Raw genomic sequence first — 136,063 nt, forward strand, 5'->3', positions numbered from 1 at the left:
TCCAGAAAGAGTCACTTTTCTTATCCACCTCCAAACTTGGCCAATCATACCCTAAGTTGGCCTTTTTGGGACTTCCAGTTTTAAAAAAAGTTAAGGTAGGGATCCCCTTAACGTCGCCAAAGATAGCCTTTGTATGTTTTTAAAGAAGTGAGAGCTCCCGAATCTCCTACTCCTACTCCTAGCATCACCACCGACTGTACAGAATTGCATTTTTGGAGTCTAAAATTCGAAAAATTTCCGGGGAGTCTCAAGCAACCCTCTCCCTTCCTTTAAAGTTACCAAACATTCTAAAAATGCATTTTTAGACCTTCAATCAAAAAATTTCCAGGGGAGCACGCCACCTCCCACATCATCTAAACCGTCTAAACATATAGTGCATTTTCAAAACTGTCAAAAAGTTTCTGCGGACAGCCTCCGAATCCTGACCCTACTGAACTTCAAATAGGGCTTGTGTGTTTCAGACAAGCTTTTTTAAAATTTTTGTTTGGATAATCAAAGGAATGTTCCTCAACTCAACTTACGATTATTGTTTATTATGATTTTTTTTTTCGAGAATGGCATGCACGTAAGAGTGTGCATTCCGTCAGCTAATCAACTCGAAATTATTTTGATATCATACAATTATTTCCAGCAAAATTATAATGATGCATTATTTTCCTTTCGTACGTAAAAAAAACTTAGAATTTTTCTTCGTAATGATGCGGACATGAGTTTATTTTGAAGAATGGGAAATGCTTTTTCAATTTGCTCATGCAAGAAACACAGAATAGGTTCTTTCAGGTGAGTAATGTCATTCTCCCCCCTTATTTTGGTTTTGAACGCAGTATCCACGAACTTCTTTCCAGTTTCTTTTTAATGAACAATTACTCTTGTGCGCTGTAATTTGTAGAAGATGATGTATAATGTTAATGTAAATTTTCGTTTTATGCAGTAGTCTTCATTTAAAATATATAATTGTGTGTATTTTCCAAGGAAATACATACAACTGCAGTAGAGAACCAATTATCCGGTATGTTCGGGACCATCGCTATCCCAGATATCTAAAATTCTCGGTTTTTTGGATCGCTAAAACTCGCCTTTTGCCGATTGTTTATAAGACACAAATTACTAAAATAAATAGTAATGCGTCTTGAAATATAAAGAAAACTGTTCAGAAATGCTTATTTATAAGAAAGTATTTGAAAATTTTACTTGAAAGAATCATTTTCAATCGTAAAAATTTTACATATATTCGAAACACCGTAAAAGAAAGGGGGAGGGGGAGGGGGGATTAATACAGCACTTGATACTGTTTCTAAAGAAAAGAAAATGAAGGGCAAGAAACTTGTTTATGAACGTGAATGTTCAATTTTTTTACACTGGTGTACTCGTTTAAAATGTTTGCTTTTATGAACTTGGTTTCTCTCTTCTTTTTTTTTTTGTTGGGATTTCGTTTTCGTAATTACAATACCTAATAATTGAATTAACATTAATAAAAATTTGCTTTTCAAGATGTTGCAGCCTTATTACAGTCCTTCATTTAACGATTTGTAGGCTCCACTGCAGCATTTTTCGCGTGATCACTTTTACACTCTAAAGGGCTTTATTACCCCCATTCAACAAAAAATAGCATTAGAATGCTTCAGTAGTACTTATTTCTTTAGTTTTAAATTATAATAAAATAGGGGAAAAGTTGGAATTTTGATTGTCTTCGTTCGGGAAAATATTTCGGAAATTTTGCCCTAGTGTGTCAAATGTCTCTTCAACTTTGAAGTTTGTTTTTGCATTAGCAAGAAATATTATTTCTGTAAAGAAATCATTTATGTTCTTAAAGATATTTCGGAAAAAAAGCACACTTTTTAAAAAAATGCCGAAAATGTATTTTTAAAAATGGCGAGAAAATCAAGCCAAAAGTTATGAGCTTTTTGGTGTCTCATTCTGAATCCCAGATCAAAGGGGAACTAATGTCATGTACCCCACGCTTGGGGACTTTTTCCTTTTGGCGCCAAGAAAGTGTCGCCAAGAAAACGATGTATGACAACATGTGTCATACATCTTTCTTAGCAATGCTTTTTTAGCGCTAACAGGAAAAATTCAGATAAAAAAACATGATCAAAGCACTTCAGAACACAATATCTATAGAAACAACATTAAAACATAGCGAATATTTGCTTCAAAAATACCGAAGCTAGAAAGTTTTTGTACATAAAGAAAAGTTACTAGAAGGTATTTAATGCTTAAATTAACAAATTACTATCACAGCTCACCAAAGAAATATGTACCAATAGAAATAAAAGCTATTTTCCAACATGCATTTCATCGAAAAAAACTTTTCTCACACTGTACTAAAAAAGAGCAAAGGGATTAAATATGCAATGTTTAAAGCAGAAAACATCCCTAAAATATGACTATTTCCGCAAAAAAACACTTGATTATTCAAATTTCGATGTATGAAAAGCAAAAATACCTCATCAGAACATCCCAGATGTAAACAATACAAAAATACCATACATTAACTTGCTATCCAGAAATGCTTTCAAAATACCTACCAAAAATATCTACTATATTTTACATAAAATAACAATTTCATATTTTTATAGAATGCTAAAGTCAACTTATTTTCAGAAATTCAGTACCTAAAGGAGGCACATTTACAGAATATGCCTGAATAGTTCTTGGCATCGATAAGAATAAACTTTTAGAATAAAATAACCGTACTATTTTTGTAAAATAAATTTACATGCAGTAAACATAAAGTTAAAAAGTACAAGAAACTCTCAAGATTTTGTAAAAACATAAAAAATTTCGTAAGTAAGAGGGTTTTTTTTTTAATTCTAAAAAAAAAAAAAAAAACTTAAGTTTTTATTTTATAAATCCTCACACTCAATCTGAAACACAACATATGAAACAATGGTGCCTTACCGAGCGACACCCCAAGTTGGATTTTACTCTTCATTAACGGTCATTTTCTAATATTTATTTAACAAAGCACAACTAGTGAATTTTAACCAACAACAAAATAAGCTTTTCTATAAGGTATATTGCACAAAAAAAAAAAAAAGAAAAAAAAAAAAATCCAACGTAGAACCACTAACAAGTAAACAAGTTTGAACAGATCAAAAATTACCTTCGGGCAGGGTTGGCAAGGTTTTGGTGCAAAACCCTTGTGTCCAAAACTGTCCACTACTGTATTTTTAGAAAAATTGCATTCTGTGAGAAAGGATCAAAAACAGAATAAAATGAATCGAAGTATTTTTTTATATTGAACATTTATTCAATGGAGAACATTCAACTTATTTATGCAGCTGATTTGAATCTAGAGTCATTGAAGTTGAATTCTTGATCAAAATTTCTATTTCTTCGCATTAGTTTTTTTGTTTGTTTTGATAAGACTATTTAATATATTTATTCAATGTGAACATTCAAGTATAAATATATAGGGTCTGGTGGGGGAAAGTGGTCAATGGGGTAAAGTGGTCATAATTCAAATAAATGGCTATACCTTAGAAATAAATGTTCGAATGAATGTGAAAATTTTATTTTAGAGTAGTGCAGTTAGAAACTACATTTTGAATACAAAATTTTACAACTGGCTAAATTTTATTTGGTAAAAAAAAATCTTTTGAATGATTATGGATTTTTTAAAAATGTAAACACCTTTTTTAACTTCCTTGGGAAATTTTGTTTGTTAGAATTATGAACAGATTGACTGCGCAGGAAGCTTCCTACATGTCTCAAGAACTCATACTCATTAGCAGTTAGCTGAATCTATTTTGAATAATTTTTTAGAACTATTTTAATAAGATGGGGTAAAGTGGTCATAATATTAGGCTTAACGAATATTATTCTTTTAAAATCACTTAATCTTTAAGCATAAGGCAGGTATAAATTAAATATTAATTTCACTTAATATGTATTGTTTTTACAGTAAACAAGGTTAAATATATGAGTATATGCGCATGCATACGCATATACTCGTGTAGGCACGTATATATACGTATTCACATAAATGCACCAATAAACACGTATTTGGGTATCTCGTAGTATTTTTTATCTATACAGATATACATTCGACTATACACGTATGTACCCGCTTATACTCGTACATATATGAACACTTATATACTCACGTAGACACGACGTATATACACGTACGTACTCGAGCTGACACTTACATACTAGCATATGATATACATGTATGCAGGGTGAGTTTAAACTCTTGGGCAAATTTTTAAAAGGTGTTAGAGAGGAGGATAAGAAGTAAGAATCATAGGAAACATATGGCCACAAACTCAATGCTGACGCGCTACATGCACGCAAAGCCAGAAACTAATGAATGCAAAACAGGTCACAAATTTATTACAAAAAAGACAATTTTACACAACGACTTAAGAGAGTTTTAAGGTGATTGATGAAACTTGCGGCCGGCATCTGTAATACATGCGTCGCAATCACTCTGTTGCAATTACGAGACTCTTGAAAAACTTTCATCAGTCGCTGCGCCTTTGTTGCGATGCGTGTATTAGAGCTACTACAGGCCTTACTTTTTAACAACTGTCTAAATATTTCTTAAGAACTAAAATGTCGGGTAAAATCATCTTTGTGTAACAAATTTGTGATCTGTTTTCATTTCATCGATTTCTGACTTGGTGTGCATGTAGCGCGTCAACGACCATAAGTTCCTTATGATTCTTTGCGTCTTATCCTCCCCTTTCACACCACTTAGATTTTGCCCAAGATCTTGGATTCACTATGTACGCATACATGTATATTAGCGGATATACTCATAGATATACGTGGATACATGTACTGGTGTTTACACGTAAATGTACGTATATACGTCTAACAAGTATAGAATCATGTTTACACGTAAGCATACGTATATACTCTTGCTTCCACATATATATACGTGAGTAGACACGTACCAAACACGCACTGGATATATCCACGAATTAACTCGTGTATACCCGTATATGTATGTAAGTACACTACTGGCCGTTAAAATTGCTAAACCAAGAAGGAATAGTCTGAATAAAACAAAATTTTGCACACATGATGGCAACATTGACACTAGAAAACGATTACAAAATGAAAGCAAAATGATCATTTATTACTGGAAAAATCTCACATGAATGGAGGCTTAAGTACCCTGTTGCGCCACCTCTAGTTGGAATTTGTTGGGGAGAATTTCTAATCTAATAATATCTCCCCAATGTTTCTTTGATACTAGCAGAGTGAGTTCGGAAATAAGAACTTGACAAACTATTTCTAACTTTCATGAAGTTTATTTAAACGATAATGTAAATAGATAAAAACACGCTGTAAATGATAAAAATAAATACTAACAACATAATCTCTTTACATGCTACTTCTGCATGAGATAACTAACAGTGCAACGCAAACTGCATGACTATTGACTAAAAAACTTTGATGAAGTAGACCCATTGGGAAATAAGCTAAGTCCAGCTAATCATTTTAATAAAGGGCGAACGGCACGAACAAGCAAGTTCGCATACCGATCGAGCGACCGCCTACAACAAGAGATGATCGAAGAGAGAGAGAACTAAAGCCGCGAGCAGTTTAAATATCCCCCCGGGTCATTAGCATATCCGAGTCACGTGAACGGACACATCACTGCAATCGTTAAGCACACGTGCCATCAGATTCCTTCTAGAAGCTTTCTATGACGTCATCCACAACGGAGTTCCCGCCAAGGGTGAACAAAAGTGAAACAAACATTCGGTCGATTCGACCAATGTGAATGAGTGCTGATAAGAATCTTTTACCCCAGTCATGCAGAATGATTGGTAATACATTATAAGTAAGGAAAAACATTCTTTTACTATTGGTGTTGTGAGGTGATGAGATAGGATTATTTACTGTTGTTATTAACAGGCATTTATGCCTAACAAGGCCCCCCCTCTCATCATCTCACAATGAAAACATTCAAAAAAAATTCGACTTCATTTAGACATTAACACAATTTCCACATATTAATAACTATATGAGAAAAACAATGAACAAATTTTTAAAATATAAACTTGACTCTATATTACGAACTTCCAATATAGATCTAGAATCTCAAAATTTGAGAAAAACAACAATACACTTTGCTGAAAAAAAAATCAAAAGTTCAAAGAACAATCATCTTGAAATGTCCTTTTTTTTCTTTCGTACTCTCTCGTACGTCGTAACTCATAGTACGTTTTCTACGAATTTTCACCAAAAGTTCGAAAACAAATTCTTGATCAAAGTTCTTTATAATTTTTTTCAATCATTTTTCCGGTTTTATTTATAACAATGACAGTAGGTTAATCTGAAATATAAAATAAAAACCCACAGTAACTGTTCGAATCAGCATATAAAATATCACAGTCTTGAAAATAGTATAGTATTAGCATATATTGAGAAATATTTATGACGAAATGTAAATAAGCTCTTTTACTAACTATCCATTTCTCATTAAATCATTTCATTTACAAATAGATCACTAAAAATCTTCATCAAAAAAATGCTCCCCTTCTATACTTAAAGACTGTCTGATAATTTTAACTGATTAAAATTTCATTTTTACCAATTCAAAAAAATTTTTTTTCAATAACATTTTTGCACCATTATTTTCAATGAAGGAAAATTACAAATTCTAACGGGAACTAGTGGTGTTTCCAATATTCAAAAATAGGGTCTTACAAAATGAAAAACAAATACACCCGCGATAGACCTTCATGCAACAATAAACTCTATCCTAACTCCCGGGAAGACTCTGACAATTACATTTTCACTTTTAACGAGACGTAACAAAAAGCTGTTCGCAACCCGGTTGATAGGGAGAAAAAGCCACCGAAACATTCAGGTGGACAATTAAATTGTTAGAACTTGCAAAAACATTTCACAAAACATGATGCAAAGAAGAAAAATTTAAAGTACATTAAACAATTTTCAAAAATTTCTAAAAAATGTTTCTAAATTATATTATATTTGTACAAAAAAAATTTTCAATAAATCTTTGAATTTCTAATCGGGTGAGAGGTTTCGTGAATATGTCCGACATGTTATCTTTGCTTTTGACATATCTCACGTTAAAAATATTTTTATGAACTAAGTCCCGAATGAAAAACAATTTGATATCAATGTGTTTACTACGATGATTTTCGATAGGCGATTTAACAAAATCTAACGTAGCTTGATTATCCACATACAAAATAGATTTAATTTTACAACTTTTAACAATTTTTATTTTGATGCATTCGTCAATTATACGATCAAACCACATGAGCTCTTTTGCACATTCGGTCATGGCAATAAATTCAGCTTCCATCGTTGAAAGGCTAACGCTTCGTTCTTTGAACGTGCGCCATTCAATTGGAGCTTTATCAAGTAAAACAAGTTGACCGCCTAATGAGGTTCTATCATCCTTATTTGTAGCAAAATCAGCATCCGAAAAAGTTATAAGTTGAACATTTTCACATTTTAAGTTTAATTTTAAATCTTTAGTATGGTAAACATATCCTAGTAATTTCACCAATCCATCCCAGTGTACCATTCCTGGGTCACTTTGAAATTGGCTGAAAATGTTAACAGCATATGATATATCAGGACGTGTTCTACTAGAAATAAATGATAAACACCCTAATAAACTCTTGTATGGATATTTTGACATTTCGTCAATCTCAGCTTGAGAAGTAGGACAATTGAGAAGTAGGACAGAAGTAGGACAGCTTGAGAAGTAGGACTTTGAATAAACACATCCTTTACTAATAGGTAAAGAAGAAATAGGAATTTTAAATTTACTAAATCTTTCATAAACTACACGAATGTATTCAGTTTGATGTAAATTTAAGCCATTTCCTTCATTTTCAAATTCTACACCTAGTAGCTTTTTAGTTTTACCTAAAATTTTAACTTCAACATGTTTTTGAAGTAAATTCAAAGCATCTTTAATATCCCTGTCCTTCTTACTGAATAACACAATGTCATCCACATATAAGAGTAAAATCACATTATCAGTATAATAAACACAATTACATGATAAAAATTTATGAAAACCAATTTTAAGCAATATATTTTCAATTTCATAAAACCACAGACGACCGCTTTGGTGCAGGCCGTATATAGCTTTATTCAATTTGCACACATAATTTTCTTTTCCCTTTTCAATAAAACCAGGGGGTTGCTTCATATATATTATTTCATCAATAGGAGCATATAGGTACGCACTTTTAACGTCACATTGGATATGTAGCCAATTTTCTCTTGATACCAACAAAGAAAAGAAAAAGCGAATGGTACTAAAGCAGACTACTGGGCAGAAGGTTAGATCAAAATCTAGTCCCCTCACTTGATTAGTCCCCTGTGCGACTAGTCTACTTTTATAAACTTCACCATTTTCCCCTTTCTTTAAATTATAAACCCATCTACATCCGATAGGATTAACATTTTCCGGTAATTTGACTAAATTCCAAACATTTCTTTTACGCATAGTGCCTATTTCAATTTCCATTGATTTTTGCCATTCCCCTCTTTCATTAGATTTTAATGACTGTTTATATGTTCTAGGGATTTTAATTTCTGTGTCTAGTCAGGAAACATGAGTTAAAATTTTAGATTGATTTGAAACTTCACCCTGAAAATCATCATTGCCTTTAAAATTAAATAATTCCGGATCATATGCTATGTTTTCACGAAGACAATATTTTTGAACATCATTCAACGATCTTAATCTTTTGCTATTCCCCTTTTCAAAATAATATACGTCGTTTCTTGAACCATCAGGTCTAGGGACAAATTTCCGAATCCACCTAGCTTCCCGCATTGGTTTGCGACTAGAATCATCCCCCTCACTGTCTGAACTTTCCGCCCCCCCTTCAGAGCTACTTTCAACATCTAATTCTCTGAAGCGATTCGAATCTTCGCTTTCTTCCGAAGAATTCTTATCTTCTGCCTGAGGCGAAAGAGGCCAGAAAAGGGTATTTTCTTTTCCGCGCGATTCCTGCTCGGAAGTAAATTCGTCCTTGAAAAAGGAGTTCTCTTTGAAAGATACGTTGATTGTTTCAATGACTTTATCTTTGTCTGGAAGATAAACGCGAAATCCTTTATGATTGAACGCGTATCCGATTAAAACGCCTTTTTCGGCTTTTAGGTCTAGTTTCTTTCTTAATTGTCGTGGGATACCGGCAAAACAAGTAGTTCCGAATGCTTTTAAATGTCTTACAGACGGTTTTCTTCCCCCGTAAAGTTCAAAAGGAGTCTTTTCTTGACTTGAATGACAAATCCTATTCCATGTGTATACAAAATATAACATCGCGTCCGGCCAAAAACTGTTTGGCAAACCACTTTCTTTTAACAAAACGCGTGCACTATTTGTTACTGTGCGGTTAAAATTTTCAATTAATCCATTTTGCTCTGGTGTGTACACATTTGTGAGTTCATGATGTATACCCATATTCTGACAAAACCCGTCTAGTTCCTGATTTACAAATTCCGTCCCGTTATCAGATCTGATACTGACAACCTTTTTGCCGATAAATCTTTCGGCTCTCAGAATATGTTGTTTTACAATTCCCGGAACCTGACTTTTTGACTTAATAGGATACAATGAACACCTTTTAGAATAGTCATCAATAATAGAAAGAAAATAATTTTCTCCGTTTCTACCCTCTACTTCACATTTTCCCCAAACATCCATATGCAATAATTGCAATGGCTGGGTACTTCTTACTCGATCAATTGACTTGAAACTAACACGCTTAAATTTTCCTAATTTACAAACATCACAGTTTAATTTAATATGTTTAAACTTAGGTAGGCCACGAACAGCTGAAAGATTACTAGTTTTACGAATACTTTCAGTGTTGACGTGTCCACAGCGTTTATGCCAAGTTTCAATGTCACTTTGACAGCATTCTATCGAAGGTTCTTTATTTACATGACTAGAACTAGGAGAATTTTTAAACTTTTTACAATTAACATTATAAACTCCATTATTGAGTTCAGCTTTAAAAATTAATCCCTGTTTGTCGGATACCTCCACGAAACCTCTCCCACCTTTAAATTTTGCACCACCCTTGTCAAACTTGGTGCCAGACAAAATATTTCGTCTCAAACGGGGAGAATACATTACATCTTTGAGAATTACAGTTCTTTTACCGAACTTAACTTTGATTTCCCCTTTTCCCTCAATCGGGAAAGTTTGCTTTTTCACGGCAACAGCCATGTTTACATCATTTAGGGGTTCCAATGTCCTAAACCAGTTCTTATTCGAGCAACAGTGATTTGATGCAGCAGTGTCAAAAATAAATGTATTCCCTTTATCTTGGGTCTGACTAAGATTTGCCTCTGACAAGAAATACAAAGGATACTCACATCTATTATTTGAAGGTGATCGGCGACGCTCCTGGAACTTCCTTCTAGAACTCCATCGGCGATTTCTACTCCTTGGGCTCGTACCTTCATCCCTCCATTCTTTCCGGGGTTGGTGCTGGTTTCCCCTTTTATTTCTTTCTTGTGAAGTCAATCTTTGACGGTCTTCATTTTTGCCATAAGGGCATCTGCTCCTTATATGTCCTTCTTCATGACACTTGTAACATCGAATTTTAGATTTAACTTGGAAAACCTGCATCTCATTTGTCTTCTCTTCTTTCATTTCTTGACGGTTTTCTTCAATAATTAGATCAACCAGGATTTTCTCGAATGTAAAATCTTCATCTTTCCTCATCAAAATCTGTTGAATTAGATGATCATACGTTTCTGGTAAACTTTGCAGTAATTTAAAAGAAATACAGTCCTCCGGGAAATTCGGATAAGCAACTTTGATTTTGTCGAAAATTCTCTGCAGACGCGCCGCGAATAAATTCATCTTTTCTCCATTCTCTTTCTTGCACTGATTCAGCTCAATGAAGAGTTGCATACTTATACATCTATTCTCCGGAAAAAAATGTAATTTTAGCTTCTTCCAAGATTCGCATGGATCTTCTATAGTTTCAACTATTTTTCTTAGATTTTGTTCAATATTCAAGAAGATTAGTGAGACTGCAGTTCGCTTCCTCACAATAAATTCTTTCACATCCTTTTCTGTTACATTCGTCTTCTCATTAATGACTGGTTCTTTCTCTTTTCCGTTAGCGATGTCCCATACATTCCGTTCCATGAGAAGGAACTTCATATTCGTCGACCATTCGAGGTAATTCTTGTTGTTGAGCTTTTCAATCTGAATCGCGAAATTTGCCATTTTTCTTTTTTTCAAACTTTAGTATTCTTGAATTTTGGTAAAATCTTTTAAGTCGCTTCTATCTTGGTCGCCCCTCCCCCCATCTCAACATTCCAATAACTTCATCTTCAGATGGGTCATCAAATTTGCAGCTTCCAAAAAAAAATTTTCAAAATTTCTGAAAAATATCGAAATGTACACCATCCAACGGTACATGTACTTTTGGCAGCAGTACAACCCCGCCTTTTTACAGATGCATGTACACTCTTTATCATTTCCTAGTCTTATCCAAAAATATTTTCACTAGGTCTGCACAGGAAAGGGACTGGGCCCATAACCCGTGTTGGGGAGAATTTCTAATCTAATAATATCTCCCCAATGTTTCTTTGATACTAGCAGAGTGAGTTCGGAAATAAGAACTTGACAAACTATTTCTAACTTTCATGAAGTTTATTTAAACGATAATGTAAATAGATAAAAACACGCTGTAAATGATAAAAATAAATACTAACAACATAATCTCTTTACATGCTACTTCTGCATGAGATAACTAACAGTGCAATGCAAACTGCATGACTATTGACTAAAAAACTTTGATGAAGTAGGCCCATTGGGAAATAAGCTAAGTCCAGCTAATCATTTTAATAAAGGGCGAACGGCACGAACAAGCAAGTTCGCATACCGATCGAGCGACCGCCTACAACAAGAGATGATCGAAGAGAGAGAGAACTAAAGCCGCGAGCAGTTTAAATATCCCCCCGGGTCATTAGCATATCCGAGTCACGTGAACGGACACATCACTGCAATCGTTAAGCACACGTGCCATCAGATTCCTTCTAGAAGCTTTCTATGACGTCATCCACAACGGAGTTCCCGCCAAGGGTGAACAAAAGTGAAACAAACATTCGGTCGATTCGACCAATGTGAATGAGTGCTGATAAGAATCTTTTACCCCAGTCATGCAGAATGATTGGTAATACATTATAAGTAAGGAAAAACATTCTTTTACTATTGGTGTTGTGAGGTGATGAGATAGGATTATTTACTGTTGTTATTAACAGGCATTTATGCCTAACAGAATTTAAGAACCGATACAGTCGAGCATTGAGGTACAGCAGTTTCGTACGATGTCTTAGGTCTTCTCGTACCACAGTTGCTGTAAACGCGCCACTAATTTGATCAAACTTACAGGCTGTCCAATTTACCGTCTCAAGTGATCCCAGATATGCTCAATTTGTGACAAGTCCCAAATCGCAGACCAGAGCATCACGCAGACCAGAGAAAGTGATAATGCGGAAGAGGAAATCCCTTTACACCCTTGTTGTGTTTGAAAGAGCATTGTCATGTTAAAAATGGTTCCTGGGAGCCCCGTCGTGAGAGCTAACACGTATGAGTTTGATAGAATGAGTGGCATGTTTACAGCAATTGTGGTACGAGATGATGCAGGATATCGTAGGAGGTTATGTCTCAATGCCCGATTGTTTCGCTTCAAGTACATCGTACATTCACGCTAGAGGTGGCTTAACAGGGTACTTAAACCTCCATTTATTCGAGATTTTTCCAACCATAAATGATAGTTTGCTTTAATTTTGTAATCACTTTCTAATGTCAATTTTACTATCACGTATGTAAAATTTAGCTTTATTCTGGCAATTTCTTCTTGGGTAGCAATTTTAATGACCAGTAGTGTATCTATGTACACTTATATATGCGTATATACGTCGACTATACACGTATATACTCAGAAACTCAGGTATGTACGTATATACTCGAGATACATGTGCAAACACGCAAATGATGTTCCTTTTGCGCGTATATACTCGCATATACACGTGACTCGTATATACTTGTGTAGACACGTATACACTCCTGTAAGCAATCACGTATACATGCTTATATGCTCGTGTATACACGAATACACTTGAGTAGGCACATGCATGCATGTATCTGTTGTATACATGTATTTATTCATAGATGAACATGTTTACTCTTGTTTACACGACACGTATATACTCGTGCATACCCGCATATACTCGTACATATACTTGTAACTATAAAAATAACCAAAATATACAAATAATAGGGTTATTTGTAACAGTTTTGCAGCTGTTTTTAATTATGACCACTTAGTGATGTAAAATACCTGGGTATTTATTTTTATGGGTAAATACTCAGGGTATATACCCGGGTAAATACCCAAAATGGTTATTTACCCGGGTATTTATTTCAAAAATTTATGTTCAACTAAAAGACTTTTCTGTCTGTATTCCACTATGTATATATAATCAACTCAGTGGTTGGAAAAACTACATTTATTTTGTAGCGAACTATAACTACTTCGTTACAAATGTAGTTAACTACAACTACAACTACTTTTTTTTTAATGTAGCAACTACAAACTACTTTTGAAATGTAGTCGCTACTTAGCTACTTTCCAAAAAATAAGTAAATAAAAAGCATACAGACTAGGGTGCCCCACAAAAAATGAAAGTCGATTTTTCTAGTGGTATACCCTCTTATATTTTTCTTCTTATGTTAAAACAACTGTAAAAAAAAGTTTCATGTAATTAGAACAACGGCAACCCATGCCGACCGGCGTCTGAAAGGTTAAGCCAGCACTTGTAGGTACGAGTATGCCAGGACAAATCGAAAAAAAAAATCTTTTTTTAGTAACTCGAAATTTTTGTTGATAAAACGTTGCTCCTATATCCCACACTTCACAAGCACCATAAAATCAATTATTCAAATTAAAATAAACATTTTGATATCCCACACTTGGCCTAAAATTTATAATTTTCTTCAAAAAACTGATTTTTTTTATTTATTTATCTTTTACATATTAATTGAAACAAAATATCAAATTCAAAAATTATTAGCGAACACATTTGCAGCTCAACATTTATAATGAATAATAATATTTAAAAAAAAAAAAGAAATTTAAATTTAAAAATTTAACTTAACCTTAAAAAAATGCATATCTTTTGAGTACTATGTTGGAGATTCAAATATTGCAGGAGAGCAAAAATTTCTATTTAACGCTAATAATCTACTTTACTGCTCATATTTTTTAGCTTGATAATTTCGTTAAATTTACCTTGCTTTTTTAAAATTTGTATCAAAAAAAAGAAGGTAAAGAAAATTATAAATTTTAGGCCAACTGTATGATACTTAAAAGTTTTTTTTTTTAATTTGAATGAATATGTTTGTGGTAAATGTGGGGCTATAGTTCCAACGTTTTATCAACGTGAAGTTTCGAACTTCGAAAATATATATATATCATTTGGTTTAGTACACAGGGCTGTTTTCACTCTCAGAAGAAAGCCAGCACTGGTTGCCGTTGTTCAAATTACATGAAACATTTTTTACAATTGTTTTGACTTTAAAATAAAAATACAGAGGGTGTGCGATTTGAAAAATAAACTTTCGATTTTTCGGGGGCACCCTAATACACACACACACACACCGTGCGAAGATTGAACGGAAAAAGGTTTAGATTGATAAATTAGCTCATCTGAACATGGAATATTACTAAGAATTATCTATTATTTCTTTTTTACTTTTTCCCCCTCCCCCCCCCAAAATTTTTGTTATCATACTTTTACATGGATGCTTCACTTGCCAAATCGATTGACTCCATAAAACAGAAAGACGAGAAAAGTGATGAAATAGTGTTATCCATAGGAGTGAATGGGCCCTCGTGTTGCATTTTCTGCTATCGCAGGATCAGAAATGCATTGAACCAAAACTTTAATATAAATTCCCATTCTAAGCATTGATTAAGCACTATTAAAGCAGAAATGAGAATTTTTTCAAAAATTAGAGGTAATCGATTTGGCAACTAAGTCATCCATATAACACTCTAATGCTCGTATTTATTGTAAGCCGGTCAGGTCAGTTTAGTAACATCTTCTATAACCTTTACAGTTTCTTTGTTTGGTGAACACAGTAGAAGCACTATTTTTACGAAACTTTAATTTTCACGATTTTTCCGTGCCCGTTGTAATCACAAAAATTTAATCCTCGTAAAATACTTTTGTTTTTCAACTTTCGATCTGTTCATATAAAATTCACAAAATTTTCAACTTGCTAAATCACCGATACAGTGAAACCTGTGTAAGTTGACCACTCGCGGTGCAGTACTTTGGTGGTCAACTTAGACAGGTGGTCAACTTATAAAGGGCGGTAATGATTTTTTTTTTGTCATTTCTTGCACCATGAGTTTTTGAGAAATTCACTCTTATTCTTGCTGTTCAACTCACTTTCATTGTATAACATTATTGAAAGTGAAGCAATAATTAAAAATACTATTCAAATAGTTTTGTTATTTTTTCTTTGTTTTTAACTATATTAGACACTTGTTTTAGGAATTCCATATGTGCCGGCTAATTTTCTCTGGCTTTCTCCATTTTCAATTAATTTAATATAATATTTCATACTTTTTATTAATCTCAAGTTCAACTAACTTTAGTTTTTAACTTATAGCACAAAGAGCAAGTTGCGTGACTCTCCCAGTTCATAAATGCGAAGCATGTAACTTTACTCATTAGCAGGCCCAGATCTGCGTACCTGCAGTGCGAGGGGCCCGCGTCCTTAAAGGGGATAATGTCCCTAGAAATTGAAGAAAAAATAGAAAAAAAAAACTAGCATTAAGATTTATTCATTTTACAAATAGACACTGCTTGCTATTAGGGAGAGGCCCTACATATTTTGTTGCAGGGGGGGGGGGGGCCTAAAATTTATAGATCCGGGCCTGCTCTTTTTAGCACAATTCCTGTGTAGCCACAACATATTGCAACTGAAAGAAAAGTCTTTGAACTTTTCTACTGAAACTTATTTTCATTGAACAGAGTACAAAAAGCTATCTCAAATAGAACAACAAATGAAAAACAAGTTTGGAGAATAAAGAGCAGCATAAGCTTTATGCTGCTGTTTAGTTAGTAAAATGCTAGTCTGTCATCAAAGCATTAAAAACATTTTTGGAAAGCTATCAAAAAAAAAAAGAAAAGGAAAGAAATAATAATAAAAATAATAAATAAATAATAAAATAAAATAATTTGCTGAAGAAAGTTTAAAAAAATAAACCAAGTGGTCAACTTACAAAGGGTTTTTAACAATACTCCAAACCAAATTTGTTGTTCATTAGTGGTCAACATAGACAGGTGGTCAACTTTACAGGATTTATTGTACCTTAATTTTCGCGAAAATAAGTGCTTTTACAGTCTTGGAACAATAATCTCTTTGAAATCTAAAATGTTCATCCACGGGACATCCTCGGCAGCCAGAAAAACAAAGGAGTTACAAAATTGGCGGTTATCTCTAATTCATATACTTTCTTTTTAAGTCAAGCTCTATTCAATATAAATATTGACGAAGTATGAAAAATACGATGACAAACCAACTAATGGAGTCAAGTAGATATAATGTATGGCGTCAAAACGATATATCTGAGGTTAGCTCGTATTTTTATGAGCTTTATTTCTCATTGTATCCGCTGATGCACTTGTTTAAAACTTGCACCAGTCAAGTTCGTTTGAACCTTGATTCTTTTTTTTTCGGAAGTTTATTTAAAAGTAGTTTCCTGAAATCGCTACAAACTACTTATTTTTTGTATCGAACTACTCGCTACACTACTTTTTTTAAAAAGTAGTGCACTACACTACAAACTACTAACAAATGTAGCTACTACAGTAGCGTCGCTACTTGTAGCGCGCTACTTCCAACCACTGAACCAACTATATACAAAACAATAAATTTTTGCTCTAAAATTATATTTTGATCACATATTTAAAGAATTATTGTGTGAAACAACTTAGCAATCTAATATGATATTCACATTAAATGTGTTGGATATGCCTAATCAATGTCTCCATCTTTCTTTTTTGTTTTTCACTTTTCAAAGCAAAGTTTAAAGTTTTACCAGTAAAAATTCAAAGTGAGTGACAAACTAACGCTTCCTAAATACTAAATGCCTATTGCGTTCTTCCTTTTAACATAGAGCAAAATGATCCCAGTAAGCATAATCTCGGTCTTCTGGCTACTGCCAACTATCAAAGGTCGAAAGCATCAGAAATTAAAACAATTGGTTAACTTCTAAATTTAAATTTTAAAATTAACCAATTAACGATTTGATTTCAATTATTTGGATCCATCGTCATAGCTACACCATCCATGTATTGCCATCAGGTAGCGTTGTTTGTCTACCAGCGGAGGGTCACTTTTCAGTGTTCGCGCTCAACTATCCGTAACTTGGGTCCCAAGGACCCATTAATGAAATAGATTTGGGTCCTTTGGCGGAAAAAATGAGTCCCTTAAATTTTAAAGAAAATCTTAGCACATAATTGAATAATATGCAACTATTTATACTTAGGGAAAAGAAACTATCCACATAGTTATTTGAAAAAGGTATGAAATAAACTAAATTGGTTAATTTTGCCCTTTTTTTCTGTGATTATCATATGTTTAAATAATACACTTGCAAGATTTAGTTATTTGAGAAACTATTTAGTCAGTTACAATGAGGTAAACTCAAAATTTACTTTAAAGTTGGATTTTACCATGAGATAAAAAATAAATACCTTTGATTGATCAAGCAGAAAGCACTCCCTTAACCTTTGCTTTCATAAACATTTTTCTAGGTGAAAAAAAGCAACTAGCCCCCCCCTCCCCCTCCATCAATTATCAATGGCAATATCATAGAAATAGAAAAAAATCGCAAGCGAATTAACACAACGCAAAAATCGCGATCGCAAAAACGAAACATTTTCTCACATGAGTATGAAAATTGCTCATTTGCAATCCTTAATTAGAAAATTTGACTTCATTGTGACTCTTTTAAAATATCTGTGTTGGCTTTGGTGCTACTTTTAAAATTTCGCCAATTTTCAAAATGGCGCGATCGATTAATACGTGACTTTTGCAAGTCCAAATAAAAATAGCCCCTCAGAAATAGGTGAATTACTAGAAAATGAGCAAGGTTAAAGTGCTTTTGTATAAAATTCATATTCATAAGTAATTTAACAAGAAAAATTTTAAGTTCGGAACTTTGTGTTTTGCGCGATCGGGAAAATGTTCGCCATTTTTTTTTCACCCATCCTTTTATTGAGGATGCAAGATAATAATTTTCAAAAGTAATTCTGGTTAGGTGAATGCAAAATAGATAAGCTTTTACTACTCAGTTGTCCTGTATCAATCCTGAAGATTGCATTGAAACCACTCTTACTTTTGATCTTTATTGTTGTTTTCAGGAATTTCCCCCAGATAAAAGTTGAGGGAGAACTTATTCTTAGAATAGAGTACAATGGGCTATTTATGAACTTGCAATATTTTGCTCCTTGAGCTCTGCCCAGGAGGTCACTGTAAGCTCCAGTCTTATCACTAAAATTCCATTGACTGGTCAACAGTAGGGGTGTGTTTGAATAGCTGATACAGAGATAGGGTCATTTTCAGGGGCGGACTGGCCACGTGTGAGATGTGGAAAATTCCACATGGGCCGTCCTTAACTCGGGCCGTTTTCTGTGCATTCAATGTGTACGTGCAGTTTTCCTCAATTTTATTTTAAAAAAAAGTTTTTAGCTAGGCCGGCCATTCTTGTGTCGAGGGCTGCAGCCAGAACTGCTCTTTTTTGGGTGGGGGGGGGAGCGGAGGGAGAGGAGAACAGCCGCTCCTTTTCCAACGGTCACTCTCAGGACGTTACTCTGTTCTTGCCTAACTATTACCGTATCTTGTTACGTAGGGAAAACGAAACAATGTCTTTGTTGGGTGGTCTTCGTCCGAAGCGAAGCCTTCAGGGTCCATGGGTGTCTCTCGTATCTGTTCGGGATTGATGTTTCCTGGAATTCTGGAAAGGGGTTTTATTGGGGGTGGGGATCTTTTTTGTGGCCATCTGAGACGATCTGAGACTGTCTGGGAAATGATTACATTGAACCTTTTTCAAATGAAATAAGAGAAAGGCGCCATCCTAAGAATAGAATGAATAGGAGCAAAACGTGTGCTAAAAAGCTTTTTTTTTTCCTTTTCATCCTTCGTTTTTTTTTTTTTTTTCTGTTTCCCAGCACTTTGTAATATCCACGACTTTCTCAACCAATTAGATAATTTTGAGAACTCCACAATTTTGTCTCCGAGGAAAAAAACGAGTCATTTGTTATACACCGTTGACTGCTCAATGGGATTGCATGTGTTTTAAATTAAAGGGTGACAAGAATTTTTTTTAGGTGTTTAATATTTTTAATCATCATGTGTTTAATTTTTTTTTGTCATCAGCACTTTAAATAATAAGAACTTGAACTGTCAGTTATAATTTTAACAAATTGACGGTGTTACACAAAAATGGGTCAACCCACCAAGCAGTACTTTTGAGTAAATTGAGTTCTAAACTGAACTTCATAGATGGCATATTAATAGAAATCGTCTTTTTATCCCCGTAGTGTATCAGTTTATATGCAAACCTATGTGAATAACTCATTTTTTTGAAAATTTTTGTTGGATAACTCATTTTTGTATAACACCGTCCAATTCATCTATTTTCGTTTAGCAAAGATAAAATTTATAAAAGTACAAACAGTATAAATATTTAAAACAGTGATTTCCAACATTTTTTTATCCGTCGCCCCCTTACCTTTTTCCTTGAAAAAAGCAAATTTTAGAGGAACGTAAAATCGATATTAGGTATTTTTTGCATACAGTGAAACCTGTGTAAGTTGACCACTCGCGGTGCAGTACTTTGGTGGTCAACTTATAAAGGGCAGTAATGATTTTTTTAAATATTTTGTCATTTCTCGCACCATGTAGTATTCATTTTTCGAGGAATTCACCCTTATTACTCTTTCTGTTCAACTAGCTTTCATTGTTTAACATTATTGAAAGTGAAACCATAATTAAAAATACTATTCAAATAGTTTTATTATTTTTTCCTTGTTTTAAACTATATTAGACGCCGTAGTTTTAGAAATTCCATATGTGGCAGCTAATTTTCTCTGGCTTTCTCCTTTTTGAATTCATTTTAATATTTCATACTTTTTATTAATTTCAAGTTCAAAACTTTCTTTTTGAAGCCTTTTTATGTAACACTTACAGCCCAAAGAGCAACAAGCTCGACTCGCTCAGTTCATAAAGGCAAAATTAAAATTTCCTATATCTTAATCCCTTACACTCGAAATAAGCCAGAAGGGCTCTTTAGCAAGCCTATATCTGCGTACCCGCAGTGCGGGGGGGGGGGGGGGGAGGGGGGCTCACTTCCTCAAGGGGGCTGACAGCCCTAGAAATTGAAGGAAAAAAACTAGCATTGAGACTTATTAACTTTACAAATAGACACTGGGCCACTAGGGAGATGCCCTACGCATTTTGTTGCAGAGGGCCCAAAATGTACAGATCCGGGCCTTAGGGCAATTCCAGAATTGCCACAACCTATTGCAACTGAAAGAAAACACTTAGTACTTTTCTACTGACACCTATTTTTATTGAACAAAGTACAAAAAACTATCTCAAATAGAACAACAAATGTAAAACAAGTTTGGAGAATAAAGAGCAGCATAAGCTTTATGCTGCTGTTTAGTTAGTAAATTGCTAGTCCGTCATCAAAGCATTAAAAACATTCTTAGAAAGCTATCAAATAATAATACAATAATAATAAATTAATAAATAATAAAATAAAATAATTTACTGAAGAAAGTTTTAAAAAAAAACTAGTGATAAACTTACAAAGGTTTTTTTTACAATGCTCCAAGCCAAATTTGGCGTACATTAGTGGTCAAGATAGACAGGTGGTCAAGTTACAGAAGTTTTCGTTCATTATATAAGATAGGACTAATTCCGTTCCTGACAAAAGAGGTCAACATAGACAGGTGGTCAACTTACAAGGGTGGTCAACTCTACAGGTTTTACTGTACTTAATTTTAATTTAAAGCCTAAATACTGTACCAATTTTATCCAATTATTGTTACACACATTTTTTGTGTTTTTTTTTTCAAGAGTAATTAATTTTTGAAGGGAGATAATAAACTAAGATTATTAATTTACTTCTCAAAGACAGCAGAACATTTTTCTCTCTCTCCCCCCCCCCCCTTTTTTTGGTATGAAATTTAAGGATTTGGAAGAATAAAAAACTTGTGCAGTTTAAACTTGAAGAAAAAAAAAAGAGAGAGAAGGGTTTGTTCCGGTATACAGAACCTGCCCTGAGTACAATTCGTATGCTTGTTGTCCAAGATATGAGGATGTGCATGGCCCTCCTGAACTTAATTCATTTCTTTTTTACACTCATGATTTTTTGTCTAACCCTTTCTCAAGAAAATTTAGAAGCTCTCATGTTGATGTCTGTAGAGAAGGACATTTTAAATCAAATAGATTCAGAAGATACCATTGATGCTGTTGCTCAACAAAGTAGACTTTTTTGTAAGAAAGATTAATGTTGTAGAAATGTGTTTTTTTCTCCCGATTTCTTTTATTTTTATCTTTAGTACCAAGTAGTCTTTAACGGATATTCATAATCTATTACTTTTAAGGAAAAAAATATGTTACATGCTTTGAAAGAAATGTTTTGATAAAATTAAAAAGGAATGTTGAAAAATTTAAGTAGTTATTATGTCTTAAATACTGTAAAATTTTGTTTCCCTATCTTTTAAAGGGATACACTAAGTTATAGAAGAAAAAAAAAAAGTTCTTTAACCATATTTTAAGTATTTAATAATATTTCATCAAATAATCTTTATTTTTGAAGTTTTTTTCCTGTTAACTGATTTGTAGTGCTTGTTTATAGATTTTTCTTTCTTAGCTAGATTGATAAGTGCGATTGCTTTAAGTGTTTTTGCCCATTTTAATCATAAATAATGTATCTATTATTACTTATATTTTTAATGTTACAATCTTAAAAGCAAATCTAAAATTTCCGAATCTGAAGTGCAGTATTCCCAGAAACTATTAGTTTTTAATTTATTAGTAGTACTACCATATTGCAACTAGTACGAAAAGTAAATTTTAAAAATCGTATCATCATATACTTTTCAATTTTAATGTTATTATTCAGTGTCAAGTTGATAAATGCAATGTTTAAATTCGTTAAATAGCATACTTTCAAATTTCGGATAAAATTTTTCCGGATAAAATGATAAGATTTAGCACTAATTTGAAATTTACAAAGTTATTATTAGATTTTTCAGTTTGACGAAATTAGGGCCTTGTATGAAAACATTTTCACTGATTCTTGAAGAGTAATATTAATTTTGTCATTTTTAGTTTATTACTCTTGAGTAACTTTTTTCAAATATTATTTCGTTTTCATTAATTTTGTTTAATTTATGTCATTAAAAAGGTTTAAGTCGGACCATTTCTGTGTTGTGCTTTCTTTCGTTACTTGATTATTATTTATTTTCAGCAAGCATGTAAACTCGTACAATAGAAGTATAAATAGTTATATTTTTGGTTTAAGCGGTTGAGTTTCACTTTGTTGAACATCTTCGTAGGTTAAACTCTAGTTGAACATATTTACTTACGAAAAAGAATACGCACATCTTATTGCTTTTCCCAATACATTTCTTCGTTTTCACTTTAAATCTTGGAAGCTGATAAATAAATTGTTCTTACTTGAAAACGTTGTGTCAGTGGAATATTATTATTGTAACGGATTCGGTGCGACTTCCGCTTTCTTGAAATGAAGACACAGTTCTTGATAAAAACACAGGAAATTTATTTACACTATGTACAGGAAAGATCTTCAACAACTGCTAAATTATTCATCAGCAATTAAGCAATTATCACACAACACCGTAAACTCAACGTTTACACACGTATTTACTTGCAAATACGAAAACAACACAGCGAAATGCCTCGCTATAAACAGAGCAACATGCTCTCCGTTCGAAATCTGAATCGAAACTAAACTGTTTATCCATCGCTAACGGCTTAAATACACCGAAAAGAATTTTCTCAAATATTCCACACGCTTCTCGAAATGCGTTGACCGTTATCAAATTTTATCAATGAACAAAAAGGGAATAGGGGTCGTATATTTTAGCCATATGAAAAAGGGGTTGTATATTCATTACGGGAAACTATTTACAGGTTACGTTCCTACAATAATTACTATTTACAGAATTTGTAACATTGCCCCCTTCCTAAGGACTGCACGTCCCGGGCAGTACAATCCCCAGAAAGGGTGCCAAACTTCTATCACAAGTTCACAATTACACACATTAAATTATAACTAACAGATACAGAAAACACAATAATAACAAGAAATATTACTAAACATTAAAAGCAAAAATTATCTACAACTTTTATGTTATCAACCATGGTTGTTTACGTAATACTCATGAACTATGGCCATAGTATGGGGCTAACCGATCATAATGTACAACCCTAGGTTTTGCATTAGGTGATTTTTGGATCCTCACTACGACGTCATTTAGTCGGTTAAGGACTTTGTAGGGTCCATCCCAATGCGACTGCAATTTGGGTGACAGACCTTTCCGTCGGATGGGATTCCATAACCAAACCTTGTCGCCTTCGTTGAATTCATGTCCAGTAGACCTTGTGTCGTATCGGGTCTTCATCTTCTCCGCCGCGATGTTGATTCGCTCTCGTGCGAAGTTATGAACGTCTTCCAACCGGGCCTGGAGATCCTGGATGTACTCCTCAGGCGATGAAGGCGCATCCGGAGGACGACCGAAGACGAGATCACAAGGTAGCCGAAGCTCTCGTCCGAAGAGCATCTGAGATGGGGCATATCCGGTAGTCTCGTGGACAGCACTGCGGTAGGCCAGCAGGAACAAAGGTAGCTTCTTGTCCCAATCCTGTTGATTTCTGGATACCATAAGCGAGAGATTGTTCAGGATTGTGCGGTTAAATCTCTCCACCATGCCGTCCGATTGTGGGTGTAGGGGTGTTGTCCTAGTTTTCTCAATTCCGAGAATTTGACATAGGCCCTTAAACACAGCAGAGATGAAATTCCTCCCTTGATCGGAATGAATCTGCAAAGGTGTTCCATATCTCGAGATCCAATGTTGGACTAGAGTCTCTGCTACGGTGGTAGCCTCTTGATCTGGAATGGGATATGCTTCCGGCCATTTGGTGAAGTAGTCGATGGAAACAAGAATGTATTTGTTCCCATCAGCAGTTCTTGGTAGAGGACCCAGGATGTCGATCCCAATTCGTTCGAAAGGAGCTCCAACGTTGTACAGATGTAGCTTCCCTCTGCTTCTCTTCTTCGGTCCTTTACGAGCAGCACAGGCGTCACAAGAATGGCACCACTTCTCCACGTCATCCTTCGCCTTGCTCCAGAAGAAGCGCTCCCGAACTTTATTGAGGGTTTTCAAGACACCAAAATGTCCTCCAGTCGCACTACTATGTATTTCTTTCAAAACATCTGAAATCCTTGATCGGGGAAGTAGTAACTGCCACCTAGACGTTTTGCCGTCATCAGATTCCCATTTTCGGTACAGTACGCCGTTCCGTAAATGGAGTGAATTCCATAAAGCCCAGTATCTTTTTGTTGCAGGACTAAAGATGGAAACGTCCTGCCAGCTAGGTCGCCGACTGTCACTTTCCATGAACTCCAAAATTGGTTTTATGTCGGGGTCTTCAAGTTGATCTTTTCGAACTTGGTCGTCACTCCATGGATCAGGTTCTGATGATGTTGGAGTCACTGTCACCTGATAGGCAGTAGGGCTAGTCGTTCCATACTGTTTCTCGATTCGGGAACAATAGTGGCAGTTCTCAGGACAGGGTCTCCTTGATAAAGCGTCAGCATTACCGTGAGATAACCCTTTTCGATGCTTGATCTCCATGTCATATTCCTGGAGCCGCTGTATCCATCTGGCTATCTGGCCTTCCGGATTTTTGAAGTTCAAAAGCCAAGTTAATGAGGCATGATCTGTCCGAAGCAGAAATTTTCGGCCGTAGAGGTAATGATGGAAGTGTTCTACAGCTTTCACTATGGCCAGTAACTCCTTTCTGGTGACGCAGTAATTTCGCTCCGACTTTGATAAGCATTTGCTCCAGTAAGCGATGACATGTTCATTTCCGTCAGTTTCTTGGGATAAAACAGCTCCGATGCCCTCGTTGCTCGCATCAGTGTCCAGGATGAAGGATTTTTCAGGCTGAGGATAGGCGAGGATAGGCGTTGATGTTAAAGCCTCATTCAGTCGTAAAAATGCATCTTCGCATTCTTTGGACCATTCGAACTTTTGCTTGCTCTCCGTCAGCTTGTGCAAAGGTCGTGCAATGTTGGAGAAACCCTTCACAAACTTCCTGTAGTACGTGCAGAGCCCCAGGAAACTTCGCAGCTGATGGATGTTTTCGGGACGACTCCAACTCTGGACCGCAGATACCTTTTCTGGATCGGTTTGTACACCTTCAGAAGAGATGATGTGACCAAGGTAGTTCACTTCCCGGCGGAACAAAAATTACATTTGGACGGGCTTAACTTCAGATTGGCTTCCTTAAGCTTTTGCAGCACCTTCCTAAGATTTGCCAGATGTTCTTCGAAACTGCGTCCCACGATGATGATATCGTCTAAGTAGACCAGACAGGATTCGTAGGAAAGTCCTCTTAACACTGTCTCCATAAGACGCTCGAACGTAGCTGGTGCATTGCAGAGGCCGAAGGGCATCACTTTAAACTGCCATAAGCCTTGTCCAGTTGTAAACGCTGTCTTCTCTCGGTCATCAGGATGTATCTCAACCTGCCAGTAGCCGCTCTTCAAGTCCAGGGTCGAAAACCACTTGTGTCCGGAAAGAGTGTCCAAGGTGTCGTCTATCCGTGGAAGAGGGTAACTGTCTTTCTTGGTGATTTCATTCAGCCGTCGGTAATCGACACAAAATCTGGTGGAGCCATCTTTCTTTCGGACTAAGACGATGGGAGAGGCCCAAGGACTAGAAGAGGGTTCGATTACATCATTCTCCTTCATCTCTTTCAGGAAGGTCTCAACCTCTTCCTTCTTGGCGAACGGTAGTCGTCTTGGATGCTGTTTAATAGGGGGGTGTCCTCCAGTGTAAATCCTATGCTGCGTTAAATTCGTACGGCCAACATCCTCCGATGTAGATGAAAACAGATGCTTGAAGTCATCCACCAATTGTTCTGCAGCAGTTCTTTGATCTTTCGATAACGGCGCACTCCCAATTAACTTCGATGTCAAGGACTCGGAAGACACAGTCTCGGGGGAATTGATTCTTCTAATGATGCAGTTTACTGGAGTACAAGTTGCCAACACTTCACCTTTTCGGATATTCCTTGGCCTTTCACTCACGTTGGCGACTCTCACAGGAATTACATCCTTAGAAAGGTCCACAAGCGTAGATGCTACCAGCACTCCTTTTAGGTTATTGCTTAGGTTAGGGTATTCAATGAGTCCAAATCGAAAACTATTGCTTTCTTCAAGGGAGCCAGGTATTAATGATTCTGACCTTGAGGGAATCGATAAATCTGTTTGGGCTATTATTTGATGAGCGGATTTTACATCACTTTCTGCAGGGAAAACGGCTATGTCTTCTCTCATCGAGTGCAGCTCATTAGTCTTGAAGTCGAGAGTGAAGTCATATTTCTTCAAGAAGTCCAATCCGAGAATGAAGGGGTCCGTGATATTAGCGACGAATGCCGTATGATGGTAGGTGGCATTCCCAAACACTATTTCCAAGTCCACTTTACCGTCAATCTCGATCTTGTCACCTGTCACAGTCTGGAGACTTACGCGTGGCGATGTCCACAGCAGTTTCAATCCAAATTCACGAGCCACATCTGTCCTAATGATTGTCACATTGGCTCCAGTGTCGACAATCAGTCTGCAGGGGTTCCCATTTACATGTGCGTAAATGAAAAGTCCATCACTGCCACTACTAGAAGAGGAAATCTGCAGAGCTCTAGTGGTGGTGATTTCCTTCCCTCGCGTAGCTTGGCGAGCCGGACAACTCCTTCGCAGGTGTCCTTCACTACCGCATTTCCAGCACTTCTGCTCTTGTTTCTTTTGGGCTGTTATGCTGCTCAGATGTCTTGTCAAGTCACCGAGTTGTCTCTCAAGTTCAGCGAGGTGGGACGACCTGGAATCAGACTCATCAGCTTCCTGAGTCCGGATTAGATGGCGATCCACACGGGTTGCTTCTTGGGCGGCCTCGTATCTCATCGCATACACAACAGCAGAATTCAGGTCTTTGACATCCGCCATCCGTAGAGCTTTCTGGATTTCCGGATCTCGAACCCCGTCGATGTAGTAGTTGAGTGCCAGGTTGTCCCGAACATCCGCAGGACAGTCGCAAAAAGCGAGATGAGACAGTCTCTCGACGTCCGCCGCTAGCTCTTGCAGGGTTTCCCCGGTTTTCTGGAAACGGGATTTCAACTGGAGTCGACTGAAATCTTTCTGGCACTTCTCACCGAAGCGAAGCTCCAACGCAGATGTGAGGGCGGCGAAATCCAGGCGCTGGCTGTCCGGAAGGGTCTGAAGAATGTCCGCTGCGTCACCTCTCAGGGATGCTGCAAGATGGCAGGCCTTGGTAGCAGAGTCCCATCCGTTCGCTTCCGCCACTATCATGAATTGGGTTTTGTACACCTGCCACGAACTTTTCCCATCAAATGTGGCCAGTTTAATGGACGGTCGAGCAACAGATGTGGGAGCGCAAAACTGTACAGAGCTGCTTTCCGCGGTCGCCAATCTCCTTTCCATGTCTTTAATTTTCTCATCCACATGATTCTCAACTGTTGCGATACGGTTTTCTACTGTTTCAAATTTTTCATCAAAAGCATCGACTCGATGCTCTATCTCATTAAATTTATTTTCCATCACAGTCTTTACCGAAGTAAGGTCGTTTTTAATTTCCTCTTGGTTAGAAGCTAAATCCTTTTTCAGCACCATTAAATCACTTTTCCATTGTTCTTGATTAGCCGCCATATCATTTTTTAATTGTTCTTGATTAGCCGCCATATCATTTTTTAATTGTTCTTGTTTAGCCGCCATATCATTTTTTAATTGTTCTTGATTAGCCGCCATATCACTCTTCACAGAGTTGATTGCATCAAGCAGTTGTTTTAATTGTTCATCCATTGCGCGAGTAATCACCATAAAATTAAAGTCCAAATTTAAAAAGTCTGTATGAAAAAAAAAATGTCATAAGTCACACTTACTGCAAGAAAGTCCTGAAGTAGCCCCACGTTGGGCGCCAAATTGTAACGGATTCGGTGCGACTTCCGCTTTCTTGAAATGAAGACACAGTTCTTGATAAAAACACAGGAAATTTATTTACACTATGTACAGGAAAGATCTTCAACAACTGCTAAATTATTCATCAGCAATTAAGCAATTATCACACAACACCGTAAACTCAACGTTTACACACGTATTTACTTGCAAATACGAAAACAACACAGCGAAATGCCTCGCTATAAACAGAGCAACATGCTCTCCGTTCGAAATCTGAATCGAAACTAAACTGTTTATCCATCGCTAACGGCTTAAATACACCGAAAAGAATTTTCTCAAATATTCCACACGCTTCTCGAAATGCGTTGACCGTTATCAAATTTTATCAATGAACAAAAAGGGAATAGGGGTCGTATATTTTAGCCATATGAAAAAGGGGTTGTATATTCATTACGGGAAACTATTTACAGGTTACGTTCCTACAATAATTACTATTTACAGAATTTGTAACATTATTAAAGGCAAGTTAGTATGTAGCATAGGCCACACATATACCATAAAGCACAAGCGCTGCCAGAACTTGCTTTCTGTGGAGAGGGGAGGGGAGTTTGGTCATAACCATCTTTACATGCATATAAACTACCGTATTAAAATTATTGGCAATATAAATCTACGTTAAAACCAAGGGCCTTGGGAGGAGACCGCAATCCCCCCACCCCAAGTGTATATCCCATGATTTTCACTTTAGTTCTTAGAACCTGACAAATAAATTTCACTCACTAGATAACATCTTGAGAGATACCTTTGAAAATCAGTTTTCTCACTGAGACAAATGGCGACTTTTTCGGGCGAAATTCTTTTTTTTTTTTTTTGTATATTAATTCGGGCTTATCCGATATTTCCGATCAGTTCTCACTGTCTCATGATCTGTGATGTATTCATTCTGAACGGATATATTATGTTTGGTTTACATAAAAATTTTCATTAGTTTGAATACGTACAATACAATTTTAAGAAAAGACTTTAAAAAAAAAAGAGTTTTTTCTGAAGGGTAAATAGTACCGCTCATGGCCATATGAGGTAGTGAGAAGCAAGGGATGCAAGAGGAAAATTTGAAAATTTGGAGATAACCAGTACAAATGGTAGGTGGACCCCTCCTCCGTCTTGGGGCAAGAGATAGTACCAGCCATGGAGCTATAGCTCCATGGTACCAGCAGCCCTGGTAGGTGCCGCTGAACAGCATGATTTAGAAAAAAATTTAATGAAAGCCTACCTAGGATGTAATCTTTATACGAATTTTACTCAAAACTTGAAAATGTCTGCTTACACCCCTTTACTTCTCACTGCCTCAAATGTATTACGTTTTGTTTTAAATAAGATTTTTATTCACTCTTACATAAACGAAATACTCTTAAATGCGGATTTTCAAAGAAGCCACACAGTTTTCAGTGGTTTTTTTTTTATTGCGTAGAGCAATTTAAGCTTGCAAATATTTTTGAAAAAGTTAGATCCTTGAAATGTCATCTGTATATTATGGGCGTTTGCTGTATGCTTAGTTAAATCAATCTGCCCACTAGTTTGCTTAAAATGAAAAGTTAAATAAGGATTTCTGGAGAAAAAAAAAATCTAGGTATTTCAGCAGGGGGAGAGAGGTGAGGGCTGCAGGAGGAACCTCTTTTTTTTTTTTTTGAAAAAACACACTAGAAACTTTTTAGGTTTGGAAAACTACAGCCAAACGTTTTTGGATGGGGCCGGCATGAATTTTTTTTTCCACATTAAAAGTTTAGGGCCAGTCCGCCCCTGGTCATTTTAATCCTTTTCTGTTGATTCTCCTGGTCATTGAAGCTTAAAAACATTCACTAGATAGATCTTCAGCATTTTCCACAATTTTTTTTCTGGTTTTTATCTTTTGGGTGTTCTGGTCCCTAGGACCCGAATTTTCGCGGAAGTTGCATCCCTTTCCCGCGAATTTGCGTAAAAAACCCGCTATAGCGCGTAAACGCGAACCCTGCTTTTAAAGCAAATGTGATAGGCATTTAGTATTTAGGAGCCTTCGGACAAACTGATTACAAATCAAAGCCAAAACTAACTAGTAGTATGATATTATGAAAAATCAAAGATGAGAAGTTGTGCTAGCGCCATCTATGTGAAAATATTAAACTTAAATCCCTTTGCTTTATCCCATAAAAAAATTAAATTATCCTGCCATCCTATTTAAGTTTTAGAATAGTTCATTCTAAATTCTGACAGTTTTTTTGATAAGATTTCTTTACACCTTTAATTAAAAAAATTATGATATATAAATTTTTATATTTTTAATCTTTCATTTTACAGTTTATGTTTTAAATAGAAAATCACCACCTTTTGATACCACCTATTTTTTTTGGCAAAATGAGCAATTACTAGGGGATTTACCCTGAGGGGAAATACCCCAAAAAATATTTACCTTCCCACCCTACATCACTAATTGGGTAAATTAAAAATAGTGCGAATAAATTTTCATCATGCAGTACCGGGGAACAAATGCAAATGAGCACGACAACAGAAAACAATATTTTGATTTTTTTTTGCTTATTAATGTGAAAACTGTTTCTATATTTGCCACGTTATCACTTAAACAGCAATAAAATAAATTATATCATAGTCTTAATATTTTCTCAGTAAATTCGTCCAAGCATCCCTCATGTTTCCTTTTTTTTTTTTTCATTTTGGATATGACTAACCTAGATTGTGATTTTGAAATCCTGAAGTTCATCATTGAATTACTTATACTTGTCCAATTATGACATTGAAGAGAAAGATTCTTTGGTTCACAATATGTTTCTTTCATAATTTCGTCAAGGCTTCCAATAAAAAATATTATAAACTGTATAATACATATATATGTATCAGTTTTAAAAATTATTTCATATTTAGATTTAAAAAAAAAATTCCTACTAACTGTTGTCATTTTTTTTCTCAAAATACATAGTTTTTGGGTATTTACCCAGGCCTTGGGTAAATACCCAAAAAATATTTACCTACCCACTGGGTATTTACCCGATCCACATCACTATGACCACTTTACCCCATGCTATGACCACTTTCCCCCACCCCATGGGGTAAAGTGGTCATAAATACAAAGGGAAATGAAAATGTTATAAAACTACTTTAATCAATATTTTTTTTCCTGAAATTCAATGAACGTGTTCTATAATAATGCAATGTAAAATAATAACAAAAAAAGTTGAAGTATTTAAAGAATTTATTGTATTTATTATCCACCTAAGTTGAAAACCTACGATTTTATGACCACTTTACCCCACCAGACCCTATGTAGTTTATTTATGCCGCTAATTTTAATTTGATTATGTAGAAATTAAATTCTTCATTAAAAATTTCATTTGTATGCAGGAGTTTTTTTCCTCCATAAACCAAATTTTTCGACATTTATGCATATGTGCAAACGAAAGTGTTCAAAATACAGTGCAATAATTGACTTAAATGCAATAAGTTAAAATTTTTCGTTGTTTCAGAATGTATTAAAAAATAAGAACTAAAAAAAAGAATAACACAAGTTTTACAATATAAGTGTTTAATCATCAATTTCTTGTTCTTAATTCTATGATTTGAAAAATAATTTTTGTTAAAACATTATGTAAAACTTATTTGCAAAAATCATTTAAAAAATTAAGCTTTTTTTTTCACCTAAATATTGCACATTTAATAATATTCCTTTCAATTATAAATGGAACTAAAATTAGTTGTCTTGGTAGTGTTGTGAATTTTCTCTCATAACTCTACCAACTGTTACATAAGAAAGTTTTTATGTAGTAGTTATTGCCAATTTTTTTAAGTAAAATATTTTTTAAAATAACATTTAGAAAAAAATATTATAAAAAACTCATTACCCTCTCCAACCTCGGTTATGTCTATATTTGTGCATTACAAATATTGTAGTCAATATGACTAGATTAGATTACACCCATTTAACTTTATCTTAGTTTTGGACTGTTTAAGACAGTTTTGGACACTTTTGGACAGTTTTGGACGGTAAAAACCACCTGTCCTGTCCTAAACCAGTTTTGGACAGTCCAAAACTCAACCCTGCCTTCGGGTTCCCAAACACAGGTTAGTTTCGCCATTGATGCCATACTTAAAAAATTATCGCCTCATTGGGAAGAAAAATATTTCAATTTTGTGCCTAAAATCTGATATCGTCAAATGTGGGAGGGGGGTGGGGAAGGGGTATATTATATCTGTACCATAAAAGGGTTAGTACTTTTAATACCACAGAACAATTAGTGTCTTTTAACAGGTTTTCACCGAAGCTGTTAAAACAAAGCTCTATTCTGATTGGCAAACATTGCCAAAAACATGTTGTTGAATTTTAATATTAGACTTTTAGAAAAAAAAATAGACCCATTAACCTTGGAAAATATCTAGATCTAATGTATTGCAGTTTTTCGCAAAAAAAAAAAAAAACCTTACAAGTTTTAAGTGCTGTAAAAAGCATACATGGGCAGGGACGTGCACAAAAATTTTGGGGTGTGTCACAAGCGACTTTTCCGGCCTCTCTCCATATTGTTTACCCCTATATTTCATGCCTAGTTTTAAAATTATTGGGCGCCCTTCAGGCTCGGGACTGGGACAACAGGTGTCTCTTCTCTCTCCCCTCCCTCTTGTGCACATCTCTGCACATGGGAAGCTGTGTATGACATTTATCAAGAGCTGCCAACATTTGAAAATCCAAAATCATTGCAGCATTTTGCAGTGAGGGGAGGGGGGGGGGGCATGACCGCTGCTGCAGATTTAAAGTGATGAATTGTCAACAGTATAAAAAACAAAAACAATGATACTTAACAAATTTCAAATATCATACAGAAAATATTAATACGGAATAAAAAAATTTTACATTCTTCAGAGTTTTTGACAGTTTTTCCACTTTTTGTCGAAGATTCAAAGACTGGATCAACGTCACAATCTGAAAACCGATCCATCTTTACACCATAGAGCGATGCTTCTAAAGGGGTCACAGTACCTTTTGAACATTTTTTTAAAATTTATGAATATTGTGTTTTTCTTTGAAACTAGGTATAACATACACACTCATTTCACAACCAATAATTTATTTTCAAAATTCTAAAATTTTGTCCACATTTTTTAAAAATTCAAAAAATTTAGGGAAATTTCAATTTTTTAAAATCTTTAAGGCTTTTTTGTTTTTGAACTTATTTAAAAAAAGGTTTTTGCTTAGCAATCACAATATTCATCTCTAAAAATCTGTGCATTCATTTGTTTATATGGGTCATTCTCACAGAAAAGGTACAAATAGACCAAAAAAATTCTTTTAACAAAACTAAGTAAAAAAATAATAAAAAATGCATAAATGTTTTTGTTTGTTTATAAATTATGTCCCTATAGTAGTGGTTAAGTTTTCTATTTTATTTTTAAAAAGATTTCAAATATTTTAAATCCCACCTCGTCCACGGAGGGGATACAATAGTCAACGGAGGATATTTTTTATGTAAGAAAGTGTCAATAAAGGTTGTTATGAAAGTAAACATGCGTTTTAAAGCTATATGAACTATTATGTGACTCTTACTTAACATTAACAAATTAAAATGTGGAGGCTTTTGAAATAAAGACTCTGGACCTCGCTCTTTATGAATATCCTATTTTATTGAAAAAAAATCAACATTCTAGCATTTGTAACAAAATCAATAAAGTGCAACCTAATTTAGTTGGAAAAGAAAATATCGAAAGTATGTTCTTAGTTTCATTGATGAGTAAAAAAAAATCCTAATAAATCAAAAGATATTTTTTTTTTAATTCAAAAAAAAAAAAAAATCATTTTCTTTTTTTTTGAAGAACTTGCCAAAGGCCGATTTAACAAGCTTCGCAGGCCGCTTCTGGCCGGCAGGTTATAAGTTGTGCATCCCTGCTGTACAACAACATAATCATTGATTTTTGGTTTGCTTCTTATCCTTTCTCGATGAATTAATCCCAAATAGTAATGTTTACATTGATCACCACAACTTAGACAGGTGAGGTATCTTGCTTCCATATTTATTTGGTCTTTTTTAAATACAAGTTCATGAATTTTCATTGTTCCTGGAAAAGGTGAAATATGCTTTGGAATTTGTTTATCTGCATCACTTATAAAACTTTCTTCAACATTTTTTATTATTACATTCTTACAGTTTTTTTTAAATACCGAAACTAAAGTTTCACAGTCTGGGATATCTGTTTTCTGGGCAACTAAATTGTCAGCTGTTCTTTTTATTGCTGCTCCAACTCCATCTGGAGCACCTTTTCCGTGAGAGCTTTCACTATAGTGCCAGTGAATTTCCTCCACAATAAACTGAGAGGATAAATATCCACCTATTAACTGAAACATTGTTTTGTTTTTGTACTGAGCACTGGGACCATCACTGAGAAAATGAATTTTTTTAAAATCAGGTATAAGAGACTTTAAATTATCTTTGAGTGAAAGCAAATGAGCAGTAACAGCTGATGCACATGCCTATTACATGCAGTGATTGTTCCATATGAAATAGGACTTTAATATCTTTATGACAATATACAACACAAGTATGTATAAGTTACCTTAAGTTTAAGTGGCTTTGAACCACCAAAGTGGGCTGATTGAATTTCTCTGTGAAACTTACATATGTAATTTTCGGAAAAATCAATATGCATTAGGATTTCATTCCTTTTCAAATTTGTTTTTATATCTGAAATCATTTGATATTGGTGTACAATGTTAGATGTATGATTAAAAAATTTAATGATATCAGTAAAAAATGATTTCACTAATTCTTTTTTTGTACTCTCAATATCCACTTTCATGGTTCTATAACAAATTTTTGTTTCACCTTTAATCTTCATAGTAACTTTTTTGTTAACCCATTTTGGAAGTAGCACAGGTTCATCTTGAAAGTCATTTATTTTAATTTCTTTTAATTTGCAGGCATCACATTTACGATTTAGGCAAAGTTCTCTCTGAGGATCACAACATGTTGCTTTAAGAACTTGAGACATATTTTTTTCATTTATAATAACAAGACTATGTAGTTTTACTATTAAAAGCTTTATGTTTTCGTGAACTTTGCATAAACATGTCTCCCGATCGGAAACTTTCGGAAATAAGATCCAAAAAGGTCGGAGACAACAAAAAGTTTGATAACTAAGAGTTTGTTGTTGTGGGCATTCCTTTATAAACATTTTATCCAAATTATACATAGTATCATTTAAATAACGTTTTGTTTTTTTTCTTTTCTTCTTGTAATTGTTTCTTTTTTCCCTGGGCACAAGCGACTTGATTTGTCAGATTCTAGAAATTTCTGAACATTTAGCTGTGTTTCTTCTGTGAAATCTCTTTTTGACACAGTTTTGTAAGTTTTATTACCATAATTGCTAAGCAATTTGATTGAGGTTATTTTTTTTACCTTATTGAGTAGTTGATACTTTTTCATAATTTTACCAGACAAAACTTGTAGCATTGTCTTTTTCACTTTGTGAGGCAAACAATAATTTTCTAAACACATTGGATTTGCTTTTTCTATCTTGACTATTCAATTCTCTTCGAAATTTTTCTCGTGGTGATTCATTTTTCTTTTCTTCACTTTTCTGAGATTTGCTGAATCTTTTTTTATATTTTTCAAGTCCAGTATTTAATTTTTTGTCTTTCTCTTCTAATTCCTCTATTTTCTTCTTTAGTTTATAACGGTTTTTTCTTATTGTTTTTTTTTTCCTCTCAAAATTCCAGAATTCTTGTTTTCCATGGCAGTTACTATTATCCAAGTGAGAAGAGGTGCTTGGAGGTGCATCTATAATTAATTCTTCAGTTCCTTCCAACTTTCTTTGTGTACGATATTTCCTTGCTTTTTCTTTCCAAAGTTTTCTTATTTTTCTTTTTTTACGTTCATTCATTTCTTGAACACATTTAATTTTTCCACTAGCCTTTCTTTGGTAGTAACATTCTCTCTCTTTCTTCTTACTTTTTTCAAACATAAGAGGATTTTTTTTTTAAATTTCTGTCTAGCACGTCTCATGCTAAGTTTCTTTTGTTCCCTCCTCTTTTGGATTTGAACGTCTGACTTCTTTTTACTTTTTGGTTTTGCCATTTTTTTCTTACTATTAAAAGAATATATATATATATATATATATATGTATATATATATATATATATATATATAAAATTAAGCAAACAGAATTTTATTTATATTTACTTGGCTTTTTAGTTCTGCTGCGTTGCGCATCTATGGGCTCTTGGTGTGGTCTTTTCAATATTTTTCACTTTTTTTATTATTATTATTATATATATATATTTATATATATATATATATACATAGAATATATATATATATATATATATATATATATATATATATATATAAACCATTACAGAAATCATTTAACAGAAAAACTGACAAAATGAACTTCTTTAAGAGTCAAATTTAATTTCTTTTCTATAAAAAATACAAAACAAAATTGCCCTATATTTTGTTTAGCAAACTGAAATTTATTATGATTTTTTCTAAGGCTTTGTCTCTTCCTTCGACCACGAGGAGATAAAAGTAAGCTTTAGAATTTTTCAGAGTTTTGATTTTAAAGTTAAAAAAATGGAATGCCTTCAAATATACTGCTTTTGCTATCTAAAAATGATGTTTCAAATACAAAAACAGTTTTATTTTACCTTTTGTATGATGACCACGGCGAATACACTAAGAACTTTGCCAAACCAGATTTAGACACAACAATCCAACACGTGTACAAGAGAACTAAAGTTGATCACTAGAAAACAAAATGGCTAAGTATCCTACCATTTACCTTATATGGACTTGACTTCTGCTGCCCTCTATTATGTATTTATTAAGTTATTTTAAGTGTCCACGGAGGGAGACTTCAATCTTAGGGACAAAGTTTATGAGTCATTTTCTTTATAAATACAATTTATTTTTTTTTAAATTTTATTTTAAAAACATCTTAGAACTCTTAGCTAGTTAATACAATCAAAGATATTTAAAACCAATTTAAACAGTTTGAGACCAATTACAAATTGCTTTGTCTCACAGACTTAGGGACGTCCACGGAGGGGATTTTAAAGCAACATTTATTAAAAAATAAAACTGAAATATTAAATTTATTTAATTGTCATGCATAAAATTAATTAGTTCAAAACTTAACTAAAATACATGAAAAAAATATTAAGGAATATACTGAAGTTTTTATTATTTATTACTAAGGGACTCTAAAAGCAGGGCTGTGGAGTCGGAGTCGAAGAGTCGGAGTCGGGCTGATTTTAGAATAAAGGAGTCGGAGTCGGAGTCGTTGGAAAACATGCCGACTCCGACTCCGGGCTTCTTTTTTTCTTTCCTTTTCACTGACTCTCCTTGCATTTTTTAAAAATTGATTACCAATTGGTTCGATTACATGTATAAAAAGATACTAATGAGAAAATAACTGCCATTATGGCAATCAGCTAGCTTGAATGCTTACCGAACTTTCTGTAGCCGTCCCCTAGTTTGCTTGCTTTTTAACTTAACTAATAGCAACTGTCAGCAAACGGTTTTGTTGAATAACATTTTCAAGTAATCACTTTCAAATAAAAATAGAAATATAGTGTTTTGTTCTATCTCAGTTTAAAATAGTAAAAGAAACGTAACAAATTTGTAAGTCGACGCCTGTAGCTAAGGTTGAAACGTTTAAGTGTGATCGGCAAATTCAACGAAGTTCTGGCTCGAAAGCACGAATCCAAAAGATTCGATGAAATAATCTAATGTTTTTTTTCTTTATTAAGACTATTTCTGTAAGCTTGGTTCTCACTAAAAAGTATGTAACAAAATAAGTGTAAAAAATTTCTTGATTACAACACTCAAGAATTGCAGTTAATCTTAAAATCTTCATATTTAGGTTAATTCTAAAGCAGCCAATAAAATTTAAATAAAAAATTTAGCGAAGAAGAAATATAGGTATAGTAAAAGCTATTCATACAAATTTATATACCGCCGCGTTTTGTGTAAAATTAGCTCCTGACGCATATGTGCCCTATTTTCGTTGAAATTTTATTGATGAAATATAATTTAAAATATATTCGTGAAAATTTTCAGAATTAAAGTATTTATATTTTTTATAAACTCTGAAATTAACTTTGGGTGTCATCTACTAGATGGATGTCACCAGGGGCAAACCACTCCCTCTCAAGAACTTGGATTTAGAAAAAAAGTTTTTTTTCTCTCAAGTTACAGCTTTCAAAAATTGAAAGCACACGATTTGATCAATATATATTTGTTAAACATTAAAGGGGGGCAAATTACAGATAATCATTTTCAAAATTTTTAAAAGGTATTTTTAAGTCATCTCACTTTTTAACTCGTAACTATTGGAAAGTTTGATTTTTAAATTGAATTTCTAACGTTGTATGACGTTTTGGGTTTACAATAAAAAACAAAATGCTAAATTTTCATAAAAAGGAATTAATATTTCAATCTCTGTTAAGAGGTTTTCCCCCTTCCCTTGAATGGAGAGAGGGAGTTTAAAAAATACAATTAAAAAAAATCAAAAAAAAAAATCCGGAGTCGGAGTCGGAGTTGGAGTCGGGCGTTTCAAAATCCAGGAGTCGGGGTCGGAGTCGGCCATTTTCCTTCCGACTCCGCAGCCCTGTCTAAAAGTCACCTTTTTGTGAGAATGACCCATATATGTATTGGAAAATTTTCTGTGATTAATTATGTAAAAAATCGTAATTAAAAAAAAATTGTTTTTAAAAGGTTAACATGCTCTAAACATTTGAGTAATTTATAAAATGCTTATTAAATGCACAGTTTTGTTAAATATATTATCCTGACTGCAAAAAGTTTTACTTTAAAGCTGTATCTTTAATAGAAAAAAATCCTTAGGGATTCTAATGACATGAAAACACACAAAAAAAAAAAAAAAAAAAAAAAAAAAAAAAAAATCACAGAGAAAAAGCAATTTAAGATTCTTTTGCATAAGAACACATAGCGAGCATGAGCTAAAACTAACTCATAACTTTTTAAATATTTGAACTAAAGTGATGAAACTTTTTCGCTGTGTTTGGAATAATTTGTAGTTATGAAATAAGCAATGAAATATTTTTTGATGCCGCCTGCCTTGTCTTGTGGTCGGAGAAGTCTGACTGTGACAGGAAGGTCCGGGTTCAAATCCCGGCTCGGGCATGGACGTACTTTCTCTCTTCTGTCCTTGTCCTTTCTTTGTGTGAATGTGTTGTTGTCAGATTTCGTACGGGTCATGGAAATCCTGGAAAGTCATAGAAAAAAAATTAACAAATTTCAGACCTGGAAAAGTCATTGAAAACAAATATTTTCATTAAAAGTCATGGAAATTGATTTGAAGTCATGGAAAAATGTTTTGGGCTGAGAGAAAATTACAATAACTAAAAGAGCGCTGGAAATATTGGGTGATTTAGCAATATTGGCATATAAATTGAACAATTTCAAAAACAAATCCGAATTTTGAAATCCAATTTCATCCGCTTCTGTAACAGCCGCTCGCCTTTTTTTGTAATGTGATTTTGCTGCTGGGGCCTCATTAATTTAAAATTTACCATTATTTTCAGCTCTTCTTATATTTTATATTCTGTAGTCGTGGACATGCATGTTCTTGATTTTGCCACTCCTCCTCAAAAAGTGTAATTCAATTGCGTCCGAGTTCGTTTCAACTACTTGTAAAAATTTCATTGTTAAAAATATCAAAGTTAATCACAATATTTTGAAGGCGTTAGGAAATGAAGGCTTTAGTCAGGCAATAGAACATAGAAATAGGGGAATTGTAATACTCTAAAACAGAGGTGCTCAACATACAGCTCGCAAAACTGCTCCTTGTGGCCAGCTGAAATATGTCTGATCTGGTTTAGAAAAATGAATTTACTAAAAGCGTGACTTTACTTTAATAAATGAATATACTGTTAAATAACATGGGTGATTAGATGCACTATTGACACCAAAGGGCAATGTTTTTATGAAGTGAATTTATTATTGGAAACTTAGTAATGACTTATTCAATTTTTATCACATTTATTACTATTCTGCCCTATTTATTAATTATTTAGTAGACATTTCAACATCAATGTATTGCATTCATTATATTTTTACTGTACTTGAATTTATATGATGAAGACAAAAAAGAATAATTTATTAGTTTCTGCAGTGTGCACGGATATTTTTTCAGTCACAAGTATGTGCTCCCTTGAGGTAGTGGCATTCACGTAAAAGTTTTTCTAAATCCCATTTCTGAAAGTTGGCAAGTTTGACATTAAATAGCATTACATTTTTTGTATAACATTGTCATGAAAATTTTTATGAAGTCATGAAAAAGTCTTGGAAAAGTCATGGAAATTTTTTATCCAAATTGAGTATGAACCCTGTGTTGTGATGTGAATGGTTGCCTACCCTATAAACGGATCCTTATGGCATGTGTGTACTGTAGAAGTCGGACTTCATACCAAATTACGGTACAGTTGGAAAAGTGATGCAGCGCACCCCAAATTGCCAGCCTAGCTGGCACACGACAACAACATATTTTTTGATCGTTTGATCATTTTTGAGGTACTGTGACCGCAGAGACCGTCAGCAGAGGTGTAGAAGTTTGTTTTGCTGAACTTACCGGCTTAGTTTTCATGTGTTTGTTTTTCGTTCTTGGGATTATAAATTAAAAAACAGAAAATCATAATTTTTGGACCCGCTTTCATAGGGTCGTAGTTTGAAGCTGATGATCGTAGAAACTACGATTTTTTCGTAGCATTTGGCAGCTCTGCATATACCATGCATGACTAGTTAACATTTGCAGTACACTAGACAGCCACAGCTAGATTAGCTGCCTTCGGTGGCCCCTTTTAAATCTCGCGGGCTAGGGCGGTTCATGCAACCACCTGTGGTAGATTGTTGTAGCCTTCAGCGGTATACTTTAGGAGCTTCATCCCTTCTTGCCAAATGTGTCGGTAAATTAATTAGCGAGTCGACAAGAGGCCATGTCAGCCTGGTCCAAAACAAAAGGCTCGACCCTGGGAGGAGGGGGCTCGGAAGTATAGTTTGAGTTTTATAATTTTCATGGTGAGAGGACAATCAAACTGACATTGGCCTGCCTTGGCTCTTGGCAGCCATGGCTCTCCTCCACTTTGCCATTAACTCATATTATTCATTCATTTCCGCTTTAAAAAGAAAATGATAGAGAAAATATAAGCCATACAAAAACGAGGTTAGCAGAGGCGAAAAAAACAACCTTGAAAAAATAAGAACGGAGGGTAGGTTTTGGCAAAAGTGCCAACTTTCATACCAGTGTGCTTTTTCTCTGTCTAGAAATGTCCTTGAGAGTTTACGTTTTAATTAATATAGTCATAGAAAATTTCTTATTATAGTCATAGAAAAACAAAATCTGCCTAAACATAATGTCTAAATAATTACAAATCTTTCAATACTGGTTTGATCATCATTTCTCTGGTATTCAGAAAAAGTTAAAGCCAGACATAGATACATAGATAGATACACTCGCTTTTTAATGTAAAATTATTGATAAAAACCAAATGAGTTTTCTTCTTTAAAAAAGCATTCTTTGTAAAATAAGTTATATTTGCATTGAAAATTTAATATTTGATATTGTTTCATTGTAATTGATATTATTATTATTTTTTTTTTTACAGAGATATTACTTTGCTTTTGATTGGTCTTGACAATGCAGGCAAAACATGTACTGCAAAACATTTACTTGGAGGTAAATATTGTTGCTTTAGTTTTCCATTTACAAATGACATGATATTAGGAGTGTGTAATGCTTTGTTTAAAATATAACTTGTTCCCTTGAGATTTCATTTTGTACTGCAATACGCTAAATTAAAACAAAAATAAATTTATTGAAATACATTCAATTCAGGATCACTTGATGTCCAACAACTAGAATATTGTACTCTTAACTCAAATTTTTAGAAGGTTCCAGTCCCAATCCCTTTGTCTTCAATTTCATGTTAATTTTCCTTCGTATCTCAATGTTTACTTCAAGAATTTTGAGATACACTGGTTTAACTTTATTTGTTTGAATGAAACACAAATATTTCAAAAATTTCAGAACCTACTGCTGATGCTGTGCCCACCATTGGTTTCTCTAGCATTTCTTTAAAACATGGAAAATATAATATCACTATATATGATCTTGGAGGTGGTCCAAAGATTCGTGGTATCTGGAAGAAATATTATGCCTTAGTTCATGGACTTATATTTGTAGTGGATGCTAGTGACTCACAACGCCTTGATGAATGTAAAGTGGAAATAGGAAATGTTTTAAGAAATGAAAAAATTGCTGGGAAGCCAATGCTTTTGTAAGTATTGTTTTACTTTTCTAGTTACTTTATGCTTTTATTTGTTATAGATGTGGTGTAAAATAAGTTTTTCTTTAAGAAACAGATTATTCTAAGGAAGTTGCTAAAAAATTTTTAACTTTTGTATAATTTGTAACCTTTCGCTGACATAATATTTCTTTTATACGTCATTGTACTAAGTATTCAAGTTTTATAATTTAGTTTTCTGTTTCATACAATTATTTTTATACATATTTTCTCTCATGAAATATTCAAAAATTCCCTATTGGTGATAAGTGCATTGGAAAATCACAGTGCGGTACCATTGTAGCAGTAAATGTATCATTGCCTCAGATCAATAGTAAGATATCTTAGTGTTATTTCTCAGATTAGATATCTTACTGTTGCTCTGGGGCGACGATATATTGAAAAATAAACATCCCATTCCCATTGAGATTTTTTTTTGTAAGTTTTTCATTATTTCAAAAAGCTGCCCAGATAAAATATGAACAGTAATGTTCATCGTTTTAGAAATATGAAATTGAAAGTAAAATTAGTGTTTTTATTATATATTTTGAATAAAACAGATCCTTAATGCTCATATCTTATTCATAGTGCATGAGCTTGATAAACCTTTTTAAATTTTAATACTGTTAAAAATAAAATGATTTGTTTGAAAGTTGCATTAATATCATTATTTTTGTTTCATTCAGTCTTAGTATTTCAAGTTAGGGTTTTTTTCTTTTGTTAATTGAAAACTTTTTCTGTCTATCATCTACTTAAATTTATGTCTTAAAAGCTTATTCCTATTTTCTAAAATTTTGATAGACTTGTTAACAAACAAGATGTTTCTGGAGCTTTGGATGAAACAGAACTTGTTAGCCGCCTGGATTTAGAAACCTTAGTTAATGAACAGAAGTGTCCTACTCGTGTTGTAAGTTTTTATATTATGACTTTATTATTATAAACTTAATATATATATGTATTAAAATAATGATCTCAGTATTTCAGTATCTTATAACTTGAAGAGATGATGAACTATGGTGCAAAAAATTTCTCCAAACTCAGTTTGCATCATATTGAAAGAATTATTATGCATCGTGACTTAGCAACCTCCTCAAAGGGATTGCATCGCATACAACGTAATTGTAGCATAATGAAGAAACAGTAAAAATACTTTTCAGAAAGATGCAGTAGACAAGACTGTGTTATTTCTTGTTTACTAATAACCAGTATTGAAATAAAGAATTATGACAAATCCTGAACAAGTGAAATAAGTGGCCAAATATATGACATCTCTTCCCTCTCCATGTTTTGATTTTGCTTATGCACTTTAAAATAACACTATTAAAAAAAAGTTTGAAAATATTTTAAAAAATGCCCATATACAGTGCCTACCACTTATTAAAATCACATTCTTCTGAGGACATTTGATTTTATAAAGTGGCTGATTTTATTAACCTGCATTCAAAAAAATGAAAGGTTTTGAAGTTTAAATACTCTGAAAATAAATTGAATTACTCAATTTATTTCTGTTTTAAGTGTTTTAAAATACAGTTATCATTTTAACTAAACATAAGGTACATTTTTTTAATAATTATTTGCACAAGGATCTTAAAATGTCGGTGTATTGTTGTTTGCTTAACAGAATTGAGAGAGCCAAGATTCGATATTGTTAGAGAGTTTACAAAATGTTTTGTAACATTCAACATTACATTTTCCTCTTTGTTCTAAAGTGCATCATACATTATCAAGAGCTTTTCTGAAATCTGTTGAAAATGAAGAGGCAAATTTGATATTCTTATCTTCTGAAACCAATTCCTTCACTTCTTAGTGGTACTTCAACAATTTTTTATGTATGATATCCAAAAGTTTGATTTTATAAAACGGCGATAGTGATTTTATTAAAAGATGGTTTTAACATGTTTGGTATTGCAATGATTCTGTTCTTCCAGACTTGATTTTAAAAAGTGGCTGATTTTATAATCCAGTGATTTTATTAGTGGCGGGTACTGTGTGTATATATATATATATATATATATATATATATATATATATATATATATATATTAGGTATTATTAAAATTTGACTAGAGTATAACGAATATGTTTTGTCGGTAACATTGGATTTTCAAATGAATGAACAATAGTTGTTAATCAAAGTATTGTTCCTGAACGACATTCCACCTAGCAGAAAAGCGTTGGAACGTCAGCGCATTCCAGTCCCACCACACCCATGATTTGGTACTAAACCAAAGTTACTTTCAGATATGCTTGCATTTGCTGGAATGCAAATTGTGGGTTTTCTTTTTCAACTTTATAATCAAAGTTAACACATAATTACATGATTTCATTGTTATTTATTTCAAAATGACTTTTCAAATATTTTTCACAATGTTTCTATGTGCTTTGCAGGAAGCATCTTGTACCATCTTTGATGAAGCAAAAATAAAAGACCCAGGTATTCAAGAAGGGTTTAATTGGTTAATTGGACTGATAAGCAGAGATTTTGAGTCATTGCATCAAAGAGTAGAGCTGGAAATTAGTGAGCAAAGAAGATTAGAAGAAAAAGAACAAGCTGAGAGAGTTGCTCGAGTTAATAAGATTAGAGAAGAAAGGTATAAATTTATCATGGAATGAACTTACATTCTATCACAACAAAATTTTACTATCATTATTAATTGTCGCTAAGAGCCTGTCCATATCGGCCAAAATGTTGGCTCACTACAGGTTCTTCAAAACCGTGATAAGGAAATTCCCTAAAAAGGAAAAATAAGTGGATAATTTCAGACAAAGATTTGGACCTACCTACTCTTTTCCTGGTGCAAAATGGGGTAGGGCAAAGGAGGTATTGGTCCACTTCAGGTTGTTATGCAAACACTATTATGTCCATACTCCAAATAGCAAGTTGGGTCATGGCATTTCCTTTGGAAACATGCTCTGAAGGTTGTCTCTTTAATAAGAATCCAATTTGTCTGAAATAAGTATCTTGTAGTTAAGGAGGAGGAGGTAAACTAAGGAATAGTTATTAAAGATACTTTTTATGTTTTGCTTAAAAATTATTTACTCAACTAGTTTTAGTGTAGAAAGTCTTACATGCAATTGATTTTATTGCTCAGATTCGCATGAGCTTTGACTTGATGCCATCATATGTGCAATATGTTAGATCTTCTCCACTATCTAACTGATCCGATCTATCAATCTCTCTCTAAGTTCATGACTGGACATACAAACTGCAATTCGTTAGCTTTGAAATCTAACAAGCAGTTTGCATCTGGTTTTTATTGATAAGACAATGACAAAAAGTATTGTGCAACATTATAATTTTCACTGTACTAAGATACTAATTTTGTGTGTTTTCTTTAATGTTAGTACCTTTAGTGGTATATGATTGCTACAAATGAGGCAGTAAGAAGCAATAAGATGTAAGTGCCAAAAAAAAAAAAAAAAAAAAAAAAAAACAATACAAATGGTAGGAGAAACTGTCCTCTGCATTTCTGCATTGAGGCAAGGGATGGTACTAGTATCTGGTAGGTGCTGCTGTATGACATGATTTAGAAAAAAATATCAATGAAAGCCTACTTAGGATCTGAACTTTAAACTCATTTTATTCAAAACTTTAAAAATCCCACTTACATCCTTTTGTTTCTCAATGCCTCAAATGTTACAAAATGGTATATGAGAAAATGGATATGAGAAATACCTTACTCATTTCAGTGATAGATCAGTTGTTGCACTAAAACTTTTGTATGTAAACCTTATCCCTTTCAAATTTGTCCGTTGAGATAAGACAGTGTTTCTTTGTTTCTTTCTTTGTTTGTACCCAATGGCCAGAAGCCCCCATAGCATCTACAGTTCTGAAACTTGGCACAAAATTTGAACGTACCCCGGGGGTCTGCATTTCAAAGCTGAACCCCAACACAGACACCCATAACCAATCGCGCCAGGCAAATCTTTTTCGAACTATAGTGTAGGGAATTTAATTTCAAATGTAATGACCTAAAAAATTTTGATAATTGACCATTTTTTCAATTTTTTGTGAATTTTTTATTTTGCGTTTTTTCCAGGGTTTAACTTTTTTCTAAACCCACCCTACCAAAAGTATGAGAGATTTCTTTCTGAAAATTTAGTATGTAGTAGTCAAAACCTTTCACCTTCTTCAAAAAAAAAAAAAAAAATTCAAAAATGCATGATAGTTTTTTTTTTACAATGTTTTATGAAAATTTGAAAAAACCTTTATTTTTTTGCTTTTCCTGTGTTTAATTCTTTTTTAACCCATCCCACAAAACTTATGATAGATTTCTTTCTGAAAATATAGTATGTAGTAGTTAAAACATTTCACCCTCTTCACAAAAAAAAATAAATAAATAAATAAAAAAATAAAAATAAAAAATAAAAAAAAATAAAAAAAAAATAAATAAATAAAATGAAATTAAAAAAAAATAAATAAATTAAATAAAATAAAAATAATAAAATAAAAAATATGCAGTAGTTTTTTTTTACACTTTTTAAATGAAATTTTGAAAAAACCTTTGTTTTTCCCTTTTCTCCTTGTTTAATTCTTTCTGAACCCATCCCACAAAAAGTATGAGAAATTTCTTTCTGAAAATTTAGTATGTAGTAGTCACAAAACTTCACCCTCTTCAGATTTTTTTTAAAATATGCATTAGCTTATTTTTTATAAATTTAAAGCAACACATGGTATCTTCTAGCATCGTTCTGATCAGGGGGGAAAATAAAGCTTTCCTCCTTATCATGATGTCACTACCTAGCTGCGACGTCAAGATGAGGCGAAAAAGTTCCTTCCCAATTGCTGTGACATCATGCCTGGATTTCGATTCAATATTGGGAAATTGAATTTTATTTGATACAATGCTTCTTTTTGTTTTTACTATGTGGATTTTTTTTATCCAACAGTTTTGCTGTATCTATTTTACTTTACATATTTTAAATAAAATAGTACAGGCGCTACTTTTTGCACATCACAACCTTTTTTTTTTTTTTTTTTGCTACTGCTTTTTTCATAAATTTTTTTTTGTTAAAAAATTGCCTTTCTTTATTTAATCAATCCTCCCTCCTCTGCTGAACGTTTCGCTGTATCTATTTTACGTTATATATTTGTGCACACTCAATTTAATTAAAATAGTGAGGTTTTTTTTTTTTTTGCAAATCCTACTTTTTGCTCACTACAGAGAACAAGGAGAGAGCATTTTTTTTTTTTTTGCCCTATTTAACTAAAAGAATAAAGCACACAGTAATATTTATCAGCTTTCACAAATATTTTTGTTGAAATTTTTAAATATAAAATAGAAATAAGTAAGAACTATTGTTGACATAAAAACATAAAACAATATTTTTCGCCTTCAACAAGAGAGAAAAAACTTCTATTTTTCATCAAACATTTCCTCCATTCTGTCCAATTTCTTTTGTTGCCATCACAAAATATAAACAACACAGTCGAGAATTAAACTAAATAATTGAAAGAAATATATACATTTCGGACAATGATAAATTTCAAAATATTAAATGGGTGGGAGGGGGGGAGATAAAACGGCAGACAAGAAAGGAGAAAATGACCTGGGAAAATATTTCCAAAACACTTTGGAGCAAGCAATCCATTATTAATGGATTGCACTGAACTGAAATTGCATTGTACTGAAATAAGGCATTAAAGAAACATTTCATAACTCAAGTTGAAAGTTACTTTTTTATGATTTTCATATGTATTATACTATATGAAGAAATTAGTAAACTATTTTGTTGTTTACTTAGCTAATTTCAAAAACTTTATAATATTAGGTATTTATAATTATTACATTTTAAGACAAATGTTGTTAATTTAGAAAGTTAAAGAAAATTTCCCCACTTTATAAAATACCCTGCTTAATCCAACAATATTTCTTGGAACTGACAATTGTCAATTAAACGGGGCCGACAGTACCTGTTCTAAATTTTAGCAGCCTCTGATAGATGGGGAAGGGTGTGAAAAATTTATTTTTCTAAATTTATTCTTAAGCCAAACTGAATTCAAAATAAATTAATAAATGTGTTTCAGGATACTAATAAATATGAGGAGGGATAAAAGGTTAAATGATAAATATGTTCTTAACTATATAACTTGTAAAAAAGAGCTCATTAGTATAAAATTTCGAATCATGCAATTTTCACCACTTATAATGCTTTTTCAAAATGCAATTTTCTCATGAAGTCTATATGCTTTGCATGTGTTTAATGTTTTCAATTATTATTTTTCTGTTGAGTGTAAGACATTTTACTCCAAATTTATATATTTTTATTAAGAGAAAAATTGGCAGCGAGCCAGAAAAGTTTAGATGAAAAAGAACCAGAGGATGATGATGATGATGATGATGTAATCATTGGCAATCCTTTCAAGCCATGCAGCATGATAAAGGTTTGTTTACCAATTCACTATTCATTAAGGCAATTTCAATCACATAAGAAAAAAAAATTCAAGAGCTCATAATACCTCTCTTACGTTTGTTTTTTTCGTTTTGTTTTAAAGCAATTGTTTAGAGCCTCATTGGCTGAGAAGCAGCAACACTTGCTTTTTATGCCTTAGGTCGTGGGTTCAATTCCCGCCAATACCTTGAGTGTTGTTTCCGCTCTCTTGTAATATAAATCTATCTTGTATGACGATGTCCTCTTTGTAAATAAAGTAATTCTACTGTGTGGTGTGTAGCTTAAAACATCTGGGGCAACACTGTAGGTTATCATACTCTTTTGAAAAGCAATTCTTATTACTTTATTTTAATTTTCTGATACTGATAGTTCAAGAAATGAAATGCTATCTTTTGGCCTCTGCTGCAGGAAGCAGATTTTTTTTTCATTTTCAATGTTTATTTAGCTTTCTTACAATTCAAATAAATAAAATTCCATTGCCCATTACTGCTTCAAGTAACAAATTATATGAAAACTACTATTTTTTAATTGCTCAGGCTGAAATTTTTAGACTTTTTGCTCCTTTCCTATGGCATTTTTCCTGTGATAATCCTGTTATATTGACTCCACTTTTTTTAAAAATCAGTTTACTGCAAGATATTTAGAATAAAATCAGTTTTACATTTCAATTGTATAGTCCTTTTATATTTTGCCAGAATCACTAGAATTACTTAAACTGAATTCAGTAACTAATAAAGTATGAATTTTGTACTTAAAACTGTTTGTTGTAAATTAATAATAAAGATAGTGAACTTAGATTAATAGGTTTTTAAATAAAGAGAAGAAAAGACTGTAGCAAACGCGACGCCTAGTTTTTTTTTTATTGCAGGAGAGCTATAATGTATCTGAATCAAGTTTTTAGTTTCAATTTATATTAGAGTCTATATTTAAGTGCATATGAGGTAGTGAGAAGCAAAGGAATGCGGATGCAAGTAGACATTTTCAAGTTTTGAGCATAACATGTTTCAAGTTTCGTTCCTAGGTAGGCTTTCATTTAAAAGATTTTCTAAATCATGCTGTATAGCAGCACCTGAAGTTTGTTGTAGCAGCTTTTAGTTATAATTCAGAATTATTATTCAAACCTGGCATGCATATCCAACTTTCGTATAAAAAATTATGCTTCTGGGAATATGTTAGAATCAATGTTAAAGTAAGCATGCTTGACATTTTCATCTTAAGGGGAAATCCAATTTAGGAGGTCAAAATTTTAGTGTTTTCATGAATTTTTGTAACAAGAAAGAAATCGGAATTTCTTTAAATTTAGAAGATATTTTATTCATCGTTTGAAGTACGCCTTGTCATGTTTTGAAGTCATTTCCACCAGAATCAGTGGAGTTAGAAGCTGCTGTCCATGGGGATTCGCTATCAGAGTTTGTTGCTGGTAGGCATTACCGAACCCACAATTTCTATTTCTCATAAACAACATATTTCCTAAGAATATGAACCTAATTGTGATCAAAAAAGATGAAAATTGCACGTTTTCGAGGCGTTTCGGGGGGGGGGGGGGGGCGACTACAATGTTATGTTTTCCTACATTTTGTTTTCACATTTCTTGCATTAAAAAAATATATTTTTATTAATAATATTTTTAAAGAGTTAGGTTCATATAGAGTATAATTGAGTAAAGAATATTCACACAAATGTTCAGAACAATGGGTCAATAACTTTTTGAGCTAGAATGCCCACCAGTTGAAAAAAGTTGTTTCGAGAAAAAATTCGTTTAAAAAAAATGCTGTGAAAATGTTTTCGAATCTCCAGCCACTTTAAGTGCTCATAGCATTGAAACTTATCAACAATTTTCACTGAAATTTTGGCAACATATTCTTGAATAGTTTTACTAAAATTGTATGATGTAACAAAAAAGTGCATTTTTTGACCCCTCTAAACAAGGGCAAATACAGCATTTCATTTTTTGGGGGGGGGGGGGGGTCATGCTCAAGGGAATGTTCGTACGATAATTTTCTAGAACTTAGGTTTTTTTCTTTAGGTGTCAACAAAAAGCACTAAATGAGCCATTAGCTGGATGACAATTTAATTAATTTCGTAGGAAAATAGTTAAGAAGTGTTATTTCAAATTGCTAGTTGAATTGAATTACAATAGAATCTAAGAAATTACAGAAACCATATCCATTTTTTAAATTAAATATGTAAACATGTTATATTAGCAATCTTAACATAGAGAGATATTTAAAAAAAAAAAAAAAATCAAGCACTGTTTTGAGCTCTATAGATTTTTTTTTTCACATCATCGTATCGCCGATCGTCTACAAGAAATAGACAAATAGACTTAATATCTCCAAAAATATAAATAATAACAAGAAAAATAGTCGAAATAAATCACTTGGTTTGACCTCTGGGATTAATCTTGGAAAAGCAGCGAAGGAAAAGTAATTGAAATTTCCTGATCTGACGGAGAACTTAAAACTTTTACTGAAACAAAGTTCTAATCCTGTTTAAATTTACATAGCGACTTTGAATGTGATGGGCATCTCGGATACGAGTTGATAAAACACTAATCAAAAACGGTTAGTTTTTTGACTTTCTGGTAAGCATATTAGTTATAATAAATAAAACCAAGATAATATCTTCTTACGACGGTCTGGTCACAGCTCTTTTTAATATTTTATGTACTGATACCTCCGTAAGAATGGTTCATTTCATTCATATATCTGATTATAACAATTAACTTGTATTTTACTTCAGTAAAAAAGTTCAAGGTTTCAAAAAACCCAGGGAAGACACATTTCATTAAAACGCAGGTCAAGAAGGTAATATTAAACATACGTTCTATTTACTTAAATATCATATTGCAGCCGTATTCACACCATCAACCAACACAATAAACACAGCGAAAATCTAATAAAAGTTAAATGTTTTATGAACATGATAAATGGATTTAATATTTGCGTAATACTCGACACACATCCATATTAGGTTTTAAATTTGCAGATAATCGACACATCCGTTTTGTATGCAGAAAAATACAAAATAACACAAAATGCGGTGAAAATCAAACTAAAAATTAAATATCTTATGAATATAATTCGGACATTGACAAATACTCACCGATTGATTCTTTTCAATAGCAGAAAAATCGGAGGTGGACGAAGATGTCGCAGCCCCCGAGTCTGATGCAGGAACTCCGGATCCATCGGTTTCGTGTTTATCTGTTTTTTTATAACTTTTCAAAAAAAGATAGCAAAGTTTTGTCACCCGAACGCTTCATTGCTTTTTGGGTGGACCTTTCTTGACAAACGCAGCTTTCCTCAGCACAGCTTCCGTCTGAATTTACGAGAACTCTCGTATAACGAGGTTTCGCCACACGAAACTGAAATTTTACATTACTTGCACGACACTGATTCCAAAACACTGATTAAAACTAAATAACTATTTACAAGACATTAAAAAAATAAAATCAGCATGAACAAAAACGATGCACCTAAAAATCACAATCACAAAAGAAGGGAGTATTTATCTACATAGACTTTACATAAAATATTTACACGTTCAAATATTTATCAATTGAATCGATGCCTACAGCACAGGAAATAGTTTTACAATAGCGGTCGTCGGTTAAATTTGTTGTATAAAAAGCAATCGGTGGGCGCCAGACACTTCTTTGCTACTTTTTTTCATTTAACTGGCGCCTGAGGACGGCTCAAAGCAAAGAATGACTCAAGCAAATATACTATTTTACTGTCGACACCTTTTATAATTATGTATATGTAAATAGAAAAGTGACATGTAATACCCCCCCCCCCCCAAAAAAAAAAAGGAATTCAAAATTTATTTACTCGGTATTTGTCTAGGTCAGGTTTTCTTTCCTTTTTTTTTCAAGCGGTCATTTTACCTACTCAAATTCAATAAACCTTATAACATATTGCAAAGCAATGTCGCAGATTGGGAGGGGACGTCATAACCCCATGACCCCCCTTTCCCCTTTCTTGTATCCACCCATTCGTACAATGCCCCAAAAATTTAATTCAAAAATTTTTTTTTCAAGCAAGCATTCATATATTTGGGCATTCATATGTTGGTTTGGGGGGGGGGGGGGCTCATGACCCCCATGACCCCCCCCCCCTTGTATCCGCCACTGCCTCTAAACTGGTTCAGTCTAAACTGGTTTTGCCTTATTTCCCCTTTATTAAGATTCAGGCTTAACTCAATCAAATACCGTATTTACTTTATGTTGTGAATTGTTCAGTGTGAAGCACTTAAATGGAACTAACTGCTTTTCAGGCTGAACTTGAACAGAAGGAAAGTGAAAAAGTAGCTGAAGCAACTACACCTACAGTTCGGGTTATTCATGTTAGTCCAACCAATAGTGCAGACGATTATAACCGTGAAGAAGTGATTCTCCATCCACAGCCTTTGAATCAGAGAGCAATTGCCTCTGATTGTAACTTAGAATTAAGGAGTAGCATACCTGAACTTCATTCATGCAATGGCTACAATTCATTTTCTCTTCTGTCCAGCCAAGATGAAGGTAATATTTCTCATATTTTGTACTTGACAATCTCATATTATTTTTGTGTTGTGTTTTGTAAATTCTTATTCAGTTGTGTTTTTTTATTCATCAAAAGGGATTATTAGAAATATAGAACCAGTCAGATTTTTGTTTGACAGAATAATGAGTGAGAAAGGAGGTGAAGTCTTTGTTTCCACTCAAGGACTTTGCAGTTTGTTTGTTTGTGAATCTGTTTGTTACACTGTTATGAAATGATATAAAGGTTTTTTTTTTTTTTAATATGCATTGGAGAGAATTAAAAAAGGACTTTTTCATGATTTAGGAGTTTGGCTAAGCATTTGAAGATAAGTAATCAAATTTGTATGCAAACCATTTTAATTTTTTCATTTCATATGTGCATCTCTCTTGTATTATGTAGTTAAAATTCTGAATTCAAACATTTTATTGTTCTTTATCACAAAAATGAAAATCTTTCTGCAGATCTGCAATTTTTGCTTTTTGTACTTATTATCCATGTTTTCCTCTGCAAAATTCAATCCAACCGTGTATTCTTCCTCAAAACCTTAAAAATATTCATACTTTTAATACCAAAAAAAGGTACATTTTGGAATTAAACTTGACTTTTACACTTAACTAAACAAATACATCAGTTATTTTGTTTCATGCATTGCAGAAAATGCTTCCTTGAAAAATTTTAACAATTTTTTCAGAAAAATTGCAATGGACCTTAACCATTCTTAAATAGTGCCTAATGTATGGAAATCTTTTTATAAAATATTGACTTTATTTTGTTAATCATTAATTTTTTTATAAAGTATTATACATGGATTAGCACAAAACTAGAAATACTAGCTCAATCTAAAATTAATGTTAGGTTGTTATTTTGTGCCAGCTAGACTGGCAATTTGGAGTGCACTGCATCACTTTTCCACTTGTACCTTAAATTTCCCCTGAAGTCCAACTTCCACAATACATAGGGACCCATTTATGAGGTAGGCAACCATTCACAGCAAAACAGCACATTCAACAAAGAAAGGACTAGGATAGGAGAGAGAAAGTACATCCATGCCCCAGCTAAGATTTGAACATAGGACCTCCCCATCAGTCAGATTCCTTTGACCACTAGAGAAGGAGTTCTGCAAATTAATGTTATTAAAATAAAGAATATCATTATGGAAGAAATAATGCATTTCAAAAGAGAGTTTTTAGGCTAAAAAAAGTTACTATTCAGCAGAAATACCATCCAAATTGGCCATGTACAAAACCAATATAACTTTAAAAGTGGTTTATCTTTGCTTTCAAATTTTTTGGGAAAGGTGAAAATCTGTGATTGAGAATTTTGTGAGGGATCTATTGATGTAAACATAATTTTTCATGAAAGTTGTGGTTTTTGCAATCTGTGGAAGTTTGTTTTCTAATAATATTTTCATACCCAATTTCAATGTAAGACGTTTAAAAAAAAAAAATATGCCAAAATTTTGTAAATTGATTTGGATAATGTTTTCTGATTAAGGAAGCAAAAATGTGGACATTTGAATGTACGAAAGAACTAACATGTGCTACATCAATGTCAAATTTTTGGAATTTTTTATTCTTGAAAATGCTGGTCCTTAATCTTCTTCTTCTTCAAGGATTAGGCATATAGCCTGTTCCGGCTTCTTGGTCGCCTTACCGTTTCCTGGGCCTACCACGGTCTCGTTTGCCCCTTGGTCTGTAATAAAAGGCAGCTCTTGGAAGTCTCCCTCGTGCCATACGTCGAACATGATTTTTCCAATCGTTGCGATATTCCGTGATTTTTTCATTTAGGCTGAATATCTGTAATTCCCTTTAATTGAATTCGTTCCTTATTTTGTCTAGGATAGTGCAGTTCTTCAGTGATCACAAATACTTCATCTCTGCTGCTTGAATTCTACTACTTTCTTGACTGTTCAAAGTCCATGTTTCAGAGCCGTATAGTAAGGTTGGCACCGCCATAACCTTATAGAACTTCAGTTGTGTGTCCTTTCTCGTTTTTCCCTTTAGGATTCTTGTAAGGGTTCCGCATAAGTGTTGAAACCTATGTAGTTTGTTTTGGACATCATTGTCGTGGTCAAAGGTAATGTCACATCCTAAGTAGTTGAAGTGCTTCACCTGTTCAATAATTCTATTATCAATAACAATTTTACTTCTAATTGGCTCTTTACCCCTAAATGCCATTGTTTTAGTTTTCGGGATTGAGATCTTCATATTATATTCTTGGCATATCTTGTGGAGTATGTAGGTGGATCTTTGAAGATCGTCTTCATTTGATTGGATAATAATCTGGTCGTCAGCAAAGAGTAATGTATTAACGTAGGTTGACATATTTAGGTTAATACCAGCATTAACTAATGCTTTTCAAGTACGCAGGATATCATCAATATAAATATTGAAAAGGGTTGGGGATAAACCACAACCTTGACGTACTCCTTGATTAGTTTTGATTTTCTCTGTATCAATCAGTATGTCTGTATTTTGATAAAGAGACTGACAGGACTGGATTAGATGTCTAGGAATGCCTCTTTTTTCCATTATAGACCACAGTTTTTCTCTATCTACACGATCCAAAGCCTTTTCATAGTCAATAAAAATCATATGTGTTTCTAGAATAAATAAATTTCTAGAATTAATATAATCCTTAATAAGGGTGCCTTTTAAAGAAGTTACACTGTATGTATGCAGGGTGTTTCAGTCAAACATTCTGAACCTCTGGCTGCCCAGGATTCATGATGAAGATTGAGAGGAATGCTCTATGAAATCCCCCCCCCCCCCCACTGCTCATTCTAATATTAGTTCATGTTTAATGGATTAAGTGTGCACAATGAGGATCATTCAAAAATTTTCCACACTAAAATGTTGGGGGACAATATTTTAGTGTAGTAATAACATTTTTTTGATGTTTTATTTATTTATTTTTTTATTTCAGTGGGGAGAGGAAGAGGGAGTACAATAAAAAACTTAAAGGGTCAATTAAAATGTTGAGGGTTATCTCTCTCCTGGATACTAGTTTTAGTAGACTATGTTGCAACAGCCGCAAAAGTATTACTGAAGTGACAGCTAAATAATTCACTCAAGTAACAGAACTTTCACTTGCTTTTCAAGCTTCCATGCTTGCATTTTGATTGGAATTTTTTCCTAATGAAAAAGGTATTTTAGATACTTGAGCTGAAATATTGCCCCTAAAATTTGCTGCCCCAGACAGTGATCCAGTTTGTTTGACACAGGGGCGCCCCTGCATATGAATCTTTACAGCATCTTGTTATTGTTAAGTTAATAAAATGATCTTAAAAATGTTTACACATTTTCCTAATTTCTAGATTCAAAGAAAAAAGGCAAAAAGAATAAGAAAAGGTTCAAGAATCGTGTGATGCCTGAACAAATGGATTCAAACTCTGTGAGTTTGGTATCAAGGTTTAATGAATTGCCGCCTTTAAGGCCTTCTATGGAATCAGGATCCAATGGGCAACCGAGTATCTACATGTCACCTAAAAGATCTACTCATCAAAACGGTAAGCTATCTAAAATTAATTTTTTCTCTTAGACTATTACTCATTCTGTGTTACAATTTGATATTTTTAGTGTATAGAAATTTCATCATTGTGGATGTCATGTCGATACTTTTAAAAGATTCTGAAGCAGTTATAATTGGATGTCTCCAGTGGCGCCGACTCCATGGGGCCTGAGGGGGCCCGAGCCCCCTCAAAAATATTTTTGAGGGGGCAGAGCCCCCCCCAATAAATCAAAAAAATTATTAATTACATTATGCTTTTTAAACTCATGAATTTATCTTTTATTTTCCTTATTTGAAGATAGTTTACCTTGTAAAATACATTCAGTAATGAGTTAAAACAAATAATTATTACGGTTGTGTAAGCAGGTTAACTGAAAACGAGTGGTGTGAATAATGATAGTGTAACAGTGCTGCAAGTACTGTAAAAATTTGTCATAGTGCGCGAATTACGGGTCAAGTCTGTTGCCGGTGGGCAGCGCTGCGGCGCGCTCACCTAAGTGTTGCTGACCCGGAAAAAATATATGAGAGCATGATTTGTATATAAAATGGGAGGCGTGATAATTTTGAATACTTTTAAGAATTGTGTTTAAAAGAAAACCTTCACGAAATGATGATCCTTCCCTTCCTCGGAATCGACGTATACCAAAGAAGTGAAAACAACGAAGGCAGCTCACCGCACACTTTCAAAATCCAAAAGGAATACAGTTGACTCCAGCTACTTTTGCGAAATGGCTATAACGCGATTTTTTCTCCAGTATTCAGACCTAACGCGAATTCCGCACCCGTAACACGAAAATTCTCGGGAGGGAATCGCGGTGTGTTCGTATCGGCTTTGGCTACTAATTTTTTTCATTTTCATGAATGGATCTTTTTCCTTTTAGCATCGCTGAGAGTGGAAGTTCCTTTTTCATTCTAAATGCGAAAGTTAATGAACTATAATGACACCTAAGAGCGCTGTTTCATTTAAAGTTTGTGAAGATAAAAGGAGAAAGTTTCTGACAATTAAAGAAAAGCTAGAGCTTCTTGAAAAGCTGAAGCTCAACTAAAAATGCGTTGAAGGTAGCACGAGAATTAGATATGAGTGAATCTTCCATACATACAATTACAAGTCAAGAAAAGGAAATCCGTAAAAATTCACCGAGTAGTGTCTTAGTAAAATGCAAATATTTATGAAAATGGAAACTGCTCATGTATTGTGTACAAATATCATTAATGGATCGACTGTTCAGTACCACTAAAGATGCATTTGCTTTTCTTACTATATACTGTGCTTACCATATACCGGTTTATTTTTTCTTTCTTTCCCATTGATTATTGATTTTGTACATCGTAGCAGTATTTTATGTTGAATAAAATGGTATTTTTAAAAAACAAGTAACATTCAGTTCTTTATGTAAGAAACAGGAATGTAAAGTTAGAGTAGAGTTAAGAGATGGTTTTTAACAGTTTGACGGGGTGTTTACAAGTGTCTAAAATAAATGGGTACGTTTATAAAAAATTTTACACATACCTTTTTCCACAAAGCAAAATTTCGACTTACGTGAGGGGTCTTGGAATGCATCCCTCGCGTAGGTCGGGACTCGAGTGTACTACAAGGCAATATACATTGAGGTTTGTAAAATGGTGCAATTTTGCATTGTTGGGCGATTTACATCAACTGGACGCACACAGGTCATTGCAGTTGAACAAGAGTGCTTGCTTTTATTAAACAAAGGTGAAACATTTTGAAAAATCAACTGAGATTTTCAAAAGTGACCTAGACATTGAGAGACTGCGTTTACACTTGAATATGTTAGTCGATATCACTAATGAAAAAACAACTGGTCTTAAAAAGCATGCTTAAATTAAATTACCTTTTTACAAAAATACTGTGTGTGTTCGTATTTATTTTTTCCTTTTTTCAAAGCCAAAAAATATGTGTCGGGCTTGTCGACTTTTCGGGGTTCTAATGTTGATTATATGACTTTAAAATGCTTTAAAAAAACTTTAAAACTCACTATTTTTCATCTCAGATTTAGAAAATTTCCTGCGGCATGCCCCCTTCCCCCAATATTTTTTAAGTCGGAGTTTCTGAGAGTGCCCTTCAATGCAAGTCAAGCGGCGTACCTTTTCCATGCCTAGCTACGGCACTGCATGACTCCCCATAAAATAGAACAAAAAATGTCTCTTACTAAGACAAGTGGCATGATCTAGTTGAACCAGAAAAATTTGTATACCAATTTTTGGATTGTTTTACTTTGAAAACGCCATGTCACATACTGTTTGTTTGTTTAAATTATACACACCAGAAAGTATGTAAATTGGCATTTTCAAGGCACGAAAAAGGACCTTTCTTTGGGGGGGGGGGGGGGGGGGGGTAACCTCCGCGGGGTTACATAACCCCATAAACCCCCGGTGATGACTGGCCCAGCCCCCTCAATAATTTTTCCAAGTCGGCGCCCCTGGATATCTCACTTTGCCAAATCGATTAACTCCATAAAACAAAAGGTTAGAGAACAGTTATGAAGAAGATGGTGTTATCCATTGGCGTAAATAGGCCTTCGTGTTACATTTTCTGCCATCACATGGTCAGAAATGTACTGAAGCAAAACTTTAATATAAAATCACATGCTAAGCATTGATAAAGCACTATTAAAGCAGAAATGAAGATTTTTTAAACGTGGAGTTAATCAATTTGGCAATAGGGAAGTTTTCGATTTTTCAATTTTACTTTTATATGATAGAGTAACATGTATGAACATCATAGGTGAAAAAATTTTTGCGATACAATAAGTAGTTTTTTTAAAGTAAAATTTTAAAGTTCAAGCGTTTGTGACGTCAAATGGCACAGGAAGTGACGTCATGCGCTCTTCCGGCGCGGGAGAAGCCGAAGGACGTGCAGTTGACTTCGAAGACGAAACGTAAGGCTTACCTCCTCGCGATTCTGGAACATTAAACCTCTCATCCTCTCGGAAATATTCGAATACCATCATTGATGTTACTTGAGGAAGATTATTAGATTGTGCTTTAACAAATCCAGCCTCCATAGTGTGTTCAAAAGAATTATTGAATTTCTAAAAAGTAAAAATATCAGCAAGGTCAAAATGTCCGTAGCGAAAACAAGGGATCTTCGGCGGAAGGCTGCCCATTAGTGCCCTGTGACATAAGCTTGTGACGTTTCAGAAGAGCGCACTTTTGTGTGTTGATTTTTAAAAATTCATTAAAAATCAATCACGGTGTTTTAAAATTCGGCGATGGTGAATTTTTTAGTTTTGAGGGTCAATTAACAATATCCAATCGTCAAAATATAAACATTTAATAGGTTGCAATTTCCCTATTGAGGCATCCAATTAATGGTTTTGCAAACCCTATATCTTTTGAGCAATAAGCAGCAATAGTTGACCATCTTTTTTGAAGTTTGGAAGAACAAGGGTTGAATCATTGTTACATTTGAACAGGTTCGTCGTAAAATAAAGAAATACAGCAAAGATACTTTCATTATTAGTGCAAAATTATTGCATTAACTTGATTGTACAATTTTAATTTATATTTCAGGTAAAATTAATTGGGCTTTAGCTGAAGAATTGGAACCATGTCGAGAGGTGACAAATGCTGGATGTTCAAACAAGAGATTTGAGGCCTGGTCTGATTCAGTGCGTTAGCTATCATCTTCAATTTTCATCTAAGTCAAAATAGATTTTATATTGTCATGACTACTGTTTTTAAGACAAGCTGAAATGATTTTATATGAATGTATATATTACTCAAGTCATATTTTTGCAAAGTCGAATTTTTCTGTCTTATACTGTTTCTCATCCTCTCTTAAAACATTAAAGTTAAATGTAGAAATAGCTGTTTCAAGGTTAATTTTTATTCAATACAGTTTCAATCACTTAATTCAATGTAATCCAACCTTATGTTATCCGTGTGCTGGTTAAACTTTAATTTGGAATGTGTGAGACATAGACATTCCAGAAAGGGAATGTATTACACATTTTATCCGAAGCATTTTTTACTGCACGTTATATTATAAGAAGTTCATTATGTTTGTTTAGCAACACTTTATTTTACGTTTGAGAGATTAATGTGATGATTGGCTCTGCTTTTCTAGTCGAAGTTTACCAGTGTCCTCTGTAAGTTTACAAATGTTATTGAAGAAAATATGTCTTTTTTTTGAAGTGCCAACTTGAAGTACTTTTCCCAGTAGAAAGGTCAAGGAGCAACAACACAAAAAAGGTGGGCCGCATGCAGCCAGCTGGCCGCAAGTGGGACCACACCGACTCATTGTTTGATTTTTTATATATAAATTTTATTGCAACATTTTAAATTGTGTTTGCTTCTCGGATTATATCTTTCTTTTGCTTTTGTTTAGTGTGCTATTAAATGTGTTTATGCATAAGTAATTTTGTAAATCAAATTAAATTTGGAGCAGCTTTTTAAATTTGACTTTTTTTTTTTTTTTTTTTGCCCTTCTTCTATTACACCAATTTTTAAAAAATGATTTCTAAGAGAGGAAGAGAAATGTTAATATTTTTAAATTAAACATTTGCTAATATTTTGTATCTGTGATGTTTTTATTACATGAGAAGGAAGAAAATTAGTCTTTTACCTTTCACACACACCAAGATAAATGTTAGTATTATTGTATGTTGTATTGTATTGGATGTTGATATTTTACCAAAATCTTTTTTCTTTCACATCTTGCGTACAATTAGCACAATCTTAGAAGCCTTTTTGTGCTTCTTTTTGTTACACTTTGCAAGATTTCAATGCCTCACTTTAGCACATAACAAATTTGAACTTGAAAAAAAAAGTTCAATTTTCTGCATTCAATGCCATAAGAAGTGCCTGTATGTTATTATGTATCACATCCAGATTGCTTTAAAGCAATATGGTTCATTTCTATGCATTAATGTCTAAATGTTTAAGCAATTTTTTGATGCGCTGTTCCGTGCGCTTTTGTGTGATGTTTTAAGTCTTGTGTCAACTACCAATGATCAATATCTTGAATGCAATGCAAAATAAATTCTTGCTAGAATGTACAATTTTTTTTTTTATTTATATATTTCACAAAGTCAAAATTTTATGTTGAAATGGGTGAAATGTGCACAAATGTTCATGCTATAATGTTACAAGAATTAAATAAATGCTTATGTACTGAAAAATAAAAGATAATAATGTGACGTTAAGAAGCAAATTTTGCTGGAAACTTAAGAGGCTTGCTTAAGAGGCATAATCAAGTGAAAAACTTCCAAGTAATGCTTTCATTCTGATTTTAAAATTTTTTTAAATGCATTTAAAAAGTAAAATTTAAAACCAGAATCAGTTGAAAGAAGGAGGGAATGGTCCTACAGCTAATTTTTTTAATCATTATGTGAAGAAAGTTTTAGGTTTAAGCGCTAAAGTATGTTGCACTAATACTTTTACCCAAGACCTATAATTAAAAAAAATATTTTGCCAATCACATGGGGCATTTTTGTAATTTCTGTGATTCTTCCATTTCTTTCTTGCGTAACTTCCATTTGTTACGAAGTTCTTCAGTAATTTAAGAGGAAAAACTATATTTTTGTTTGTTTTATACAAACAGTTACAAAACAACATGATAAATAAGAAATTATAAGTGGCCATTGGCCTTTGGGCATAACAGTGCTGGGAGGTTGTTTGGGTACCCTATTAGTGTTAGGTTATGTGCGTTAATTTAACATCTATTATCTTACATCGAATAACTGTTAATAATTGAGATGCCTTCAAAAGCTGGAATTGTGTTTGTTTTGTGAACATTTTTGACAAAAAATAAATCACAGAAGTGATTATTTGAGAATATTTTATAGTGTAAGCTATTTTTCATGTAGATCATTACATTTACAACCTTTTTCCTCTTTTGCAGTTTTATGGTGAGATCTCTCATCTATTTGATATATGACCCTGGCGCTAGCTTACTGCAATAGTATTTCTTACTTCCCCTTGAGGGATAACATTTTAGAATTAATTGTATTTGCGAAGTCTTTATTGATATACAGGGTGATCACAAAAGAACTAAAGTTTGACTGCGAAAAGTTGATCCTTGGTATTGCCTTGTTTCAGAATTGCCCATTTTCATGAAGGGGTGATATGGAAAGTTGGAATGTTGTTTTCAAGTGTGTAATTGGTTCTAGAGATTGAATTCTTCACATTGGAATTTAAGAAATTAGCCAAAGAGGTAAAACATTTCAATTTTGTGCTGTCAAAGCAGATGTCTCATTGGATAGACCCACATAAGTGGGTGGGTCTTGGTTTTACTTCTTTCAGCAGCCATTGATCAGAGATAACACCTCCTATAATTAATTTCAATTGAAAATTGGCAAGAGTAGCGTTGCAAATAAAAAATAAAAAGCTTGTCTTCTTTACTTTTTCGCCAACTCAATACAGATATTGCTGCAACTTTATCTTTCAAGTTTAAATAATCACATAACAAAAATATAACTAGGAGTACATTTTTTTTCATACAGTAGAAGACCGTTATAAGGCACACCTTGGGATCAGAGCTTTTGCATTATACAGGTTTTTGCATTATATAGATCATTTCACAAATTTGAAACTAATATTCAGAATATATCTATATATTAGCACTTCAGAATGAGTTTTATCTGCAATGATTATTAAAGCACCAATATTACAATTAGTTATTCACAAATAAATATGTTTCACAATCAAAATCCTGTAGTTCTGGTAGCTTCATGGTTTGCATAACAGCTGCATTTTCAAGAACCATCTGGTATTTTCTGTTTACTATGAGTACTAATTTTCAATTTAAAAGCTTTGAAATAAGATGGAAAGATGAAAAACTTTTAAAATTTAATTTGCCTAACAATTTTTATGTTTGAAAGCAAAACAGAGGGATTTTTGAAACTTCAAAACCTATTGTTTACTTCTGAAAAGTAGTGCGGTTTATAGAGAATTGCGTTATACAGGTCGGCGTTATAATGGTCTTCTACTGTACCGCCAAAGTGTCTATTTTCTCAAAAATCTGATATGCGTCCTTTCTTCCTTCTCTACCTATTTTAAGGAATGGGCTTGTTTTCTCAAATGATTGACAAGGATCAATTGTTCGTGAATCGGGATATACTGGTTTTTGAAAAATCATATAGAGTTAATGGTATGAGTTAGGTTAAGTTAGTTTTGAAAAAATCAGTAACTCATAAAATTTTGTGCACACTAGCTTCTGTTTTTGAAGCTCTAGGTGGAGAGGAAGTTTTGGATACTCGATTTGACAATGAGTGTATTGGAAGGTCAGGACCTATTTCTTAGCCTCCAAGAAGCCTTTATTTGACTTCAGGAAACTTCTTTCCTAGGTACATGTCCAGGATAATGTTTATGATGAGGAAATTCAGGATGTCATTCATTTCAGACAATAGATAATAACTTGTATTGCGAACAACACTCCAGATATGCTGGCCATGAGTGAAGAAGAGTTAGATTACCATTTGGATGTGTGCCACACCTCAAATGCGTCTCATATTGAAATCTACTAAAGATTAAAAATCTTGATAAATCAACCTTTAGATACATATGTGTAGCATTAATCCAATTTTATGATTGTAATGAAACATTTTGCTTCAAGAACCCCAGACGGCCATTCCACAAAAAGTGGTCATTTTGTCCTGCACATGATGCCTCATATATTTCATTAAAAATAATACTTTGAAATATTAATAAACAATTTTTTTCTGCTTAATGAATTGGAAACTTATGTGGGATTTCTTAAGTTAAACATTTTGTCATTGCCCTTTAAAATTATTATTTTTTAATGAAATATATGAACTGTTATATGCAGGACAAAGGGTTGACTTTCATAGAATGGCCCCAGAGCTCTTTTATGGACACCTTGTATTTTGCCTTGCACAAGTGACAATCAATCATACCTGCTTATGCTGATGCCAATATACAGCTATGACCAATGATTTATAACATTTTCTGCAGCAACAAAATACTCTCAATGAAAATAAGTTTGAATTGTCCTCATCAACTTTTTCAGTTCATAGAATACCTCTTATTCAGATTTCTTAATTGCCCTATGACTAGTCATCTATCAAATCATACCAGCCATCCAAGTGTTTAACAGATAGACTCCGAAAATATTTTTCTGATGCTTCATTTTGAAACTGTAGCATTCTCTATCTTAAAATCCATTTAAACATTTTGAAGTTATTTATTGTTACCTGTATGTCAATTGCAACAAATACATACACTTTCAACAATTTAAATTAACATTTAAGGGAGTCTTCTCCTTTAAATGTCAGTTTATATATTCGTTTTAAACATTCTTTGAATTCACTTATCTGGTAATGAAATTTGGTTCAGTGTTCACTTTATTTTGCTTCTTGTGTGAGGTTCCAACTTGATGGTGGTCTATTGGTTCTAGAAAAACATGTTCAAACCTCCACAAAATATAACTCATTTGTCCATGGAACTGTTGTTTACTTTCTTAATAATTTTATTTGTTTGCAATAATTTTATGCATTTACATTCAGATAAATTTTTCTTGAATATTAGATCAGAGTTTATTGTTCTACTTTGAATTACTGTTAATTTTCTATATTTTGCAAAGTTTATGAGAAATAAGAGCATAAATCGTATTTAATGCTTAACTTTTAAGTGAATCTGACATGTTATCAATGAGCCATTATAATGTACTTTTATATCTATTAGCCCAACAGACGAATCAATATTTTTTAGGATTTTTAATGTTGTTCTTAGTAGTTTTCTAGCATATCATTTTCAAGAGAAAACTTGGCAATTTTGAATATTAATATTTGAAACTGCACTCAATCTTATTGTCAATTGCCACTGTCAATCTAGCAGTGGCTAAGAAATCGTCTTAACTGAAGAGCATTATAGTCTTTTTTGTTTAAATATTTCTTTTAAATTTGATAAATTACTCATAAAAATTTCTATTCATTTGGAGCCTTACCTTATAAAAAAGTGAAATTGAGTACATTCTACTGTTTTACTTATAGAATTAGATTTTTTTGGCAGTTATTTAATTTAAAAAAAAAAGAATGTAAATCAAATGTGTGCAACTTGATTTGATGAGCATTTTTTTGCTTAATGCCTTCCGCCATTTTTATTTTGGTGCTCTTGCCTTTCAAGAAACAAAAAATAATCAGCTCAGTTTTATGCCTTTTCCCCCCTTCTTAATAAACAGATTACATTAAATCTCTCTCCCCAAATATATCTAATCAAATGTTTTCCAGTGCCATTTTTGGGAAAATTATTTTTATTGTTTATAATGTATAACATTTAAAATATATATTCTAATGTAAAATATTCTGCCTAAATTATTGCAAGGCCAAAATATAAGTGCCTTTTAAGTCCAAAATATTTCTTTAATGATTTCGAATGAAAATGTGGCTTTGGAAAAAAAGTACTGAATAAAGAACCTGCCAGTAAAATTAGTTGAGATATTGATTGAAGTTGCTGCTTCAGAACTTTGTTATAGATTTTTTTTTTTAGTTCAGTCGAGTAAAGCATAAGATTTTGACCAGTCAGAAGTTTTTTTTTCTTTTTTTTGTGTGTGTTAACTGAATTTCTTTTCAAAGCTTCCTTTTTTCTTTCTGTATTTATTCTCTAACCAAAAATTTCTGTAAGGAAATTTTTTTTCTTTGTTTTGAGTTTCAGAGAAGTATAAATATATTATAAATAATTGCTTTCAGTTTTATGTGAAATAAGCTTTATCTCCAGCACTAAAACCCAGAATTAAACATTCTGTTTAAAACTTGTGGAAAAAACCTAAGATTTTATTAGTTTTTGTGAAAGACATTTTTGCATTTCATGCCTTGGTTGAAGAAATTTTTTGCTAAGATCTCGTAAAGTGTTATTTCATATTCCCTTTACATCAGAACAGTCTTTCAACCAAACTTGCTGTCATCAGTTATGTCTCATAAGGTTTTTAAAAAAATATGCTAAACATTTAATCAAATCATAATAAATTACAAGCTCTCTATGAGTGTGGTATTAGGTTTATATTTATTCGTTTGAGGTGGCTCATTTTATCATGTACTACGACCATAATATCACCTTCAGCACTTTTTATAAACAAATTTTGTTAGGACCACTGAGAGCGAAGGTGGGCGGCTGGTCACTGTGGTTGCCGATGCTTCCTCCCTCCGGTAAAACTTATAAAATTTATACTACTTGAACTCCAAGCCGAGCCCCTAGTTTCCAACTGGACTGACATGGCCTCTAGTTAGCCCTGAATTTAATTAACACCAGAACATATGCTTAACAATGGATCTAGAGATGGATTTAAGCTTGGATACTTTAGCTAAGATATGTATTAATTTTTTAGGTAAACAACTTTTTGAACTTTTTTTTTTTTTTTTTTTTTTTGCGCAATCCTCATAAAGATAATAGCCGATGATCGGGTAATCCACATGTTTCAACTATAAAACTCGCGCCACGGCATGATAATTTGCAGGGGTGCCCACCTAGTGGTGGTCATGGCACAGACTGCACCATTGAAATTTTTAGGAGGGTTTGTTTTGAGGGATATTTTTCTCATTTGGGGGAGGGGGTGCACCTTGCTCTAAGGGGGGGGGGGGGGTGTACCCTTGTAATTTGATAATATGTTTTGGTAATGTTTAACATGCAGAGAAAGGCTTTATTGTGGCAAGGCTGAACTCGATCGGGTAACTGAACTGTTTTACTGGTAAGACTGTGTCATTTCAGGGGAAAGAAGAAATGAAACAATGGTCAACAATGAACGCTATCCACTGGTGTTTATGGTTAATTCACTGGAGTTAGGGTTAAAATTTCAACTGTCAATATATCACCAAACAGGCAATGATTTTGTTGAAATGTAGAAGCAATTTTCGGGCGACTTTGTCATTATTATTAATGATTGATTTTTGGATTTTGTATTCATTGATTTAGTATTATATTGAATGAATTTTGAGGTTTACTGTGAATTTATTTGTAATGTCTTTATTGTGAATAACATTTTCATGTGATATGAAATATTCAGATTCTTATGTTTTATTATTTTTTTCCCATACAGTATCTATTAGTCGGATTTTTGAATGAATTTGCCAGCCACATTTTCTCCAATTCTTTGTAAAAGAATCTGTGTTTTTTCTTAATACTATATTTTGGAGTTTTAAATGTGTATAAAATTATTTTCTTTTGGTGATATAATTCTTTTCAACTCTATAATTTATTTTTTAATTTCTTATTTATGCTTTGAGAGTTTGTATATCGTTGCAGCTATCATCTTGAAATATATATGCTGTCAACTCTCAATAACTCGGAGTCCCAATGAACGGGCTAAAACCTTTGAGTTAATGGTTGTTCTAGCTATGGGAAGTTTTCACAGCCTTCTCTAGTTTCTCAAGTTTGGGGTTCTATGAAAATTCAAGATAAAGGAATATTTGAGTTGAACTTTGTTTGGAATTTAGCAACTTTAATTTCGGAGTTATCTTTGTGTTTGGAAATAATTTAAATGCAGTTGAACTGTTATTGTTGTACTTACATGTGCAATGAAAAATTGAATATACCTCTGAAAAATTAAAATCTTTGCTTGATGCATATAGTGCAAGGGGCACTCCACGGTATTTTTGATATTATGTAGAGTCCGTAACGTGACCTTTTTTTGCCATAACTTTTTAATTTACAGCATGATTTGCAAATTATTTTAATTTGAGCTGGTGTGTTGGTAGGAAAAGATCAAAATAAAATAATATGCTAATCAAACTTACAGACTCTACATAAATGTCAAAAATACCTTGGAATGCCCCGCAAGTATTTTTTCTATAAATCTAGATTGTTTCTTCATCTTTCCATAAAAAAATCATTTTGAAATGTCAGAAGCATATACTGACTCGCTTGCAGGTATATTTACAGATTTGAAGGTTAGGGGGAAAATATAAATGTAATGAATTTTTTAGCACATTTTTTAGCGACTGTTTCTGATTTGGAAACAGGGTGGTTGGAAAGGTCATTTCAAAACAGCATGTGTGGTTAGGTCACGGGGTTGAATAGGTTTTGCACTGCTCCAGAATTCTATTCTAGCACTTCGTTTCTTTTTAAAAAAAACTATCTTAAAAAATATTTAATTTTCATTTTTACACTAAACACTTTTTATCCTTATAATTTTTTTGTATCGCTTGTCCAACAGGTTTCAGAGTGCTAAATAACTAGTGTCTGAAACCACTTTGCTATCTGCAGGATGGTTTTGGGGGGCTTAACCCCCAAACATCACCATCGTTTCATCCATCTACAAACTCTACTAGCTCTCATTGTGCATTCCTGTTCTGGAAAATTTATGAATTCATCCCTTTGGTGTCAAATCTTGAGGAATAACTTAAGGACTGGGGGGTGGAAATACGCTGCTAAGGTTGCATTTCATCATGACTCTTATACACAAGGAAAAGAAACAAACAGTGCAAAAAGACATTTTTTTTAAATCAAAAACTTAATTTAAGTACAAAGCACAAGTGAAAGATGTTACTACTTACAAGTGCTAAAAATGTGCTCCATTAACCACACTGCTTGTTTCTCATTGGCACCACAGACAATAGAGAAAATCATGTCCAATTTCATAGGGCAGTGGGATTGACCAGCAGTCTCTCAGACACAGAACAATGGGATTGGCCAGGAATTCTCCAGGAGTTTCCTAGACACAGAACAATAGGATTGGCCAGTATTCTCCCAGACACGTGCTGCTGCTTTAGGGAATCTTGTGATGAGGTTCATATTCAATGGAACTAGTGTCTTGCACCTCTAAGTACCCCAAGTCTCTTTGGGTAGAAATCCAGGTGTGTTAGGCAATTTAGATCCAGAAAGGACTTATTCCCTTCTAGCTGGTTACAATCAAATTTCCAACCTGTAATTTCTATGTAGACATACCTACAGACATACACATGACCTTTTGAACCACAATGTTTGTATTTATATATAAACAGCCTACTCAGATTCAGGTGTAGAAAAAATAATTTTAAAATTGTAAAAAAATAAAAATTCTTGATTAAAATCAAAAAGTAATGTGAAATTTTTCTTTTGTTCTAAACAGTAAACACTTTATGGAAATATGTGAATTAACTTGTGAAATGCCACTTGGTCCCTAGGCTTGTATTTTTAATTCATTCCTGTGGTTTGTGGTGTTTAACACGTTAATGTACATAAATAATTTCTTATATTGACTTGTTCATATTTTAAACAAGTTTATAAAAAATAATTTAGGAGAATGCTACTAATTATTTTCTATGCAAAATACTATTTAAATTAATAACAATAATTGATCAAAAAGTGAAAATTTATGTTTGTAAACCTGTTAATGGCCACTCAACATCTACAAATGAAATCAAATCTTTTTACTCCAGACATATTTTACTGTAATTGAAATAACTGATTTTTAATTTTTACAACTTTGACGGAATTGTTACTTCAGGGATTGATCATAGATATAGCTGAGTTGTTTTTAACAAGTGCAATATATTGTATAACACATTTTACAATTTCTTGTGTCATGTATTGTAATTTTTCTTATAGTTCAACTTGTATGTGCAATTCCTAAAAAAATAATAAAATTAATTTGTTTCTTTTATGCTTTATTTGTTAAAATATTAGTGAAATCACAGTACCACTCGATTATTTGTATAAAGAAATGCAGGTATTCTTCTGGTATGTGCCCTACCACCCGGGCCAGATTTAGCTTTCATGGGGCCCTTAGCTTTTTCAGCTATGGGGCCCCATTTGTAGTCTGGACAACTTACTCGGAGGCGAAACAGGCCTTTTCACTATGCATGTCTTTTTTCGCTGATATAGAGTCCTATGTTGTTTTTTATTTTTTTTAATGATCCTATTCTTTTTTTTTTTTTTGCATATACAGTACATTATCAGGAGAGTGATGCAGTGTTCTCCTTAAACAGGGTGGCGACAGATCAGGGAAAAGTCAGGGAGCTTTATTAATCAGGGAAATATCAGGGAATTTTGAAAAAATAACAAAATATCAGAGAAAATTGATTTTATGAAGAAAAAAAATTATTTTTTCGCTTTACAAAATTAAGTGCTCTAATTCCCTACGCATTTTCCGCCAATTATCTGTTCAAAAAGAAATTAAAATTAATGAGGTGCAATTATACACTGCCGTATATTTGTGCATCTTTTTTCCTCAACGTTAAAGTATTGAATCTTACTTATTAACCACAGGATGAACTTCCTAAGATTGCTTCTGTATCTGTTAGGTTGTTTATTTTACCTAGCTTGAAATTTCCTTTTACGCTTTCAATGCTATGTAAAATAAACAACCATACAGGCAAAGAGGAAGCCTTCATTAATGCCTTAGCTCCTTTGCCTTTATTCCATTGTCTCGAAGTAATTAGCGTATTGCAATCACGATTTCAAGAAGAAATCTTCGGTTTTTGAATTAATACTATAACAGCTTAAAAGTTATTACTTCTTTGCATTTTTAATTAATTAAATTGCTAAAATTGAACTTTCAATTAAAAAAACTTTGTTTTTTGCCGTTATACTATTTGTTGTCACTGCAGATTATAAAGGTTTTCTTTTCTTCAGACTTAAGTGATTCTGTAATTTTATAACCAAGTTGTATTCTTCTTTTATATATTTTGAACTTAACTAATTGCTTTTTTTCTTTCTTCTTGCAGTTCAAAGTTGTTTGTTACAAAAGCAATCTAAGATTTTTTTTCTTTACATACTGAAATCATTTGAAATAGAGTTAACTTGTGTACTTAAGTAAATATATTTATTTTTTTATTGTTAAAATGCTGTATTCATTCATTAAAACCTATGTTTTGGATTAGAGAAAAGCTCCCTATGAAAGGATGTCAAATGGTTTCATCTCTTTTGCATAAATATGTCAATTAGTCATATAAGAATAACTACATTACTTCTATTCTTTCACTATTACTTGTTATTCTTGCAACAATTATTATACTGTTTGAAAAGTTAGTTCAAAATAATTTCAATTACTTTTTAGTAATATCATAAATACACATGTTTTTTAGAGTAATTTTAATATTTTCTTAAAATTCTTATGCTAAGCTTTTTCTGGAAGCAAAGTATTTTTTTTTTTTTAAATTTCTATAATCTTTCCATTGTAGAGAAATTTAATATACTGTTTTGTAGGTTTTTTCTCCCCCAAAAAATTGACTTGATATGTTTTTTTAACCATTTTATTAAAAAAATAGCATTTTTTCAAAATATATCTTTAGTTCATCAACTTTACACCACTTAAAACGTTTAAAATACTGCATTTTCTACAAACATACAATGGATTTCAAGTAGAGCAAAGAAAGAAAACCATTATCATTGGTAACGTAAATCAGGGAAATTTGGTGAACTTAATCAGGGAAATCAGGGAAAAGTCAGGGAACTTTTTTTCACAGTTCCTGTCGCCACCCTGTTAAAAACAGGCGGAAGCAGATGCACCTATTAGTTTGCAAGGATATCACTTGCTACAGATTAAATTGTATAGGTAGATATTGAAATGAACAAAAAATATAAGAAATAACTCAATTACATGAATAAAGCAATTTGCGCCAGCTAAACAAAACAATGAAATATCATCTTCCTCTTTTAATATTCAATCATATGGTCATAGAAATAAATTATCTGAGTCTTACGGTCATGTATGTGCACTATGCTACCAAAATGTATTCAAATGTCGGAAATGTCACGAAATTGGACATAATTAGTACCAATGTATAGAAAAAAAGGAGTACAAAATCAAACTGTTGTCTGAAGTGAACGAAAAATTAATGAATATCGAATTCAACATTATGAAAATGGCTGCTTCATAACAACTTACTGTGTGTTTTGTATTAATTTCTTACTTTCGTAATACTTTTTGATTTCTCATCTCTTTTTACAAGGGTCAGAATAATCAAAAGACTTTCAAAAAGCTTTTCAAAAGAGTCAAAAAAAAAAAAAAAAAAAAAAAATCATACATACAAACAAAAATTTCTGTCATTTACTAAGCTTATAAGCAATTTATACGTTACGGCATGCGTTTGTTATACCTTTTTCATCCGCCATTAGACTGGCTGCAGCGTCCCCAATAGTTGGAGTTGCGAATCTGATTCTGAAAAAAAAAAAAAAAACTATTTCAAATGACATATGATGTTAAACGGTGCAGGAAAAATTTTAGTCTTTCAAAAGGTAATTTATGTGAAATTTTTATTTAAAAAAAAAAAAAAAAACTAATTCGAAATTTAAACGAGCTGATGTGTGCATCACATAGACTTCCTTTTACACCAATTTATTGATATTTCCCCATTATTGGCAATGTTGATGTGATTCAATAGTTAACTCTCTAAATATCGCTAACAACGGCCAAATTAAAACCAGATTTAAAAAAAAAAATCGCCAAAGTTGGCGGCAAAACTTGGCGACCAAAAGACTGGCGATATATAAAAGTCCGCCAAATTATAACACCACTTGAGTTTGCATCGAAATTAACAATGATTTCCCCAAAAAAGGTGCAAAAGACCTCTTTAGAAGCACCTGAATCCCACCAATAGAGGAAGTGCACAGCTAGACCCCACTAGGAGTCAACGTACCAAATTTCAACTTTCTAGGACTTACCGTTCTTGAGTTATGCGACATACATCCGCACAAAAATAACAAACAGACGTCACGAGAAAATTCGTTGTAATTAACTCGAGAATCGTCATTACGGATATTTCGCGTGTCTAAACGTTCTTAGGCACCTATCCACGTGTAGTCAAGTTGAAAAAAAAAAAAAAAACTCAATAGGGTCTGGTGGGGTAAAGTGGTCATAAAATCGTAGGTTTTCAACTTAGGTGGATAATAAAAACAATAAAGTCTTTAAACACTTCAACTTTTTTTGTTGTTATTTTACATTGCATTATTAAAGAACATGGTACATTGCATTTCAGGAAAAAAGTATTAAATTTAAGTAGTTTTATAACACTTTCATTTCCCTTTGTATTTATGACCACTTTACCCCATGGGATGGGGGAAAGTGGTCATAGCATGGGGTAAAGTGGTCATAGTTTAAAAAAACTGCAAAACCGTTACAAATAACCATAATTTTTGTATATTTCGATTATTTTTATAGTTACAAGTATATGTACGAATATATACGGGTATACACTAGTCTACTATACGTGTCGTGTAGACATGAGTAAACATGTTCATATATGAATAGATACATGTATACATCAGATGCATGCACATGCCTACTCAAGTATATACGTGTACACGTATATACTCACGCATGTATACGTGATTACCTATAGGAGTGTATACGTGTCTACACGAGTATATACGTATCACGTGTATATGCGAGTAAAGCATAGAAAAGAACATCATATGTGTGTTTTGCGCTTGTATCTCGAGTATATGCTTGCATACCTAAGTATATACGTGTACAGTCGACGTATATACGCATATAATAAGTGTACATACATACTTATACGAGTATACACGAGTTAATTCGTGGATATATCCAGTGCGTGTTTGTACGTGTCTACTCATGTAAATATATATGAAAGCACGAGTATATTCGTATGTTTACGTGGAAACACGATTATATACCTGTTAGACGTATATATGTGCATTTACGTGCACCAGTACATGTATCAACGTATATCCACGAGTATATCCGCTAATATACATGTATGCTTACAGAATGAATCCAAGATTTTTTGCAAAATCTAAGTGGTGTGAAAGGGGAGGATAAGAAGCAAAGAAGCATAAGGAACTTATGGTCGCTGACGCGCTACATGCACAAAAGGTCAGAAACTGACGTTAGCAAAACAGGTCACAAATTTGTTACACAAAGATGATTTTACTCAACATTTTAGTTTTTAAGACATATTTAGAGTAGTTGTTAAAAGTTACGGCCTGTAGTAGTTCTAATACACGCATCGCAATGCAGGTGCAGCGACTGATGAAAGTTTTTCAAAAGTCTCGTAATTGCAACAGAGTGATTGCAATGCATATATTACAGCTGCCGGCCGCAAGTTTCATCAATAACTTTAAAGTTTTCTTGAAATCTAAAATGTTGTGTAAAATTGTCTTTGTGTAATAAATTTGTGACATGTTTTGCATCCATCAGTTTCTCGCTTTGCGTGCATGTAGCGCGTCAGCCTTGAGTTTGATTCTGGATGTTTCTTACGATTCTTGCTTCTTATCCTCCCGTCTAACACCTTTTAATAATTTGACCAAGAGTTTAGACTCACCCTGTATACATGTATATCATATGCTTGTATGCAAGTGTCTACTCGAGTACGTACGCGTATATACATGTCTCCCTGAGTATATAATTGTTCGTATATATACGAGTATATAAACGGGAATATACGTGTATAGTCGAATGTATATCTGTATAGATAACAAATACTTGCAGGTACCCAAATACGTGTTTATTGGTGTATTTATGTGAATACGTATATATACGTGCCTGCACGTGTATATGCATATACATACGCATATACTCGTATATTTAACCCTGTTTATTATAAAAACAATACATATTAAGGGAAATTAATATTTAATTTATATCTGCCTTATACATAAAGATTTAGTGACTTTAGAAGAACAATATTCGTTAAGCCTAATATTATGACCACTTTACCCCATCTTGCTTAAATTGCTCTAACAAATTATTCAAAATAGATTCAGCTAACTGCTAATGAGTAAGAGTTCTTGAGACATGTAGGAAGCTTCCTGTGCAGTCAAGCTGTTCATAATTCTAACAAACAAAATTTCCCAAGGAAGTTAAAAAAGGTGTTTAGATTTTAAGAATTTTCATATTTACACAAAATATTTTTTTTTACCAAATTAAATTTTGCTAGTTGTAAAATTTTGTATTCAAAATATAGTTTATAAATGCACTACTCTAAAATAAAATTTTCACATTTATTCGAACATTAATTTCCAAGCTATAGCCATTTATTTGAATTATGACCACTTTACCCCATTGACCACTTTCCCCCACCAGACCCTACTCATTCGTACGTGGGTAAACGTACCGTTTTTGAGTTATGCGAGATACGTACATTCGGACGTCACGTGAAAACTCGTTGTAATTAACTCGGGGGATCGTCAAAATGGATATGTCGGGTGTCTGTACGTTCCTAGGTACCTTTGTAAAAGAAAGGATTGCATTCGCGAAAAAATTTTCACTCAAAAATCAACCTTAATTTCCATTTTGCTCACCCCCGAATGAATGTTGAGATTTTTTTTCGACCTGACCACACTTGCATATATACCCAAGTGCATATAGACGCCCGAAATATCTATTTTGACGATTCCCGAGTTAACTACGAGTTTTCTCGTGTCGTCTGTATTTACGTATGTATGTACACTGTACAGTGGCTCCCAAAAGTGTTCATACACCTACGACTTTCACTTTCAACAAAATAGGCCCCTATCCATTGGTTAGAATTAATATTTCGAAATAGGTATATAATTATAAGATCTATGATTAAGTTTTCACAAAACTACATGAAAAATTTATTGAAAATACTAAAACTTATTTTTTTTTTTTTTTTTAAATTAAAAAACCAAAAAATGCCGGAAATTTTATCTCACAAAAGTCTTCCTACACTTTAAAAATTTTCCATATATTATTGAATAATCTAACTTTTTATTAATTCATTATTTAGTAAAATATCATGCAACACCTTTTAAACGTCTGGGAATAGATTTCATTCTTTTTTCCTTTTTTTTCTTGCATAATTTCTGAGTAAGTGTTCAACCACACTTCGAGTCTTACTGTTTCTAACTCTATTTTCGTTTCAAAGCTGTATTTTCGTAATCTAGCCTCCAGATATCTCTAATATGTTACATTAAGTTCAAATCTGGAGATTCAGGGGGCATTTTCTAAACTTTAGGACAATTTCCGAGGCACTAGATGCAAATGTTGAAATCTTATCGTTATCTTGATAAAAACAAAGTTGTTTCCGATAACCAAATTTTTGGCTGAGAGTTTAAAATTGGCTTTTAAAATATTTAAATGAATAGCATGATTCATTATTTTATCAAAAAATTCCAAACTACCACGTCCTGATGCTGATATGCACCCTCACACAAGAACACCTCCACCCTCCTGATTAACTGATCCAACTAAGTTCTTAAGATTATGCTCCTAATTTTTACTTTCTTCTATATCTAATATATAGAAGAAAGTATTGGATTCGGGCAAATTTTCGAATTTCGAATTTTGACAGATTCGAACGTTTTGAGGTGTGCTGAGTCCATTTCGACTATTTTTGGAAAATGTCTGTCTGTCTGTGTGTGTGTGTATGTGTGTGTCACGTCTGTGTGTGACCAGTTTTTTGTGGCCGCTCTACAGCAAAAACTACCGCATGAAATTGAACGAAATTTGGTACACATATGTGCCCCTATGTGAACTTGTGCCCATTGGTTTTTGGCGCGAATTCCTCCAAGGGGGGTGGAGCAATGGGACGTTTTTTGAGTTACGCGTGCTTGCTATTCCTCAGGAAGTAACTGGCGGAATCGAACAAAATTGGGTCCACATGTTGCCCCTAACAGGAGTAGGTGCTGATTCAATTTTGGTGTCAATAGCTCAAACGGGGGTTGAGTTATAGAACGTTTTTTATCGTCAATTGTGATTGCTGTATCTCAAGAAATAACGAACGGAATCAAACAAAAATTTTTTGACAAGTAGCCCTTAGTGGGTATAAGAGCTGATTTTATTTTGGTGTCAACAGCTAAAAAGGGGGTAGCGCAATCGCCCGTTCTTTTTTTCCATTATGAGTGCCCTATCTCAAGAAGTAATGCTACGTTCTGGCTGAAATTTGGAATATATGTAAATCCATACGTAAACAGGCTTTGGTTCAATTCTGACTCCAATCGCTCCAAGAGGTGTTGATTTTTTTTTTTTTTTTGAGAATAAAAATAGCTTTATTAATGCAACAATAAGAAAGATAAATCGTAATAGATTGTCATCTGCGTATTTCTCGTGATTTTAATTGTATGGAAATGATCGGAAATATTATCTCAATGATTTAAAATTTTTAACTGTTGTCATCTTATGTTTGTTAATAAATAAAATATTTGTAATTATTTCACGCAAGGCTTTTAAAATAACTTTCAATTTTCGCTCTTTGCTTTGCTTTTACAATAATTCAGACATTGGGAAGGTCGTCAAGTTTTTGCATGTGTAATTTTGTTTTTGTTAGGAATATTGCTTCCTCGTCAAGCATGGGGAGGGATCAGAAAAAGGAAAAATATAGAAGAAAGTTTCGTGATGGCTACAACATACTAGTTTGTTCTGTTTACAATTATACAACAGTTTTACAAAAAATGTTAAATTCATTTTTAGCTGTAAGCAAGACGTAACTCCAAAACGTTTTCAGCTTAGTTAACATTGATTTTGCGATGAAAAGAGTAAGCTTTCTGTTTCTCGCACGACCAAGAAAATTTCTGCTGGAAGAGGTCACATTTGATTTAATCCAGCTAATCAGAAAACTTGGCGAACAATTTTAGGGAAAAATTAAATTAAAAATTCTTCATTTAACTCTGCAGACTTTTACAGTACTCAAATGTGTATTTTTAATAAATTTTTTAACTGTAAATTCCCGATCACGCTTTGTTAACTTTGCCGGTTAACCTTTCTTTCCTCGTTTTCGGTCCGTTTCTTTTCTTTAAAGCATTTTATAAAGCACTTTACTACAGAATGGAATAAATTAACTAATGAAGAGACATTCCAAACCAATTTACCGCTACTGTGAGGAAAAAATTAAAATTTCGAAAGGTGTGTTTTACGAATACAAGTCATTTTAAAGTAATAAGCACAATATTAATGAATAAATAAACAAAAATTTAAATCCAAATGACTTTTAAGGGTCAACACAATGCAATAATAATAATAAAAAAAGGATTTATGATAATTTTAATCATGAATTCATGCGAAAATATTTGAGTGTACGATAACTTTTGTGACGTGTTATTTCTCTGTCTCTTCGTTTTTTGACACATTTCAAAAAGAAGATCCGTCAATATTTTGAAAGAAGTACAGGGTTGAATTTAGAATGACATAGGAATGATGTGAAAAAATATTGGACTTCATATTCGAATTCAGTTTTGCGTTATTTTGGTTTTACTAAAAAATTTCAAAGTGTACACTTTTGGGAGCCACTCTATGTGCGTATATATGCCGCATAACTCAAGAACGGTATGTCCTAGAAAGTTGAAATTTTGGTACGTAGGCTCCTTGTGGGATCTAGTTGTGCGCCTCCCTTTTTGGTTGCATTCGGATGTTCCAAAGGGGGTCTTTTAAACCTTTTTGGGGGGAAATCATAGTTAACTTCAATGCAAACTCAAGTGGTGTTATTTTTGGCAAACACTTGACGATATATCGCTAAGCTTTTGGTCGCTAAGTTTTATCGCCAACTTGGCGACAAATTTGGCCTTTTTTCTTTTTTTTAAAATCTGGTTTCAGTTTTTTCACTATTGGCGATATTTAGAGAGTTAACCATTGAATCACATTAAAATTGCAATATTGGGAAAATTAATCTGAATAAAACGTTTTTTGGTTCGGTTCGCAGCAAACTAGAGGTGAAAATATATAAAGTGTTTCTTTGCTTACTCCAAGTCCAAGGCACTATTATCATTAAATTAGCGGAAAAGGAAGTCATGTGATGCACACATCAGCTCGTTTTTGCATAGAGATAACGGGCATTGGGAAACCCTGTTTTATGATATTCAGCGTATTGTTTTAATATTCATTACATAGACTTCTATGTTTCAATGCATTTGATTGACTGTGTACGAAAAAGGTGATTCAAACACTGTTTTTGAACCAAAACGAAGATTTTGTTGCAGGTTTTATGCATCGAGATTTTCATGCGAATTTATCCTGTTTACTTTGATTATTTCGTAGAGCTAAATAAATAAATGGGGAAAATATAATGTGAAGTATGCTGAACTAGCGAAAAAAAATCATTGATGAAACTGCCAATTACCATTTTTTTTCAACCATTCCTTCATGGTACCTTCTCAGTATAGTGCCTAGAAGGGGATCGGACATGCCACATCGATTTTAAATTACCGCAACCAGTCTCTCAAAGCTCCATATTTCCATTGAACGAACTGAAGCGCAGAGTTAAAAAGATTAAAAACACTGTTGAGACATATGAACCTTTGGAGAACCAGAGTACCTCGTAGTACAATAAGATCAAGTAGTTAAACTCTATTTGTGTACTCACACTACAGGTCTAATATCCTGACACTCAGATCCACTACAAATTTGTTTACAGAAGAGCTAACATATTGTAAAATCTGATGTAAACGGTTGCTGAGGTGTTTCAATATTAAGGAATGTCCGTGACACAGCCAGTATTATAATTTCTTCACCGATATTGTGAGCTTCCCACATTAGTTTGCCATTAAAAAATAAATAAATAAATGAAATTATTAGCATTCTTTTTATTTATTTACTAGAGGACCCGTCAGACGTTGTTCTGTTCAAACTTTGTAAATTGAAAAGTTAAAAATTTTCAATAAACCATCAAGTGTTTGAACCGTTATGTTGGAGAAAATAAGTAAAAAAGATGTTTTAAGCTGCTATGGTGTCAGAATGCGTATATTTATTACAACTTGATTTATTTAATGCCACTGAGCAATTGTTTTATTAACTATTTTTTCTCCCGTACTTGGTGGTTTGTTCCTTCTGCCATACTCAAAGGATAAAAAGCGTCCTCAGACCCATCTAGAACAAACGGGAAATCCCGCTGCAACATCCCTATATGAAAAAGAATAAAACAATCGAAAGGATGTCGTTTAGAAAAGTGATAAAGGTAAAAAAAAGTTCTCTGAATAAGCGAAAATCACTCGTCCCTCCCCCAACTCCCGATGTAAAATAAAAACATTCTTCAACTAAAATGACTAAAAACTCTTTAAAAACAAAAAGCAATTCTTTGCAATTTGAAATATTTCGCCAAATAAACAAAAAATACAATAAATTACATTAACAATAGTTTTAAAATGTAAACAAATGTTCACGCAACTCTATTGTTTATAGCCAAAGTCGCCAAGCCACCACGTTACTGTAATTCAGCAGCCGATCAGTGAGCGAAGCCAACTCCGACCGATTAGTGGTTCAATCTTTTGAACGAAAACTTTTTAAACTTCATATATTGCCTAATTTGTTCTTTCCACCAAGGATAAAGATCTTCCACTGCACTGATCTTCTGTGTATAGAACTACCCTGTTGTAATTTATTTGGACAAAAATGAAATTTGTTTCGTCTTTAAATTCCATCATCTTTTCTTTAATACATTTACTGGATAGTTAGATAATACTTAAAGTATTCTTGACATTGTTGCCAAAACTCAGATAGATTTATAAGCCAAGAAACAAATGTTGCTAAGTTCGGTACTTTAGGATCATTTGGTTAAGAAAACTTAAAGCACCGTCACATGATTCAACTACGACAGCGGTTCCCAACCTTTTTCTCTTTGCGAACCCCTTGGAACAGGCAAAAAAGTTCGCGAACCCCCTGATGTTGAAATTAGTAACATGTAAGAAACAATAAAAAAACAGCATGTTTGCTTTCCATTTTTTGCAGCATTTGATTGCAATAAACAAAAATATAATTGTAAAATATCATTAAGTGCAAACATTAATAAAAAGTTAAAACTACATCTACAAGAAAAATTATAAACAAGAAGTTTTATAAACCAACTATTTTTTTAAGCATACTTTAAATTGGGGGAAAAAATCCTTAATGCGATATTTGTGGCTGTTTGACGGAACAAAGAAACTGAAAGTTTGGTTCAATGTCTGACAGTTTGAGTCTTAAATCAGGCTCTGCATTCAATCTGCTTCGGTATTTATCTTTGAGATAAGTATAGGAGGAAAATCCTTTCTCGCACAGATATGTTGTACAAAATGGTAATAAAATTCGAATTGCTTTTTTGGACAAAACGGTATAGTCATTTCTTACACTGAGCCAGAAGTCAATTAACGAGAGCTCTTTAAAGGTAGTTTTCAATGAATTATCACAGGATAACTCGATGAGCATTTCCTTTTCAGGTAATGTCAGGGTGTTCTCTAAGCATGGATTTCCTTCAAAAGGATTGCGTATCCAGTTGTTTGAGAGAGGGACGTTACGCCTGTTAGGAAAATACTCGTCAAAAGTTAGTTCAAGATGTTGCAGATGTTCACATACATTTCTTTTAACGCTTTCATCAAGTTTCATTGAGTTTTCTGATAAAAAACTACTAAGAGAAATGGAACAAGAAAACTCACCCATTTCCAGGCATTGGATCCAGAAATTCAATTTTTTTACCATAGCTTCAATTTTATCATATACAACGAAAATATTAACAACTGCACCTTGCAAGGATAGATTTAATTCATTTAATTTTGAAAAGATGTCAGCTAAATATGCAAGCCTTTGCATCCAAAGAGGATCGAATATGCAAGTGGACAAGTGAAATGGATGATCAACAAAAAATGCTTGGACTTCTGACTTCAATTCAAATAAGCGTGTCAAAATTTTGCCACGGGAAAGCCATCTAACTTCTGTGTGAAGAAGTAAAGTAACATGAAGGCTTCTCAATTCCTCACAAAGCGCGTGAAATAGACGGCAGTTTGTGGCACGTGATTTTATGAAATTTACAATTTTTACCGCATCATTCAAAGTAGCGGATAATTCTGCGGGAATACGCTTACATGCTAATGCTTGTCTATGAATGCAGCAATGAGTCCATTCAATTTTCTCGTTGATCTTCTTTACTCGCACCACAAAGCGAACAAATTTTCCTGTCATTGATTTTGCACCATCCGTGCACACACCCACACACAAAGACCAATCTATTCCATTTTCTTCAAAGTAACTGTTGACCAGTTCGAAAATTGCTTCTCCAGTTGTGTTGGTTTTCAAAGGTTTTGCAAATAGTACATCTTCTTTAATTGTATCGTTAAAAATATACCTAACATAGACAAGTAATATTGCAGCGTTTGCTACATCAGTCGACTCATCAAGCTGGATCGCAAAATTATTCTCTTTTATTCTATTCACAAGTTCTTTCTCCACATTACTTGCCAAATCAGTAATTCTGCGTGATACTGTGTTGTTTGATAGCGGAACCAGGTCAATTTTTTTTTGCTAACTTTTCTCCCAACATACACTGAGCATTATCTTTAGCACACGGTCCAATTAAATTTTCTGCAATTGTATGTGGCTGTCCAGATCTTGCAATTCTATAACTGACTCGATATGAAGCTTCAAGGGCCATTTTACTATCTTCGTTGGATTCTAACAGGAACGTAGAGACGCTACACTTTTTATTATATTCCAATTTTCTTTTAAAATATTCGATAGGTTTGTCCTTGTGTGTCGGATGCTTTGTTTCGAGGTGTCTTCTCAGAAGTGACGGTTTCAAACTGCTGTTCGCTAGAACTTCGTTGCAGAGAAGACAAAGCGGTCTAGGTTCAGACTCTTCTCCAGTAAAATAAGAGCCCATTTGTAAATAGTCACTGTCATATTTTCGCTTTTTTCCTTTTTTCTCCCCTAGTTCACTTTTCTGTTTAGTCGGGGGAGGCGGCAGTTCATTACAGCTATTTATTTCAATATCCTGTGTTGATTCGAAAGTTACTGCTGATGTTGAGGGTTGATTGATTGACTGCTTGTCCATTTGTCGCTCAACCAAACTGCCAGTTTTCAACCATCGATCCATAACAGCAGAAAGTTATTAAATCATAAAAATTACCAACGCGATTATAACTTCACAAACAGAGTAACAAGTTCACGTAGCAAAACCAATTGCAAACAAAATCACTTGTTTTCAAGCATCTCTAAAGTATCTCTAAATACGTCTGTTAACGAGCATGCTGATGTTATATTTTTGAAAACGAACAGATGGGGGTAAAATCCAGTAATAAATTTTAAGTTTGGAGCCTTTTGCTGTCATGTCTGCTATTCGATGACTGAATTCGACGGAAAATCCCGAGTTATATTTCAACCAGTTTAGAAATAATACCCCTATGATGCATTGTTTGAGAATTATTTATTTTTTTCGACATATGTATATTATGTATATTGTTTGATTGACTACACGCGATGGCGCCTTTTTAAGGTCATCGTGATCCCCGCCACAGCTTAATACAACGTTTCTGCATGGCGCCTCGTAATAAAGAAGGAAGGATATCTCTTTTTGTTGTCTATCGAAAAAAAAAAAAAATGAGAAAATTTCTTTTTAACCAAGATTATAAAACCGCTGAAAGATTTTTTTTTTTTGAGCTTAATACAAGAGTGGCGTGTTTTCAAATAAAAAAAAAATTTAGTAACTATGTGTGCAAATTGAATATTTTATAATTTTTTACCAAACTAGGAAAAATCCGCCATTGCACCGAAATTTTCGCGAACCCCCTTCCTGCACCTCGCGAACCACCGGTTGGGAACCTCTGAACTACGACGACAGAACAAACGTTTTGCGTGAACCTTCCAGTACTTTACTTTAAAGTATTATCAAGGGACCTAAAATCGTTGCTTTCAAGAAATGAAGGCTTTTCTCTCTCTCTCTCTCTACGTTTTATCTATTCCCAATTGACATATCACAGTAGGAAATTTCATTACAAAAAGCAGAGCAGGCTTTCTTATTGTCCTTTGGCAACAGGTTAAATATTTATTTCAGTTCTCGCTCAACAATTGGTTAAAATAAAAATTAATCATTTGGGAGCTATAACGATCCAATGTTTAAATTAATTAATTAATGAACAAAAACGTTTCCGATTCAATCCATCGCGCTTCGAAACCATGCTTGCCACAACTTAATTACACACAAAAAATTTGTCCAAAATCGGTCCAGCCGTGTAAAAGCCTTATGGTGACAAACGTCCGCACAGAAGATTTTTATATATTAAGATTTATTTTTTTGACTCGAAGTTATGTCTTGAAGAAATAATTGGTGGGAACACGGACTTTTTACACATGCTACCATTAAAATCCAATGATTTTACTAAACCATTTTATTTATGTTTTCAATAGGAGACATACACTTACATTAAACAATGCTCAAATCTCGTTAGAGACTTGAAATTTAAAATTTCGACCGAAAGCAAAATAAAAGGTAAGAAAATTTATAATACATTCAGTTTAAAGATACTATGAACAGCCAAAGAAGATGAAGTAAACTGCACGGAAGTTGAAACGATTTCACAAGCAGATAAAAAAAATAATAATAAGAACATTTTATACAACTTGTACATCAAACTAGATCCAAAAGATTAGTGTTTGAAGACAAATTGCTAATGGAAAAATATGTTGAACAATCTATAAATTACGCCAGATTGGATTTTTTCACTCTATAATACATAAGTACCAGTTTGTCTTTACACATTGATAGGACAAGGACATATCCATCCTCTGAACACCTTATCTAGTTCCACGGCAACAGCTAGAGTCAAGTGATCTTGGTACTGTCTTCCGATTGCTTGAATCCCAATCGGCAGTCCGTGGCTCATGCCAGCAGGAATCTGAGTAGATGGGAAGCCCAGGATGTTGAAGATACAGGTATAAGCGATATTCCAGTATTTTGGGATCGTCATCAAGTGATGCGGAGGAGGATCAGGATGGGTTGGCACCAGGAGAATGGAGTCGCCCTGAAGAGCTTCGTTCAGTTTCCTTTCGAGGATTTTGTACATCTCAAGACATTTGTAGTAAAACTTGTCCTTTTCGCGCCGATCAATAGTTGCGAAGAAAAGTGCAGGCCATGTATGGTCGCTCGTGTGGATCAAGCTCTTGCAGAACTCCCAGAACAGATTCACTTCCTTATTTTCTTCCGATCTGCGCAAAATACTTTTAAATGAAGGTCCGTCGGCTTCCAGGAGTTTGCATTCCCACATGTAAAAGGCAAGGGCTAATTCCGGAACGTTTAACCGAACTGCTTGAACTCCGTACTCGGTCTCAAAGTGCGTGGCTGCCTGTAAAATACATTTTTGTTGATACAATACTGTATTGAGAAACTATTTATTAAGTTGGTGCAAAATGACGAGCTATTACAGGGCGTTTATCAAGTCTTGCACCCATAAAGAAAATTTATTCAAAAAAGTCTTTTTATCCTTATCTCATCCAGTCCCCCTCCCCAACTTTGTATAGTGTTGGCAAAAATCATGTTGGTGGCACTGACATCGAAAGCAGAAAACGGCTTTTATTTAAGAAACAAATGTGCCTCAAAGAGAGTTGGGGTTGAGGGTCAACGATCAACCGCCCTAGAACGATACGTTTTAACATATATTGCCTATTCCCAGTAGCGGATTTTAGGGGGGCACAGGGGGGCACGTGCCCCCCAAAGGATTAATTAATTTCACTATTTTATTTATTACTTCTTAACTGACCTTTCCTTTGCACTTTTGTTACGTAGCTAATTAAAAAGAACACAAAACACACACACACAGCATATTTTGAATAAAAGCATTTTTGTTTGCTAAAGAAGTATTACTGGAGTCAGAGACCCAGAGTTGCAGAATACATTTAACTCATTGGCTTCGAATTCAAGGGACCGCATTATCGCGATTCGTCGATTAATTCTTCTTTGATGGAATCAAATATTAACATTTTTTTAAAATGTGTAGGCGCACCTAAAAGAGTCATTTTGATCTAGGAACCTATTTGCGAAATAATAGATTTCTTTTTCAACCAATAAAAGGTGCAAAATGAAAGAAATCATGGGGTAGTTTCTTAGAAAAACCATGATTTTTAATAGAAACGGCATGTAATATCAAAATATGTTATCTCAACTGTATCATCGCTTTAAGAACAAATCAGCAATTGTTTTGAAATTCACACAGAAATAGTTTCTGAATTCTTCAGTGAAACTTATATATGTTATGAAGTTATGAGTAATTAATTTTAAAAAACTCAAGACAGGTATGGGTTTATTTAATTATCTTGCCCTCGTGTTATAATCATTATGACAATGTTCCTAATTAAAGCCGCTCATTGTCTAGCATCTTGGTGACATTGTATTGGGTTTGGTATTTAAATGGCTTGAAATGTTAAAGATGTATTCCGTCCACATTCAAAGTATATTAGTGCATAATATTCATGTACTTAGAAGTAGATTCATTGACCTTAAGAAATCCTAAATAAATAAATAAACACGCACATTTAAAAATAAAGTCGTCAAAACTTTGTTATGAAAAATCGAAGGCGGGGGTGGGGGGGGGGGGGGGTATTCAATTTTACGTGCTCCCTCCAAAAGATTTTTCTGTATCCGCCCATGCCTATTCCAATATGACAATTTAACCCTGGCCCTCCAGCAGGTAAATGCTGACTACAAAAATGTCTAGTGCAAAGTTAAAAATTGTCCCAATCTTCTCAGAACTACGAAAAGTACACACATAGAACTGTATTACTGCGAAGTGAAAAGAAAAAGAAACAATAATAATTTAAATTTTGGCATATTGAATTTAGGTTATGTTTTCCGCAACCATGAGTTGCGATAGGACCCAAATCACTGGGCTTCTTCTTTCTTCAAATGTCTCCTGTCCCCTGGAATTGACTTTATTTATATCCGGTCCTCTCGATTTTACACTATTTTCATTAGACAAAAACAGCATCCGAGTCTTCTGGGCGGGGACCGTGAATGTGTATAGGCGCATGTGTGCGTGTATGCTAGTGTACGTAGGATATGGACCCCACCGCCCAGGAGGAGTAGAAGCCGGTGGACAGTACTGCTGGTGGAAGTTCAGGATAAGAGAAGTGGTCCCAAACTTGCATGGGCCAGTAGAAAGGGGAATTCGCCGATGCCCGGGTCCAAAAATCGGAGGAACATCAACTGGGGTCAAGTGAGACAGTGAAAACAATAAGCAATTCGTTTTTTTTTTTTTTTTCTTTTTTTTTTTTGTAGGGGGGGATTTAAAAGAAAAAAAAAACGTTTGGAGATAGGATTCAAAAAAAAAAAAGTTTTAGCTTGAAGTACCTATTTTTTTAACGGATATTCTTCATTAGTGCTAGACTTTATAAATAAACACCCTGTGTTTTTTTTATTAAAGAACCTCTGAGAAATTAATTAGTTAGATGTATTGCATACGTTTTTAACGGCTGTTTTGATCTCGGAAGTGGCTGAAAGAAGTATCCCAGGAAACTCTTCCATGTAGAATATTTTTACTTTTCTGAAATCCACCTGAAAATAATAACAAAAACTTTGTTAGGTGTTTTTTTTTTTTTTGCGATAAAGTAATGTTGAAATGCAGAGATTATTAAAATACCGATTTACGTAAAGATCTAATTTGTATATGTAAAATGAATTCAAGCTCAATAGTTTTGTAGAGGTAACTTCAAAAGAAAATGTATGCAATGAAAATTGACCCAAAATTATGTAATATATTAAGATGTGCAAAATAAAGCGATCTTGAAATAGTTTGTTCTTGGTATTTTTAAATTCCAACTGTGCGCAATAATTTGCATTTGTTCCCTAATACACTTCCAAAGTGTTAGTTGTATTGCTTTTAAGCTTCAATAGTATTCGAAAGGTTAGATTTTTCTGCATGAAGACGAAATTTTTTTGAAACTTCAAATTGGGTAATTAAAACATAAGAAAAATCCCTCAACTCAACCGTTGCATACGTTTGAATATGCAATTCAACTGGCATGCATAAGAACTACTGTATTTGAGATGCAGAATTTCGAAACGTAGCTTTAATAAGTCAAATTTGAAGTCATAATAAGCTGTAAATGTATGATAATTAAAAGCAAAAGCCTAAAATTCTTAGAATAAAGTGCAAACATATGAGTAGAAATGTCAAACCCGCAAACAATACATTACACAAGCTTTCACAGCTAATACATTGAATACATTGTGTTGGTTTTAAAAACTTTTACTTATTTAATGCTGATTTTTACTATACCACCATTTAGTGGTGCAGGTTATTATTAGGGATACAAAAACTTGGCTGCTAAAAATAGATTCTTAGAAATTAGCAATGTCCCAAGGTACAGCACTCTCCCCTACTGTCCCAAGTATGGGCACTTAACTGTAGTCTATTCGTTCGATATGAGAACTGCTCGGGAAAACATTATGATGTTTAGCAGTTAGAGAACTTGTAGGTAAGGGAAAGTGGAGCAAAGTAAGGAAATAAGTAATGTAAATTAATTTGAAAAGATGTGGAATGAGGAACAAAGAAAAATCAGAATCTGCTGTATGTGGAGTTATTTGGGCTTACCAAATCCTTTAATGCTTCCAAATGTAGAGGGAAACATTACATTTAAAAGAACTAAAAAGTCTGGGGGCACAATCAATAGTTTGTGGACATTCTGAAATCTGCAAAAGTTTAAAAGACAGTAATAATTTACCTAATGTTGTTTTTTCTTCTCTTATTTGCAAAATATGCGTCTTTAAAATGATAATTGGTGTCCCAAGCTAACTATTGCTGCATATATAGAAGAAAAATCAAAATGTTAAGGCTTCCAAGTTAAGGAACATGATCCCTAACTTGGGACAGTGAATACTTGTTTTATTCTTTTAAAGGACACATTTACGCAGCTATACCTTTCCCTGGGACAAAGGACTAAGACTTTTCAATAAAATAAAACACTTTGTTTAAATTGAAGCATATGATTAACTAGAAAGTCGCCCATCAAGGTATGACGGGTGAAAATTTCTTCTACTCCTCTACATTTTAACGAAGCAATTGCCTGTTTGGCGATATTTAGACCGTTGAAATTTTAACCCTAACTCCAGTAGATTAACCATAAACTACAGTAGATAGCGTTAATAGTTGACCACTTTTTCGTTTCTTCTCTCCTAAAATGACGGTCTTACCAGTAAACAGTTAATAATTAGAATGAAATTCTTCAGCACTCAAACTTGAAATCGCAGATTGATGTCACAGTATATGTTCCCACAAAACAGCTAACTCGTAGTCTTTTACAAGAAGATATAAATTCAAAGACTGCTCTAATTTTATCGCAAGAAAAGAGATCATATTGCTACACTGAGAGTTTCCTGAAAGGTATTTTTAAAAATTATTCTTCAACTAGAAAATTGCCCGTCAAGGTATGACGGGTGAAAATTGCTTCTTCATTTGAACGAAGTCATTACCTGTTTGGTGATATTTTGATAGTTGAAATTGTAATCTTAACTCCAGTTGATTAACCTTAGACTCCAGTAGGTAGTGGTTATTGTTGCCCACTTTTTCGTTTCTTCATTATCCTAAAATGAGTCTGACCAGTAAAACAGTTAAGTTACCGGATCCAGTTCAGTCTTGTCAAAATAAAGCATTCCACTGCATGTCAAGCATTAACAAAACATATTACCAAATTTTCATGCCGTGGCGCGAGTTTCATTGTTGATGACGTCAGCGTTACTCGATCATTCGCTATTATATATATGAGGATATGCTATAAGGGAAAAGTTAAAAAATGTCTCTAGTGTGGACATTTGACTGTATAATGCTTTTAAAAGGATTTTCAAATTTCTCTCTTTATTCTGATAGTTGTGATTATCTTTCCTTTTTTGTGTTTCCCGTGTCATCTAGAAAAAAGGAAATATTTAAATTTTATATGTGTTCTGACCCGCGAGGTTCATTTTAATATGATGTCGGCAATCAGGGTTGGTAGTTTTTTAATTTTTAATCTAATATTAGTACTTGTAGAGTCAAATATGCGAAGAAATGAATTGGTGTAAGTTCAACCTACATGGTTCAAAGGTAATCAAAGTGACTGTAGAGACGTGGGAAATGCAATAGAATGCTATATGACTCACCACTCACACAGAAATAAAATCTGGTTACCGTACTGATTTCAGAAAAGATGAAAATCAATCGGTGAGAAAGATAACCAAAGTTAAATTACCTTCTCCTCCGTGCGCATCCGGTGCAGTCTGTCTCCTGATAGTATTTTTGTCAGAAGTGGCAGATCTTCGACGTACCGGCACATCGGCCCCGTGCTTAAGAATTGGCCGTATTCTTCACCAACTGGGGGCCATCTTCCCTCGTTTGATATCAAGCCTATGAAGAATAAACCGGACGTTTGAAAAGCATATACAAGGTCCGGCTATTAATTTCCAGGACTGACGTAACTGTAAGAGAACGAAAAGCCGGAAGATGGCGTTAATGATTGCGCATTGAAGAGCGTTTTCATGAGTAAGCCATGAGTAAGTAGTTCTCATGGAAAAGCGCATTAAAACATAGCTCTCAAATTCCTGTCGTCAAAGTGAAAATGGCGCAAAGAATTAACATTAAATTTTGCTTCAAATTGCGCAAAACTGCTGCAGAAACATACGAAATGTTGAAACAAATTCACTTGAACTTTTGAATGGTTTCAACACTTTCGGAACATGCGCAAAAGTGTCGATGATGATCCCAAACTCAGGTCGGCCGCAGTTCGTTCGCACGCTGGAAGCAATTCGCAACTCCAACGAACTATAGGGGGCACTGCAGTCACTGTCTAATGGCGGAATTAAAAACTAAAACAAACGCATGTGGTAACGAAGAAAATGCTAAAAGTGTTGTGATTTTTGTTGTTATGTATGATTTTTTCGCTTTATTCATTTGAAAAGATTTTTCAAAGTCTTTTGGTTATTCTGACCCATATAGAAAGAGATAAGAAACCAAAAAGTATTACGAAAGTAAACAATTAATGCAGAACACACAGTAAGTTGTTCTGAAGCAGCCATTTTCACGATGTTGAATTCGGAATTCATAAATTTTTGGTTCGCTTCGAACGGCATTTTCATTTTGTACCGAGTTTTCTATACATTAGTACATATTAAGTTCAGTTTCGTGACATTTCCGGCATTTGTTGACATTTTTGTCACATAGTGCACATACGTGGCAGACTGTCAAGAGTAACGTTTAACACTAGATAATTTATTTCTATGACTATATGATTGGATATCTAAAGAAATCATGCATTTAATTCATTCGTCATGGAAATGATTTACCTGATATGCGAAATCTTGTCAAGATACATTATTCTTTCACACAATTTTAAAACCATAACCTTATAAACAGATTTTTGGCGAACTTTTATTTTTTATTGTTCAAATTCTTAACGTTCTTTCTGGATTTTTCAATCTGTTCTGCGATAAATATTTTCAAGAAAATTTATTTACATACTTTCTATTTCAGTAGGATACTGTAGTAACAAAGGTTATTTAAATCATTTATGTGGAATTAGGTTAAGGAAAAGTGTCCAGTCAATGTTGTTAAGTTCGTTTTTTTTTCTTCATCGAATTGAAAAACTGATATTTATTCAAATTCACTCAGAACAAAATAAATAAAATGTGTACTCACAGTTTATATATGGCGGTAGTTTTCTTTTCAGTTGATTGACCATTATTTCTTTTTGCTTATCGAATTCTGTAATCTTACTATCATTTTATTCCACTCATGATAAAAATTAAAAATGGTTTAACTAAAAACGCGAAATCTCGCCAAGGCTACTTTGCTCGCACAATTCCAAAACTATAACCCTAAACAAATTTGGCGAAACCTTTCAGCTGAGAATAAAAGGAATAAAGTAAATTCTTTCTCGGTTGAACATTTTTCATTTTGTTCTACGATAATAAATTCAAGAAAATATTTTGCATACTGTCCATTCCAACTAAATGCTGCTGTAAAATATGATTAGTTAAATTAATTTAAGATTAAAAAAAACTCATATTCTTACAAATTCATACAAAACAATAAAAAATTTTACCTGGTATAACGTTATCCAATTTTGTTAATCCAGAGTTTTCTTGTTTACGCTTCCACCATTTAATACTTTTTTGAAAGAAATAAGGAAAACTAACATTATTTTGAGAAACTCGAGAATACTACTAAGGGACGAATTAATTTCTGTTGTTGAAGGCGTTCTTAGACATGTTGAATGCGTTACTCAGAACAAACTGACCGCGTTTACCTCAACAGATACACGTGGAGCGCAACGTGGCAATGTTTTAGTTGCATTCGCAGTTTTATAAATCACCGCAAGTTAGCGTATTCGAGCGCTGGAGTTCCGAATTGAAAAAGTTCGCATTGTGGTGACAACAGGAATCGAAGAGCTACGTTTTAATGTGCCTTTCCACAAGAACCACTTACTTCAGAATGGCGCTGATTGCACTGCGCATGCTCAAGAAAACGCTCTTTAATATGCAATCATTAGCGCCATCTTCCGCGCGGGCGGATTTCATTCTTTTACAGTTAATTCTGTCCTGGAAATTAATAGCCGAAGCTTGTATTTGTAAAAATACAGAAATCCAGTAAATGCAAGAAGAATGTTAAAAATTGTGTTTTTTCAATGTGATCGACAATTCATATGACGCAAATATTGATTGCAGGTTTTTCTTATTAGAGTTATAGTCATAACAAGTACATCGTAAAATAAATAAAATAATAAATGTGCTGTCTATTACATTTTTGCATGGACAACAAATGGAAGAAATTCAAGACGACTGATAAGAAGCCCCTTACGCTTTTTTGTATTACATTAAAATTAAGTGATTGGTTAACTACTATCATCCAAAGATTATTTTTCCCTTTTTAGTTCATTTTGCTACGAAAGAGAGTTTTTTTAGTTTTTAAAGCTATTATTTTATTTTCTTCTTTTTAGTTTAACTTGTTTTACGAAAAAATATTCATTTTAACATTGTTCAAAATCTTTTATATTCATGAAATTTGCCCCCAAAAAAAAGCGACTAAAGGTCTTGGGTGGCATTCGAAACGTGGTCTCTCGAACTCCAAAAAGAGCAACTGTTGCCCATATAATGTAATAGCCGAGCTCTAAAAACATTCAACTTCGCTGATAAATTGCCTGTGGAGTAATTGTCTAATCCAGCTAATCCATATCAATCATCGATGTATGTGTGCGGAAATCATATCTACATTACTTTGAAAATTTGAGATGCATTTGAATAAAAGTTTTGTTCAACAATGGTCTGATCAGCAATGAATTTCCAATTGAAGGCTCACCTAAATTTTGGAATGAAATTAGTTAAAAACAATTATATTTCATGTTCTAATTACCTTGGAACATTGGAACAAATTTTGTCTGATGCAGAAAAATTAAAGTTTTTTGTAGATGTTTTTAAATAATTTTTGCGAGTATTTTTTAATGCATTTTTAAAAAAATTTCCGTTTTCACATTGCTGGATTTATGCCAAAATATTGATTAAAATTGCAGGAAACTAACAATTAAAATAGTTAATTAATTTGATTATAGAATATTGCATTGCCATTGGGTCTGAGGTCGCGTGCCAAATTTCAAAAGAATCCGATCGCAGGAAGTGGGCGAAATTTGAGCTGCAAGATTCCGTTACCAAGATACATACATACAATACATACACACAGGTGAAGCTAATAAAAGCGTGTTAAAAAAAAGCTTTTAAGTTGATGACTTGTATCGAGGATCGTATGTTCTGAGTCCATGTTATTTTTTTTGCTTATTCTATCAGTTTCAGTGACAAAAAGCACTACTTTTGACTGAAATAAACAACCCCATTCTTCTATTAATTCGGAGTTCATTCATTTCGTTTCTGGGTACGCTAACTCCGAGTTTTACGTACAGATGGCGATGTAAGCAGTATCATAGCATAGTGCATGACAGCCTTCCTACTCCTAAATATCCCTCTTTCATGACTATAACTCTTACTGATCAGAAATTATTAGGGTGACAACGGACTTTAGCGAGGACACTGCATATTCTTAACGAAATTCGATTCGAACAAGTTAGTTGAAATATATTCCTCTTAATTCTACAGTAGGTTTCATATCATGTCACTTACCTTGAGAAGGTTTGTGACCATAAATTCCGCAGAAAGAGGCCGGAATTCGTATGCTGCCTGCAATATCGTTACCTATCCCAATTGGAGTTCCAGCAGCTGCCAAAATGGCACCTTCTCCACCTTTACAAATATTATCAAATAAGTTTTAGCTTCATGATAAAGCAAGCAAGAAGAAATATTTAAAAGCCCATAAGTAGCACGCACTGTGGGGAAGGCGGTTGGTCAACGGCGGCCAACGGTAGAAATCGGTGGGGAATGGTGGGTTGGCAACGAACGATGAGCCAACGATGGCCCTACAATTTCTGGGCATCGTTGAGTCAACCGTGAACATTTTCGATGAGCCATCGTTAGGAAATTGTTAGGCACTGTAGCAGATGTTGACCCTTCGTTGGCTAATGGTTGGTTGGGTAACAATTGCCAATAGCAGAGATTGTCTACCGTTGGCCAACCATAAGCTCTACCATTGACCAACCATCTCCGAACCGATTGTGCTACTAGGGATATACAGTATGAAAGAGCAAACTATAATAAATAATATTAAAATATTTATTAAAATATTTATGAATTTCGTACAAATATTAGATTACTGTAAAATTTGTGTGTGTGTGTGCAAAGACTGGTACAAAAGCCTATCTGATATTATCTTACACACAAAGGTGTTTCTTTTGTTTTCGGTATCGAAGACGCTGATTCATGTTTTGAAGTCTGAAACGCTTACCGGAACTGCCTCCAGCCGTCCGCTTGTGGTCATAAGGGTTCTTAGTACGTCCGAATGCAATATTTGCACTCTCCCACCACATACACATTTCAGGAACGTTTGTGACAACAAGGGGAATGGCGCCTGCCCTTCGGTACAAAGCTACAACTTCTGAATCACGCTCACATTTTCGCTCTGCTGCCCACGCTAGACCGCTTGTTTGTGACAATCCTGAAGAAAACAAAAACAAAGGAGCTGATGTGTGCATCACATAACTTCCTTTTACGCCAATTTAATGATAATAGTGCCTTTGAGTGAGCAAAGAAACTTCGAATATTTTTACCTCATGTTTGTTGCGAACCAAAAAAAAAAAAAAAAAAACATTTCCTACCGATTAATATTCCCAATATTGGACATTTTAATGTGATTCAATGGTTAAGTCTCCTAAATGTCGCCAATAGTGGCCAAAATAAAACCAGATTTAAATTTAAAAAAAAAAAAAACCGCCAAATTTGTCGCTAAGTTGGCGATAAAACTTGGCAACCAAAAGCTTGGCAACATATCGTCAAGTGTTTGCCAAATTATAACACCACTTGAGTTTGCATTGAAATTAACAATGATTTTCCCCCAAAAAAGGTGTAAAAGACCCCCTTTGGAACATCCAAATACAACCAAAAGGGGAGGTCCACAACTAAACCCCACCAGGAGTTAGGGTATGTCATAAAAACTTTTTTTTTTTTGAATATTGACTTGCGCAATTAGGATGCACTGTATTTGCGCCCTAGAAATTCATTTCTAATTTTATTTTTAAAAAATATTAAGGTTTAGCTACCGGGAAACGAGTAAACTACCGGGTACGAAAAACTACAAAGTTTGAAAAAAAGGTAAAAAATGGTCAATTTCCAAGAATTTTTATGAAAATAAAATGTTTAAATCTCTTTTTCTGATACTATTTAAATGCTTCCTTTTAACACTCTTTACACATGTTTTTATGATTAACTACATTCCTTTTAAGTTTTAAGTTCGCGAATGAGCCGTACATTTTCGTGAAATTGACCAAAATTCGAATTTTTCAGCTTTTTTTTTGTGCATTGCAGTATTTCGTGTGAAATAGTCCCGCAATATTTATTTCCCAATAAATGTGCAGTATGTACGTAGAGTATGTTCTGCATTAATGGAAAATAATTTTTTTTTTTGAGAATTGATTTGCACTAATGGCTACAGACATTTACCATCAATTAAATCATTTATTTAGTAATAAGTAAAAAATATGGTTTAAGTAAAAAAAACATAATCTACTGCAAGAAGTGAAACACCAAATAATTACGACAATTTGAATAACATGGAGAAGTTTACGCACTGTATCATGGGTACCTTTCACTCAGGCGCCAAAACACAATACTGCAATCAGCCACTGATGCAGTTATTTTACCATCAAATTTGGAACATTTTTACGAAGTCTTTCTTTATTCTCAAAGAAGGCATTGATTCTCGATTACGCAACTGCGTTCATATGAATCCATCTCTCTTGGCCCAACCACATACTGATTCTGCTGCCTGATTATTTATTTAAATATTAAAATCGTGAAAGCATAATAAAAATGAAAATATTTTAAATGCCCGTAGTTACCCAAAAAGCCTCATTAATAAAAACAAATGCCAGTATTTCATTTCTTTACGCTCAAGCGAGAAATGGGAACACCGCAATATTATCCAACAATTTCTTCACGCTATGTCGCGTGAAAAAGCAAATAAAAATGAATTTTTACTAATTTTTAATTGCTTCTAGCTCATTTTGTAGTCATCTTAGCAGGTTTCCATTTTCGCGCGGTAAACCGGGTAGAACGTGTTTCAAAGAATTTTTTGCTAGCTTTCCAACCATGCCAAGCTTGAAGCATTAAAATGCATTTTTCGTGTAGAAAAGCTGTTTAAAAAATGAATTGAAACTTAATGTTTCACGCTTCCAACAATGAATTTTAACAATGGAAAAGAAATAAAATTAAAATTTTTGAGTTTCGCTAACTAAAAAACGTTTATAACTTTTTTTTCTAGTGGATTTAGGTTATTGGACCTTGGGCGCTCTGACAATTTTATATACCATCCTTATTGACCATCCTTATGTTCCAACTTGTTCGAGCGTTGGTTCAGTAGCAAAACTATTTAGATGCAGAATCAAGAGAGGGAAACCCAATTGAAAAACGAACCCGCCTTTAGTAAGTGCGAATTATCATGTGGTATGAGCTGGTGGTCGGGCATTAGAATCGTTTGATAGGCATACAGCCTGGATCAGGTATGAAACTGAAAACACGGCTGGTTCCAGAGATGATTTTGTCAAATATGTTCGCTATAGCGTCCGGGATGACGAAGTGAATTTGATCAGGTCGTGGTTCATCTTACAACAATTCGCGTCCTTTTCGACCTGCACACGAATGCAACCTGCACACGAGTTACTGACAGTGAGTGTTATCCCCGCACTGTTTTCAGTCACTGATTAACTGCACGAACTTCAACTATTTCTCTGTTAAACGAATAACATCAAGTTGCTTTTTTTGGTCCCAAACTTGACGCTGACTGTTTGTCGGTCAACTCTGCTGCTCAACCGCTAGTTTCATTCCTTGTGTGTCTGCTGGAAGTAGTTTAGAATTTTGATAACTGGTGACTATGTTAGTGAGAAAATAAAAGACATTTAACTGGCAATAGTTCGCAAAACAAAGTTATAAATATAAACAATAAGTGATTTACAAAAAAAAAAATAAATAAATAAATAAATAAAAAAACATGGCCTCTTGGTCATTGAAAAAAACTGACTTCTAGCTTTATTCGCAACGAAGTTACAGGAGGGTTACAAGTGCCTTGGAAAAAGGATGGTACAACTGTGCTTCTGTTTGTTTCTGTTTTCTCAATTTGGCAGGACACTGTCGTACATTTAGATGAGACCATTGTTTTGTGCAATGATTACATACATGGAATGGATAGAGGCATTTTGATTTGTGAGGGAAAGTGAAAGAAAATTCTAAATACGTATTCCTTATCTATCGGAAGGCAACGTTGAAAAATTGGTGTCTCCATTCCTCGAATGAATTAATAAATACGTAAAATTGAATTAACAGACAACAATAGCTGCCCGTTAACTAATTATTAATCGGCAACAGTAGTGGCACATCTATTCAAAAAAAAAAAAACATTGGTCAGTTTTTGCAGTCTAATCTAAGCTCTAACAATGTATAGTTAGAAACAAAAAAAAAAAAAAAAGTTCAGAATTGAAAAAAAATAATGATGTGTCTGTACTGTTGCTTCTATCGTTTGAACTCCAACAAGCGCCAGGTATGCAAACTATTTTCGTGACAGAATTGTGGCCAAAAAAGAGAAATTCCTGTTCCGTGTCATTAAACTGAGATTATAAATGAATAATTATTAGGTTTTTCTCACATTTTTCGGTAGTGCCATTATTGTTGTTAGTGAGCGACATACATTTTAAAAACAATACAAATAACGATGGGCGCCCACATGCAAAATTTTAAGGGGGGGGGGGCTCAGATATTTTCCAAATGGACTCTAGCAGGATCTTTTCCGATAGAAACCGATTTCAGTGCAGATTAGAGTTATTAAAGTTTGACATTTTTAATAAATTATTCATTGACGTCTGGAGAAGAAATGTTTTTACAGTTTTGCAAAGAAAAAAGTACTAAAAGCAAGGAAGTTCTAATTTCTAAGGGGTGGGGAGGCTTGAGCCCCCACTTGGCGCCTATATAGGTGTAATTGCAAATAACGTAAAGAAAAGTCTGACCTGTTACTCCTACAGCTTCTTTGCACGAGAAAGGAACTCCAAGTAAAGGCAGTTCTTTCGCCAATTCTTCTTCGGTCTTACCACTGGCGATGATTATATCTGAAACTTCAGCTTCTTTTAATGCTTCTTCAAAGCGCTGGTCAACGCACGAGTTGATGAAGGGTTCGACCTCCTGAACACGTTTTATATAAGCTTTCATCACCTCTTCGCATGTTATCTAAAGAACAGTAACATATCAACAACGAATGTCATGAAATGTTTGCTTTCAATGGAGCTACGTATTGGTTCCGCATCATTCACAGAATAATGCATTGCAGAATAGCTGAGAGTATCCATTCTTACCTGGGGCACCTTTATCGATTCTCTCAACTGTTTTGTGGCAAGAGAAAGTAACAGTAGTCCTTGGCAGCATATAAACAACCTTTACTTTGCTAGAGACCATAAGATAGTTTGGAGATTGCTGATTGGCTAGCAGGTAAAAATGTCATCCATATCTTTTTACCTTGTTTTCATGCTCTAATTATTGTTTAATTTCGAAACGCTATCTTATAGGCATTATTCAAAGGGGGGGGGGGGGGACATCCAAATGTGAATTCAGAACTCTGAGGAGCGAAATTTCTTCACGTGTTGGATAGGGTAAAAAACAAGGGCGGATTTATGGGGGGGGCAGGGGGGGCAATGCCCCCCAGTTTTGGGAGGACTTAATGTAGTAACAACACATCTTCCAAAAATAAAAAAAAATCATTATTTTTTTGTTTTTGAATAGTTCAGAAGAGCATGGGTGGATTTATAAGGGGGGGGGGCAGAGGATGCAATGCCCCCTAGTTTTGAGAAGAGTTCATATAGTAACAACTTATCTTCCAAAATCTTATAACAAAAAAAAAAAAAAAATCATGATTTTTTTTCTTTTTTGAAAAGTTCAATGAGAATGAAGAGAATAGCCAATGTTCTTTTCTAAAGAGAGAAAAGAAAAAGAAAAAAACCGAACATTAAATACAAATAGTACAGCTGTCACTGGGGTACTGAAAATTGGTCTAAATTCACTATTTTGGACTGAAAACCATTTGGGCAAGTATATGAATGAAAATATAGGCTAAATGAGCTATGCATTCAGCTGCAACACTTATAATAATTGACGTTTGGGACACTCCCTCCCCCTCCCCAATTTGCGCTAACAGAACGATCTACTCGTTGCGATTTGTCTTCTCTCTTTTGAGAACGCTATTTTCAATTTGCGTGATTTCAAAAACTAGATGTTTGGATTGTTACAGACGAAGGATTTTGAAGAACCTTCTGGTATCACGCGTTCAAATGAAATTGGCTCATTTGAAATGTATGCTATTGCAAAAGAAGTACATAGCTAAAAGGTTTTTGTACAGCAAAATACTATCAAATGTAACAGTTAACACCATACTCAACGAATGTATGTAACAATGAAACAAAAGACTAGAAAAATTGTCCAACCATTGAACAAACATAACGTAAAATCACTGTAAACAATGCGTTAATTTTTTTAGGGGAAAAAATTAAGAATCTCAATCCCTAGCAGTTCAAAACTAAATTTCGGATTTTCCAGAATCATACATTGTAAGGAAAACGTCTGAATAAAATAAAAAGTGAGGGAGATATATTTCCGGCACGAAAGCTTTGCACAATTCTTGTAAGATCGCATTATTACCTTATGAAATGTTTTTCTGTGTTTTCTTTATTTTTTAAAGGAAAAAATTTATATATATGAAAATAATAGTTAGAACTGTACTTCATGCGCTTGGAAAATTTTCGGCTTGTCATTTTTTTTTTTTTTTGAGAAAGAAAAGTAAATACTATCGCAAACTGAATAAATGTCAGTTATCTGAACGTTTCGATTAATTGAATCTTTTTACTTAGAGGGAAAATACCACTTTCCTTACTTTCTAAATACTGTTTAAAAATTAAGGTAAGTCATAATCATCTAAGTCTAAATGAGACAATTATTGTCATTATTGAAATCTGAGTAAATCAGTCATCAAAAGTTTTGGAAAAATTTGCTGAAATTTGATAAAAACCGATAAAAACCTTACACAGATTGGTAAAATCGTAAAAATCCTTTTAATTGCAAAAACTGACGAATTGTCGTTAAAATTACAAAAAATCAAACAAAAATCTGCAGGTAAGAGTGAATTACATGCAGGGCCGGATTTACCCATAAGATAAACAAGCTATAGCTTAGGGCCCCTGCTTTGAAGTGGACCCCTAACTCCCAAAAAATTGTGATTCGTTCCTTAAAAAAATGGAAAGTGTTTGAAAAACTAATTTCATTTTCAAGTAGTTGAAAACCTTGAATATTTGGAAACCTGTGGCTACAAACCTTAAATTTTAAAATTTCTAACAAATTGTAGGGGGAGGAATGCCAAAATGTGTCAAATTCAGCTCCTTGCTACATCTTGCATCAAAAATGTAAAAATCATGGTTCTCGCGTTTGTAACATATTACTTGAAATAAATTTTTTTGTGACTCACATGCTTCATATATTGCTATTTATTTAATCCCGAATGCAGAATTTTGGAAATTCTTTTGTATTGATTGCTTTTATCTTACTTTTACTGCATATTGTTGATCTGTTTAGCCCGGGGAAAAAAATGATACACTACCCCTATTCCTTTTCGTTTTTTGCACTAATAATTTAAAAAAAAGTTGTAATGAGAAATTAAAGTTTATTTTTTCTTTTAAACTTAAAATAGCCGTTTCTTACAAAGTTTGAACAATACTGTACAACTGTATAATCTACTACTCAATTTCAGAGACTGGAAAGTGCAAATTATTGGTTCTAAAATCCCTGAAAAGAATTGGCGCAGTATAGCCTACCAGGGCTCTTCAGCCAAAAACCCAATCTAACTAACCAAACCTTGAAAATAATTAGACAAGTCTTTGAAACTCCTAAGCAAAGTGTGCTTCAATTTTATTTCTTATCAAGTGTATAAATTAAGAATTGTTCAAATGGGTAGTATGTTACTCTCTTTATACCTATTCTCTAAATCTGTGCACCATTTCTTTAAAGTATTAACTTGCATCACAAATCATTTTTAAAGTGTAAAACTTTTTTAAAAAATGATTCGCCTATTATTTCTTACTAGTCGACCCGTGCGGAACTCCGCATTGTACTTCGAATCGATTCATAAGGCATTTCGCTCTTTAAAAATTTCAAAGAAAGAACAGTATGAAGAAGAACCGAAAAAAAATAAGCGCACAAGAGAAGGCATTTAATTTGAAGACATCAGTAACAAAACCTCGTTAAGTACAACGTTGTGATAATTTGATCATCGCTCACCTTTTCTTGTACGTATTTTTAATTCAAACATAAATATCATTAAAAGTGTGACTGAGTGACTCGTGAAAAAAAAGTAATTTTGCATGTGAAAAAACCGATTGTGACAAATACAGTCCTGCCCACGTGAGCATCTGACGGGAAAAAAAGAAACATTAAAGAGGTATTTATTGGCACGTATTCGAACTGGCGCCATTCTGATTAACAGCCCGACACTCCGACAAACCTAGCAATTGCGCCTTCCTTTTCGAATGCTATTCATTGAAGGAATGCATAGTAAAAAACAGCAAAAAAACTTTTTGCCAAAAAAAATAATAATAAGATCATGCGTCTATGTTTTGTTATTAGCCAGCATGATACGATTTAAGATTATTCGTAAAACATGGAATTTGATTAAAGAATGAGGAAGATTTCACGCAGCGATTGAAACAAACATTCTAGAGAAGTAATAAATTCGATTGAAAATAAGTGTTTTTATTTTTAAATATCAAACAATTTCCCAAAACAGGCTGCTTTAACCGTTACGGCTTAAACGCCCGCACATGTTTTTCTTTTAATCGAACCCTTAAAATTCAAAAACAAAACCAGTTGAACTGACTCCGTTTTTTAAGTGTAATTTTTCGAACGTAAACAAAATGTTTTTTTTTTCAGCCGAAAGCACGAGGAGTAGAAAATGATTTCTTACTAATGAAGTTGATAATAATTTTAATGTTTTATATCGTATTCGAATAAATAATTAAAGGGGTACTGGGTAAAACTCGTAGTTTCAATTTGGCGTAGTATTTTTTCATTTGCACAAAAGGTTGAACACTGCTGTTAAAAAAATCTACATTTCAGCATACAATTAAATTGTTTTTCTGCACAAAAAGGATTCCCTTGAGGTATATCTAATACTTTTTTTTATGCTTACATTATGCTCAGTGGTCTGGACAGATTCAAACCTTAAAAAAAAGGGGAAGAACACCCTTCGATTAGCAGTCAACTTATCTGAATAATAACTGTAGCCTGCATAAAGGAGTCGAAACACTAAATAGCATTCCCACTGTATTTATTTTATTACGTGTGTTATCTGTTAGATGTTATGAGTACATGTAATGCGTAATATTAATGTAAATTTGCTATTATGTCGAACAGTCCAAACTGGCGCGAAGTTCTGACAGTTTATAGCCGAACGCTCTACCGGAAAAAAAACCCACAGGTTAATTTAAATTTTTTTTTCTTACAGAGAAGTGTTTTTATTTTTGAAATTTTTTACAATTTGTTATCGTAGGCTGTTTGAACCGTTATGGCTTAGATAGCAGCACGTGTTCATCATTTAACAGCACGGTTAAAATACAAAATAATTTGAACTAAGTTCTTTTTTAAGCGTAGCTTTTCAAATGTAGTAAAAATGTGATACGCTATTTGTTTTTTTTTGCAAAAAGAAGAAAAATATATGTATTACCCTTTAAATTGAGGTAGTAATTTTTTTATTTGTACAAAGAGTCAAAAAGTCATTAGAAGAATCTATATTTCAACATACGATTTATTATCTTTTACTGAACAGAAAACAATTCCATTGTAGTCTGAAATCTTAAACCTGATACTTATATTTTCGCTTACATTATGCTTTAATTTTCTTACCGGAGTCAAAGCTTTAAAAAAAAAAAACTTACAATTGAGTATCAACTTACCTCCGTGTTACATCAAGTTTTCATAATAGCTAGGAGCGTTTCTATCTCATGTATTCCCTCATATTTGTTATTGATTGTTCATGTAATGCGCAATATTTTTCTAACTTTTTGATGCAGTTTGTCCGGACGTGGGCCCGAACACGCATTCTCCTGGTTACCAGTCGAACGCTCTGCCGATCAAGCTATTCAGCTCTGTCAGTAACAGTGCAAGTTACAGTTATAAATTTAACCGAAAACCTCATTCTGTTTTTTTAAAACAGGTTTTTTGCTCGAAAAAACAATTTTTAGACCGTGGGTCTATTTTTCGTCAGTAGCCTGCACGATAAGCTTTAAAATAAGGTGTAAATCAAAGAAATCGATCAAGAATTGAGGAAAATCTCGCGTAGAAACCAAAAACAGGCTACAGAAATAATATATAAGGATTAACCCTTATAAGACTTCAAAAGGCAGAATTTTATATCCATTTTATATATTTTCCTCCCGAGACCCCCGGGCCGCCTAAAATTGGAGATATTCAATATCCCACTTAAAAGGGAGCCCTGCGTCACTCTCTTAATACCAGCCCCCTCTCTTTTAAGGTCAATTCAAAAAGGACAGCATGATTACACACAGTAATGAAAACGGCACATAAAAAAGTAAAGAATGGCCTTATGCATCACAGAAAACAGATAAAAACATGGGAGAGGTGGGGGGGGGGGGGAGGGGAGGGCAATTAAAAATGTTGCTCCAAGAAAAAATCCTGCCCCCCCAAGAACTCAGTCCTAAATCCGCCTATGGTAAAAAAAATGGCCAAAGCATCTACTTTGACTGGCCAATCAGGAGTCCCAAATCTATTACAAGGTCCCTGGCTGAGTAAAGGTTGTTTATATGCGTCCTGGCACGAGCTATTGAATAGCATGATTTAGAAAAACGTTGCAATGAAAGCCAAACATTTTACTCAAAACTTTTAAAACCCACTTACAACCCTTCGCTTCTCACTGCCTCTCATCTTTTTTTTTTTTTGTTTCGGCTGCGAAAAAAACCAATGAATCATAGTACCTAGGGAAAAACAAAGCCCTGTCGCGTGACGACGAATAAAATGGTAGGTCATTGTGGAGCTTTTCTTTCAATTCCAAAATGGATTTTAACCAGTCTGTTTACCACCGCGCTTGTCTAAATCCTATTAACGCATTGACGCTACCTCTTTCAAAGTTGGTCAATCGTTCTCGTCAACATTGATCATCCTCATATAAATAATAGCCGATGATCGAGTGTCTCAACAATGAAACTCGCGCCACGGCATGGTAATTTGATAATATGATTTTGTAATGTTTAAAATCCAGGGAAAGGCTTTATTATAACAAGGCTGAACTTGATCCAGCAACTTAAGCTTTACTGGTAAAACTGCGTCAGTTCAGGGGAATGAAGAAATGAAAAAATGGTCAACAATAAACGCTACCTACTGAAATGTATGGTTAATCCACTGGAGTTAGAGTTACAATTTCAACTATCAAAATATCACCAAACAGGCAATGGCTTCGTTAGAAGCAATTTTCACTCGTCATATCTTGACGGGCGACTTTCTAGTTTATTTAAATAATTTTGTCGAAATTGTATGTACTTAGCTTCACTGTAAGGCATAAAGCCAGATATACGGAGCTATCTTTTTCGAAGTTGTTGCGTTTTAAATTTGTAACAGTGCGCAGTAGTTTTTGTCGAAAACTTCACAGTAAGTTAAAGAGCAAGAATAACTACTTCTAGAAACTTTCTACCTTGTCTCTATTGAATAATTCTATGAGCTAAATAATAATGCTTTGAAAGAAAGTTGTAAAATGATAGATGTTCATCAGTGCCGGACCCCACCTCCTAAGTAGGACCCTTGCGTATTTTTCCGAATGCGTTACGCATTCGGAAAAATACGCAACGCCTGTAGGCAGACGTCTTAACTAGTTCACTTCTTTGTCAACAGCTTGTAAGATCGTCATTGCTCAATTCGAGTCAGTTATTTGTGAGAAGTGTAGGGTGGTTCAAAAATCCATGTAAAAAAAGTTTCTCCTAGGTAACGGAACACCTCTCAATATATTTAGACTTGTGGATAGCAATATACTGGGAGACTTTCAGCTTCCTATTTCAATTGAAAAAGGGTGCTAAACCCCTCCCTCAAACTTCAATAATATGGAGAGGGGGCTTAAAAATGCATTTAACTGAAAAAACAATGCTACATATTATAAAATACACTAGTAATATGTATATACATTGCAATAAAATAATTATTTATTAAAAAAAACAGCCGGGAAAATTAAATGTTTCTAAAGTTATGGCATTTTTTATGATACGGTTAATGTTAAATTAAGGAGTGATTGAGTTCCATCTTAAAATTTGAATAAGAAGCTAAAACGTTTGCAGCATGATACTATTTGTAAGTCTAAAAAAAGGGGGTGTTTTGGAGTCTAGCTGAAAAAAAGTTTTTTGAACCACCCTAGAGTAGTGTTTGTATGTTTGTACTTGTGCTATGCCAAATTTTTGAAGGGTGACTATTAAGCACTTTACTTCGAAACAAGTAAGAATAATTATACTTTTGTTAGCTTGTAGAGGAGGGAAGGAATTAACTGTTAATGAATTTTGAAAACAGTTTGTAACACTTCATACGTGACGAAACCAAGTTATCCAAAGCGTTTGTTTTTCTTAAGTCAACCACCCTATGCGTTCCAAAGTAGGACCCCTACTTTGGTTTTTGGTGTGCTCTTTACATTTTCTGGCCGCATATTTCTAAAAAGATGTATAATTGTGTAATGAAATTGAGTATGCATCGTTTTAGTAGAGTAGAGAAATATCTTCTATCTGTACACTTTTCAAAATCACTGTGAAAAGATAACACAATGCAAAGATGGACAATTTTTTATGAAATTGGCTAAGAAAACAAAATTCCTCATTATATTTTCATTTTCTAGTTTTTTAATGAAAAACATAAATAAACAAATATATGCTCTAATTTTGTTTGCATTTTCACTGTTGATAAAAATTTTCTTCAAAAAGCGGAATGATCCTAATTAGGAGCACGTTCTTAAAACGTCATTCCACGCATTTTTTATTAAATTCAAAAACGTTATTTTCAGTTTTTTACATGTAGTTCACGACCATGGGATACTTGAGCAGCCTAGTGAAGAATGTATTATCATTGGAAAAGCTATTTTATTTAAAATATACAAATTTGTGGTCCGACTCTGGTGCTCTTCTTGGCTCCATTAATTTTAAATATTAAAACACGAGAGTTTGTATGTATCTATTTGTCTATGTCACTTTAACTTCTTCCATACGCCAAAGAATCGACGGTCGAACCAGGTATCGATAGATTCGTAATTTTTCAGACATTATACTTGGTGCAGTTTTCGTTTTTCTACAACATTAATTAGAAGATTTATTAGTGAAAATGCCAATTTAAAAGGTCGTTTCTGCCATCGGTTATTGGCACCTCGCCAGTTTTCCTTTTCCGATCTTCTTTCCCAAAGCTGCCCCCCCCCCCTATCGCCTCTTCAATATTATGACTTCTTTTTATTGTGGCTTATAATTTCTCTCTTTTTTAAGCACTTTTATTATACTTGGCCTGATTGTCACGGAGAAATCTGAGGCCTGGTTTTGCTTATATCTCTGCAACTAAACCACTTAGAGACTTCGAGATTTCACTAAATGATTTGCTTAATCTTAAGGTACAACTTAGCGCTGAAAAATTCAAATTATAAAATAAAATTAATATTTCAGTTAGGATGGAAAACAGCAAATTTCGTGTAATTTCCCTATTAAATGATTAAATATAAAACCCATTGTTACAAATTTTGTTGATTTGCAACAGTAATGTTACAAGCAACGATAAAATTAAAAAAAAAACTCCGACAGAGCATCAGCGTACTAGAGTCAGTGTGGTGATTCTAGTGTGGTGATGGACAGAGTCGCAACTGCAGAATTAAGAGGGAAAATTGAAGATCCCTTTTAAAAGCCTTATGCTATTAAAAATCAATTACACGTACTTTATTTGTAAACAAATAGAAACTGGCAACAGATAAAAATTTTAAATTATTGCTTTTAATTTCCTTGTCGGCCAACAATGAATTCAATTATCAATCGCGTGAATTAAGGCTTAGCCGTTATTAAAATCTGCTTTAAAAACGTTATAATGCTTATTCTATGAAACATGGAGATTCCAAACACATTCTATCAGACGCGGAAAAAAATTCTCTTTATTTTGGTATAAAATATAAAATTTTTTAAACTATGTTTTCTCTGCAAAAATCGCGAAAAACCTTTTAGAGGCTTTAAATTAATATCTTCCTTAATTAATGTCATCCAAAGATGCAACCTAGCTAAGAACACTCTCGATCAACTCTCCTTTCGAATAATTTTTTTTCTTCAAAATCGGTTCATCCGTTTAGGCGCTAGAGTGCCACCGACAGACACACAGATACACAGACACGTCAAACGTATAACCCCCTTCCTTTGTGTGTCGGGGGTTAAAAAACCAATCATGATGAAAATTTTGAATTAAGGCTTCTCTGAAGCAATCATGAAATTAGCAAGCATAAATCCTAGAGAGGAACAAAGATTAAATTTTAGTACCAACTGCTTAAAGTTTTAGATACGTATATAGGTTTTTTTCCCTTTTAATACCGAGCGTTTATATGAAAAAATAATGTGAAGTTTCGTGAGGGTCAAATTATTCTATTTCTGAAATACATTTACACTAAAAAGAATAAAATAACAGATTTAAAAAAAAAAACACCAAGCACTTTTCATAATGCACTCAAAAGGACAAAATAACTCTTCTGGGTCAGAGAGGACAATTTAAGAATTCCTGTAGTTTTCGAAAATTCCGTGAAAATGACACTACAAACGAATAAAAGTGCGATTCTAGTCATTTCAAACCGAACTTTTCCAATAAGAAAAATGTGCATGTTTCAACCCTCAAAGTTATAATTGTAAGCTAGATAGTGATAATAAATTCTCTTCATGACTTGAGCCGCACTTTTCTTCGTTTGTGGTATCATTTCCTTGGAATTTGCGAAAACTACAGGAATTCTTAAATTGTCCTTTCTGACCCAGGAGAGTTATTTTGTCCTTTTGAGTGCATTATGAAAAGTGCTTGGTATTTTTTTTTTAAAAATCTGTCCCGCTTAAAGCGGAAATGTTTCGATTTTTGAATGAGTCAAGTTAATAGTTGAGAGATTCGAGTCGGGCTGGTAATGGAATGGTTCTAGAGGTGCGCCGCACTGAAAATTGATGTATCGTTCATTAATTATGTTCCACCGGAGGCGACTAATCAAGCCGCCCTGGTAGCTAGTACTTACTTGTTTCTTGCGAATTTTTTCAGTTAACTCGACTGCGGAGAGAAGAAGAATGTTGTCCGTGATCGGGGGAAGCACCCTTGTTGGACCCATAAATAGCGTGTAGATAGCATCAAATATCCATTCAGAGAATGGTCTGGTCAAAGTGGTCATCGCTCGAAGCAACTGCGCTGACCAGAACACAATCTGAAACGAGAAACAGTAAGGTTTTTAACGGAATCTTTGATTAGGTGAGCAATGAATTTTTATTGTTTTTCGATCTATAGAAGCTGATGAAGTGTAGTTTTAGTGGAGTATTCAAATATTTTCAAATGAATAGTCACTCATTATAATTGAGTGCTGTTTTTAAGATTGACTGTTTATTAAGAAACTTGGCGTTTTTTGAAAAATTTTGAAAGAGATTCGATTTTAAATAAATATAATAATGTTTTGTTTTATGATTTGTCACCAAAATTTCTCGAAAACCGCCAAATTTCTTAAAACCCGCCAAATTTGTAGCTGAGGTGGCGTTATTACGTAAGTACTGCTATCTTCGATCAAATGATTTATGATTGCAAAAAAGAGTGCTTATTTTTAAATGTTGGTAATACATTAGTACTGGTTGGTCAGTACTATTTATCGCTCCATACTGTTGATATTTGTGTTGGAGACAACTCAGAAAAACTAGCTGTAATCAGCAGAGCTAGTGTAGTATGGTCAGTCGAGAAGATTTGGCAACAAATAATGTAGCTTTTAATATTTTGTTTTTTTTACACTTTCAATGGATTTTTGGGGGTCGCGCGATCGGCAAATTTTCGGCTAAAATCGTTCTTTTTCGGCTGTATCTGCATGAATTTGTTCTTAGCCTGTTGTGTCGAAATTGTTGGCGTCAATAACAAAAATTTCCAAGCCTCCCAGTTATCAATATCTTCCTGAAAATTTTAGTGTTATTTAGTGATTTGTTTTAATTATTTGGTGGATTACGGGCCCGTCAGTTCGAGAGGGGTGGAAAAGAGTATTCTGAACTGAAGGGAAGAGGAGGGGGGAGGAATCATCTCCTGCCCTGCCCCCCGCAATGACAGGTTTGGTGGATTATTTTAAATTTTGTAAACCTTTAAATGTTTTTTGATGGCTTATCTTATTTCCCTAAATTTCCCGTCCAGGTTGTAGGTTTCATGATCAATTAAGAAACAAAACAAGCCATTAAACAAAACTAAAAGCTCCTTTAAAATGAAAAAAAAAAATCTGTCGGGGATGTTTCGATAATTGGGAATCTGGCACGGTCGTCTCATTTTTGGCGCTAATAATTTTATTTTGGTAACCCTGCTGATTAATAGTAACCCTTTGTAAATATATGTTTCTGTCCTCTTTGTTTAGCTTTGCAGCAAAAAATACCTCTCGTGCATGCACACGGAGCCAAAAATTGACGCCAATAAAGAAAGATCGCCAGATTCCCAATTATCGAAATGTCCCCAATCTGCCAAATAATTAAATCACGCCTTTAAAATGTAAAGTAATCTGTGAAATAAATCTATGTCAAGTCTTAAAAGAACAATAAAAGTTCCACTAAAATGCAGAATTTCAGCAATGCAAAATTTTTTCACCAATTCGTCATGTGTTTCACGTTATAATAATTTTCTCCAATCGATGATACAACTACAAACTTAGGAACAGTTTCGACAAAATATTTAGTAATTTTCAAATAAAAATGATCTTTAAAGATTTTTTTGTGAGATTTTGCTTTTACGCTACACTCGCTATAGCATTTCAAATGAATATATTGTGATAATTTTCATTCAGCAGCATCACAAACCGCCAAATCTCATACTGAGATCATCCGCCCGATAAATCTCATACTGAGATCATCCGCCCGATTAATCTCATGCTGAGATATTGCAAAATTTGTATCAAAACAATTCGTTTTCTTATTTTTACTCACTTTAATGAAAAAGTGGGCTAGGATAGACATAAAGGTATGATTTTACTTCATTAGACAGCTAGGAAGGAGCAAAACCATTTGTCAAAATTCCTTGTCATTATCCTAAAAGCGTTTACAGCTATAACAACTATTGGGGATATTTCGGCAATTGAAATTTAGGTGCCGTTGCCAAATTTTAGCAAATTGTTTCGGACAAAACATTGATAGAGGGCGCTGAAGTCAACTAGCGCGTAAGAGAGACTATAAACTTTCAGTCATGTGTTCTCGGATGTCTGTGTAAGCACGCTGAGACCGCTTGGTCTTCATATAAATCGAATCATGTAGTCTTAAGTCTCCAATTAAACTCGAAAGAAATTAAATTCGTGTAATCATTCTCGAAGTCCATTCGATGTGCCAAATACTTCCTTTCCAGGCCGGTACAGGATGTCTCAAACGGGAATAAATTCAGGTAAGCGCAAATCTTGATTCAATCTCATACCAATCAGTTGCTTTGATCTGAATAATTCTGTAATTCGAATCTTACATAAATCCCAGTTCAGTTTGTGGTCCGTCGAGCCGGAGAGCTTTCGAGGGTAATTAAGCTAATTAAAAAGTAGAAATAAATCAAAAAATTGCGAAAATCTAATTCATTTCGTTTTGATTTCGTTGTGCGTTGCGGATTCATCTGGTTTTCCCCCCTCATGGCCCCTGGCGCCATGTGTTATGTTTCACAGTCTGACTAGGATTCTTAGCGTTGTTTATGGTTTTTTCATTCATGAGTAGTGAGTGGCGAAACTTAAAATTCTTTTCCTTGCGGAATATTTTTTCTTTCATTTGGTGTTGAAAAGTTAGATATTGCAACAGTAAGATTCTGAGCATTAATATGCCGAAATCAAAGAAGCAAAATCAGAGTGAAGCGGTGTCTAAATTCACATTTCTGTCGAAAGAATGTATTAGATACTGTGATAAAGTCGGAACTTTAATTTCGGAAAATGAAAACATTGCATTTCTAACGGGCATAAAAACAAAATTGGATAATTTAGCAGGGGGTTTGGAATCAGCCTTCCTTTTAATTGAAGATAATGAGGAGTTTTATGATAAATACATTCAAACGTCAGATCAAGTGCTTGAAGCATTAGCTAAAATCGAAATCTTTGTATCACAGAACTCGGGATCCGCTGATCAGAAGGTAGGAAATGATCCGGAAGCAAAAACTCTTAAACTCCCGAAAATGACTTTGATGAATTTTTATGGAGATACAGAGGATTGGATTAGTTTTAGAGAAATATTTAAATCGGCTATTCTTGACAACAGTCAGTTAACAGACTTAGAAAAATTACAATATCTCCAGACAGCTGTTCGTGGAAGTGCAGCCAAATTAATTCGTGGCTTTTCCCTCCAAGGAGAGAACTTAAAAAACTGTTGGGATATTTTATGTCAGAGATTTGAAAACAAACGCATTTTAGCCTTAGCTCAAATAAATAACTTGTTTTCGTCTAAAATAACAAAGGTTGATAATTCGAAAGGTCTACTGGAGTTGTTAGATAGATGCAATGAAGCAGTCAGAAATCTAAAAACATTAGGTTTGGAGTCTAACGCTCTAAGTGACTTAATGATAATTCGATTCATGCTTTCCAAATTGGATGAGTTGGTTAGACAAAGATGGGAATTGACTTTAGATAATCACAGTATACCAAGTCTAGAGAGTTTTAAGTCGTTTATGGAAAAGGAAGCGCGAAGTCTGGAAAACAAAAGGGAAAGTCGAAATGATAGTAGCATTTCAAACCGTAAACCCATGGATAATCGGGAAAATAAAATGGGCAATTCAAATCGATTCCGTAAGCCAGTTGTAAATAGTACAGTTGTAGAGAAAGGAAATATCTGTGTTGTGTGCAAACAAAATCATAAGTTATTCAAATGTCCAAAATTCAATAATATGCCCCTTGAGGATAGGTGGGGTGTCGTGCAAACTCACAAGTTGTGCGAAAATTGTTTGAGGGATAATCACAGTCAATCGGAGTGCAAACTTTCATACACATGTAAATGTTGCGCTTTGCGCCATCATACTTTGTTGCATAGGTATACTGTGGCTCCAGAGCCTGTCCATTCGGTATCAGCAGTGTCTAATAATGCGGGGCAAAACTCAATGTGTGTACTTTTGTCAACAGCATTAGTTAATGTGAAGGGTAGTTCGGGAGAGGTAATTCAGTGTAAATTATTGATTGATAATGCATCGCAAAATTCGTTAATCACTCGAAAATGTGCGGAACGCTTACAATTAAATTTTCAGAACACATCTCATCAGTTGATAGGGATTAATGGCCTTATGGCTGAAACTTCTCTTCATTCGACTACCTTTGAATTCTCCGCACACTTTTCTAAAAAATTTCTGAAAATTAATGCTTTCGTAGTAAATCAAATAACCTCACCTCTTCCGAATTTCCGTTTGAGAAAACATTCTTGGCCTCACCTGGAAGGGATTCAGTTGGCTGATCCCACATTCTATGACACATCAGAGATTGACATTTTGCTAGGGGCTGAGCTAGCCACACGTCTTATCATTGGCCCTCCTCTTCGAGGTCAGCACGGAACACCAGATGCCTTGCCAACAGAAATAGGGTATGTGCTGGCAGGCAAAGTCGGACATTGCCACAGTGATCGGAAATCTGTGTCCCACCTTACTGTGTCATAAAATGAGACTTTACAAAAATTCTGGACCGTGGAGTCTGTGCCCATCCAAGAAATTCAAACTGAAGATGATGAACTCGCGGAAACATTGTTTAAAAAATCCGTTAAAAGAGATGAAAATGGAAGATATATTGTAAAGCTCCCCATAAAAGTAAATTCGAATCTAGGAGAAAGCAAAACCCAAGCGCATCAAAGGTTTCATCTCCTAGAAAAGAAACTCGATAGAAATCCCGCGTTAAAGGAACAATATGTCACATTCATGAAGGAGTATGAGAAACTTAACCATATGAGTGTCGTAAAATCTGAAGATGTCCATAAGGTCCCTCACTATTATTTGCCTCACCATGGTGTGGTTAATGAAAATAGCACCACCACGAAATTACGCGTAGTGTTCGATGCCTCAGCTAGAACCTCTAATCAACATTCTCTAAATGACATTCTTCTTACTGGACCTAAACTTCAGACTCACATATTTTGCAATTTGATAACATTTCGTTCCTATCCCGTTGCTTTTGTGGCTGACATCGCCAAAATGTATCGTCAGATTCGTATTGCTGAGGAAGATCAAGATTATCAAAGAATAGTGTGGAGGAATAATCAAGATGAACCTCTAAAAATATTTCGTCTTAACACAGTGACATACGGTACGTCAGCAGCGCCATTCTTAGCTCTACGTACTCTCCATCAACTATGTGACGATGAAAAGGAAAATTTTCCAATTGCGTCAGAATTATCGCGTACTCATTTTTATGTCGACGACTTATTGTGCGGTGCTGCATCTGTTGGAGAAGCAAGATCCATAATACCCGAAATGATAAAATTCATGGAAAGTGGGGGTTTCCCTCTGCGCAAATGGTCATGCAATTACCCGGAGGTAATAGAGAATCTTCCTGATCACATGAGAGCTTCTACCGATACCCATTCCTTTCAAAATGACGTAAATCAGAAAGTCTTGGGTCTTGAATGGAATGGAACTAAAGACAGTCTTCGGGTTCGGGCAGTCCTTACAGAACATGTAAATTCTAAGCGTCAATTACTCTCCGTTATTGCTAAAACATACGATCCACTTGGTCTTATCGCACCTGCCACCATTAAACTGAAAATAATGTTGCAAGAGATTTGGAAAACTAAAATAGGTTGGGATGATTCTTTACCTCATTATCTGCTCGAAGAATGGCAAACCTTTCAGTCTCAAAGTTTCGTCTTACAGGATATCTCTGCACCTAGGTATTTGCAATGCGCTAAAGCCACAACAATTGAGCTACATGGTTTCTCCGATGCTTCCACAAAGGCGTACGCAGCAGTGGTTTACATCCGTGCTATTTCTGAGACTGTGCGCGTATCTTTCGTGGCAGCAAAAACGCGAGTTGCTCCAGTCCAGACATTGACTTTACCCCGTCTGGAGTTATGTGGAGCATTATTGCTCGCAGAACTGGTGAACACTATCAAAAAAACACTGTCACTCAGTAATGAGAAAACCTTTTTATGGTGTGACTCAACCATCACTGTAAGTTGGATAGCCAATCCACCCTCAAGCGGAAACCAATTTGTTCGTCATCGAGTTACAAAGATTTTATCCATGTCAAATGTTAAGTCCTGGAATTTCATTCCTTCCCGGGAGAACCCAGCCGACTGTGCAAGCAGGGGACTCTTTCCTAACCAATTGAAAGATCATAAGACTTGGCTTACGGGACCAACCTGGCTCCAAAATGCTTCAAATTGGGCAAGTCCGTCTACAATTCCAGATGTTGTTCGGAACGATTCACATATTGAGGAGGATCTTTTCCTGGCAACCACCGCATCTGAAGAGCAGAGCCTTCTTAAAAGATATTCTTCTTATAAGAAAACAATTAGGGTTATTGGGTGGATTTTACGTTATTTCTACAATCTGAAGCACAAGGAAAGACTTTCAGGGACATTGACTGTTCCGGAGCTAGATCGGTCTTTGAAGTGCATTCTTCTACAAATTCAACAGGAGACTTTCAATACTGAGATTAACTGCCTGAGAAAAAAACGGGCTATTCCCACTTCAAGTCGACTTTTGAGATTAAATGTCTTCTTAGATGCCGAGGGACTTCTTCGAGTTGGTGGTCGCCTGTCAAAGCATCCTACTCTGCCGTATGACCATAAGTACCCTATTATTCTTCCAAAGCAACATCACTTCACAAAATTAGTTGTTGAGCACTTTCATGAAGTCAGTTTGCATGGAGGAACTGAAATGGTTTTATCCTTAATTCGTCAACAATTCTGGATAATAGATGGAAGATCAACAGTTAAAAAATTCCTTCGTATGTGTATAAGATGTTTCCGGTATTCTGCTAGACCGCCCACTCAACTAATGGGCGATTTACCCGCATCTAGAATTACACCTTCAAGGGCGTTCGAAAACACTGGAGTTGACTTCGCTGGGCCAATTATAACAAAATGTCAGCATATTCGCAAGGCGAGCGAATTCAAATCATATATATGCCTTTTTGTGTGCTTCAGCACCAAAGCCGTTCATTTAGAGTTAGTCTCCAGCTTGTCTGCTCAGGCATTTTTAGCAGCTTTTCGAAGGTTTGTGGCACGTCGGGGTCTACCAACTCATATGCATTCGGACAACGGGAAGAACTTCGTAGGTGCGGCGTCGTACCTAAAAGAACTCGTAAGAATGGTCAAAGACCCAATTGTGCAAGACTATTGTGCTTCGAGAAACGTGACGTGGCACTTCATTCCACCGTACGCGCCTAACTTCGGGGGACTATGGGAGTCTTCCATCAAGTTAGCAAAGCGTCATCTGGTAAAAATCACTCGAGGAGCGCTTCTAAATTTCGAGGAGCTAAGTACTCTCCTCTGCCAGATAGAGGCATGTCTAAATTCACGCCCACTGACGTCTCTATCTACCAACGTTAACGATTTCCAAGCGCTTACCCCTGGTCATTTTTTGATCGGGTCACCTCTATTGGAAATCCCAGAATCTGACTCCGCTAATAATCATCTTAGTTTTTATTCCAGATGGAGGTTGTTATTACAGCTAAAAGAGCAGTTCTGGAGAAGGTGGTCCAAGGATTATCTGCAGTCACTTCAACCCAGGACCCGGTGGACCAGAGCAGGACGTCAACTGCAGCTGGGACAAATGGTCTTGGTAGAAGACAAAGCTTCACCCCAAGGATTCATCCTAGGTCGAATCGCCAAAATATTTCCAGGGAAGGATGACATCACCCGAGTGGTCAGCATCCGAACCGCCACAGGAGAGGTCACCAGAGCTGTAGGACGTATACGACTGCTGCCGATTAGTGACTGTGCCCCCCCGGAAGATGTTTCGGACAAAACATTGATAGAGGGCGCTGAAGTCAACTAGCGCGTAAGAGAGACTATAAACTTTCAGTCATGTGTTCTCGGATGTCTGTGTAAGCACGCTGAGACCGCTTGGTCTTCATATAAATCGAATCATGTAGTCTTAAGTCTCCAATTAAACTCGAAAGAAATTAAATTCGTGTAATCATTCTCGAAGTCCATTCGATGTGCCAAATACTTCCTTTCCAGGCCGGTACAGGATGTCTCAAACGGGAATAAATTCAGGTAAGCGCAAATCTTGATTCAATCTCATACCAATCAGTTGCTTTGATCTGAATAATTCTTTAATTCGAATCTTACATAAATCCCAGTTCACAAATGATTGTTTCGTTTTGGCCGTTTATCCGCAAGGCCACAATACATTGGGCTTCAGTCTTTGGTGTCAAATTACAAAGAAGTAATTGAAAAAATTGCGACGAAATTGAGTTGTCAAACTTCGCAAATTATTAAAACCATAAAGTAAGGAAATTAGCGTTGAGATAACACGCTATGGCTTTATTAAGAATTTGTTTATTAATTAATATTTGTTTTGAGGGGTATTCCATGCCATTGAACCGTGACCGTCGTACCCCAGAGGATTTGGTTTTAACATTGTTGGAAATCCTAATACAGTAGTTAATACACGTGTAAGGACTGTTGTTACCAAAAAAAAAAAAAAAAAGAAAACCCTCCGAAAGGAATTTGCAACTCCAATAAACTATAAAGGGCACTGCAGCCACTATTTAATGGCGGATGAAAAAGGTAAAACAAACAATTGCCGTAACTTATAACTTGCTTTGTGAATGACAGTAATTTTTCATCGTGTTTGTGGGAAGCTTTCTTTTTTATTCATTCTGAAATTGCATTACATCATAAAATGTCTGAAGCCTGTAATTTACCCCCCCCCCAAAAAAAACACGTGGAATGGAATGTTTTACCTTTTTCAATAGTTTTGTTAATCACTGCAAGGTAGCGTATTCGAGCTCTGGAGTTGTGAATTTCTGACGCGATAGTGCGGAACGTGCACGTTTAAGTAGTTAGGTACGTTAAAAAAAACGTTCACAGTGTTTATCCTTATTTTTATGTATTATTTATAGTTCTAAGTGTAAAAGTTTATGAAATATAAATTTTTAAGACTGGGATATTCTTTTATGCTATCTCTGTACATTTCGAAATGAGCATGTTATTAATTTTAGATCAAAAACCAAGTGTTTTTTCTTCTCATCATTTCAAATGTTTGATGAAAGGAAAGAAAAGTTTGTGAATCTCAGCAATTTTTCTTTCTTCCTTTTCTAAGCTTATTTCTTCCTGCTAATTTATTTTTATTATATTTTTTCAAATTAAAAGAGAAAAATGACCTACACAACTTTATTTAATGTTTAAAAAATACTGTACTTAAAATAGCTTTTTTTTTCTTCCTTGTTATGCTCAAAATGTGCACTTGAAATAAATATGTTTCATGAAACTGGATTTATTCATTTCAGTAGTTGCGAACTTAATGTAAACAGTTAATTTTCTTATTTTCTTTTTTTACTTCCTTTTACAAAAAAGGAAGTATTGTATTCGCGAAAACATTTTCACTCAAAAATCGACTTTAATTTCCATTTTACTCACCCCCGAATGAATGTTGAGTTTTTTTTTTTGTTTTTTTTTGACTCCACCACATGTGGATAAGTGCCTAAGAATGTATAGACACGCGAAATATCCATAACGACGATTCCCGAGTTAATTACAACGAATTTTCTTGTGACGTCTGTATGTACGTATGTATGTACGTATGTATGTGCGTATGTGCGTAAGTGCGTATGTATGTCGCATAACTCAAGAACGGTAAGTCCTAGAAAGTTGAAATTTGGTACGTAGACTCCTAGTGGGGTCTAGTTGTGCACTCCCCTTTTGATTGCATTCGGATGTATCCAAAAGGGTCTTTTGCCCCCTTTTTGGGCGGAAATCATTGTTAATTTCGATGTAAACTCAAGTGGTTTTATAATTTGGCGGACACTTGGCGATATATCGCTAGTCTTTTGGTCGCCAAGTTTTGTCGCCAACTTGGGGACAAATTTGGCGTTTTTTTTAAAAAAAAATCTGTTTTAATTTGGCCACTGTTGGTGATATTTAGAGAGTAAATTATTGAATCACATTGAAATTGCCGGTAATGGGGAAATGACATTAAATTGGAGTAAAAGGAAGTCATGTGATGCACACATCAGCTCGTTTTGTAACAATTTAAAAATGTAATGGCAAACAAATAAATAGTAGAAATCTCACACTTTCAATTGATATTCGCAATCTTATTTGATTCTCAAATATTTAAATCGTCGATTAGAAAGAATCATATTAAAAATGCATTACGAGTTCTGTTTGGAACAAAAAGCAACCCTTTCACGGTTTTAAACTAACTTGTACTAACTTGCTGAGCTATAAGTGCTAAGGGGCTCCTGAGCATTCGCAACTCCAGAGCTCGAATACGCTACATTGCGATGATAAACAATTCTAAAAAAAAGGTAAAACATTCTATTCCACATGTTTTCTTTGGGGTAAATTACAGGCTTCAGACAGTTTGTGGTGTAATGTAATTTTACAAGAATAGAAAAAAAAGTTTCCCACAAACACGATCAAAAATTACTTCCATTCACTAAGCGTCAAAGCAAGTTATAAGTTACACGGCATTTGTTTATTTTACCTTATTCATCCGCCATTAGAGAGTGACTGCAGCGCCCCCTATGGTTCATTGGAGTTGCGAATTGCAAAATGGCAGTTTTGTACGTTTGAAAAGTCGCTTTAACTTCCTGATCTCTAGCAATATATTTTTCTCTTTAGTAAAAGGCGTGAATTGAGTTGAGCCTAGGATTTTCTGTTAAAATAGAAACCCTTATATATGCTGTTCTAATTCATTGGAAAAGTTGGAACAAGCTTTATTTGATGCAGGAAAAAAAATCTCCTTCGAATGACATATAATGTTAAGGGGTGTGGGAAATCTTTCACCCCTTTAATAGGCAATTTGCGAGAAATTTTAGCTTAAAAAATTAATTATAAAAAAATTAATTCAAAATTTGAAATAAAAAAACCCCAGGTGCACACGCCCGGGGCTCGAAATAATTTCGTACCAAATTTCAAGATTGTAGGTGCTAATGGGTTTCCTGTGGACGCAGAACCGCCACAGACGTCCTTTCACTATTTCTTTGACGTTACTTTTTTTTAATATATAGAGATACAGAAGATCAACAGCTTTACATAGAGGGCTGTGTACAAAGCGCCTTGCCTCCGGACACGCAAAGGAAAAATTTACAACACAAGAGAAGAAATTAAATCAAGGCACCTACGGGAATCGAACCCATGACTTCCGGCTTAGAAAAGGAAACTCAGACGGAGGTCCCAATACAAATACATAGTTTCAGTCATCTTGAATGATGCTGTGCTTCATGCCTAAGAAATACAGAACTAAAAAAGAAAATAGGTTAAAAAAATATAAGTCCATTAAATTAATTTATTTTCAGCTGTATGAGTTTTTGTGATGTAGGAGCAAAATAACAATGAGGTCGTTTCCAAAATTTTAAAAGTGTTTTTTTTCTGAAAGAGCATGCTTAAAAACATAGGATCTGACCATCCTTATATATTATTTCTGTAGCCTGTTTTTGGTTTCTACGCGATATTTTTCTTAGTTCTTGATTGATTTCTTTGATTTACACCTTATTTTAAAGCTTATCGTGCAGGCTACTGACGAAAAATAGACCCACGGTCTAAAAAGTGTTTTTTCTGTCAAAAAACCTGTTTTAAAGAGCCAGAATGAGGTTTTCAGTTAAATTTATAATTTTAACTTGCACCGTTACCGGCAGAGCTGAATAGCTTGATCGGCAGAGCGTTCGACTGGTAACCAGGAGAATGCGTGTTCGGGTCCATGTCCGGACAATCTGCATCGAAAAAAGATAGAGAAATATTGCGCATTACATGAACACTTAACAACAAATATGAGGGAATAGATAAGATGGAAACGCTCCTTGCTGTTATGGAAATTTGATGCAGCATGGAGCTCAATTAAATCTTTATTGTAGGGTTTTTTTTTTTGGTTTTTAAAGTTTTGGCTCCGGTAAGAAAATTAAAGCATAATGCAAGCGAAAATATAAGTATCAGGTTTAAGATTTCATACTACAATGGAATTGTTTTTCGTTCAGAAAAAAAAAATCATATATTGAAATATAAATTCTTCTAATGAGTTTTTGACTTTTTGTACAAATAAAAAAATTACTACTTCAATTTGAAGGGTAAAATATATATTTTTTAACCCATAACGGTTCAAGCAGCCTGCGGTAACAAATTGTAAAAATTTTAAAAAATGAAAACACTTCTCTTCAATATCTTATCTTATATATTATTTCAGTGGATTATTTTTCTGTCAGTATGCGAGATCTTTCTTCTCTCTTGAAAAAGTTCCTCCCTCATTTAAAACATATATACCGGCAAATAATGGCTGAAAAATAGACTTACGTTCTAAAAATCAAATTCTCGGAAACGCCTTTTGCTGCTGCAAAACCTTGATGCAAAACCGTTGTTCTTATGCAAATTTTTTTAAGAGCAAAGTTGTAATACAATTTTCCAATTTTTTGCGTCGTTTTCGGCAAGGAAAATAAAAATTAAAATCAACCTTTGTGTCTACTACGCCGAATTGAAACTACGAGTTTCATTCAGTAAACCTTTAATTATTTATTCGAATACGATATAAAACATTAAAATTATTATCAACTTCATTAGTAAGATATCATTTTCTACTCCGCTGCTTTCGGCTGAAGAAAAAGAAAAAATACATTTTTTCTACGTTCGAAAAATTACATTTAAAAAACGGACTCAGTTCAACTGGTTTTAGTTTTGAATTTTAAGTGTTCGATTAAAAGAAAAACATGTGCGAGCATTTAAGCCGTAATGGTTAAAGCAGCCTGCTATGTAGTAGGGGGGCATACTACATTCCGTGGGAAATTTCGTGAGGAAATTGTGAGACCAACTTTAATATATTCCTTATGGTCTGTGTAACTATGCCTCACCGGGTGTTTTGCTTGAATTTGTGTCAGACGACCAGTATGACGTCATCAATCCAAGATGGCGGCTTTTAAGAGTTTTTGCAATTATGAGTTAATTTTTGGGTATTTTGTGATAATTTTCTGGTGAATTTTCTTAACTAATTTTCAATTCATCTTCTTATTATAAATTAAAATCAAAATATTTAATTTTTTTTTGTTTATAAATTCATTTTTAAAAAAATTCTGATAAATCTTCTTTTTTCACTTTGGCTCTCAGAATTAGCTGCTTTAAAAGTACCTCGGGTGAACTTTCGCAGTCAAAAATACTTTTAGTTTTCAGGCTAAGATCACTAAACATTAGTACAGTCGAGCCTGGTTAATTCGAACACGATTATAACGAACTACTGCTAAAGCGAACTACATTTGCGATCCCCGTCCTTCTGTTGAAAATCACTTAACACACCTAACACTATTGTTTTTCGGATAAAACGAGCTACTGATGAGACATTCACTTTGAAGGTCCCTTTGAGTTCGCTTTAACGAGGTTTGACTGTATAATCGTTTGACAGAATTCTAATAACCTGTATACCCCCTGACCCGCTAAACTCTTTGACCAGATATGAATATCGTACATTGGGGTTGCTCTTAAGGAATTTGTAGGGAGAGTAGAAGAGAAAGCTTCTGCATAGAGAAAGTAGAGAAAGTATTATTTGTCGGTTCGTTGGTGAATAGTCTGCAAATCTTCAAATACGGTTATTTTTTTCTTTAACTTATCTGCTATTTTATTTACGATGTCTTCTCTCCCAGAAACTCATTTACAAGTTTTTTTGCCTCAATCTTCGAAAAAAGCAAGGCTACAAATTAATTATACACTATGTATTTTTTGTCGGATTAAGAAGAAGTGCCCATTAGTTAAACCCATTGGTTACGATAAAGTGTTGGAATGTATCAAGAAGAGAGTAGAATGAAATGACAAAGAGTCTATACATTACTTACTGAACGATTAACGAATGTGACTGTAGAAGAATTGAAGAAGAAACTGCATCATGGCATGCAGGATGCTAGGAGAAGTGCACTCATAAAGCAAGCATGAATAGAAGTAAGAGATTCCACGAAATGGATAAGAATAAACTGTATTGTTCTACTTCCATTCATGAAGACAATGTTGTAGACTACACACAACGAGATCCAAAATTGTCGTTGGTGACAAAAATAAGTCGTTTTTCTGCCTCGGAAAGGCGGTGTAAGAAAACCATTGGTGGCGATAAAAACAGATTCTGCAGGTCAGCAATTAAAAAAAGCCATTGAAATTTCCAAAAATGAAACTTTCAAAATTAAACTCAGTGACTGCACAGATCCAGGAGACCCTCATGCAAAGAACATTTTACAGAATAAATATTGCTGGGCAAAACATGTATTTAATGTTTTCAGAAAAAATTGCGATCCTGATGTAGTAACAAAGACACAAGACATTATTTCTAATAAAGCAACAGACGTAGAATTCCTATGTGCATTAAATGAATTTCTTGTTCAGGGAAATGTTACTACAATAGCAGACCTTGAAATGAATTATCAGTCAATTGCAAATAAAAATTTAGGAAAAAATAAAACGCGAAAAGAAATTAAAAATCTCATTCAAGAAGAAATTGATGACGCTATATTTAGTAATCCAAAAAGTGTAACTTAGTCGCAACGCGTATTTTTAAAAGAAACTGCAGATATTGCCCTATCTAATGCAGAAGATTATTTTATAGACATTGGAAAAAAACATGAGAACTATCTTTGAAGCTGCAAATATTTTACGCAAAGCAGTTTTATTTGATCAGAAATGGACATTTACAGGATCTTTCGAACAGAATCAGATAGTTGATGCCGTTCCAATCGAAGTTGACCAGTTTTTTAAATGGTGCTGCAACGGAAAATTCGAAATTAATTCTATTTCTGAGGTGCAGGACAATATGGTGCTGAATAAAGCTAAAAGACTGTCACACATATTCCTGTATAAAATACTGTCCCCGTACCAAGCTCCGAAAGAAACTGTTCATCGACACACCCGAGATATGTCTTTGCAAGTTGGTGTTGGCCTTACTATATACTAGGTTACCCGAAGCAAATATATAATTGATTTTTTTTATAAACTAGGTGTTTCGATTGATTATGCTAAAGTTCTACGTTTGGAAACATAGATAACAAATGGGTTAATAAGGCGCATGGATGATATTGATGGGTTGTATATTCCTACTGATTTGAAAAAGGCAAGATTTTTATTTTGTGCTGCAGATAAGATTGATTTTCTTGAAGACACATCTTATGGGGAGGGTACTTTGCATGGCATTGTAATGGTACTTTATCAACAGAAAAAAGACTCGGATAGACAAAGTCCAATTTCTCTTACCACACCTTTCGACATTACCTTAGTCCCTGACTGAAATAATGTCCTATAAAATTGCAAAGACAAGTAAGAAAATTTTTTCACATTAGTGGGAAGTATTAAAAGATAAGAAAACAGAAAAAGAAAGATATTAAAGGCATTATGACAGCATTAGGACCAGAAAAAACTAAAAGAATATTAGGACTCTATGCTCTATCAGGATGTGATACAACAGGTGCACTTGCTAAGAAGGGAAACCATCTTTTTGAAAAATTTATAAGACGGCAGATAAAAATACTCTTGATGCTCTGAGTCATCTGGGGTCAACCGAAGAATTTAATGCAAATGATAAAGCTGCTATTGAAGGATTTATTTGCTCCTTGTATATGCCACTGACCAAGATTTCAGATATTGGAGAATTTTGTTGGTTCATGTTTTTCAAGCAGTAGGCTCAAAATGAAATTTTGCCTCCTACAAGAGCATCTTTGTCCTCATATAATTTAAGAGCGCATTATCAGGTATTAGAGTGGCGTCTTGCTGACCAGCAGCACCCGAATTCACCATCACCGTTAGACTTCGGATGGGAAAAGAAAGACAACTTCTATGCTTCAGTTATGTGTACTTCCTTGTGCTTCTGAGTTCATATTAAAACTAGTTCGATGCAGCTGCGTAAATGGCAAATGCATTGTTTCATGCAAATGCAAATCTTAAAACATTGCATGCACTGAACTTTGTATGTGTGGAGGTGATGAGGACTTATGTGAAAAGCACAGTCAATAAAGCGATATTTATGACACTTTAAGTAAGACCTGTTTGTTTACTTTTAAATCTATATTTTTGAATTAAAATCAGAGTTTAAATAATTTATTCATTACTTAGAGCACAAAAAATGTAAATAATAAAATTGTCATTGCTTTCGACATTAAGTAACGGAAGTTGTAAATTTTTTCTACATTAAAAAAAAAATGCTCCTTATAACCCCAAAAACACGTATATGCAAATAATTGTACAGATTTTTTGGAATAATAAATTTGATTTTTATCGTGCAAGCTTTCCAAAATATTTTTAACTGCTATTGTTTACTAAAAAAGTTCATAAAATCTGTATCGAAAATCAAAAATAACAAAATAAATAATTTATTTTATGCAGATAATTTGTTTTTAAATTTGAAATATAATAGTATTAAAATATTAAATACGTAATAAAAGTTGAAAACATTTCATAATATACCTTAAAAATGAGTCAAAACCGAAAATTTTCATCAATATCTAGTGCAGCCGCCATCTTGGATTAATAACGTCACACAGGCCGTCTGACACAAATTCAAGCAAAACACCCGGTGAGGCATAGTTATATAGGCCACAAAGAATGCATTAGAATTGGTCTCACAATTTCCTCACGAAATTTCCCAAGGAGGGTCTTTTACCCTAAGTATGCAACTGGACTAATGGGAAATTGTTCAATATTCTAAAATGAAAACACTTATTTTCAATCGAATTTATTACTTCAGTCAAATTCCATGTTTTACGAATAATTTTAATCGTATCATGCTGGCTAATGACAAAACATAGACGCATGATCTAATTTTTTTTCGACAAAGAGCTTTTTTGCTGTTTTTTATTACGCATTCCTTCAATGAATAGCATTTGAAAAGGAAGGCGCAATCGCTAGGTTTGTTGGAGTGTCGTGTTGTTAATCAGAAGGGCGCCAGTTCGAATCCGTGCCAATAAATATCTCTTTAATGTTTCTTTTTTTTTCGTCAGATGCTCACATGGGCAGGACTGTATTTGCCACAATCTGTTTTTTCACATGCAAAATTATTGCTTTTTCACAAGTCACTCAGCCACACTTTTAATGATATTTATGTTTGCATTGAAAATACTTTTTTCGGTTCTTCTTCAAAATGTTCGTTCTTTGAAATTTTTAAAGAGCGAAATGCCTTATGAAACAATTCGAAGCACAGTGCGGTTTTCCGCACGGGTCGACTAGTTTTTTAAATAATTTATTTAAGTTTAATATTAAAAAAAATACTTAAGTCGGTGCGCTTTCATTGTTTACGCTTCTGCCGATGACATCACAAATGATGAAATGCCATTCTCTATTGGCATTCACAGAGCAAAATATTTAATTCGCATCTTTACTCACGTGTATTGGCAACAATAGGGTTGATAGCAAGCGTAGAGAGCAGTTTTAATTCGCTTCTTGATTATCATAACGTGAAAATGCGGTAGAAAGATGCGCCGAAGAGCATCATTTGTGACGTCATCAAGACCACGTCTTGTTTGAAAAATCGGACATTTAAAAAATAAAATAATTTAAAAACAACTGTTGGGAAACCGAAAGTATTTTCTGGGTCCTTGTTATTTTTTTCGCTTATTATATCAATTTCAGTGAATGAAGGAAGCAACTCCATTTACTACGCAATGACTTATTAAAAAAAAAGACTCATCCATTCTTATACTTAATTTATTTTTCAATTGAGGCAGTGAGAAGCAAGGGCTCCGAGAGACAAAATTTAAAATTTGGAGATAACCAGTACAACTGGTAAGTGAACCTCTTCATATACGAGGCATGTTTTTAAAGTAAGTACCGTTTTGATATAAAAAAAGAACGAGTACAGATAGAGCAAAGAAATTAATTGCACAAAAATCTACCACCCTTACGCTATTTTTCGACATTGCTCCCGTGATTTTCCAAGCATTTGTCATAGCGTGGTGCAGGTTTTTGTATACCTATTCGTAAAAAGTTACCGCCCATTTAGTCAACCATGAGGACTCTTACAGGGCTTTGGCTGGGGCGTTTTTGAACATCCTCTGGTCTGCCCTCACCTCGCTCGCAACATCTTTCATTTGTTTCGGCATCTAAAGTCTTTCGTAGGTGGTCTGTGGCACAACAGCAATAATGAGCTCAGAGAACATGTTATCCCATGGCTGACTACACAGGCGGCAATTTTCTATGAATAGGTATACAAAACCCTGTACCACGCTATGACAAATGCTTGGAAAATCACGGGAGCAATGTCAAAAAATAGCGTAAGGATGGTAGATTTTTGTGCAATTAATTTCTTTGCTCTATCTGTACTCGTTCTTTTTTTATATCAAAACGGTACTTACTTTAAAAACATGCCTCGTATCTTGGAGCAGGAGATAGTACTAGTAGCCTTGGTAGGTGCTGCTATACAGCATGATTTAGAAAAAAAATTCCTTTTAGCTTCGAATGCGTTTCACTCAAACTTGAAAATGTTCACTTTTCACCCTTTGCTTTTCACTGTCTCAATGGGGTTGTTTCCATCAGTCAAAAGTACTACATTTAGTCACTGAAAATGATAGAATGAATAAATAAATAAATAAATAAAATGGAGCGAAGAAAATCCGATATTTTCGAAACGTTTAATTTTTAATAATTTTTTTAAAATATCCGATGTTTCAAATAAGGCGTGATCTTTATGACGCCACAAGTGATCAACTTTGGCCGCGCAATTCACTTGCGCGCTGAATGTTTACGCTTGCTGTCTACCACGTTTCCAGGTTATGATAATTCAGAAGCGAATTAAACATTGTGCTCTACGCTTGCTATCAACCAATTCGTTGCCAGCACATGTGTGTAAAAATGCGAAATAAATATTACGCTCTGCTCTAATGGCATCAGTGAATGGCATTTCATCACTCGTAATGTCATGTGCAGAAGCGTAAAAAAGGAAAATGAATCTACGCACTGATTAAAATATCTTTTAAAAAATATTTAACTTTGTCAAATTATTTAAAAAATGGCCAAATTCTATGTTTTTAAGCATGCTCTTTCAGAAAAAAATAATTTTAAAATTTCAGATGCTACCCCATTATCGTTGCGATGAATGCTTTATATCAGTGTTTCCCAACCTGTTTCGACCCATCACCTCCCCCCTTTCAACCGTCAAAAAGCCATAAATTGGTACTAGTGAAATGTAAATGATTTATTGTAAAAAAGCAATTTTCTTAAATCTTTCTAAACCTAAAAAATAAATAAATAATTAATTAAAAAGTACTTTTTTTTTTATACTTTTTTCCCTTCTTCTCCAATACGAACTGAAATTATTGGAATGGAAATACTTAAGCAAAATCATTAGCATACTTTTAAAAAACAGAAATATAATTTTTAAGAAATCATTATTTTTTGAATAGAAGTTTGGGAGAATTCAAAGCCAATAACTCTTTAAATTATTATTATTACTAAAAAAGAAAAAAAAAAGAAATTAAGATGGAAAATTATAAAAAATGCATAAGCGTGGATTGAATGATGAAAACATTCCTCAGGGTTCAACCAAGGTGCAAGGAGGAAGCTCCTGAACTTTAATTTGTTTATTTTTAAACTTGCATTTCCTTGTTTAAACAATCAGTTTCATATACTTTTCCACCTTTGATGTTCACTGGCTTTTTATTGAGCAACACGATTGCTTATTGTTCTCACTTGACCGTCTTTGATGTCCTGTTTCTTTTTCAGTTGAACCAGGGGCCTCTGCAGCACCACCGCCCACCGTCCTTTGCAGGCACGGCTTCTCCTGAGCGCTGTCCCCCGGAACTCGCTTTTCCTGGTCAGTGAGGTCCATGTCCTACACACACACACACACACACACACTTACATGCATTCACACACATACACACACGCCTACGAGCGTAAACACAAGTCTACGCACACACACAACTATACACACGTAACTGCCCAGGAGGAGGGGCGGACTTGGGGGGACAGGAGTCGTTTCTAGAAACAATAACCCCGATGAGTGGGATCCTGTCGCAACTCGTGATTGCTAAACGCATAATATGTATTCAAAATTTCAGAATTCAAATTATTATTTCTGTTATTTTATCTTAAATATTCATCCTCCTTCACGAATCTATTGCCCATTTGAAGAGCCAAATCGTCCTCAGGTTGGGAACCACTGCTTGAGATGTCGTATAGAAATCTATTGCGCATGTGTGAATTTTTGTGTTCCTTACTTTACAACAGCAAGTGGTTTTAATAATAAAACGCTAAAGTTCTATCTGATATTATTTAAAATTTTTAGCGAATGTTTTGACAACGCTCTGTTTTTAGCAAGTTACTTTTTCTGGATTTGATTCTTCTGCTGTCAGAGACTTTAAAGACTTTTTTGAAATTTGGCTATTATTTCGCCTGAGTCAAAATGGCGTTTGCAATGAAAAATCGCAAAACATCACCTCAACGTTCAAATATAACAACTTTCAAACACAAGATGAATTTAAACTACTCTGAGCAGGAATAAAAGTTTCAAAATTGTGAAATCTGTAAGCTTGTGATTAAAATGAAGCTTTTACGCGGCTCTGTGTTATCAAGATTCGGTGACGATCATCTGCCTTTGTACCTGGATGCAGAACTTGGCGAAGATTCTCTTTCATGGTCTGATATCGTATAGTTTTCGAAATGAAATGGTTCTACAGACATTTGACGCAGTAAGTTATCACGTTTTGAGTCAAAGGTGGAAGGATGAGACTTTTCAAGAAGAATACGACATAACAACTATGACTGTTGACAGAACTTAACATTGAAAAAAACTTTCATTCTATTCAATTGTAGTGATAGCTGTGTTTGTCGACTTAAACGCGTCGCATGGTTCAAAGACGGCTGAGTTTTCAACAGCAAAGGGTAAGTGGACATTTTTTCCACTGAATGGTAGTCCATTGTTTTTTGATCGCATTTCTGTTTTTAATCGTGAATGTAGACATAAATTTATCGTACTTCTCTTTGAAATTAGTTTCTGTTGCGATTCTATCATTGCGTTTATTTTCTGAGCAAGTAGTAGAACATGATTGAAGTTACGATTGACTAATCCAGGGGGTAACAAGTATTTATAGAATACTTTTTGGACAAAAATGGTTTTTGTGTACGTGACAATTTTTGTCCTACATTAAAACTTGTAAAATTGGACAAGAAACCTGGATTTATAACGTCGGCTGAACAGAGCAGGATTAGCGGACTATGTAACTGCAAATTTGGAAGTTATAGAATGTTCCATTTTCGCTGAAAATCTTTATTCTTAAGAAGAAATAAAAACTTCGAATTGAATAAAACTTAGTTGAGTGAAATTTAAATCAAAGTGTTCTCATTCTTCCAAAATCGTGTGAAAACATTAATTTGTTGTCTTGTTCGAAGGAGTATGAAAACAATTGAATTGCAGTCCCCTACTTGTAGCAGCATGTTAAATAATAAGTCACTTAGTGTGGCTCAAAAAAACTTTTTTTCAGCTAGAGTCTAGGACACTCCCTATTATTTTTTGGACTCACTAATGGTAATATGCTGTAAAAGTTTTAGTCTTACACAAATTTTAAGAGGATGCTTAGTGACCGCTCAATTTAGCATTAGTTGAAGCATAGAAAATGTAACAAATTTAGAAACATTTTATTTCCTCAGCTGTTTTTTGTAAGTAATTATTTTATTGCAATGTATATGCATATTACTAGTGTATATTATGCTATGTAGAATTGTTTTTTCAGTTTAATGTATTTTTTAACCCCTTCCCCATACTTATAAAGTTTGGGGGAGGGGGTTGAGTTTGAAGTCTCTTTCAGTTGAAATTGGAAGCAAAAATTCTTCCAGTATATTGCTACCCACAAGTCTAAAAATATTGAGGGTTGTCCTGTTATCTAGGAGAAACTTTTTTTTTACACGTATTTTTGAACCACCCTACACTACTCACAAATGACTGACTCGAATTGAGCAATGACAATCTTACAAGCTGTTGACAAAGAAGTGAACTAGTTAAGACGTCTGCCTATATAGGCATACGTAACCCCTCGGGGGAGATGATGTGATCTTTATCTTTATTTTTACTAATAATAAAGCTGAAAGTCTCTCTGTCTGGATGTCTGGATCTCTGTGACGCGCATAGCGCCTAGACCTTTCGGCCAATTTTCATGAAATTCGGCACAAAATTAGTTTGTAGCGTGGGGGTCTGCACCTCGAAGCGATTTTTCGAAAATTCGATTTTGTTCTTTTTTTATTCCAATTTTAAGAACATTTTTCAGTGCAAAATTATCACAAGATGGACGAGTAAATTACCAAGTTATCATAACGTGGAACCGAAACATCTGCAAGCCTATTAGCGAGAAATTCATCATACACTATTTGTAAATATACCAGCGAACCAAAAACCCTTTAATTTTCTACTACGGGCAAAGCCGTTCGTGTGCTACTAGTGTATATATAGTATGTGTGCGTAATGTTTTTGCATATCTTTTGCATCCCCCCTCCTGACTGGAAGAATGTAATAATAAACCAGACCACATCCTCTGTTATTATTCATAGAAAATAAATCACTGATAATAAAGTAAACGCTCAGTTAACCAGACATTATTAACCCTCCATTTAGATGCACATTCTGGACAAATGAAACGCGAGTTATCACAAAAAGGTATTTTGGCAACTTTCTCTTACGTAGTTTCATATTTCTTCTCTTGAATTTAAAATACAATTTTTAGTAATTTGTTTTATGCACTTTGGCTCAATTTTTAGATTAGTTTGTTTAAACCATAACTTGTTTTTTCAAAAATTCGGATTACCTGAATCCCTTATTAGTTTAGATAAATAAGGTTCTACTGTTAAATAAAAAATGATCCGAAAAGCTTAGTGTTACAATATGATTAAAGTGAAAATCCGACGTAAATAAAGCACAAAGTCTGAAGAAAATACGGCATGTAGCCAGTTTAAAAAGGAACTGATATATGCTGTATTTTCTCCGGAATTTGCTTTATTTACGTTGGCTTTTCCCTTTTATCATTAGGTTCCGCTGTATTTGAAAACTGTAACAATAATTTCAAGTTTATACCAGACAACAAAAATGCGAAAGTCCTGTTGATTAAGTCTCACACGCATGAGTCGGACGCAAATTATTCTGTTTTGCTGTTAATGATGTTTGAGGTCAAAGGTAATAAGAGTGCAGCTACTGTTGCTGCATGACGGTTGCTGCATGCAGGAGCTCCCCGATGGGAGGTCACTATCAGGGATGCCCACCTGGGGGGGGGGGGGAGGCATGGCGCAGACTGCGCCATTGAAATTGTTAGGGGTGTCGTTGTTTTGAGGGGCATTTTTCCTTTTTTTTGGGGGGGGGGGAGGTTATCGTCCGGAATTTTAGAGAGGAGTTGCTCCCTTACTTTTAAGGGGGGGGGGACCCCTGGTCACCTTGATCAACCAAAATGTTTTTATTTTCTGAAAACTTTGACGATTCGGAAAATATAAAGATAGTATTGCAATATTGCAGTTCTTTAAAAATATTTTTTAGCCTAATGTATTTTTGCATCAGATTTTGGTATGTATGTATGTATGTGTATATGCACGTGCTTTTCTTTTTCTTTTTTTTTTCACATAAGGTAAAACTCGGAATATCTCATTCGGCAAATTGAAAATTTCCCTCTTCTCAAAAATTTAGATTCCAGGCACCTTTAACTGCATCTTTATACATAAATGGCTACTTCTGTATGTATGTATGTCCGGGGTAATCTTCAAAACTGCAGGACGAATTTTAACCATTTTTTCACCATAGATAGCTACATTATCTGGGAGCAACACAGGCTATAATTTATTCCTAAAGAACTTAGTTCAAAAAAGTCATGACGGAAAACAGTAAATTTCATGTAATTTCCCCATTAAATGATTAAATATAAAACCCATTGTTACAAAAATTCGTTGCCTAACAACAACAATATTATCCTGGAAAATGACGTTTAGAGCTGAAGTAAAGTGATCCCGGATAGTAGGAAGCAATTTCTCCTCCAAAATGCCAATATACACCTGAGCGTTTACTATTCCTTGCACAAAGTGAAGCCCACCAACTCCTTGATAAGAAATACATCCCCAAATCATCTGGGATACGGGATGCTTGACTGTGTGTTGAATGCAGTCGGGATGATATTCCTCTCCTTTGCGGCGCGGCTGATGCAGTTTTTTTTACCACCACTGTAATGTCTGTTCTCTCACTCAGGAGATAAGGTTGCGTAAACATGTGTATCCTAACCCGTGTCGTAAGGTGTTTGCAATATTATTTACACTTTGTTTTTTCCAAATGAAATTTAAATACTTAGCCGTCTGTTATGTGGTATTCCAAATTCTGTTGCTTTGAAATTTTTATAATGCGTTACTTCTGTTGTACTTGATGATACTTCTAGGTTTCGTGAAAAAATAATTAAAGAATTTAACACAAGCAAAGTTTTAATTAGAAATCCTATTGAAATGAAACCATTGTCTTAGCAAAATAAAATATGCGTCTTGTTTTACCATACTGGCTTGAGAAGAAAACAGTTCACCACGTTATCTCGTCTCAATGACTTACCAGCAAAACAGTTCGGTAATTAGATCTGGTTTAACTTCGCCCAAACAAAGTACTTCCCTGCCTTTCGAACGTCACCAAAAATAATTATCAAAATTTAAATAAAACTACTGAATTTTAAGTGCTCCCAATAATGACATAACGCCGTCTCACATGCTATGGCGCGAGTTTCATGGTTGGTGAAGTCAGTGCGGTACCCGAGCACAGGTTTTTGCTATTATACAAGGTCAGGCTATTAAGTTCTAGGACTGACTGTAGGAGAACGAAACGCCGGGAGATGACGCTAATGAGTGAATATTAAAGAGCGTTTTCCTGCGCATGTGCAGTGCAATTGACGTCATTCTAAAGTAAGTGTTTCTCGTGGAAAAGCACATTGAAGCGTAGCTCTTAGATTCCCGTCGTCAAAGTGGAAATGGAGCAGAATTAACATTAAATTTTGCTTCAAATTGGGCAAGACAACTGCAGAAACATACGAAATGTTGAAACAAGTTAACTGAAACTTTTGATGAATGGTTTAAACACTTTCGGGACGGGCGCAAAAACGTCGATGATGATCCACACAAAGGTCAGCCGCAATCCACACCCAGGCTAGAAGCAATTGAAAAAGTTCGAATTATGATGACAACAGGAATACAGGAGCTACGTTTTAATGCGCTTTTCCACGAGAACTACTTACTTCAGAATGGCACCGATTCACTGCGCATACACAAGAAAACGCTCTTCAATATGCAATCATTAGCGCCATTTTCCGGCTTTTCGTTTGTCAGTCCTGGAAATTAATAGCCGGATCTTGTAAAATGGCCTGCATTAAACTCATACAATTTTGTTGTTTGTGAAGCACATTTTAAAACACACACACACACACATTCACGGAGTTTCATAACCTTCAACCATATAATTTGTTTTCGAAACCACTTTTTTAGCCTACTTTGCTGGTAAAGGTCGGATAAAGAAGAAAAAAAAAGCTTGAAAGCAAGCACCTTAAAATATCGCACCTTAAAATATCGCGGAAAAAAAAGGTCAAAAATAAAAGAAATAATTAAATAAACATCGAAAAATTAAAGACTGGAAAGTAGGGTATTGAGATGGGGGAAAATGTCTGTCGGTCAGTCCGCCGCCTAATAACTTTTGAATGAAGAGTCTGATTTGAGCAATTTTTTTGCTCGAAAGATCAAAGACGAGAACGAGGACCCCTCATTCCCACATTTCATTTTTTGATTTGGAAGTGTTTTTGTTCAATTTTGAACAGTTCAAAAAAAAAAAAAAAAAAAAAAAAAAAAAAAAAAAAAAAAAAAAAAACAGCGCCTACGGAGATACCAAAAGTCAATGCAGATTCCAGTTAAAGTCGTATTTGCTTCAAACAAACTTTGTCAGAAATAGCTTTTGATGACCTACTTCCAACTCCAACTTTTAGAATTTTAGAGCCGTCGACTCCGACTCCTGAATCGAAAAATTAGTCAGACTCCGATTATGACTCCGTAGCGTAAATTAAGATTCGGAAAGAAAATGACTGACTGCGACTCTTGGAAATTTAAAGTCTGCGACTCCGACTCTTTTACCCGAAAATAAGTCCGACTCCGAAAACATTGGCAGAGTAAACGACTTTGAGAGAATGTGACAGACTCCAACCCCGAGTCTTTGAATTTAAAACCTTCGACTCCTGACTCATTTGCGTCAAAATCAGATCGACTCCGACTCCGCAGCTTTGGTTTTTCCTGTGAAAAAATTATTGTTGATGTGATTTGTTTTTATTTTTACTCTAAAGTTTTAGTTAGAGTGCTCTAGTTTTGGGCAGCGACTAATGAAGCGAAAATTGGAGTTCGTTATGTTTTAACATTAAGAGCTACGCAAATGATTTCTTTTTTGATAATGAAAATTATTTCTTTACGTTTACATTTTGTGTTTTTTTTAAATTGAAATATAATTATTAATTTT

General features: G+C 34.1%; 3 protein-coding genes across 3 annotated transcripts; 2 read left to right on the forward strand and 1 right to left on the reverse strand.

The window, feature by feature from the left end:
- Window positions 1-670: 670 nt before the first annotated feature.
- On the forward strand, window positions 671-61,497 carry LOC129224155 (ADP-ribosylation factor-like protein 13B). The gene is made up of 9 exons (XM_054858572.1): window positions 671-780; window positions 41,962-42,032; window positions 42,384-42,633; window positions 43,441-43,546; window positions 45,028-45,230; window positions 48,913-49,024; window positions 53,311-53,557; window positions 56,875-57,066; window positions 60,603-61,497. The coding sequence occupies exons 1-9, from the start codon at window positions 725-727 to the stop codon at window positions 60,707-60,709; spliced, it is 1,344 nt and encodes a 447-aa protein (XP_054714547.1). The 5' UTR covers window positions 671-724; the 3' UTR covers window positions 60,710-61,497.
- Window positions 61,498-85,350: 23,853 nt separating this feature from the next.
- LOC129224813 (fatty-acid amide hydrolase 2-A-like) lies at window positions 85,351-113,927 on the reverse strand. Its single transcript, XM_054859362.1, has 8 exons — window positions 113,856-113,927; window positions 109,533-109,715; window positions 99,238-99,454; window positions 95,472-95,681; window positions 94,754-94,873; window positions 90,841-90,995; window positions 88,079-88,171; window positions 85,351-85,967 (listed from the first exon to the last, which is right to left on the reverse strand). Exons 1-8 carry the CDS (start codon window positions 113,925-113,927, stop codon window positions 85,377-85,379), a joined length of 1,641 nt encoding a protein of 546 aa, XP_054715337.1. The 3' UTR covers window positions 85,351-85,376.
- Window positions 113,928-114,400: 473 nt separating this feature from the next.
- LOC129224814 (uncharacterized) lies at window positions 114,401-117,242 on the forward strand. The gene is made up of 2 exons (XM_054859363.1): window positions 114,401-115,129; window positions 117,135-117,242. Exons 1-2 carry the CDS (start codon window positions 114,401-114,403, stop codon window positions 117,240-117,242), a joined length of 837 nt encoding a protein of 278 aa, XP_054715338.1.
- Window positions 117,243-136,063: the final 18,821 nt, after the last annotated feature.

This window comes from Uloborus diversus, chromosome 6 (genome assembly GCF_026930045.1).
Source record: "Uloborus diversus isolate 005 chromosome 6, Udiv.v.3.1, whole genome shotgun sequence".
NCBI lineage: Eukaryota > Metazoa > Arthropoda > Arachnida > Araneae > Uloboridae > Uloborus > Uloborus diversus.

Excerpts from the sequence above, each read along its gene's own strand:
- LOC129224155 (XM_054858572.1), top strand. The coding sequence starts at position 725 with ATGGGAAATGCTTTTTCAATTTGCTCATGCAAGAAACACAGAATAGGT. Across the intron at positions 42,634-43,440 it reads GCTGGGAAGCCAATGCTTTT|ACTTGTTAACAAACAAGATG; the intron begins GTAAGTATTGTT and ends AAATTTTGATAG. Across the intron at positions 49,025-53,310 it reads AGCCATGCAGCATGATAAAG|GCTGAACTTGAACAGAAGGA; the intron begins GTTTGTTTACCA and ends ACTGCTTTTCAG.
- LOC129224813 (XM_054859362.1), bottom strand. The coding sequence starts at position 113,927 with ATGTGGGATCAGCCAACTGAATCCCTTCCAGGTGAGGCCAAGAATGTT. Across the intron at positions 109,716-113,855 it reads CAAACGGAAATTCGGAAGAG|ATTGTGTTCTGGTCAGCGCA; the intron begins GTGAGGTTATTT and ends TTCTCGTTTCAG. Across the intron at positions 88,172-90,840 it reads GGATGCGCACGGAGGAGAAG|GTGGATTTCAGAAAAGTAAA; the intron begins GTAATTTAACTT and ends TATTATTTTCAG.
- LOC129224814 (XM_054859363.1), top strand. The coding sequence starts at position 114,401 with ATGAGTGTCGTAAAATCTGAAGATGTCCATAAGGTCCCTCACTATTAT. Across the intron at positions 115,130-117,134 it reads GGGCAGTCCTTACAGAACAT|AGCAGTTCTGGAGAAGGTGG; the intron begins GTAAATTCTAAG and ends TACAGCTAAAAG.